This window comes from Suncus etruscus, chromosome 11 (assembly GCF_024139225.1).
Source record: "Suncus etruscus isolate mSunEtr1 chromosome 11, mSunEtr1.pri.cur, whole genome shotgun sequence".
NCBI classification, from domain to species: domain Eukaryota; kingdom Metazoa; phylum Chordata; class Mammalia; order Eulipotyphla; family Soricidae; genus Suncus; species Suncus etruscus.
Window position 1 is genome coordinate 94,256,487 of NC_064858.1, and position 144,179 is coordinate 94,400,665.

Here is a 144,179-nt window from a genome sequence, read left to right on the forward strand (position 1 = left end):
TAACTTTAAAATATTTTCTCTAAAGGTTTAAAAATAAACTCGGGATTTATTTTTTGCTACTTCTTTGTTTCAAGATACTTCTGATAGTCATTACAACTCATAAAAGTCCCCTGCTTTAGGGGCCTGCAAGGTGGCGCTAGAGGTAAGGTGTCTGCCTTGCAAGCGCTAGCCAAGGAAGGACCGAAGTTCGATCCCGCTGCGTCCCATATGGTCTCCCAAGCCAGGGGCAATTTCTGAGTGCTTAGCCAGGAGTAACCCCTGAGCATCAAACGGGTGTGGCCTAAAAAAAAAAAAGGCCTCTGCTTTATTTTCCAACATTATACATCTCTTCCATGATTTATAGTTTTAAAAGGAGAAATCCAAAATTCTGGCCTCCCACTCAGTATACAAAGAAAAAAAATCCTTTCACTTGCCCTCATACAACCAAGTGTAGGAGCCAAGATTGCTGGATTGTTACCAGGGCCCTGTTTGTGAGGCCAAATTAGAAAAAAACAACAACAAAACAAAAAACAACAGGTTGGCTGGAGTGATAGCACATCAGTAGGTCGTTTGCCTTGCATGCTGCTGATCCAGGATAGAACTTAGTTCAATCCCTAGCATCCCATATGGTCCCCCAAATCTGGCAGGAGTGATTGCTGAGTGCAGAGCCAGGAGTAACCCCTGAGAGCCACCAGGTGTGGCCCAAAAAGCTGAGGGAGAGAGAGAGAGAGAGAGAGAGAGAGAGAGAGAGAGAGAGAGAGAGAGAGGAGAGAGAGGAGAGAGAGAGAGAGAGAGAGAAGCATAAGTATGTACCCTAAGGTTGACAAGTTATTTCATCTTGAGATTCTCATGTTTTATAAGTCAAGTATTCATCATCATAGTTTTCTCTCTCCTGGCTTTACTATTGTTTTCTTCCTTGTTATACTGGTATCTATTGTTTTGTTCTTGGACCGTACCCATTGATGCTCAGGGATTATTGCTGCCTCTGTGCTCATGATCATTTCTCACGGTGCTTGGAGGACCTTATGACAGTACTTGGGATCAAACCTAGACTGGTTTGTGCAAGGCAAGTACCTTAACCAATGTACTACTTTTCTGGGCCTCCTCATAGCTGTTCTTGCTATTCAACTATTTCATGGTCACGATGCCTGACACTTTAGTTTAACTAACAAGCAAGTGGGTAAAACTCAATGTCTTTTAATTCAGATTATGAAAAGATAAAAAAAATATTCTCTGATCTGATCTTCCAGTAAATTGTTTGATTATGAGTTTGATATTCACTCTATGTCACAAGACCTGGAGAACTGTTAGGTATAGATACATTGTCCAGATACAATAAAACAATATATCGGTTAGGTCAAAGAAAAAGACATTTCTGGGAATATTTGGCAATTGACTACTGTATCAAGTATATAATTGATGGGTAAATGATCTTCCACAAAGCCCATTTAAAAAATGACAGAATGAAAATTGGCTGTTATCCTTTAAAATAATCAACCAAGATTTTGTACTTAGTAAGAATAATTTTTCTCAGGAAAGGATATCTTCTTAGTTGCAAGTAGCCATCTGATTTTACTTTCAGTTATTACCACTGAGAGGCTGATCAGAAACCACCATCTCTACTCAGTAGTTTCATTACATTCCAGGATTTTTCAGTGATGTATGAAGGCTAATTGCATTAGAATCTCCCTGGGAGCTTCTTTACAATAGAGATAGATTCCTAGGATTGATTCTAGATCGACTTAACTCATATTTCTGCTGGAGGTGAAGAAAAAGAGACTGGCTATCTGCCTTTTCTACACTACCTGGGTGATTTTCAAATAGAGATTGACACGGGAAACTACTGAGACTGTAGATGACTTGAGTGCAAGGACCAGTTTCTATCTCTTCCAGACACATTGCATTGCATGACATATAGAAAACCTTGATTACCATATTAATAAATCAATAAATGAACTTCTACATCTGATTGGTCATGCAGGCAAGGTGGAAGTAGGAAATCATTTTTTGGTTTTGTTTTATTGAGTTTTTTTGGGGGGAGGGGGCATACCCAGCAAGGTTCAGGGGTTACTCCTGGGTCTGCATGGGGATTGAATCTGAGTCAGCCATGTGCAAAGCAAATGGCCTATCCACTGTGCTAACACTCCAGCCCTGGAGGAAATCTTAAGTGCTTCTTCAAAAAAGATGTAGGCCATAGTTTTTGTCTCATATTTATATTTTGTTTAAAATTTTAAATTTATTATAGACAACTTATTCTACAATTGATATTATTTCAAAAATCTTGCCTAGATCATTGCAATAACCTCTTGATGTATCTCCATGCTTCTACCATTGTTCCACCCATAAAACTATTCTCAGCTTCCAGAATAATGTTTGTGCAAGTCACTCATCTGTCTAAAATATCCCATGAGTCTTCTCAACTCACTCATGTACTGACCAAACTTTTAATCACTCAAAAAAACCTTTACCTACTCTTATATACAGTAAATGGTATGAAATTTTATGGAGTGACTAAATTTAAGATCTAGGGCTAAAGAGATACAGTAGTTAAGGTGATTGCCTTGCATGAAACCAAGCCCAGTTTGATCCCTGGCAATACATATAGTCCCTTGAGCCCTGCTATGACCCCTAAACACAGTTATGAGTAAGCCCTGAATACCAGCAGGTATGGCTCCAAACCCCAAAATTAAAAAATATTAACCAAAATAATATATTTAGGGATGAAGTGATAGTATAGAGCTTAAAGCACTTGCCTTATATAGGTTGCCGGTTCCAGTTTGATTTCCCAGCACCACATATATTCCCTTGAGTACTCCACTGTCAGGGATCATTTCTGAGTATGAAGAGCCAGTTCCCTTGAGCACCATTGAGTAAGGAGGAAGGAAGGAAGGAAGGAAGGAAGGAAGGAAGGAAGGAAGGAAGGAAGGAAGGAAGAAGGAAGGAAGGGAGGAGGGAGGGAGGGAGGGAGGGAGGGAGGGAGGGAGGGAGGGAGGAAGGAGAAAGCGGAAGGAGAGAGGGAGGAAGGGAGGGAAGGAGGGAGAAGGGAGGGAGGGAGGAAGGGAGGAAGGAATGGAGGGAGGAAGGAAGGAAGGAAGAAAGGACGGAAGGAAGGAAGGAAGGAAGGAAGGAAGGAAGGAAGGAAGGAAGGAAGGAAGGAAGGAAGGAAGGAAGGAAGGAAGGAAGGAAGGAAGGAAGGACCATCTTTCCCTATTTTCAAGCTAGTACTCCAGTTTGTCAAGTGTTCCTCTGAAAAAATGGCATCCAGGCGTTCATTATGGTTACACGTTGTTAATATCAACTTCATTTTATTGTGCCCTTCTTAAGAGTTGGTGCCAAGATGTGAGCATAGTGGTCCAATTTTTGCAAAACCAGAATAGTTTATTCCATACCTCTCTCTATCACTGCAGCGACTGAATTTTCTTTTTTAGTCGTGTCATAACATTGGATCACATTCTTTTTTACAGTGAACAAAAATTCCCATGTCATCACCCAGAATATGATCTGGGTAATTCAAATCTAATCAACTTTGCACTTGTGCAGTTGGTATTTTCAAGCTATGTGTGGACTGAAGAAAAATTATCTTCTTTGGTAGAATTTTATTCTATTATCCAAAGAAATTTGCATCGATGCCTCTAATTGCTCAGTTTTGCTACTATGGCAACACTGTTAGTTGTTACTATTTTTTCAGTCATTACATTGCCATCATCAGCTTGTCCCTCTTGTCTTCCAAATGGTGTGCAACACAAAAGTTTTAGGTTTTTTCACAAAGATGATCTTGTTAAATCATTTAAATATTTCTCCTGAAGTGACTAATTGTAGAGATAGAAGTTAAAATAGGATTTCAAAGACGTATGTATTATGCCATCTACTAGCTGTGTGATCCTAGAGCAGTAAATAAAAATATATGTAGCACAATACTAACATATTAGAATTGTAGAAAATTGTATTTTTTATTCAATAGGTAGTTATAAATATCAAGGAGCCCATGGGAGAGCCAAAGAATTATTGATATAAAATTTAAAATAAAGGTCAGATATCCTATATAAAATTATAATTATATTAACTTCTTTTACTTTGCTGCTGCTTTTTTTTGTTGTTGTTCACAATAAGTTTCAAGGTACAGAAAACTGTCCTGGTCATTATGGTTTCTACTTCTAATTTTCTCATTAGTTGAGACAATTTTAAACAATAATATAATCTGGTTGATTTATTTTCCCAGTCTAAAAATATAGGATTTGATTACATACTTCCTGAGATCCCTCTCAATTCTCAGAATTAGAAAAATAACTGAAATTCTGACTCACTTTCAAGAAAAGCACAAATCCGAGTCTCACATTTATCTTCATCAAGGTACATAACTAGTAGTTTTTGCAATAATTCAAATACTTGTAATAATTAAGATTTTTAAATAGGAAACAGAGGCATAGTGCCTGTCAGAGTTAAAGAGTTTTAAAGGAACCCTAACACATCAAACTGAAATCAAGAAGTTTTTTTTAATATAATAACTGAAGAACGACTGGAACTAAAATCAAAAATATCATTTACTGTGAGTTTTATCGCTCAGCTCTTCACTCATGAACACTCATGAACATTCAATACCACCAATGCATTTTTATTTAGATGGTTACTCTTTCTAAGTAAAGTTAAAAAATTATCTATTATAACACTAATTTACCAACTTATTCATAATACTGTTGTTTCGGGCACGAAATGTTGAAACACCAATTCATTCGTGTGACCGTCCCTCTACCAGTATTCCTAGTTTCCCGCCCACGACCCTAGCCTTCCCCCTTGCTGGCACAAATTAATTGTTATATCTTTCCATGATAATACTAAGTTCATTGTCTAGCAGTGGTCCTCAAACTATGGCCCGCGGGCTACATATTGTATTTGTATCTGTTTTGTTTCTTTATTGCAAAATAAGATATATGCAGTGTGCATAAGAATTCGTTCATAAGTTTTGTTTTTACTATAGTCAGACCGTCCAATGGTCTGAGGGACAGTGAACTGGCCCCCTGTTTAAAAAACTTGAGGACCCCTGGGAGATTTACTGAGCTATGATTGGTACTCCTTGAGTGTTCCATTACTGGTTAGGCTCACTGAGCTTAGTGATCTTCTTTTTCCCCTCATATTTGCTGTGATCCTTTGGATTGACATTACAAAGACATTTTGTGTATTGTGGTTTGTGGTCCAGGATCTATCGATCTGTGGCTTGGAGGTTTGATAGCGTTAAACTGTGGACCACTCTTTGTAGGAGAGTATCTGATTTGATTGTGCGTTGCTGTTCCTTCGGGCAGTAAGACGAATGTGTTCACCCCCATTCTAGAAAGGTCCCAGAGTTTTGAGCGTGGGACAGATTACCTAGGAAGAGTTGTAGACCACAATTTTCTTTTGGAGTTTAGCAGAGTTGCTGGATTCTTTTTCTCTCTCCCCATCCCCAAGATGGTGACTGTGGGCGAGGTCTGCTATATTTTTCTGATGGTGGTATTTGAGAAGGACTTGGCTCACCCCCATTCCGAGAATATCTCAGTTTTAAACCCAAAGTCTGATCCTATCCAAGAAGGATATTTTTTGAGTTTAGTCTTCGTGCTGGACTGTTCTATCAAAGAGTTTGCTGTGAAATGCTGTGCCTTAGGCAGAAAGGGGAATCTGCCAGCCCCCATTCTGAGAAGGCCCCAGAGTTTTCAGCTTGGACCAAACTACCTCGGAAAAATTGACAACTATTATGTAAAATATTGAAAATGCAGACATTAGGGTTTAATTACTCTTTTAGGGAAAGAATGTATTAATTGTTTTTTTTTTAGTTTTTGGGCCACACTCAGCATTCATCAGGGGTTACTCCTGGCTCTGTGCTCAGAAATTATTCCTGGCAGGCTTTATGGGATGATATGGGATGCCAGGAATCAAAGATGGGCTGGCTGTGTAAAAGGCAAACACATTACCCACTCTGCTATCACTCTGATCTTTTTTTTTTTTTTCGTTTTTTTGGGTCCCACCTGTTTGATGCTCAGGGGTTACTCCTGGCTAAGTGCTCAGAAATTGCCCCTGGCTTGGGGGGACCATATGGGATGCCGGGGAGGTGGGGGAATGGAACCGCAGTCCTTCCTTGGCTAGCGCTTGCAAGGTAGACACCTTACCTCTAGCACCACCTCTCCGGCCCCTCACTCTGATCTCTTACTTTTGTTTCTTATATAATAGAGATCTAAGAAGAAAACCTAAGTTAATATGAGTAGAGAAAAAGATAACAGCTGGAACATCAATTCAAATTATTTAAATGATACTTTTATTAAAGTATGAATAAACTATTATTTATAAGATTATACAACTTAATTTTATTTTACTTCTCTTTTATTTGTTTTTGGGTCTTGGCAAGTTCAGTGTTTATTCCTTGCTCTGTTATCAGATATCATTCTTATCTGGATAGAGTATTTTTAGTAAGGTGTTTAATTGCGTTTTTGTTCTATATCTACCTCCATTCTCTTTTGGTTAATAGACTCACATTAGATACATATGCTATGAGTCTTATGGGACTTCCTTTGTATGTAAGTTTCTTTATTTATTGATTTTGCTGCTTTTAATATTCTGTCTCTCTATCTTTGAATTATTTTTATATTAAATACATATGTATTGAAGTTTTCCTAGTTGAGTCCATTTTTGATGGAATACTTTGGACCTCTTGGATCTCAGTGTCTGTATGCCTCAATTCTGGAAAATTATTTCCCATGATTTCTTTTTTTTTGTTTTTGTTTTGTTTTTTGGGGTCCACACCCAGTGGTGCTCAGGGGTTACTCCTGGCTCAGCACTCAGAAATCGCTTCTGGCCTGGGGGACCATATGGGATGCCGGGGATCGAACCCATGTCTGTCCTAGGTTAGCCGCATACAAGGCAAAAGTCCTACCACTGTGCTATCACTCTGGCCCCACCAATGAATTCTTTAACTGCTATTTCTTTATCAAATTTTCCTTCAGGGACCCAACGATTCTAATATTATTTTTCTGAACTCATCCCAGAGTTCTCTGGTACATTTTTTATTTCTTTTCAGAATTTTGGTTTTTTTGGGGGGTGGGGGGTGAGGGGGGCTATACCCGGAGGTGCTCAGGAGTTACTTCTGGCTCTGTTCTTAGAAGTTAATCCTGGGAGGCTCTGGGAACCATATGGATGCCAGAGATTGAACTCATGTTGGCCACGTGCAAGGTACTGAACAAGAGTTAGCCATGTGCAAGGCCAGCACGCTACCCACTGTACCTCTCTCCATCCCTGCTTTGTTTGAACTCACTAAACATCCTCATCATGGGGTCACTAAATTCATTGTCTGAGAACTTGCTAGTTGATATTGTTTATATCTTCAGTGATAGTTTTTTGTTCATTGAACTTGGGTCTTCTATGTGGTTTCCCCATTCGTTTTCTAGTGTTCTTGCTATACTGTGGAGTGAATATTTGTAGTTAGAACCCATGGAAGACACTGAAGGTTTAGGCTGGGGATTGTTCTTTCTCTTTCCTTTTCACAGAATGACAGGAAATATAATTATGAGCAGCATATAATTTGCTGAGCAGATCTGTCACTTCATGAGGCTAATATCATTGCATGTTGATATGGTGTGGGTCAGGTATGAAGCTGCTGAGACCTAACTGGAAAAGAAGTGTTCAGCCTCCAATTCTGGAATAGGCTCAATGATATAAGCCAGAGTTTAGCCTCACCTGGAATGATAGAAGAGCAAGAGAAGTTCAGGAACTGTGGGGTAGGGCCATTAAAATGGTGCAACTCAAGTGCAGGTTTTACCTATTTCATGGAAACTCTAAAATATATTAGTACAGATACTGGAGCAATAGTAGAGAAGGTAGGGTACTTGCCTTGCTAACCAGCATCATATATTGTCTCTCAAGCCTGGAGTAATTCCTGAGTGCAGAGCCAGTAGTAGCCCCTAAACACTGCCAGGTGTAGCCCCCAAATCAATATATATGGTTTTTATTTTTGTTTGTTTGGGGTCCATAACTAGAAGTGCTCATGGGTTACTCCTGGATCTGTGCTCAGAAATTACTCATGACAGGCTTGGGAAATTATATGGGATGTCAGGATCAAACCCGAGTCAGCCATGTGCAAGGCAAATGTCCTACTTCTCTCCGGCCCCAACACGGGATTTTTTTCACAATTGATCATATTTATGTTTATTATTTAAAATAATTTTTTATTTAAACAACTTTATTACATACATGATTGTGTTTGGGTTTCAGTCATGTAAAGAACACCATCCTTCACCAGTGCAACATTCTCATCACCAATGTCCCAAATCTCCCTCCTCCCCACCCAACCCCCGCCTGTACTCTAGACAGGCTTTCTATTTCCCTCGTACATTCTCATTATTAGGATAGTTCAAAACTAAACTCATCCCTGTTTGTGATGAGCTTCATGAGGTGAGCTGTAACTTCCAGCTCTTTTCTCTTTTGTGTCTGAAAGTTATTATTGCAAGAATGTCTTTCATTTTTCTTAAAACCCATAAATGAGTGAGACCATTCTGCATCTTTCTCTCTCTCACTGACTTATTTCACTCAGCATAATAGATTCCATGTACATCCATGTATAGAAAATTTCATGACTTCATCTCTCCTGACAGCTGCATAATATTCCATTGTGTATATGGACCATTCATCTGTTGAAGGGTATCTTGGCTGTTTCCAGAGTCTTGCTATGGTAAATAGTGCTGCAACGAATATTAGGTGTATTGTATTTTTGTGTTCCTAGGGTATATTCCTAGGAGTGGTATAGCTGGGTCGTTTGGGAGCTCGATTTCCAGTTTTTGGAGGAATTTCCATATTGCTTTCCATAAAGGTTGAACTAGACAGCATTCCCACAAGCAATGGATAAGAGTTCCTTTCTCTCCACATCCCCTCCAACACTACTTGTTCTCATTCTTTGTGATGTGTGCCAATCTCTGGGGTGTGAGGTGGTACCTATAGTTGTTTTGATTTACAACTCCCTGATGATTAGTGATTTGGAGCATTTTTTCATGTGTTTTTTGGCCATTTGTATTTCTTCTTTGTAAAAGTGGCCATTTCTTCTCCCCATTTTTTGATGGGATTAGATGTTTTTTTCTTGTAAAGTTCTATCAGTGCCTTGTATATTTTGGAGATTAGCCCCTTGTCTGATGGGTATTGGGTGAATAGTTTCTCCCACTCAGTGGGGGGCTCTTGTATCTTGGGCGCTATTTCTTTTGAGGTGCAGAAGCTTCTCAGCTTAATATATTCCCATCTGTTGATCTCTGCTTTCACTTGCTTGGAGAGTGCAGTTTCCTCCTTGAAGATGCCTTTGGTCTCAATGTCCTGGAGTGTTTTACCTATGTGTTGTTCTATATATCTTATGATTTCGGGTTCAATATCAAGGTATTTCATCCATTTGGATTTAACCTTTGTACATGATGCTAGCTGGGGGGTCTAAGTTCAATTTTTTGCAAGTGGCTAGCCAGTTGTGCCAACACCACTTGTTGAAAAGGCTTTCTTTGCTCCATTTAGGATTTCTTGCTCCTTTATCAAAAATTAGGTGATTTATGTCTGGGGAACATTCTCTGAGTATTCAAGCCTATTCCACTGATCTGAGGGCCTGTCCTTATTCCAATACCATGCTGTTTTGATAACTATTGCTTTGTAGTAAAGTTTAAAGTTGGGGAAAGTAATTCCTCCCATATTCTTTTTCCCAATGATTGCTTTAGCTATTCTAGGGTGTTTATTGTTCCAAATGAATTTCAAAAGTGCCTGATCCACTTCTTTGAAGAATGTCATGAGTGTGGTTAGAGGGATCACATTAAATCTATACAATGCTTTGAGGAATATTGCCATTTTAATTATGTTAATCCTGCCAATCCATGAGCAGGTATGTGCTTCCATTTCCACGACAACACAGGATTTTTTTTTTTTTTTTTTTTTTTTTTTGGTTTTTTTTTTGGGCCACACCCGGTGACGCTCAGGGGTTACTCCTGGCTATGCGCTCAGAAGTCGCTCCTGGCTTGGGGGACCATATGGGACGCCGGGGGATCGAACCGCGGTCCGTCTCCTAGGCTAGCGCAGGTAAGGCAGGCACCTTACCTCGAGCGCCACCGCCCGGCCCCCAGCACAGGATTTTTAAAGAAAATCTTTATGTATGACAGGGAAGACAATTATCACAAGAAGATCCAAGTACAAAATAAAATTTAATGCAATATATTTTAGATGCCAAAGTTAAAACTTAGTTATGGGAATGAGGCTAGATAGTATACCATATTAAAATAATTAAAATTTTGTTATTTACACAGGTCAAAATCATATAACTATCAATCATCAAGAAATGACTTTAACTTATTTATTTTCTTATCATTCCATTTGCTATTCCTTTTATAGTTTTATAGGAGCAAGTAATATTAAATAAAGTTGTGTTATATGCCTGCCAAGGGGGCACACTTGGGGGATGGGTGGGAGCAAACTTGAGGACATAGTTGGAGGGAAGGGGGCATTAGTGGTGGGATTGTATGCCACAAACAACTTTATTATCAACAACTTGGTAAATCACAGTTGTCTTAATAAAAATTACAAGAAAAATGAAAAACTGAACTGAAAAAGAAATGGCATGAGAATATGTACACTTTTTTGGCGTTTTTGGGTTTTTTGGGGGGGGCATACTGGTGAAGCTCAGGGATTACTCCAGGCTATGCACTCAGAGATCACTCTGGCTTGGAGACTATAGGGGACATTGGGGGATTGAACCACGGTCCAGCCTAGGTTAGCTTGTGCAAGGAAAATGCTCTACCACTTGTGCCACCACCCCAGACCAAGAAATTATACACTTTTGAAGAAACTTGGCTCTCTAAAAGGAGATATTTGTATTTCTTATTTTTTAGAGAAATGTGAGTCTAAGCAATAGTATGACAGCACCTTATACCTGTGAGAAGACATATTATCAACAACAACAAAAAAGAATCACAAGGCTGGAATAATAATACAGGAGGTAGGGCAGGAGGTTTAATCCTCAGCATTCCATATGATCCCCTGAGCCCGCTAGTAGTAATTCCTGAGTGCAGAGCTAATAAACCCTGAGCACCACCAAGCATAACCCCAAAACAAAACAAAGCAAAAATACAATCTAGAAACAAGTGTTGGAAATATATTATAAAAAACCTTCGGGCTCGGAGAGATAGCACAGCAGCGTTTGCCTTGCAAGCAGCCGATCTAGGATCAAAGGTGGTTGGTTTGAATCCCGGTGTCCCATATGGTCCCCCGTGCCTGCCAGGAGCTATTTCTGAGCAGACAGCCAGGAGTAACCCCTGAGCATCGCCAGGTGTGGCCCAAAAACCAAAACAAACAAACAAAAAACCCCCCAAAAAACCCTTCTTGTATTGTTGATGAGAATGAATATGGGTGAAGACATGGAAAGTAGTATAGAAATTATTCAAAAAAATGAAGAGAATAAGGAGCCAGAGCGGTGGCACAAGTGGTAAGGCATCTGCCTTGCATGTGCTAGCCTAGGACAGACCAAGTGGTTCAATCCCCTGGTGTTCCATATGGTCCCCAAGCCAGGAGCAATTTCTGAACATGTAGCCAGGAGTAACCCCTGAGCATCACTAGGTATGATCTATAAAAACAAAACAAAAAAATGAAGAGAATAAATATAATTTAATTCACTTATTCAATATTTGTATAATTTATTTGAACAACATGAAGTATTCTGACATATACTTGAACAACGTGAATACAATTATTTGAAGACATATGTACACCCCAATGTTCATCACAAAATTACTTACAATAGTCTAGAGTTGGAGCCAATTTAATTTTCTATTGACATATTATTGAAGATTTAGTTTGGAATATAGTATATATAAAATATGGGGCCAGAGCAATAGCACAGCAGTAGGGTGTTTGCTTTGCACGGCTGACCCAGGATGGACCTAGGTTCATTGGTCCCCCGAGCCAGAAGTGATTTCTGAGCATATAGCCAGGAGCAATCCCTGAGTGTGCAACCCAAAAACCAAAAACCAAAACCAAATCAAACAAACAAACAAACAAACAAAAAAAACACTAAAATATGATTCATCTTGAAAAAGATGGCATTCTGCTATTTGCTATATCATGGATATCCTAAAGGGTATTATGATCAATTAAACAATTAAGATGAAAGAAAATAAATATATGATTTGACTTTGAGATATAAACAAAAAGAAATGAATAGTTAAATAATTAGACTAAAGAAAAAAATAGAAACAAAATAGTAGTTACCAAAAGTTATGTATAGAAGGAGAGAGCTAGCAGTAGGATAGCAGGTGAAACATGAAGGATTAGGTATAATTACAGCATATTCAAGTGCATAAGTATAATACAGTACCTGAAAGTTATATATAATGATTCAGAGTTTCTTTAATAGAAGTTTTTAAAAAATTTACTTCTCAGTTTGAAAAAATAGTTCAAGATGCTTTGATTGGAGAGAAGCTTCCAAAATTTGTATCCATTTCTAAGATATCACATTCTCCTGATTTACCAATCTCACTGCCAATTTCTTTGCAGTTTCCTTTACAAGTTCTTTGTAATCTTCTTTTGCCCTAAGTGTTAACAAATTTTAGAGTTCGGTTCTCACGTTTTTTTTTTTTTCGTTCCATCCTACTAATTTACATGGCTATATTTTTTCTATACGTTGTTGACAATTTTCATGTTAACTCAAATCTCTCGGGGCGGAGAGATAGCATGGAGGTAAGGCGTTTGCCTTTCATGCAAAAGGTCATTGGTTTGAATCCTGGCATCCCATATGATCCCCTGAGCCTGCCGAGAGCGATTTCTGAGCGTAGAGCAAGGAGTAACCCCTGAGCGCTGCCGGGTGTGACCCAAAAACCAAAAACCAAAAGACAAAAACAAAAACAAACAACAAACTCAAATCTCTCTGCCCTGAACTGCAGTCTTTTACAGATATTTACTTACCAGACTCCTTACTTGGAGATTATAGACATAAAATTACCAAATAAATCCCTTTACTCCCACCAAAACTACTAGATCTCAGTAAATAGCTTCTTCTAGATATTCAGCCAAGCAATCTTGGAGTCATTCTTGACTTCTTTCTTTCATACTCAGCTTCCTACTTAGCAAAAGTCAACATAACTCTGCTTTAAAATATATCCAGAATCTAGATGATTCTCAATTTTCCCATTATCACTCTGTTTAGACCATAACCTTTACTCCTTACCTAAAAATCTCTACATGATTTAGTACTGTTTCACTACTGATTTGATCTTGTCTCGCATGATTTATGCCCCACCCCCACTAACACCAGCTATACTGGCTTTTCTAGTCTAAGCAAGATCTTACCATGCACATTCCTACTTTTGGTTTTTGTCCTTGCAATTTCTCTAATCCTTTAAATACCCATCTGGCTCCCTTGCTTCCTTCAGATAGATGCTCAAATATCCCTTTATCAAAAAAAGTCTCCTAATCACCCACATAGAAAAAAATCATAATTCATATGGGGCCAATGATGAGCAAAGTAGCAGAAGGCATACTTTACATTTATGAGACACTGAGTTTTAGCCAAGCATGCCCCTCACTCAAAATAGCACTATCTAGTTGTCACCTTTACTCTCTATTTTACTTTTAAAATTCCTTCTTAAGACCTATCATTTTCTTTTTATATATATATTTTTTATTTAAACAACTTTATTACATACATGATTGTGTTTGGGTTTCAGGCATGTAAAGAACACCATCCATCACCAGTGCAACATTCCCATCACCAATGTCCCAAATCTCCCTCCTCCCCACCCAATCCCTGCCTGTACTCTAGACAGGCTTTCTATTTCCCTCGTACATTCTCATTATTAGGATAGTTCAAAACGTAGTTATTTCTCTAACAAAACTCATCCCTGTTTGTGATGAGCTTCATGAGGTGAGCTGTAACTTCCAGCTCTTTTCTCTTTTGCGTCTGAAAGTTATTATTGCAAGAATGTCTTTCATTTTTCTTAAAACCCATAGATGAATGAGACCATTCTGCGTCTTTCTCTCTCTGACTTATTTCACTCAGCATAATAGATTCCAAGTACATCATGTATAGGAAAATTTCATGACTTCATCTCTCCTGACAGCTGCATAATATTCCATTGTGTATATGTACCACAGTTTCTTTAGCCATTCATCTATTGAAGGGTATCTTGGCTGTCATTTTCTAACATATTAATTTAACGCATTTTCAACTAAAATGGAGCATACTTTTACTGTATTATTTGCATCATGTAGTAGCAATTTTGGTCCACAAATTGGCAGAACAAATCTGAGCAAATTGGCTGAACAAATGAACTGATATGATAAAACATATGAGCAGCTAAAAAGTAAACCTCTATGTCATTGATAAGGTTAGTGTAAATGACTGAATTAGGACTACATGTTTGAATCTTACACATAAGGCATAATTTGCAGAAGACTATATATACTGATATAATTTATATCAGGGGTCTCAAACTCGTGGCCTACGGGCTGCAAATGGCCCTCCGTACATTTTGTGGCCCTGCCCTAGAGTAATCTGTTTTGTTTTGTTTTGTTTTGTTTTAGTTGTTTGGGTCACACCCCCCAATGTTCAAGGCTTACTACTGACTTTGCACTCAAGGATCACCCAACTTTGCTTCCTGCGGCCCCCAGGTAAATTGAGTTTGAAACCCCTGATTTATATGAAATTTTTAATTCAATTTATTTTTGGAGCTAGGAGTGGATTCCAGGCCCTCACATAAATGAATAATGCAATCTACCATTGAGTAATATCCCAGTTCTTACATACAACTTCATAATAACAAATATGCTATATATGTAATATATGTATATGGAATATGTATGTGATATGTGGTATATAATGTATGTAATATATATAAGCTTTAAAATAGTAAATATGCTATATATTTATGTGTTTATAAATATGTATACATTATGTACGTATATAGAAGCAGAGGGAGAGAAAGAGAAGACAAAAGTAATAAACACCAAAATTAGGTAACAAAGGATGGTTATCTAAAGGGACTAACATGGATACAAATGTTTAGGATTCAATTCTAATTTTCAGGTTAAAAAAAAAACAGTTCATGGGGCCAGAGAGATAGCATGGAGGTAAGGCATTTGCCTTGCATGCAGAAGGACAGTGGTTCAAATCCCAGCATCCCATATGGTTCCCTGAGCCTGCCAGGAGCAATTTCTGAGCATAGAGCCAGGAGTAACCTCTGAGCACTGCCGGGTATGACCCAAAAACCAAAAACCAAACAAACAAGCAAACAACAAAAAACATTTCATTGTACTTTACAAATGTAAATCTTTAAAGCAACAAAATAAAACATTTACAATTGGAAAAAATTCTCACTATATACATTTTCTTCAAGATATTCTGCAATATAGGCATCATGTTTTTCCCATTGTATAAAGTTTTCCACTTTGGAAAATCTCAAGTATGTAATAAAACTAGAGATATAAATATATTAAACCCCCATGTACCAAGACTTATTTTCTGACAAAATGAAAAGCAGAGATAAAATTTATTTTTTATAAAACATCTTACAATAAACAAAAATAAGTCATGAATGGCTGAGGTTGTGGTTTATGCAACTGACTTGAGAATAATACTTGACTTGCATGTATTAGGTCATGGGTTCCATCCCTGGACCTCATCTAGCACCACCAAGTATAAAAATACATAAACAATAAAAAAGAAAACAGCTTGTAGAAATGGACATAAGGCAATTCAGAACAGTGATCTCTAAGGAAAAAGAAACAAAGGAGGTGAGCCTAAACTGCCACATGTTATCTGAAGAAAAATTTTTGCCTTATAATAAGGCAGGAGAATCCAGTAAATATTGCTACTCACACTGAAACCTTTTTTTTTTTTTTAGGGAATGATGAGAGAAGATATCATTAAGAAATATTACTCTTCAAAGTATTGGATAAAGACAGATCCTCAGATCAATGGAATAGAATGGAATATACCTGCAGGTATATGATTAAATAATCTTCCACAAAGGAGCAAATATATAGAGTGGAGCAAGGAAAGTCTCTTCAATCAATGGTGTTGGGAAAACTGGCCAGCTAAATGAAAAACAAACAAACAAAAAACCTCACAACTCGTTTGTTTTCTGTTGTTTGGGGTTTTTTTTTGGGGGGGGAGGGTGAACCCGGCAGTGTACAGGGGTTATTCATGGTTCTGTACTCAGAAATCACTACCGGTGGGCTCAGGGGAACCAAATGGGATGCCAGGGTAGAACCCAAGTAGATCATGTGCAAGGCAAATGCCCTACCTGCTTTACTATGGGTAGACCTCATCACACCATCTTTTAACACTATGCACAAAAGTTCAATCAAAATGAACTAAAAACCTAGATATTAGACCTGAATCCATAAGATACTTAGAGGAAAATGTAGGCAAGCTCCTCTTGTAAAAGCAAACTGGTGGGATGCAAATTGGGGTGGAGGGGCATTGCTGGAGACTGGTTAAGGGATTGGTATTAAAACATTATATGCCTGAAACCCAATCATGAATTTGTAATTTCACAACGATGATATAAAGGTTTTTTTTTTTTGTTTTGTTTTTTTGGTTTTTGGTTTTTGGTTTTGGGGCCACACCCGGCGGTGCTCAGGGGTTACTCCTGGCTGTCTGCTCAGAAATAGCTCCTGGCAGGCACGGGGGACCATATGGGACATCAGGATTCGAACCAGCCACCTTTGGTCCTGGATTGGCTGCTTGCAAGGCAAACGCCGCTGTGCTATCTCTCCGGGCCCGATATAAAGGATTTTTTAAGGGAAAAATTCTCTTATGCTAATGGAAACTATTTTCACTTAGAAGAAAATAACAGGTTAGGAGCAAGTCTTCATCATAAACTACGAATGGGTAAAACTTTCTATTCCATTACAAAAACTAACATTGGCCTTCCCTTACTGTTGTCTCCTTTGTCTATGATTAAATTCCTGAGAACAGACGAGGAACATCAAAGCCCAAAAGAATGTAAAACACAAACTGGTTGGTTTTCTATGGCTATTTTATATAAAGTTCTCATACAAAAAGCAAAACTGCATGTACTGCACTGAAATGAATAATTAATAATAAACCAAAGTATTCTGATCTCTTTGTTTACAGTATTGCTCATATGATACAGAACAGAAAAGCACCAGATTTAAAATGCTTTTTTGCTACTTAAGGAAACCAAGTATTAGAGCATCATCCTCTTTGCAAGGGTATTCCTTAAATTTCGTTTTGAATCTGTAGATTCACATTTCTCTATTTCTGGTTAATCCTACAGAAATGCCATCCCTAATGTGTGAGACCTTAAAGGGTCCCAATGCTATTTTACAACATGTGGTATTAGTTTACTTTTCATTCAACACATTCAACAGTAAATTGGAGATGGGAGGGCACATTTCAAAAAGATATAAATTCTTATCTTGAGGAACAAAGATTCTAGAAAGAAAAAATAATGCAACCATGTATGCAACTAATAAAGTTTATAATATGAAGTAAAAGAACATACTTTCAAAAGGTTTTAGATTATTTTAAAGAGTCTTAGAGGTCAAATGTATTCTAGCAGCCCTGGGGTGAGGGAGGAGGATACGGGAGGTAGGATGGGAACAGAGGTGTAGGGAGGATAATCTGGTGATGGGAATCCCCCTGATATTATGTGAATATGTACCTAAAATATTGTTGTCAACAATATGTAAACCACTATAATCAAAATAAAAATTATATTTAAAAAAATAAAAAAGAAAATACATGTAAAAATATATATATAAATTTACAAAAGAGTTTACACCCTAAAAATATAAAGCAAGAGTCTTAGAGGTCAAGTATTCTTGACATCCTCATTGTAGAGATGAAGAAATTAAACAAAAAATTAATGATTCATTATTAATGATTTATTATGTGTACTACAGCCATGGAGAGCTAGAAAGAATAGAACATTTAAGATTAGGCAATTGAGGTGTGGCTTGCGATTTCAGCCCTTATTAATTCCCACAAGACAAATGATAGAATCCTGTGAACTTTATCCATAGAACCAGGAAAACAAAGGTTGCAAGTCAAGGTTGATGTAAAGATCGAATAAAATAATGTGAAACTTTTTGTAAATTATGAAGCAAAATAAAAATATAAACTATTACTACAATTCTTTAAATGAAGTTGGGATAGAACTTCACAACTTTCAGACCTTTGCCTTTCATGTCTAATATGATAGTATACATATTTTATCACTTCTTTATAGCTAGAGTAGAATATAAATAGCAGTCATATGCAATTGGCTTCTTGCATTGTCTTTATGAGATTGAAAAATAAAATATTTCTGAGAGGGTTTCTTATTAATTTGCTAAGTCACAGAGGAAAACTTTTTTTCCAACACTTCTCAATACTCTGTTGTATTTTCAGCCTGTTTATTCTGGTTTCTTCCTTAAAAGAAATGTTAGTGTTGAATAAAAGCGAGCAATTAAAAAGAAAAACAAACATCAGGAACTTTGTAGATCAAAACTAGTGAATACATCCTAAGGTGCCTTAAGAGAAGGTAAGTGATAACATCATTATTATTTGTGTTACTTCTTTGATCTGCTAAAGGTTAAATGATATAATCAGTTTTTTATATCTGAGTTTTCTTTCTAGTTGCTGCGTGTAGCAACATAACTACGAAATAGGTTAACTATGAAAGCTTTTGTTCTCTTTATCATCAACTTGTATACTTCTTTAAGGGGCGTAAGAAAAGGGGGAATTAAGTTTTTGTACATATAACTTTATTTTTTGTTTGTTTTGGGGGACACACCCCAATGGTGGCTAGAGATTACTCCTGGTTCTCAGGAATTACTCCTGACAGTGCCTGGAGAACCTGATGGAGTGGTAGAGAATGACTCCAGGGCAGCGGTGCGTAAGGCAAGTGCCCTATCTGCTATGCGGTCACTCCAGCCCCCAGAACTTGAACTCTGAGGTCATAAACTTCAGTATCTTCTGTGACTTTTTTAAGTTGAGTAATTTCTCTGAGTATCGGTGTTGAAACTTGTGAAAGATGAAGACTAGAGACTCAAGTGGTGGTACATGCAAGAAAGTGCATGATCCTAAGTTTGATTCCCATACCACTTGCTAAACATTTACCTCCAAAACTGCAGGTTGTAGCTTATTAAACAAAAATAAGATGAGGACTAATACACTCTTTCCTTGAATTCTCAGAGGAATTTATGGTATTCCTCAAATCTAAAAAGGTGCACATCAGACTAACAAGAGGCACATGAAAATAAAGTTAGGAAATTTATTTTCATTAAAAGGTGATTGATTAAATATATGTAGTTGAGCTCCAGACATTTGTTATGTATGGCTTGAGTGTCAGTTCAAAGAGGAAAATATATCAAGCTGCCAAATCAAGGGCATCCATCCATATAGTCAAAAACTGGATTAGCAGGGTTTTTTTTGTTTGTTTGTTTGTTTTGTTTGTTTGTTTGATTTTTGGGGGTCATACCCGGTGGCACTCAGGAGTTATTCCTGGCTCTGCGTTCAGAAGTCTCTCCAGGCAGATTTGGGGACCATATGGGATGCCGGGATTTGAACTGGGGTCCATCCTGTTTTGGCTGCATGCAAAGCAAATGCCTCACTGCTGAGCTATCGCTCAAGCCCACAAAAGTTAAATAGACTTGCCATACCATCTATCTTTATTTCCTAGAAACATCTTTTTAACATTTTTACATTATTTGGAGGTCACACTTGGCTGTACTCAGGATTTAACTTATGGCTCTGTGCTCATGGATCATGGAACCATAAACGATGTCAGGGATTGAACCTGGGTTAGTTTCAGTGCAAAGCAAGTGCCCCAAACACGCACTATCTCTCTGTTCCCACAACAAACCTAAAGAATTAAAAAAAAAATCCTTGAAAACAGGCATTGGTCTGAAAAACAGGTACTGACTAGAAAATAGAAATGGCAGTGTTCCTGGTTGTAGTATTATTTGCAATAATAATAAGGAGGAGACAACCCAGAAAAATGTGGTATATACAATGAAATATTATCAGCCATAAAAAATAATGAAGTAATTATACATGCTACAACGTGAATGGACTCAGAAAATTATGTTAAGTGAAAGGAGTCTGAACAAGAAGTCGCATCATTGTATGACTCCATTTATATTAAATTTCAAGAGCAGTTATAGTCACAGAGATAGAAAGAAAAATGTGTTTGCCAGGGGCTGAAGAGAGAAACAAGAAATGACTGATTTATGAATATGGAAGCTCCTCTGGGAGTGTTGAAAATATTTTGCAACTAAAGGCGACGGTTACACAACATTGTAAATGTACTAAATTCCACTTAATGGTACACTGTATAGTGGTAGGCTTTATGTATAGAAGTTTCACCTCAATAGAAAATAAAGTCTAGGGGCCAGAGAGATAGCATGGAGGTAAGGTGTTTGCCTGGCATGCAGAAGGATGGTGGTTTGAATCCCGACATCCCATATGGTCTCTCGAGCCTGCCAGGAGCAATTTTTGAGCATAAAGCCAGGAGTAACCCCTGAAAGAAAAGAAAAGAAAGCCTAATTAAAACAAAACAAAATTATTTGTAAGAAAAATTCAAATATTTCTAATACTTATAAAAAAGGACATTATAAAACTAAAATAATACCTAAAATATCTTTATTCAAATATAATGCAGACTTCATATAAGTATTTAGAATTGTCCTTTAATAGAAGCTGATACTGTGACTATGTCAGGCACCATGGTGATTAATACGTTATGGAGAACCTGAAGGATTGAGGTATTAATAATGTGTAATGTGCATGCCATTTGAGGAACAGGATTTATGAAGAGATAATTAAAAACAGGTAGAGGAAGAAATGGTCTCTTCTTTGGGAAGCCATCAGAAATCTTTCCCCTGATCAAAGTCTTGGAAGGTAAAAAATACTTACTGAATACTAATCATGTACCAATGAAGGGAAGGCTATATGATTTTTAAAAAATAAGGTTCTCAGTGCTTAATACTTGCCCTAAATCCCAAATCCCATAATTGGAGAACTCTGATTCCTTGTTCATTCTTCATGCTACCCAAACCCCCTATAGGTCAGGATAACCAAGAACTAAGACTGCTGAAACACTAATCTTCAGTAACTTTTAAAATATGATTGTGTCAGGCAAGTCTAACTACTTCTATTAATGTCAATGCAGTGGCATATTTTTTAATTTCTATTACTTATTCTTAGAAGCCAGGCTACCAAAACATATATGCTTGATTTTATGTTCCTGGTCACCATTTATAGAGTGCACATATGTGTTTTGCTTAGCTATATGCAGATGAACTATCACTTACTAGCTTTCTGATGAAAATATAGTATCCTTTTTATTTATACAGAAACTAAGACTTGGATTAAATACACTGTTCAACGTGTCAGGCAATAGATTGAGTAGTCTAACGATTCTTGTAGGTATTTGCCTGCTCAGTGCTCTGGGGGCCATGTGTGGACAATCTAACGGAGCTCTCATATTCAAAGAATGCATTCCAGCCCTTTGAGTCATCTTCCTGGACCCTTTTAGGTATTTAAAGGCTTGTGAAAATCCGAGTCTGAACCAATAGACGTCTGTAATTCCTACCTGAGGAGCCAGACATGTGTGGAACAAGTATTGAACTAAGAATGAAGACAGGGTTGGGCCCATATTCCTTTCAGTTTAACTCCCAAACTCACAGCATAACTATTCTGCTATACAAAGACACAGGTCCGGTGAGTAATGCTTTGATTCCCCACCCAGACATTTTTTAGTAATAAATTCTGGCTCATTGTCATCATACTGACTAAAATTTACTACACTGAAAGTTTTTTTTACATGCCTGTCTTAGAGTTAGGATCATTTTTTTTAAAGACAGTTTCCCATCATATCCTTTTTTTTTAAATAAGGTAAACTTTTGATGGAAAAATTGAAAATTCTGATTACAGAGCATTATTCTGCTATTAAATTAAGATAATAAAATACAAGCATCTATGCTTTTTACTAATATTTTCCTGTATATAACGTAATAGAAAACAATTCATTTGACCAAAAAAAAAAAAAATCTAGTGTGCAAGATACAGTGCTAGGTACTGCCTTGTAGTGCTTAACTCAGTAAGTGTCAGACGTAGGTGTTTTGAGGAAGAATAACGACCAAATTGGGTAAATTCTACCTTGAGTTCACTACCAATTCTGGAGATAAGGGGGGGAGTGATAAAACTTTTAACTGTCAGGAGTTGATGTGAAGGCTTTTCTCTCTCAACTGCCTCTGCCCTCCTGTCAAAACATTTATCTCATCCTCTCCCAGCTCTGCAGCCACTTAAATTAGCTCAACAAATGTGGATTCAACTTGCACTGGCAGGTATGACAGGGCAAAGAGGTTGCCCCAAACAGAAGCCAGGTTTTCGTGGATGGAGTTTCCAGTTCCAGAGCTCATAAGCAAGTCCATCAACGAAAGTCACAAAGAAATACAAAATACTTCCAGAAGTTCTTATGGGTTGGAGAATGCTTAGAAAAAGAAAAGATGTAGGGTGAGCTTGTGGTCTCATTGTCCTGGAATGAAGCGATGAACCAAGTGAACAATGGAAGGGAAGGAAAGCTCCTTCTAAATAGCCCCTCAAAATAAATGACGAGCGATGGGAGGTGATAGATTCCAAAAAAAAGTGGGGGGGGGGGGGTTGGAAATAAAATCATCTTGTCACCCATGGAGAAATGTATGAAAAGCGTTAGCACGGAATACAGTACAATTAGTCAGGCGCCTGATAGAGTTTCTCAAGGTGCCATTGCTTCTCAAGAGAGAGAAAGAAAATCTCTCACTTGGCTTTTGCAGGCGAGGGATTCGAGTGAAGAAGAGCAAGAACCCATGAAGAGTTCTGAGGGGGAAAATAAAGCCAAGGGGGGGCTGGCTTCTCCTCATTCCTTCTTGTCTCACAGGCCCTCTTTGGGCCTGGAGAATCCGGTGAGAGAGAAATCGGTGAACTTCCAGTCTTGGGGTTTCCTTCCTTCCTTCCCTCCCTCCCTTGTCTTTCCTCCCTCTTTTTCTTTCTTTCCTTTCTTCTGTCTTTTCTCTCTTTTTCTTTCCCCACTTTTTCTTTCTTTCCTTTCTCCTTTCTTCTGCCTTTCCCCTTTTTCTTTCTTTCCTTTTTCTCTCTCTCCTTTCTTCCTTCTCTTTCCTCTTTTTCTCTTTCCTTTCTTCGTTTTCTGTCTTTCCTCTTTTTCTTTCTTTCCTTTCTTTCTTCTATCTTTCCTCTTTTTCTTTCCTTTCTCTCTCGTTTCTTCTTTCTGTCTTTCCTCTCTTTTTCTCTTTCTTTCCTTTCTCTCTCCTTCCTTCCTTTCTTCTGTCTTTCCTCTTTCTGTCTTTCCTCTTTTTCTTTCTTTCTTTCCTTTCTCCTTCCTTCTCTTTCCTCTCTTTTTCTCTTTCTTTCCTTTCTCTCTCCTTCCTTCCTTTCTTCTGTCTTTCCTTTCTTTCTTTCTTTCTTTCTTTCTTTCTTTCTTTCTTTCTTTCTTTCTTTCTTTCTTTCTTTCTTTCTTTCTTTCTTTCTTTCCTGTCTTTCCTCTCTATTTCTTTCTCTTTCTTTTCTTTCCTTCCTCTCTCTTCCTTTCCCTTCCTTCCTTCCTTCTTTTTTCTTTTACTCCTCCCGCTGATCCAAGAGGGCGTGAGAAGAGGTCAAGGTGTGCGAGAAGCCGCACGGACGCGCCGTGAGGAGCAGCTCAGGAGGAGAAGGCGGGGGACGGCCTGCCGGCGCGAGCGTGGCGCTGTGAGGCGAGGCGAGGCGAGGCGAGGCGAGGCGAGGCGAGCGTAAACGAAGCCGACGAGCCCTTCTCTCAGGAGCGGGAGGGCGTCTCTCGCACGAGCGCGGCGCCCAGGTGGCATTTTATCCCCCCCCTCCCTCCACCCCTTTCCCGCTCAGGTGAGCGCCTCCCGCGCTTCCTATTGGCTGCCGGGCGGCCTGGGGGGCGTGGCCGGCCAAAGAGGGGCGGGGCGGCGCGAGGCGGAACGGTCGAGTTCAGGGTCTCGGGCGGGCGGGCGGGCGCGTCACTTCCGGCGGCGCGCGCGGCGCTTGTAAAACACCCTGGAGAGAAAGAAAATGGCGGCGGCGGCGGCGACCGCGACCGCGACGGCTCCCACAGCGCCTCAGCAGCTCTCGGATGAGGAGCTGTTCGCGCAGCTGCGGCGTTACGGCTTGTCGCCGGGGCCGGTGACGGAGAGCACGCGGCCGGTGTACCTCAAGAGGCTGAAGAAGCTGCGCGATGAGGAGCAGCAGCGGCAGCAGCAGCAGCCGCAGCAGCAGCAGCAGCGTCCGGGGGGCCGCGGCGGCAGCAAGCCGCGCCACGGGCACAACAACCCCGCGGGGGGCGACGCCGCCTCGGCTTCGGCTTCGGCCCCGAGCCCGCCCTCGGCGCCCGCGCTCGCGCTGCTGGGCTTCAGCTCGGACGAGTCGGACGCCGACGCCGACGCCGGGCCCGGCGCCTCCCCGGCGTGGTGGGGCGCCCGGGTTGGCGAGGACGCCCGCTGCGCCGCCGGGTCCGGGTCCGAGCCGGAGGAGGAGCCCCGCGGCTGGACGACGACGACGACGCCGCCGCCGCCGCCCCTGCGCGCCGTCAACGGCAGCCGGCCGCCCCCCAGCAGCGGCCGCCGCGACTACTCGGACTCGGAGGAGGAGGGCTCGGAGGACGGCGGCGCCGCGGCGGGCCTCCAGGGCGAGCCCCCCGTCAGCCTGAGCCTCAGCCGGGCCCGGCCCCGTCGGGCTCACGCCAGGCTGCTCGGCCCCGACCCCCCGCGCGCGGCGATCGCGCCGCCCAGGAGCAGCGACGGGGCGGCGGCGGCGGCGGCGGCGGCCACCACGGCGTTGCTGCTGGAGCGGGGAGTCGCCGCCTGCGAAGCCCTCGACGGCGGCCCCCCGCTGCCCCGCTTTCGGGGCAGCGTCAAGAAGCTGCCCCCCGGCTCGCTGCTGCTCGGGCCCCCCAAGATCTCAGACACGGACTCTTCCTCCTCCTCCTCTTCTTCGTCCTCCTCCTCCTCGGACCCGGCCCCCCTGGGGAAAAGCAGCAGCAACCACGTCGGCTTGGAGGCACCCCGGAGTTTCGGCAACAGCCTCCTCCCTCCTGGGGTGACGGCCTCAGCAGCACCGTCAGCAGCTGCAGCAGCTGCAGCAGCAGCGACATCTCCTCCTCCTTCTGCTTCTGCTCCTTCTTCTTCTCCTTCTTCAGGTGTCCTCAGGCTCAACCACGCCAATCACACGGGGTCCAACCACGCGCACCCCCCCAAAGCCGCCCCCTACGGCCAGCCCAAGCTGGCCGAGCCCGAGGAGGAGCTCCTGCAGCAGTTCAAGCGCGACGAGGTGTCCCCCACCGGGCCCTTCAGCGCCCACTACTTGTCCATGTTCCTCCTCACGGCCGCCTGCCTCTTCTTCCTGATCCTGGGGCTGACGTATCTGGGCATGCGAGGAGGGACCGGCGTGGCCGACGACGGAGGGCTGGGCAGTAAGTATCGCTTCGCTTGGTAGACCTGGCGAACAAAGCTGTGCAGTTTGCCTGCAGTTGGGATGCATGCCTGCCCGCCTGTCTTGTCTTCCCCGCTGGCCTGGCGGTGCTGGGTGACTCCTTGCAGGAATATCAGGCTTAGTTGGTGAAACGATGAATGCCACAGCTGGAGGGCATTTGGAGTCTTTGAAAGGCACGCATCCCTGTGTTGACTGCATCCCTCCCGTGAAAAACCCAGTGGCAGGTTTTTTTTTTTTTTTTTGCATTTGCCACTGTCATGTGTTGGAAAGTCAGAAACGTCTTAAAAAAAAAAAAACTACCCCTGCCCCTTTCTCTCCCCCCCCCCTCAAAAACAACTGGCAGCTTGCCTTTTTTTTAGTAAAATGTACCTACAAGTGTTTTACATCTTTGTTTGAGCCTTAAGAATAACATTAGAAGCTTGCAGGTGCCGCATACTCCACAGTTTGGAAGTATTTTGATAACGGGACCTGCCTGATAGCGCAGTGATTTTTTTTTTTTTCTTTCCGCTCAAATTGACTTTTGTTTTTGGAAGGCCTTTTCAGAGCTCTTCATCTTCTGGTTGCATGCTTCGTGGTAGTCAGTGTGTTTATTGATACTTTTGTACTATCTGTAATGTGAGGGAGAGAACAAGGAGACTCGCTTCTCAATTGATTTTGCAAACTAGAGCCCTTCAGTGAAAAAGTAAAGGAGGACCGGGCAGGAGTTTGACTAGGTAGGCGTGTTCATTCATTCATTCCTGCAGCCAGCATCTGTAGTACTCAGCATTCAACAGACCGGTGGCAAAAATTCCCTTTATTTAACACATGATAAAAATAAGTAAAGATCATATTTTGTTCTGTGAAGGAAATAAAGGTGCATAGTTGATATTCTAATTTTATTTTATTATGTATATTGATAGACACACATTTTTGGGGAACCGAGCCCTGCAGTGCTCTAGGCCTACTCTGACTCTGCTCCGGGAACACCCCAGGAAACTTTAGGTACCATAAGCTGTGCCAGGTTCAAACCTGGGTTCATCACGGGCAAGGCAGGAAGGAGCTTTACCCTTTTGTACTCTCTCTCCTGCCTGGAGTAGTTTCAAGTAACTATTACAGAATGATGGTGATGGAAGAGGTATCGTTGAGGTGAGACCTGAAGCAGCCAGGAGGAAGACACTCCTCCAAACAGGAGAGAATTTTGGGTAGAGAGGAACAAAAAACGAAAGGCTTTGAGTTGAGCAAGGTCCAAGTGGTTAGGTTACTTTGAGCAAGAGTTTGGGTTTTTCTCCCTAAACTAAAACTAATAATACTAAAATAATGTCTGGACAGTATACGGAGGTATAGTTCCTGCATGATGGACTGCAGAATAAGTAATTTCTCAGCATTAAGTCCTTCCTCTCAAAACTTTTTACCTTTCCACTGAACATGAATTCACTGTTATCATTTGCATTTAAAAGATTGGCTTATATATTTTATCTCAAAACGGAGTGAATGATGCCATTTCCAGAATCAGATAAGGGTAGAGTCAAGAATAGTATAGCAGGTAGTGTATTTGCCTTGCATGCAGCTTTCTGATTCAATCCTCAGCATCCCCTATGGTCCTCCAAGTGATTCCTGAGGGCAGAGCTAGGAATAATCCCTGTGTCCCACCACATGTGGCCCCCAAACAAAAAACAAACAAGCAGTGAACTTTGATTTGAATATGACCAGTTCTGAAATAGTCAAATAATAGATCTTTTTATATGAATTGATTAACATAGATAACAGATAACTGAAATTTAGCACTTCAGTTGGTTCCCTGAAAGCAAGAGTGATATACTGTGTCCTGCCCTATACTGTGGAAAAAGGAATAAGGTCACTCTAGAAGTTAAACTAGTAATGGTCGCATAAGTTAAATGGCATAACCTTTCAATGGAGCCTGTTGGTTTCTTTAAAAATGTAAACTATGATCTAGCTTGACCCTTTTCTAGTAACTAAAGTCTTCAAATTTCTGTCTCATTAAATTTTTCCCACAACTCATTTTGCAGATGAGTATGATGAGACTCAAAAAATGCACCTAGAATTGAACAGGTGATAGGATTAAGATTTGTTTTTAAACTTCTTTAACTGTAAAGCTCATTTTCTTTTCCTTTTTTTTTTTTTTCGTTTTTGAGTCCCACCCGGCAGCGCTCAGGGGTTAATCCTGGCTCTATGCTCAGAAATCACTCCTGGCAGGCTCGGGGGACCATATGGGATGCTGGGATTCGAACCACTGTCCTTCAGCATGCAAGGCCTACCTCCATGCTATCTCTCCGGCCTCTCATTTTCTTAATACTACTTTGATTACGTTTGTTACATTTTTTCAAAAGAAGAAGGTACTTTTGTTAGGATTAAGAAAAATGAATATTTGTGAGGATTTCATACAGAATTATCCGTGAACACAATTCTGAAAATGACTTTCATAACTTCTTACTGGTAAGAAAGTAGTCAATCATCTTAGAAACTAAATTCCAAATATACTAGGAAAGATTAGGGCTGCTCAGATTTACACATGTAACACTAAAGTGTTGTATTAAGAAATGATAAATATGGAATTTTCTGGATAATAGAATAATGACTAAGCAGTAGAGACTGAAAGTTCTAGGATTTCTGAAAATACCTTTAAAGCCTCATTCACATATATTAAATGGGAATAAAAGGGAGTTTGTGTGGGATTTGTTTAAGGAACAAACTCTAGATAGTTTGTTGAAATCATATCCAGTATTATTCGGAAGTGTAGGTAAAATTTGTATTTCTGGAGCTGGAGAGATAGCATAATGATAGGACATTTGCCTTTCATGGGGCCTACCCAGGACAGACCATGCATGGTTCGATTCTGGTTTTCCATATGGTCCCCCGGGCAAAGCCTGCCAGGAGTACTGCCGGGTGTGATCCAAAAACAAAACTTTTTTTGTATTTCTGGTAAACTATATACAATCTGTGTAAAGTGAAATGTAAGTGATAGCCCATTTTATACCTATTTAATTTTTAGTTTTACTAAATACACAAGAAATTGATATATTTGAATCAGTGTAATAATTTTTGAATGCATTATATACATTATATGAACTATTGTGTACCCTATTGGAAAGAAGTATTTGCTAGTTCAATTAATCTGCACACTTAACGGAAAATTATTTTCATTTATGTCAGGGGTCTCAAACTCGCGGTCCGTGGGCCGTTTGCGGCCCTCCATACAACATTTTGTGGCCCTGCCCTCGAGGAATCATTTTTTGTTTTGTTTAGTTTTAGTTGTTTGGGTTACCCCCCCCCCCAGTGTTCAAGGCTTACTACTGACTTTGCACTCAAAGTCACCCCGACTTTGCCTCCTGCAGCCCCCAAGTAAATTGAGTTTGAGACCCCTGATTTATGTGCTCTGAGACCTTTTTCATATAGTGGTAAACTATAATGCAGCTCTTAACCATAGTGTTTCTAACACTGTGCTGAAGGGAAGAGTTGTACTTTGAGTAATACTATTGCCAGCAGATTGTAGGTTGTATATGAGAGTAAGCTTTAGTAAATTTTTATTAGTTAACACTTAAGTTACGTATATTATAATAACTTTTAAAAAAGTTCTTAATCATTTGGTCTTTGGAAATTTTTCACTATCCTGGTCTTATTAAATTACTTTTCATTAAAAAATGTTATTGTGAGACATCTTCTACTCATCTATAAAAGTAGGGAATTGAGTAGAGTAACTCTCAAGTTCTTTTTGTACCTGCTTGGTATAATTTAAACTTTGTAAGTTGCCTTCCCAAACCATTGCAAGGTTTGATTAGCTAGTGGTCATACTAGTTTCTGACAATTCACCAAAAGAAGATACACTGACCTTCTTGTGGTCATATGATTATTATTTAAAATATTTTTAATTGCAAAAGACAGTATTTTTAGAGAAATATTGAATAGTGATCTGTAAATCAAAAGATCACTATTCAAAAATTCATAGATACTATCATATGCATTTGTGTTTTAAAAATATTACTCTGAAAGTTAGTCTAGAAGCACACATCTATTATAAGGCTGTTTAGGCACCAGAGTTGTTTAGGGCCCAGGGTACTACGGGAGGCAAGCTTTCCTTGCATGTGACCCACTTGGGTTCAATTCTGCCACACCTTGATCACCGGGGCTGATCCCTGAGTACTGCCTGGACTTGGCCCCCTTCCCGCCAAATAATAGAATGGTTCAGGAAGACCTGGCAGCTGAAAACATACCCTACAAAAGCCACAGTATTAGCAGTGTTTGGAATTCCTGGACTGCAAGACAACTCCATTTTTGTTTAATACTTGTCATCGTAGGAAGAACACACCAGTGTAGATGCCAATGTGTATCTGAAGTCACCTAATGTTCAGTAACAGATGAACTAATAGAATGGTCAACCAGCAACAAGAGCTGACCAACTAAGCATTCTGACAATGACTTAATGACCTCATTATAGATATAATAATTTTCACAAATTTTCTTGCCACTGTACTCTCTTCTTTTTACTTCTCTTTTTACTTTCTTCTCTTTAATAATTTTGCTCCCACTTGTAAACACTGTATTATGATAAACTATTAGTCCATGATCTTTAAATAAAGTGAGTACAATTTAAAAGAAACAACCAAAAAAAAACTAATCTAGTGGTAAAGGAGAGAAAAAGATTGATTTAAAGACATAGGAAAGTACCAAGTAGTACAGGGCTTTGGTAAAAAAAATAGTGGACAGTGGTTTGAGACTTGATCGGAAGAAGAAGCAAAGGAATCTTGGCAAATTAAAGATTTCTAGCATGAGCTTTAGGTGGAGTACATATGGAAGGATGGAATCAAGATTAAAGGAAATCTATTGAGTACAGACCATACAGTGGTCCTCAAACTATGGCCCGCGGGCCACATATTGTATCTGTATCTGTTTTGTTTCTTCATTGCAAAATAAGATATATGCAGTGTGCATAAGAGTTCGTTCATAAGTTTTGTTTTTACTATAGTCAGACCCTCCAATGGTCTGAGGGACAGCGAACTGGCCCCCTGTTTAAAAAGTTTGAGGACCCCTGATAGAAGATATTGTTTCCTTTGATATCCAAAATTGGAATGTTCCCATTTGGCATGATTTGAAAGGTTATTTTGGGAGAGGGAATGCTTAACGATTTTACAGAAAACTAAAAGTAATAGCATTTTCACAGACACCTCTCCCCCAATCCCCCGGAATAACCTACCAAATTACAACAAGAATATTCTACTTTGGGGTAGCAGGATAAAACTTATGAAAAGTTAGGTAAATTTAGAACTTGAGAACAAAGCTAAGATACACATTAAAGTTGAGGGGTATTAGGAGATAATGAAATTGTTTATGAAAATTGTGAATGAAATGTGATCAAAGATAAGAATTCCAGAGACCATCAATATTTTAAAAAGGTAGTGGGCATAAATGAAAACAGTAGAATGGAAACACAGAAATTTTGAAAGTTTATTGAAGAAAGGGGTTGTCAGTGTATTGAAAGTACTAAAGAAATGATGATAACTTTATTTTACAATTGCGATCATGCCCAGCAGCCCTCAGGGAGATGTGTAGTAAAAATCTATGTGGTGCTGGGATTAAAATCAAGACCTTGAACAACCTAGACTTGTTCGTTACTGCTTGTGTTATTTCCCTGGCCCTCTTTTTTTCTCTCTTGTACCTGACACATGACTTTACTACTCAATTGCTTCATGGTGTCTTTAAACATTATGTGAGATAATGTAAATAAAGTAGTTTGACACAGACTTCTTTGTAGATGGAAGTTACCTTGCTATCCTTAGCACAATTGCTTTCATCTGTAAATATTTGTTGAATACATATCATATATTAGAGCTCAATGTAGATGGACTAACTATAACTCATCTACTAAAATTATTTCTACATGCTCAGTGTCTGACTTAAAACCTTAATACATGATACTGACAAGGTTACAAAAAAATAACCTATCACTTCTTCATAATAGTTACAGGAAATAGTTAAGAATCATATACTATCTGATAAGTGCCAGATTAATAAAGGGAGGGATTGCTGAATTGAATCAGTCTCAAATGGGAAAATTTCTTACTCCAACTGTGTACCGTATTTTCCGGCGTATAAAACGACTTTTGAAACAAAAGTAAGTCAACGGAAAATCGGAGGTCGTCTTATACGCTGAATATATCCCAAAAAATGTTTCAATGTGCTGCTAAATGAAAATTGTCTGAATATTGCCACAAAACGAATTTTCCAACTCGATCCTGCACCAATCACTGCCAGGCTGCTCGGACCGCCTCTCTAACTCAGCCAATCCAAGCAGGCTGTTTGTGCATGCAAATTAGACAATGTTCTGGACTCGAATCTACACTGTAAAAAGCCTGCTCAGATTGGCCAGAGTCAGAGAGGAAGTCTATTACAGTAGAACCTTTGAACCTTTGCTTGTTGTGATTGGCTTACTGTGAAAGGTGCAGTTGCAGCACAGGAAGGTTCTGTCTGATACAGCGAATATAGGCCTAAACCTATGTTTTAACTGCAAAATTAGGGGGTCGTCTTATACGCCGGCAAATATGGTACTTTATTCTTTACACTGAACAAAGGATATTCATGGAAGTTTTAAAAGCAAAGGACTGGCATGATCAGACTGATCTTTAAAGAAACAGATGGTGGTATAGATGTTGGAGTGACAGGAATGGAGAGGAGCAGAGTGCAGAAACGAAGCAGTCAGGGAATGACAAAATGAAGGAATTTGAGGGCTACAGTAAGCTCTGCAACTGAGAGAATCATTTGAAGAAGGAAATAAAATACTTTGTGGTGGTCTGAATGCAGAGAACAAGGGGGAGAAAAGAAAAGATTGTAGTCTGGTTGTGATTACGGATGACTAAGAATAGAGATACCTTGGACAGGATGAGAGGTACTAAAAATTAAGTTGGGGACGGTACTATAGGGAACAGTTGTGTTTCATTTGGAGCTTATTGTGTGAATTGTTCAAAGTTGAAGTCAGTCCTGCAGGCCATGAAGTTACATAATTGGATTGAAGGTGAGTGAATCACCTTTAACTGTGCACCTGTGTGTGTACAAAGGTTTTTGTTTTGTGTTTACATTTTTGTTTTTTTAAGTTATTAGACTACCAAAAATATCCAAAGCTTGGTATCGATAGTGCATGGAGACAGACATATTTTGGAAAATAGTTGTTCTCCTCATTCTTGAATGAAAACTTATTCAAAAGCAAACTTAGTGAAGTTTTTCAAAGTAATTCCTATGTTAACTACTTGACTTTTCCTCTTTATGGAAGGAAAGAGTTTTCCTATTTCTGGGAGCCCGTGGGTTTATATATCTTTTCATGATTAGTGAAATTAATATCTATTCTCTGAAACTGTTCTTGGGAATCAGCTCTAGAATATTTTAAAATTTTCATAATTTAAAATTGCGAATTTCACAAGCTTATATCTGTAGTGCCTGTTGAAGGAAACAGTGGCATATAGAGCACAAATCTCTATTAGATTTGAGGAGGCGCACCTGGGTTTGCGTAGTGTCTCTTCTGCTTACTGTTTGTTTTTTTTTTTGGTTTGTTTTTAACTAAAGGCAAGGAGCCGAACCACCATAAACTTCAGTATCTTCATCTGTAAATAGAGTTATGAGAATTAAATAATGATTATAAAATACTTGACTCAGTACTTGACACATAGTACTAATAACTGCTAACCCTCTGTGACAGGTGCTGAGCTGACTAATTGTTATTTAATCTTTATGAGGTGAGTACTTATCCCATTTTATAGGTGAGTCTGAGAGGGAAGTTAAATAACTTGCCCAGGGTCATGTAGCTAGTAAGCACAGAGGCAATATTGCATTCAGATAATGACCCTTAACCACTCTGCTAGATTGCTTTCTAATAGAAGTATATTCTGTACTGTTATTATCCTGAAAATTATGAAGAATATGGAGAGTGAAGCAAATCAATGCATGAAGACCTAGAAATGTCGTGAATAACCTATAAAGCTTAGTAAAATTAAAGACAAGGTAGTACAAATATATAGTCATGTAACAATTAGGAATCATGTATTATTATTAAGGTTTTTGAGAATGTAATTAACATATGATGGAAGAGAGGGCTCTGTATATAATATAATGCAAATATATAAAAATATAAAATAATTTTTTTTGTTTTTTTGGGGCCACACCTAGTGATGCTCAGGGGTTACACCTGGCTATGCACTCAGAAATCGCTCATGGCTCGCGGGGCCATATGGGACATCTGGGATCGAAGCCAGGTCTGTCCTGGGTGAGCCGCGTGCAAGGCAAATAAATGGCCCTGCCACTATGCTACTGCTCCGCCCCCCAGAATAATTTTTTTTTTAAAGTAAATGATTTGCAGTTTCAAAACTGGCAGGTTAAAGTGGTCCTTTTTTATTACTACTTTAAAGCGTAATTTTTCCTTTATCTTGTAAGTTGTAAAAACTCGTTCTGCTTTTTTTTTAACTTTTAAATATATATTTTTTTCTGTTATATTTGTTCCAGTGGGAATGAAACTACAGTTTTATTTTATTTTTACTTCTGGGTTTTGGGCCACACTTGGCATGCTCAGGGGTTACTTCTGGCTCTGTGCTCAGAACAGTTGCTCCTGGCAGGTTCGGGGCGCCTTGTGGGATGTTGGGGATCAAACCCTGGTCCGTCGTCCCTGGTTGGCTGCTTGCAAGGCAAATGCCCTACCACTGTGCTATTACTCCAGCCCCAAACGTACATTTTTAAGGAAGCTTTAAGTATTTTTATTATTTTTCAATTGAGCAGTAGGGTTTTAAAGTGAGCTTCTTGCTCATTATCTGAAAAATGCTTTATGTAATTAAGAGGAATCTTGCTGCAGAGATTTATAACCTAGATGCTAAGTATTTAATCTGCTTTATTAAATGATATATATCTTACACTATTGGAAATTGCCAATAAAATATATGGTGAGCGAGTAGCATTAACGTGTTTTTTTGTTTGTTTTTGTTTTTTTGCGGGGCTTGGGGGAACACCTTTTCAGTGCTCAGGGCATACTTTTGACTCTTCTCAGGGATCACTCCTGATGAGAGTTGGGCTAGACATGGTGCCTGTTATTGGGCCTGTGTCAGTTGCATATAGGCAAAAACCTTAGTCCACGTACTATCTCTCTGACTCCTGTACTAACTTGATGATAGGAAATCATATTATTGCTCTATCTTGAATCCTAATTTCTTAATTTGTTAAGTGCAAAATACTGTTAGCTTGACTATCCAGCATAATACTAATTGTGTAAATTGTTGTACGTTAATTGTCTCATAACTTTAGATTTTGACTTTCACATTTAGAATTTATTTAGAAAAGTAGAAGTGAACCAATAACAGTATATTTGAGTAATATCCTCATGAAGTTTTCTGTTGGCAGGAATTGACAAGGAAGAAAATGTGCAGATGTTAGATATATATGTTTACCTTTTTATTTTATGTGCTCCATATTATTCCTTTGAAAGTTAACTGTTCTGGGCAGTATAGAGTGCTTCCTTTGTACTTGTCTGACAGAGGTTCTATTCCAGCACCCAATATATGGCCCCCAAGCCCTGCTAGGAGTGATTTTTTTTTTCCCGAATGTTGGACCACATCTGGTGACGTTCAGGATTACTCCTGGCTATGAGCTCAGCTATCACTCCTGGCTTGGGGGGGACCATATGGGACACCAGGGGATCAAACCTGTTTGTCCTGGTCAGCCCCATGCAAGGCAAATGCCCTACTGCTCCGCCATCCTTCTGGCCTCATAGGAGCAATTTCTGAACATAGATCCGGGAGTAACCCCTGAGTATCACTAGGTGTGCTTCCCTAACCCCAAATTGACTTTTCTAAGGAAATCAACTTCTAAAGTATTTATAAAAGATTATTAAAATCTATAATAACATCTAAATGTTTGAAGATGATAACAGTTATATAGAAGTCATCTTTATTTTAAATGTATTAACTTTTTCATTTTCAACTATAAATTTTAAATGATACTTTCTCTAGGTAGCATATTTGTTTTATGCCCTCAACTTTTTAAAAATATTTTTGAACTTATCTTTATAGTTATGTTGAACTCTAAAGTCAAGATAACATTTAGAGAGCCTTGGGCTTAAAACGTGCAGGCATTTAAATCAGCTGTTTTGAAGTAATTGAATAAGCGTGCACCAACAATTGTTCTTCCGCTCTGAATATGACATGAGTAGAAAGAGCAGTGAGCAATTTAACAGTTTATTGATTTTATTTGAATTTTTGTTTTGTTTTTGGGCCACACCTGACGATCCATAGGCCTTACTCTTGGTTCTGTACTCAGGGATACTGAGGATCATTAAATCCTAGTCAGCTGCTTGCAAGACAAGCACCCTACCTGTGGTTTTATTGATTTATGAGTTTGAAAGGAACTTGGTAATAGTGACTAATTTCTTATAGCACTTTATATTTAAAAGAAAGCTTTTGTTCACTATGAATTTACTTGAGTATGATTATTTTTAAAAAAATTATATGTAAGGAGAGAGCCATTGAGTTAAGAACAATTTGATAAAATCTAGTTCTTCCCAGAGGTTCCCAACTTAACCTGGCTTGCTAACCCCTTTACAGGTGAAAAAAATTCACTCTGTCCCCCTGTAAGCAAAGGAGTAGCCCCCAATTACAGCTGTGACTTTTACCTCCCCCACTCTGCTGAATTATTGCAGTAATTCCTTGGGCTATTAAGGAAGACTGACTTTCTAAGTTCATAAGAATACTTCCCATGAAATTACAGTATTACATATATGACAATATTACAGATGCTTTTTCCCCTCCATACCTGGTAATGCACAGGGGACCATGTAGTGCTGGGGTCAAACCTTGGGGGTGAAGGAGATTTCCAGTTTGCAATTCATGTGTTTCAGCACTTGGAGCCCACTTCCGAATCTGCACACTTTCTCAGTTGATTTAGTTTACTTGAAACATTTGTTAAGTTTTTCCTATTCATCTGTACTCCAATAAATTATTTATAGAACCTCTGCTATGTCCAATATCAGAAGATGAGAAAGGAGCATATATTTTATAGAGGGATACTCTTCTCCCAGCAACACTACCCTTACCCTGACCTCCCTTCTGTCCCCACATTGTGGGTTTGCTTCTTAAATATTTCTGTACCAACTAGCCCTTTGAGTTATTTAGACTTTGGTTGCTGTGTAACAGTACTTCAGATTTATATTTTGTGATTTGGGAAACATAACTTTTAAAATAAGATTCCCAAATTTTGAGTATGTCTTTTAATAATTGTGTATTCTGCACAAAAGATCTGCTTTCATTTCTTGCAGGGTTTTAGCAGTAATCTAAAATAAAGCAAAGAAAGGAAGAGAGATGAGTAAATTTATCAGAATTGAAAAATATTACCATTCGAAAGTATTTATGATCATGATTCATCACCAAAGTTGACTTTAAAAAAAAAGTCAGCCAGAGCAGTGGCGCAGTGGTAGTGCATTTGCCTTGCATGTGGCTGACCCAGAACCCACCTGGGTTTGATCCCCCGCGCCCCATATGGTCCCCCAAGCCAGGAGCAATTTTTGAGTGCATAGCCAGGAGTAAACCCTGAGCGTCACCAGGTGTGGCCCCAAAACAAGAAACAAAAACAAAAAGTAATTTCCTATTATCCCTTCTCTTAAAGTCCAAAGGCTTACTGATAAAAGTATTAATAGTTTTATATATGGATACTCATAATTTTTATGATTACTTCTAATAAGTAGTTATAATCTTCATAAGAAAACTGAAATACTGAGGGGGAAATGTTATGAATGATTTAAGAGCCCATAGCTTATGAGTTTTGAAACCAGTATTTGAATTTAGCTGCTTTAAGAGTTCGTAACCTAAAATCTTACCTATTTTATTTTTTTACGCATTTCTCATCTAACTTTCTTTGGGCAATTTAGTTACTCATAACTTCAGAATTTTGGTTTTTACATCTGTCAAATGATGATAATAAAATCAATTTTTAGAAATGTTGTTTCTAGAAGACTAATGTGATAATATCCAGTGAAATGCTGTGGAGAAACTTAAGTAAATTATTTTTAGTGTTGTTTTGGGGTCACACGTTTAATGGGTTACTCCTGGCTCTGCTTGGGGGCCATTTAATGCTGGGGATTTTTTCTAGGCTTCCCTCACAAGCATGCTTTGGGTATGCTCATTTAGCTGTCTCTCCAGCTCTGTAACTATGTTTTTAATACTGTAAGTTAAGATTCTCAGCTGTGGTAGTCTAATTTAAGCAACATGTGTTTAGCACTGTTGACATATCCTTCAGTAATGTAAATAAGCATATAGAAGTGTTAAATTTATAGTCCTTATCATTTTAAGACCTTTCTGTCAAGCTGTCCGAGTAGATAAAAGGAGCCATCTTTTTACATGACCTCATTTGTACCTTATCTGGTCACTGAAAGAACATTTTTCTTTTTTGCACTATATTAATTTAATAAATTGTGGAATGCAGTTTGAAAGTAGATTTTAGTTTTGCTGACCACCAGGAGGTAGATTTGCTGATAGGAAAGTCAGAAAGGGGATACATTGCTTTTCATCCATGTATTGAATTTGAGACAGGAAATGTTACTTAGGGAATTGGATGGGTCTTAGAGTAACCTTCTGTTAACATTATCTGAAGAACAGGCGGTGTGTACAGTTTGTTCTAATTTGTAAGATGCCTTGAGTACTACAATTGCCAAGTTGTAGATGTGTGCCTTGTTAATAGATTGAATAGGGAGAATCAATGTTGGAAGGGAGTAAAATAAAAATGAATTTCATAATCAGGATTAATAACATGAAACTTAAATTCTGAGGGATTCAAAATGTATTAGTGTTATCGGTTTCTTGACAACACATGAGGCACACTAATTCCATTTTGTTTTTAAAACAAGTAAAATTCATTGTAATAACATTTCATTTATATAGAATTAACCAGTTTATAATATTTCAGTAGCAAAATTTACTAGAAGTATTTTAAACTATTGGGGCTTCAAAATTTATTGTATTTTATAAGCACTATATATCTTATTTTATGTACTTTAATTAACTACAATTTAATATTCTTAGCGGTCACATATGGCTAGTGACTATTGCACAGTACAGGATATATAATGACCTCACTGGTTGGTTTCATGTATCCTATCAGCTGCTAATATTTTAATATCTTTCTTGAATCTTTTGAATTAGAAAAGGATATTTGAATCGTGTTCTTTTATAATTTAAGTTCATCTTTATAACTTTAAAATGTAGGTTCTATTGTTCTCGTTTTATAGATATAAGGAATTGAGATGTTAATTTATTTCATGTTCAACAGCTAGTAAGCTGTTGTAAGCTAGTAAGCTGAGTAAGGCTTTAAGAAAATTATTCTGTGGTACCAGGGATTGAATACTGGTTTCATACTTGCAAGACTTAGACTTGATCACTGAGCATATCCCAAAATAAGCATTTCAAACAGTCTGACCCTGTATCTCTTTGTCCTTTTCTCATTGTACTGCATTCACTGCTGTAAAGCCTAGCTACTTACCAAGGGTGAGTACATGAGTGAAATTTAGTTCCATTACTGATCAGCTTGGGATGGGGGCGGGGGTAGTGTGTGTGTGTATTGGAATGTCAAGGAGTAGTACCAGGACAGCAAGCATGCAAGAAAAGTATTCTACCATTGAACTACATCCCCAGCCCTGCTCAACTATTCTTGCTTCACCATAACTTAACAATTTTAAGGATAAAGGGCTTTTTTAGCTTGAAGTAGATATGTCATTCCCTAAATTCTCACTTATTTCTTACCGTGTGTGTGTGTGTGTGTGTGTGTGTGTTATATAACTTTTCAGAGCTCTGTCTAGGAGGCAGACATGGCAAATAGCTGTACTGGGAGATAATAAAAACACAGTGACTGGTAAAACTTTTATTGGGATAAAGCAATTTTAGTACCTTACTCTTAGAAAGTAGCACTTCATTTGGGACATTCTCTCTTTTTTTTTAATCAATGATCTTTGAATACTAAATATCTCTATCCATTCTTTTACAAGGTAGTATTGTATGATTGGTTGATAAATATCAAGAAATCAGGATGACATTTTTTTTTTTTTTTTTTTGGTTTTTGGGCCACACCCGGGGGTACTCAGGGGTTACTCCTGGCTGTCTGCTCAGAAATAGCTCCTGGCAGGCACGGGGGACCATATGGGACACCGGGATTCGAACCAACCACCTTTGGTCCTGGATCGGCTGCTTGCAAGGCAAACACCGCTGTACTATCTCTCCGGGCCCAGGATGACATTTTTTAATTACTTTTTGATTCCAAGAGAAAGCTTGCTCACAAATAAAAAAAAATCCAAAGGAAAATGTGATCAGGGATTATTTTTTATTAATTTTGGGGGTGTATTCGGGATCATACTTGGTACTGCTCAGGGGATTTTTCTGGTTCTGTGCACAAGGTCACTCCTGGTATACTACAGAAAATGCATGTTGGAGACCAAACTGGTATTCACCACATGTAAGGCAAGTGCCTCAGTCTCAGTTCTTAATTTTGAATGTAAGATAGTTTGTAAAACAGATTTTTGAATTTGAACATATTTTATTGTATTCGAAAATTTAAGCTCGTAGGCATAGAACCATATACAAAATAACATTAATATGGTATTGATTTAAATTTGAGGTTTTCAAAGCATGAAGCATGTTCTAAGAAGAAACAAGTTCATTTAATTTATTTTTACTTTTGGGGTCATACCAGTGATGCTCAGGGCCTACTCCTAGTTTTTAAAAGCCCCTATTTTGGCCTTTAAAAATTGTTTTCTTTGGGGCCAGAGTTAAAGTGTAGTAGATAGACTGTTTCCCCTGCATTTGGATGACTTAAATTTGATCCCTGGCATTCTATGGTCTCCTGGGCTCACCGGGAATATCTCTGAGTGTATATTCAGGAGTAAGTCCTGAGCACACAAGCTGGTGTGATCCAAAAATTAAAAACAAAAAATGGTTTTCTCTATATATACCCCCTTAATTCAGTTCTTAAATTTATGCTGGTGTAAGTTTTTTGATGTTCTTCTGTAATCTTGTCAGGCAGGATATGTAAATGCTCAATACTGTGAACTTTTCTTTTTCAAGAATATTGAGATATAATTGACATGGTTTTAGTTATACAGCATAATGATTTGATCAGGTATGGTTTGTGAAATAGTTACTGCACTAGATTAATATCTACCACCACACATTGTTCCATTTTTCTTTTTACAGTGAGACAGATCAGTAACTGCTTTTTGTTTTGTTTGTTTGTTTGTTTTTTGGGCCACACCCGTTTGATGCTCAGGAGTTACTCCTAGCTAAGCGCTCAGAAATTGCCCCTGGTTTGGGGGACCATATGGGATGCCGGGGGATCGAACCGTGGTCCTTCCTTGGCTAGCGCTTGCAAGGTGATACCTTACCTCTAGCACCACCTCTCCGGCTCCAGTAACTGCTTTTTAGTAATGAACAACCATAGTGTAAGTAATAAAAATGAATATACTGATAGTGTATGTGGTTTATGAATTTTCATCTTTAGAAAGCAAAGTGATGCAAGCTATGGAGTTGTAAGCACTTAAAGAGAAATAAGCATCTTGGAGTAGTAAGTCAAATTCTGACAAATTATTCTAGCGATAGCTGGCATGATATGATTCAAAATGTTATCTATTGCATTAATTTGCAAGTCCTTTTTTACTAGTTGGTTATATGGTTGTTGCCATACTTGCTTTTTTGTTGCATGGCGAAGGGGGATATGTTCTTGTTATGACTGAAACCCAACTACAATTATGTTTATAATCATGGTATTTAAATAAATTATTAAAATAAAAAATTATGATCCTTATTAAAAATAATAACAAGGAGCAAAGACATAAAGAAAAAGTCACCATTTTGCCACTTTATATAATCTTAGAGTTTAAAGGAGTTTTAAAAGTCATTAAGTATTTTGAGCAATGTAGTTTAAAAGAATATTAGGTTCATGAAGACAGTGTTAAGAATCAAAATATACTGTGAGACTTATGTATGAAAATTGCAGGACTTAAAGATTGTTACCTTAAGTCTCTGCACTCACTTGTGCATATTTCTCTGCATATTCGTTAATTTACCAAGGATCCTTCATGCCATCCTGTTAAGTTCCCATTCATCTTTCTCCAGTCTGAACCCCTCCAATAACAGTGCAAAACTCTCTCTCCTCTCTGTCTCTTCTCTCCCTTCTCTCCCTTCTCCTCTCTCTCCTCTCTCCCTTCTCTCTTCTCTCTCTTTTCTCTCTCCTTTCCATTCTCTTCTCTCTCCTTTCCATTCTCCTCTCTCTCTCTTTCTCCTCTCTCTCTCTCTCTCTCCTCTCTCTCTCTCTCTCTCTTCTCTCAATAGCTCAGAGTTCAGGTGTGTACAAGGCCCTTAATTTGTTCCCTAGCACTACACAGTTTTGACACCACTAGGTGTGGCCTGATGGCACACAGAACTGCTGTCCTTCAGCTTACTGTGTCACCAGACCTTGGCATTGAACTATCCTGTCATATTGAATGAGTATCACTAGGAATGATCACTGGTTCCCCTGAACACTACTTGGAAGAGCATTCTCAAAAAAGATTCTAGGATATACCTGTGACTGTGCTTCTCTGATTAGTACTAAAATTTCCTCATGTTACTTAGTTCTCATGATGATCCAGAGTCGATACTACCTTCAATGAAGAAATGGGGGTTGGGGATTCAGAATCTTGTCCAGAGTCAATAAGTGGCAGAATCACTTATTTTATATTTGTTTGCATACAGATAATCTGACTACTGGCATTGAATATTTGTCTCTGTACGGTTAAACTTTTTATGTGGATTTTTACAATCTTGTGCATTTTTCTTTTAAAATTTTCTTTGTGATCATCCTTATCTTTTCCTTTTAAGTTTTTATTGGGCCAAGTTTCTTAACCAGGAGTCCATATGACTATCTTTTTCTTTCTTCTTCTTTTTTTTTTTTTTTTTTTTTTTTTTGTGGGGGTCATACTTTCCTACTTCAGGACCCTGAGATACTACTAAGGACCAAAACTAGGGTTTCTACATGAATGTTGAGGAAGTCATAGATTCCAAATGAACAGTTAACTCTGTTAAGTTATATTCAAATTAAAAAAAAATTTTTTTTGCAAAGTTTTTATCAGCCTCTTCAAAGAGGGTTTGATTCTCTCAAGTGAAAATAACTTCATTGTCAGTTCCTTTAGGTAAGGCTCTGTATTCTGTGTGTTTCTTCTTTGTGTTCCTTAGCATATGGTTTGAGTTAGTCAAAAAATAATTCTGGAGGTGCTCGAGAGATAGCATAGACTCGCAGTGGTCCTTAAACTATGGCCCTCGGGCCACATATTGTATTTGTTGCGTTTTGTTTCTTTACTTCAAAATAAGATATATGCAGTGTGCATAGGAATTTGTTTATAGTTTTTGTTTGTACTATAGTTCGGCCCACCAACGATCTGAGGGACAGTGAACTGGCCACTGTTTAAAAGTTTGAGGACCATTGGATAGAGGGTTGGGTGCTTGCTTTGCATGTAAACAACATAGATTTGATTCTCAGTACTTATTTGTACAGTACTGAGAACAGTACTGAGTACATTATTTATGTTGTCCTGACCTCTGTTAGGAGTAAGCACTGACCACAGCTGTGTGTTGCTTCAAAAATACACAAAAATGGGGCCGGAGTAATAGCACAGTGGTAGGATGTTTGCCTTGCATATGGCTGACCTAGGACGGTCCTGGATCCAATCCCGATGTCTCATATGGTCCCCTGAGCCAGGAGCGATTTCTGAGTGCATAACCAGGAGTAACCCCTGAGCATCACTGGGTGTGGCCCCAAAACAAACAAAAACACACACACACACACACAAAATTATTAATTATATTGATCAAATAAGAGATGGTATGTGGGGAAATAAACTTGAGATTAGTTTCTAATTTGTGAGTATTAAGATGCCTTGAATATTTACTGAATAAATATTAAAGTTCAATGTAATTTACTGACCTAGAAAACTTTTGTTACTGACTTGTTAAGATTTCCAGCTCTAGCATGTAGTAGTATGTTCTATGAAATTAGGTTTTGTTTTGTGGGTTTTTTGTTGTGGTGATTGGGGTTTGGGTTTTTGTTGTTATTTTTGTTTTGGTTTTTGGACCACACCTGGTGACACTCATTACTCCTGGCTATGCGCTCAGAAATCGCCCCTGGCTTGGGGGACCATATGGGACACCAGGGGATCGAACTGTGGCCTGTCCTAGGTTAGCGCACGCAAGGCAGACACCCTATAGGTTGTGCCACTGCTCTGTGTCCCCCCCCCCCCCCGTGTGTGTGTGTGTGTGTGTGTGTGTGTGTGTGTGTGTGTGTGTGTTTATGTTGGGCCACATCTGGTGATTCTCAGGGATCACTCTTGGCCCTGTACTGAAGAAACACTCCTGGCAATAGTTGGGAGACCATATGGGATGCCCTGGATTGAACTTGATCAGCCACATGCAAGGCAGACACCCTACCTGCTGCACTATCTGTCTGTCCCAGAAGTTAGTTTTTAGATGTCAGAGAATATAACAAAAATTAAACATGGGTGACAGGATTTTATAGGGTACATGCTTAGCAGTAGGGGACTTTGTTTCCCTATAAATAAATAAGAAATACTTAGTGGTAGGGTACTCTGTTTCTCTCAGAGTAATACGAATTAACATAGTTGAAAAGGGAAAATCCTTGGGGCCGGAGTGATGGCACAAGTGGTAGGGCGTTTGCCTTGCACGTACTAACCTAGGATGGACCACAGTTAGATATTCTGGGTTCCCATGTGGTCCCCCAAGCCAGGGGCGATTTCTGAGCGCAAAGCCAGGTGTAGCTCCTGAGTGTCACCGGGTGTGGCCCAAAGACCAAAAAAAAAAAAAAGAAAAGAAAAGAAAAGAAAAGAAAAGAAAAAAATCCTTGAGAGGTCAAAGAAGACATGACTGAACAGTAACTTAAGGATCTTTATCGGCAAGTGCAAAGCCAAGAGTTCAACTCCCCAGTGTCTGCTGTTAGTCACTTTCCAACCAGAAGTATCCAGAAGATGGCTTAGTGGTTTAAAGCACCCAGAGCAGACTCCTCCCAGGTACCACCACTAGTGACAAAGAGTAGCCCCACTGGTATCTGGAGAACCCCGGCAGTGGAGAAAAGGAAAAATACTTAGATTTAGAGGCTGTCTCCCCAAAAAGGTGATTTGTGGTGTTTTGTTTTTTGTTGTTTTTTTTTTTTTAATATAACTATCCACTAACCTGATACAGCATTACTGACCCATAGGGCATCTTTAATCATGAGTCATATTCAGTGTTTGAAGTACTTGCAGCATGAGTGCCACATGAAAAGTAAGAGCAGCTAAAGGAATTGCATATTTTTCCCCCATCGCAAGTTTTTCTTTAATGAGCACATTTATCAAATATAATAACCAATTGAGTGATTGTGGTGAATTGTGTATTTTTAGCATTCATTTGCATTTATTCATATTTCCCTATGTGCTTTTAAGTAAAGTTGTAGAAGTTAGAAACAGACTGATTTCATTGTATACTGTTCCTTCTGTCGTGTTTATAGTTGTAACCAATAGAAAAAGTATCTTTAGCTTAGTTTACTATAGGTGGGAATTGCTTGTATTTTGTCCTATTTAGGCTTTTATTGTTTTATACCTGATAATTTCATACTTCGATTCTGTTTCCCAAGTGGCTTTGTTTCTGATTTCTAGAGCTAAAAATCAAGATGTAACTCTTAGACACTGTTGCAAGTCAGCCCCTGAAGAGGTTGACTGATGGAGGGATGGAGGATGAGGTCTTTCCCCTCCAGCTCGGAGCACGCGTCTGTCACCCTGTTCAGCCGGCGGTTCTGAGGTGAAGCGGTGGGTAAACAGCTGGTAAACAGTCAGGCTTGTGGAAATATTAGCTTTATTCGGTGGACAAGACTGAAGTCCAAAGCCTCAGCATCAGTTCCAGCCAAAAGCTTCTCGCCTTCCACAGACCCTTGTTTTTATCCACCAGAATCAGGTACCACCCAATGGTGGGATCAGATACCACCCAATGGTGGAAGCAGAATCAGGTACCACCCTAGGGTGGGGGCAGAATGCCAGGTCACACCCTAGGGTAGGGCACAATCACCCATCAGGGTAGGGTCAGTAACATAATAATCCCATAAAATGTTTACATACACAAAACACATTACTTGTAAAGTAGGTGACAGTTTTAACCCCTAATTCAATTTATATTTCTAGTTAAATCATATATTAGTCCTGTTGGCTCGCCTGTGTTTTTTCCATAAAGCTACAGTTCTTATCTTCATTCTTATCCCATTTTAATGAATGTAGTGAGAACTATCAGTTGTATTTTGGTTTTGTTTAATTTTTTTTTCATTGATACTGTAATTTTCTCTTTTACTGGTGGCAGTATTAATACTCTAGTTACTTAAGATGTTCTTGCATTGTAGTTGTTATGAAGTAGACGACATCTTGTGTGAAAAAATGCATGCTGCCTTAAATTGCATGGATAAGTTGAAAAGTATATTATAGATCCTGTAGAATTTCCAATTTTTCTCTAATAGTCTTTCAGAACAGACCTGTTAAATACAGTCTCACAATGTACACTTAAAGAATTCTGATAGTTTCAGTGTGTAACAACAGTGTGTAGAATATAGTGAGCTTTTACTGTTTAATAAATTATATTCTAGCATCATCATCCATTTCTTTAAATAGCAGGTTATTGTGAAGGTGCTTAGCATCTAAACTTTGGGTTGAATTCCTTTAATTTTTCTGTTGTATTTCTGTTTATTGCAATAACAATTCTTTTACTAATGTATATGTAAAAATATTTTTATGATGAGATCTGTGGAAGTACTGAAAAATAAGATCATTTAAATTTTTTGTACTTTGAATAGTGTAGTAAGATAAAACTTTCAGTTTAATTATACATACTGCTTTGTCTTTAGTTGAACATGACTTATACCTTTGTTTTCAACATTGAGTCAACTACATACATGTGTTTAACTTGAAAACTTGGATGAAAGGCAGCAGACAATTGTTTGTATGCCTCTGAAAGTTTTGGGCCACTTAAACCTGGGAAGGGGAGTGGTACTGGGGTTTGGGAGAGATTGGTTACTAACCCTTTTTTTTTAATTTACTTTATTTAAGAGTATGTATCATTGTCAGAGTAAGCTCTTGCTGCTAGTTGACCATTTGATTATTTCATTTGTTTCTGAACAGTAGGTGATTTCAGATACACATTGTCATCTAAACTGTTCTATAGGGATGATAATAGTAAACAAAAATGGAGTTGTCGGCCAGAGCCATAGCACAGTGGTGTGGGGCATTGGACCCCGATTTGAATCCCTGCATCCCATATGGTTCCCTGAGTCTGCCAGGAGTGACTTTTTTTGTTGTTGTTGTTGTTGTTGTTGTTGTTTTGGTTTTTGGGCCATACCCAGTGACTGACGCTCAGGAGTTACCCCTGGTTATGCTCTCAGAAATCGCTCCTGGCTTGGGGGCCACATGGGATGCGGGGGGTTCGAACCGTGGTCCATCCTAGGCTAGTGCGTGCAAGGCACCTTATGGCACCTTATGGCTTGGGCTTGAGCCACGGCTCCGGCTCCCAGGAGTGACTTCTGAGTGCAGAGCCAGGAGAAACTCCCTGAGGGTCTCTGGGTGGGAACCAAAAACCATAAAAAAAAAAGTTGTCAAGAGGTCTAGTAATTCTAAGCACTTTTGCTGAAACTGACTTTTTTGGGGCATGTTTTGGTTGTCAGGTCTTTTGGAAGTACAAGAAGATGGGGGAAAGGTGCCCATACTCGTACCATGGAAGTTCTAGTGGTTTTAGCCCTATGTATATGGAATTTTGGTCAGATTGGTGTCTTCAGAGAGCAATAAAGGAATGGTGAAGCAGGGCCATTGGTGAAGTGTCATTTCTGGGTGATGGGTGAAGCAGCATTGGCTTCAGCAGGCCAGGGATCAAACTTGGGTTAGACACATGTAAGTCAAGCACCCTATTAGTTGTACTTACTATTGCTCCCACTCCAAATTGTTACTCTCTTAAAGACTAAAGATTTTCAAATTTACCCTATCCTCATCCCTTCCCTTCTTTGGTAGTAATAGTGGTGGTAGTAGTTGCTATGACTGAAGTAGTATAGTTCTTGCAGTACACTGCAAATATATTTGCCACTATGCTGACTGATGTATGTGGAAAAATAATTTTTGTAAAGAGATCTGTGGAAGTACCAAAAATATATTGCTTAAGCTTCTGGAACTTATACACAATCTGGCTTTAGTGTTCACTGATCTCTGTGGTGCTCATATATATGCTTGCTAGAGTCTTATTTCATGTCTTAGTGTTCACCCATGATTATACTGTGCTTGCCAGAGTTTTCACCGTTTTAGTTGTTACTTGCATGTCCCTGTTTGTGGAGTAGCTGGAAATTGCCTGATGCTAGCAGTTGCAGACAGAACTGCCAGGTACAGATTGCCGTTCAGACCATATTCAGCATATGCAACGGGCATTGAAGATTGAGCTCTTGGCTTTAAGCTTGCAGTTCCAGTGCTCTTGAGTCATTGAACGATCCCTGGGATCTCTGAGGATTTTTTTTTAATTGTGAAGTTAGTATTTTGAATTAAGTATTCTATCAAAAGTTATTTGAGGGGCCGGAGAGATAGCATGGAGGTAAGGCGTTTGCCTTTCATGCAAGAGGTCATCGGTTAGAATCCCGGAGTCCCATATGGTCCCCCATGCCTGCCAGGAGCAATTTCTGAGCCTGGAGCCAGGAATAACCCCTGAGCACTGCCGGGTGTGACCCAAAAAAACCACAAAAAAAAAAAAAGTTATTTGAATTAGTTTGAATTATTAAGATTGTGGAATTTTTTTGGGGGGGAGAAATAGACTGCTGAAGTCTTTAATGTATAATTCATAATTTCTTAATTTGCTAGTATATAAATTTCTTAATTAGTAATAATTTTGTTGTAAGTAAATGAAGCCAGTCTTTTGTCGTTGGGTTTTTTTCAGGCCACACCCATTTGATGCTCGGGGGGTTATTCCTGGCTACGCGCTCAGAAATTGTCCCTAGCTTGGGGGGACCATATGGGACACCGGGGGATCGAACCGTGGTCCTTTCCTTGGCTAACGCTTGCAAGGCAGACACCTTACCTCTAGCGCCACCTCACCGGCCCCAAAGCCAGTCTTATAAAAGCATTTGATAGGTGAATTGCCTACAATTTAGTAAATTAAACTTGTAAAACATTGTGAAATATTTTTTTAAAAAAAGAAAATCTAGGGGCCTGCGTGGTGGCGCTAGAGGTAAGGTGCCTGCCTAACCTGTGCTAGCCTAGGATGGACCGCGGTTCGATCCCCCGGAGTCCCATATGGTCCCCCAAGCCAGGAGCAACCCCTCAGCGTCACTGGGTATGGCCCAAAAACCAAAAAAAAAAAAAGAAAAAGAAAAGAGAGAGAGAGAGAGAGAGAGAGAGAGAGAGAGAGAGAGAGAGAGAGAGAGAAAGAGATCTATTTAAACACTGTGATTTACATTGTTCATAATGTAGCTGTTTTGGGTATTCAATATTCTAACACTAATTCCACCACCAGTATCGCCTTCTCTCTACCAATGTTTCCAGTTGCCTGACTACCTCCTTAGCAAGCACAAAATAATTAACTTTATATTGCTTGTACAATTTATGTCTATGGTGTGACTAAAGCTGTTGATTTACTGAGTTATGCTATAGTTGTGCTGTAGTTTTGATTCACTGAATTTTGTGGACTTCTACACAACTTTCTGTGCTGTTACTGAACAGTCAGTACTGTGAAATAAGGAGATGTCACACTGCCTCTCATGCAGCTGTGTGCTCCAGAAACTGAAATTTGAATGATTCAGCAGCTTGATCTCTCAACTGATCTGTTCATAGCTGAAGTCTTCCACCAAGCTGGCAACTCTGCCATCCCCATCCCAAGAGGACTCCAGGGATATGAGCTCAGAAACCAAGTCTAATTGGATTGGCTCAGATATTGTGTCTCACCATGAAACGTTCATTCATTTATATTAACTTATTACTGTGGTTGATAAAGTTGCTCTTTTTTTTTAAAAATAATTTTTATTGTGACCAACGTGAATTAACAGATCTTTCACAGTAATATTTGCGGTACCTAGTGGCATTGAATCAGGGGTATTCCCACCACCAGTGTTCTCTCTCCACTCCAGTTCACAGCATCCCTCTCCTTTGTCCCCTGGACTGCTAGGGTAACTAGTTCCCTCTGTGAATAGCTTGTTGAAGATATTTTTTGGCTTTTGGGCCATACCTGGCGGTACTCAGGTTACTTCTGGCTCTGCACCTGGGTCATTCCTTGTGGTGCTTGGGGGACTGTATGAAAACCAGGGATCCAACCTGGGTTGTCCACATACAAGGTAAATGCCCTCCCCATTGTGCTCTCACTCAGCCCCCAACAAAGTTGAGGCTTTGAAACAGTTGTTTCAAGCATTAAATGTTCCAAAACTAATCTCACCACCATTATAATGTTCCCTTCACCTTTGTGCCCAGTCTCCCACTCTCCCCCAAGCCTGCCCCCTTGATAGTGACAAAATAATTAACTTTATATTACTTGTTAATAAGTATATAGTAATGGAATTAACACTCAAAAATTAGTAAAAGAAAATTTGTGAAAATTGTATTTCACACTAGGGTCTTAATTAAGTCATGCCTAAAAATGTATTACTAAAATGTTCCTTATTATTTTACATTCTGTGTTAACGGTTTTGTTTGTTGAGTTCAGGTAGCTTCTTTTTTTTTTTTTTTTTTTTTTTTTTTTGGTTTTTGGTTTTTGGGCCACACCCGTTTGATGCTCAGGGGTTACTCCTGGCTATGAGCTCAGAAGTCACTCCTGGCTTGGGACCATATGGGATGCTGGGGGATTGAACCACAGTCCATCCTGCGCTAGGGCTTGCAAGGCAAACAACTTACCTCTAGCACCACCTTCCCGGCCCCGAATTTAGGTAGCTTCTATGCTTCTCTGGCATCTGATTTGATGCATTCCTATTGGGTGTCAGTATTGAAAATTCAGAGGTGTTCGCATGACTATGTACACAGCCACATGCTCCAGGAATTCCAGAATCTGTGTAGCTGAGTCAATGAGCTAACCGAGCTTCTGGCAGTACAGAGGGTGGGGTAGGCTTTATTGCATCACTCCAAGAAGACCCCAGAGATTTCAGTCCCCCAAACCAGCATTTGTAGAATTTTTTAATTAATATATTTTAATTGACTCACCATGAGATACAGTTTAAAAAATTGCTCGTGATTGAATTTCAGCCATACAATATTCCAATACTTATCCCACCACCAAGTTCTTCATTTTTTTTATTCCTCTCCCAGTCTGCCTCTATGGCAGGTGTTTCCCCCATCCCACAGCCCCCTTGCCTTTTTTCCTTATAGGCACTGGTTTGTAATATTGCATATCATTTTATCTCCTTCTTGTCCAGAGTGCTCATTTTTAGCTATCATTGTCAAAGTGGTTTCTGCCCTAATTACACACACTCCCCTTCTCTTTGTGGCAAACTTTCTACCTTATGGACAAGTTATCCTGGCTCTGATCTCTATTGTCTTTGGATATTATTATTACCATGCTATTATATATCCCACTAAAGATTGTGATTATTGTATGTGTGTTTCTCTCACTCTGACTCATTTCACTCAGCATAGTATTCTCCATATCTGTCCATATGTAAGCAAATTCATGACTTATTCTTTTTTAACAGTTGTGTACTATTCCACTGTGTAGATGTACCACAGTTTCTTCATCCATCTGCTCTCAGGCACTTGGGCTGTTTCCAAATTCTAGCTGTTGTGAATAGTTCTGCAATGAACATAGGAGTACAGGTGCCTTTTCTGAATTGTGTTTTGGGGCCTTTGGGGCATATTCCCAGGAGCAGTATTGTTGGGTCATATAGAAACTCAGTTTCTAGTCTTTTGAGGAATGCCCATATTACTTTTCAAAAGATGCTGGGCAAGTCTGTATTCTCACCAGCAGTGAATGAGAGTCTTTTTCCTCCCTGCATCCATGGCAGCACTTGTTCTTGTTCTTTTTGATGTGTCTCTGTAGTGTGAAATGATACTTTTTTATTTTGAATTGCATTTGCCTGATGATTAATGATGTGGAACATTTTTCCATGTGCCTTTGGACATCTGTGTTTCTTTGAGGAAGTTTCTGTTCATCTCCTCCCCATTTTTTGATGGGTTGGGTTTTTTTCTTGTTCTACCAGTGACTTGTAATTCTTGTATTATTAACCCCTTGTCAGGCGGGTGTTGGATAAATAATCTCTCCCATTCTATGGGCAGTGTATGCTGGTCATTTCCTTTGAGATGCAGAAGCTTCTTACTGTTAGATAGTCCTTTTTGTTTGTTTGTTTGTTTTGTTTTGTTTTTGGGTCACACCCAGCAGCTCTCAGGGGTACTCCTAGCTAGCTCTATGCTCAGAAATAACCCCGTCAGGCTTGGGGGACCATATGGGATGTCGGGATTCGAACCACTGTCCTTCTGCATGCAAGGTAAACATCCTACCGCTGTGCTATCTCTCTGGTTTCATGTCCCCCCTCTTTTTTTTTTTTTTTTTTTGGTTTTTGGGCCACACCCAGCATTGCTCAGGGGTTACTCCTGGCTGTCTGCTCAGAAATAGCTCCTGGCAGGCACGGGGGACCATATGGAACACCGGGATTCGAACCAACCACCTTAGGTCCTGGATCAGCTGCTTGCAAGGCAAACACCGCTGTGCTATCTCTCCGGGCCCTCTTTTTTTTTTTTTTTTATCTTAGTTTATCCTTGAAGATGCTTTTACCTTCAAGTATCTTGGAAAGTTTTGCTTTTTTTCCTCTATGTGCCTTATGATTATGCACCGTGTTAAAAAGATGTCTGAGTTCATTTCTTTGCACGTTGCTGATCAGGTTTCCTAGAAGCCACTTTTTGAAGAGACTTTCCTTACTCTATTATGTATTTCTTTCTCCTTTATCGAAGATTAATTGATCATATAACTGACAGTACATCTCTAGATATTCAAGTCTATTTTACTGATCTGAGAGTCTGTCTTATTCTAATACCATGTTGTTTTAATTGATCACCATCTTGAACAGCTTGAAATTGGGGAAAGTAATGCCCCTATCTTGTTTGCCAAAGATTTAAAGCAATTTAGTCAGTCTAGCAATAGTCAGTCAGTCTAGCAATCTAGACTCCTAACGAGTCATTAGGAGTTTATTATTTCATATGAATTTCAGGACTGTTTGATCTATTTCTTTGAAAAATGTCAAAGGTGTTCTTAAAGGGACTGTATTGAATCTAACCAGTAGTTTTCTTTTGGAGGGGATTGCCATTTTAATGAAGTTAATCCTAAATGAGCACAGGATGTGTCTCCATTTCCTCCTGCCTTTATTTTTATTTTGTAAAGGAGTATTTAGTTTTAGTTTTCTTTGTATAGGTCTAACCCTTTAGTTAGGCTGATCCAAAGTACTTCATTTTCTGAGGTGCAGTTGTAAATAGGATTTTTTAAATTATCTATTTACTTTTATAATTTGTATATAGGAAAGTGCTGGATTTCTGTGTCTTCATTTTGTAGCCTACCACATACTATGCATTTTTTTTCCAGAAGCTTAGAACAGTCTTTAAGATTTTCTAAATTTAGTATTAGGTCATCTGCAAATAGTGAGGACTTAATTTTTCTCTATTTGAAAATTAGTACCTTGGTAAATTTCGTTTCAGAATAAGAGAATAAAAAAGTTTGCACTTGACAAGAAATATTCTTAAAACTAGTAGCATTTTGGAATTGGTTGGAAAGAGCTGAGACAACCTCAAAGTCCCTTGTAAGTAGGAATGTATCACAAGATTAAAATTAGTAACTTGAAGCAAATTGATGGATAGGCATTGAATGGTTTTGAAGTATCTGTAATTAAACATTTTTAGGAATTTAATTTCTATAGTCTTTAGGGTAGTGGAAAGAAAGGGGAAATCAAAAAGTAAAATTTGAAATTTTTGAGGTTTGAGATAACCTGAAGAAGCTTATTTCCTATTTAAGGAGAAACATATAACTAAACTAGGAGAATTTGAGGAAAGATAGTTAAGAGAAGCTGTTGGAAACTGGGCATAGAGGATAAAACTAGGTCCAAAGTAAGTGTTGTGTGTTTATTTAAAAGATCAACATGGAGGGCTGGTGTGATAGCATAGCGTTTAGGGCATTTGCTTTACATGCTTTACATTTGCTTTACATGAGGCCATCCTAGAGACTTCTGAGTACAGAGCCGAGAGTAACACCTGAGCGCTGCCAATTGTGGGCCCCCTACCCCCAAATACCAGCATGGCATTATCATTGCTTTAGGGTAAAGGATAAGAATTAAGAATTTACATTAGTTCATTCCTAGAAAAGAGGCTTATTAATAAGTGGGACCTCTTTTTGTTGTTGTTGTTGTTGTTGTTTTGGGATATTTGAGAATATTATGTCTCTTCTCTACATACCTTATTAGTAGGAGAAGTAGGGAAGAAATATTTTCATTTGGACTATCTATATGTTGCCTTCGTTAAGAGTTGTATATAGGTAATGTTAGGTTTTAGAAATACTGATAAGAAAAAAAGGTCAATTTCTAGAGTGACTGGAGGGATAGTACAGTGGTAAGGCATACCTTGCAGTGAGACTTAACACGAGTTTAATTTCTTGCCTCCCCTATGGTCCCCTGAGAAGACCTAGGAGTAACTCCTGAGCATCACTGGGTGTGACCCAAAAACCAAAATAAATAAATATTCTTTTAGAAATTTAATGGCTTTGAGTTTGTTAAAATGAGTGATTTAGGTCAGGTTTTCTTTCTAAAACTTAATCTTGAGACTGTTTTTCTTTTGCTAATATTTAGTAGGTCTGTTCATTAATGTAATAGGTGACAGGCAGTTGGGGAAAGTGTTTTTAACAGATAGTATGTAGGAATGTTTTCTTGGTGACTTATTAGATTTGTTACACTCTTGGGTATCTTTTAGCTTAGTAGACATTAGAGAAGTCTACAAAGATACCAAGAGCAATGCAGTGTTTTTCAACAGAAGTATTGTTCTGCTCTTTGGCTTTTTCTTTGTTATTCTGTCCCTTTCCCTTCCCAGTTGCTTAGCATACCCTTCTGCAACTTCCTGCAGAATTTAACACTTTCACTTCCATGTTAACATAGACTAGAATAATAATAATAATAATAATAATAATAATAATAATAATAATAATAATAAACGATGGGTTTAGCCTAGACAGCACAACCAGAATTTTTTAAGCATCAATACTATGTTTGACTTCTGGCATAAAATATGGATAACACATGGTCCTTCTCATTAGAAACTCACTGTGGAACAGTCTTGGGAGAATATATCTAGGTTAAGTATATGTCCAAAATCTTGTTTTTTTGGTTTTTGGCCCACACCCGGCGGTGCTCAGGGGTTACTCCTGGCTGTCTGCTCAGAAATAGCTCCTGGCAGGCACGGGGGACCATATGGGACACCGGGATTTGAACCAACCACCTTAGGTCCTGGATCGGCTGCTTGCAAGGCAAACGCCGCTGTGCTTATCTCTCCGGGCCCTTATGTCCAAAATCTTACCCAGTTTTTCATTGGATAATCTTACACACACAAAAAAGACAATTTTTGTGGCAGTGGTGAGATATTACTCCTGGCAGTGCTCAGAGGACCTTAATATGGTACCAGGGAATGAACCTCAGTAGGACACATACAACATAGTACATAACCCCTGTACCTATGTCTTCTGCCCAATAAAGATTTTTGTGGGAGGATAGGGGAAAAAGGGTCTTAAGTAATACTTGGGCGAGTGGGTGTCTTCTGGTTGACAAGGTCTCAGTTTTATTCTCAAGTTGGTGGTTCAGTGTGAGGGCTCAAGGATGTGTTAAGAGTGCCCTGGGGTACTTGAAATTACCCAGGCCATTTTGGAAGTGCTGAAGCTTCTAGGAATATACTCTACAAATCTGGGGCAACCATATGGTGCTGGGGATTAGATCAGGTTTGATGTAAATACTATCTCTGCCTCAGCATACGTTTCTTGGTAGGATACTAAGCTTAATAGAACTGTTTGAAATAATTCCTTCATTGGGGCTAGCGAGATAGTACAGCAGTAGGGCATTTTTCTTGCACATGGCCTATCCAGGACGGACCTTGGTTCAATCCCTGCCATCCCATATGGTCCCCCGAGCCAGAAATGATTTCTGAGTGCATAGCCAGGAGTAACTCCTGAGTAGTCACAGGATATGGCCCAAAAAGCAAAAATAAAATAATTCCTACATTCTTAAGTTAATGAAGAATTGCTTTTTAGTTCAGCGTGCTCTGGTTTTATTTGAGTTTTGAAAGTTCTTTTTTTTTTTTTTTTTTCTATTCCTCCTTTGGTTGCTTCTTTGGCATGGGGCGTGCCCCAACCAGGACTCAAGGAATTTGGGTGTCACTTCCAATGATACACACAGTAAACAAACCAAATGGTTCAATACTAAGGCATGGCACTGTAGTTCTGCTTGGATTTAGTGATACTATACTTGTTTGCCCAGGACTGTACCAGTTATGCTGGGGGACCACTTAGTTGCTGGGTAGGACCTGGTTTCCTGTGTATACAAGGATGTGTGCCTCTGACCCATGAGCTGTCTCCCCAGATTCCCATAATCACTTTGACCTTTAAATTTTTTCTTTCCATGCATTAAAATGTGTGGCTGTATTGAAAAATATCTAAGATTTATTTATAAAATCTCTTTAGGTGCAGGGGTCCTCAAACTTTTTAAACAGGGGGCCAGTTCACTGTCTCTCAGACCATTGGAGGAGACCATTGGAGGGTCTGACTATAGTAAAAACAAAACTTATGAACGAATTCTTATGCACACTGCATATATCTTATTTTGCAATGAAGAAACAAAACAGATACAAATACAATATGTGGCCCGCGGGCCATAGTTTGAGGACCACTGGTAGAGGTTCCCAAACTTACTTGGACTACCACCCTCTAAAGAAAAAAAATAAAATTACCCAGTGCACCCCTGGAAATCTACCTTTACTTGAACAGATAGTAAGCATTCAGCTCTCCAATTCCTTCCAATGCTACTACAGTTTTCTCCCACTCACCCCTTCCTCCATTGTTTAGCATCCTCTGTAGGGGTGTTATCACCCACTTTGGAAACACTCCTTTAGATGTTTGCAGCAAACATTCATTTTCCCTTACTTTTTTAGTGTACCTTGTTGTACTGGTCCCACTCATGAACATTCTTAGAATCACACAGTTCCTGGTTCCTATGGGACTTCCTGTTTCCTCACATAAAAATAGAAAAGTATCTCAGAAAGGAAACCTGGTCAGTGTGAACTGCTTTGCAGACTTAGTGTCAGTTGTGACCTGGAATATAGTGATGCAGGTATCTGAAAACTTTAGTATTTTTGCATGTAATTTAAAAAGATGATAATTAGGAGGTTCTAATAATCATGAGAGGTGCTCAATACTTAGCCATAAACTTGTTTACATCTTTAGGGGGCTGGGGTGAGATTAAATACTGTAAATCCTTTCCTCCTTGCACTTTTTAGAGCTTTGATGTTGCTGTTTTATTTGATTTGTGTAATACGTTTTGTATCACTTTGCTTTTGGCAAGAATTAACAGTATTATTTGTTAAAAGCCAGAATTCTAAATATTCTTTAGGGTTCCTCAAGTAGTTAATTACTTTTAGTCTGTACTTTAAAGGAAAAACCTAGTTAAGGTGAAAATAATGAAAAAAAAAAGAGATAGGTACTTGTAGTAACAGTAATCAATGACAATGACGTATTTGATACTGTGAGAATTTTTATAAGATCTCTTATATCCAGTGTTCACAACTATTTAAGGTAAATTATCACGTGACAGCCTTACTTTAAAGTGGAGGAAACGACAACTTTAAGAGTGACAAAGTAAGAACAGGGTTGCTCTTTACATTTCCAAAAACACCAGTGACTGGGGCCAGAGCGATAGCACAGTGGCAAGGTGTTTGCCTTGCAGGCAGTCTACCCCGATTTGATTCCCAGCATCTTATATGGTCCCCTGAGCCTTCCAGGAGTTATTTCTGAGTATAGAGCCAAGAGTAACCCCTGAGTACTGCAGGTGTGGACCAAAAACAAACAAACAAACAAACAAACAAACAAAACAAGAACAAAACCTTACAAATTCAGAATGAGAATGCCAAGTATAGTAAACTTGAAAAGTTACTTTCCTAACTTGTTATCAGTTTGTTTTCATTTTGTTTGCATGTTTACATTCACTTTTGGTATAGTGCTCATTTAAGGAAATTCTAATTCTCATTCTTAAATGATGCTAATAGTTTTCTCTCTCTCTTTCCTTGATAGTAAAAAATCCCTTTGATGAAACATTTGGAACAATAAAAGTAAGTAAAAGATCATAATAATATTTTGTCTGATATTTTTTATGATAAAATTGTAAAATGACTTAAATAACTTTAAAGGTGTTTTTGTTATTAGGCCAAAGCAATGCATTTTCTAACTTTAAGTATTCTTTGCCTGTTACATATTTAAATCTGGCATACATTTCTCTTAAAATTAAAGTTGAACTAATGTTTAATCACTTTAATGTTCATGCTACTTCTCAGATAAAATGGCAGTGACATGTCATATGAACATATGAAGCTGATTTTACCCTTAAAACTATGACTGTTGGTTTTCTTTTTTGTTTTTGTTTTATTTTGTTTTTGTTTTTGGGTCACACCTGGCAGCGCTCAGGCGTTACTCCTGGCTTTGCATTTACAAGTTACTCCTGGCAGGCTCGAGGGACCATATGGCCATATGCCGGGAATCGAACTGGAGTCCTTCTGAGGTTGGCCTCTTATAAGGCAAACGCCCTACTACCTCTGTGCTATTGCTCCGGCCCCATGACTGTTGTCTTAAGTTGTTGAAAATCTGAGCGATTTTTGTCTTTTTTTGACCTTAATGTTGTCTTTCCGCATATTTTGGCTCATTGGCATATTATTCAACTGTCAAGAAGGTAAAGGATTTAAAAAGAGACTACTTCTTCCTTATATTATGACCCTCGGCTTTCTTTTAAAGGGATGTTATCAGTAATTTTAACCCAAATTTTGTTCATGAAAACACTTCTCACGACTCATTAAAGACACTTCAAAGAGTATTTGAATATATTTCAGCTTATAATATACAGTTGGTTAGATTCTTTTAATTACAAGAGCTAACCATTTCTATTGACATAAAAATGCTGTTTCTTGTTTTGAAAGATATTATATAAGCAGACCCATAGAATATTTTTATAGCTAGACTGAGACTATTTTCAGTAAACCTATTCTGGATGTATTTGTCTTTTAGAAAGTTGACTATCAATTAAGATTTTTGTATAATGCTGCTAACTAGCATCATAATTTGAATTTGCATCCTGAGCATTGAAAAATAGAAGACTTTTTGTGCATATTTTCACTGAGCATTGAAAAATAGAAGACTTTTTTGGGGCATATTTTCTCCAGGGGAAAACAAATTCTGAATTTTTATATAATAATTACAATAAAAGTTATGACAATATTCTTATTATATAAGGTTTTTTCTTTGTCAGGCACCATGTTAAATTTATCCATTTAGTAAGAGGTTCAATTAAAACAGTTGAAATACTATTGAAAAGAAAAATAAGGCTAGAATAGAGAAGCAGATATGACAGAATGTGACAAAATTTGGTACAGTTACACTAGAGTCCTTTGCTGTCCTCAACAAAAGCTTCCTACAAGAAAGTCTGAACCTAACTAAAATAAGACATTTACAAATAACTTATTTCAAGTTTTAAAGTTTTTTGTTTAACAAAAGGTTACTTGAAAGCATAATTTGAATTGGATTTTTTTGTAGACTTCAGGTACATTTCAAAATAGCAATAGGTACATTTCAATAGGTACAATTCAAACAATGTTTGAAAAGTATTGAAAAGTACAATAGAAAAAAACTGAACTTTTAAGTCAGTCAGAAAATAACTTAAAATTTATATACTTTTTAGATTGCTTCTACTTTAGTATATTGGTACGAAAGAAAATGTAACTAAGTCTTTATCTTATTTCTTCTGAAAATAGTTTTTATTACATTATCGTTTGTGGTAAAAAGAAATTTAGATCATAATGAATCTGATACTTGATACTCTTGAATACATTAGTGATCATTTTGAGTAGCTTGTCATTGGAAAATAAGACTTGAAAATAATTATAGTTGAGTTTTTAGGGTGCTCATATATAAATATATATCTAGTTATATATATTAGCTTATTAGTCTCTATGAATCAAAAGATGTTTAGTTACAAATTTTTAATGCACATCAAAGATGTTATCACAAGCTTCAAATATTTGGACTTAGTTTTTTGGGGGGAGAAGCGTGTGTGCACCAGCAATTCTGAAGGCGTACTCCTGGCTTTTCTCTCAGAAATCACTTCTGGCAGCTCATGGGGTACAGGGAATTGAACCCAGGTTGGGCATGTGTAAAGCAAGTGCCTACTTGACACACTATCATTCTGGCCCCTTTTAGATTTTTTTTTAAGAGGAGAGGGAATAGACATGATTAGGATATATAAAACAAAAGAGAAGTCTCTTCTTCCGACAAGGGGAGCAGCCGAATTTTAGCTACCTGAATTCCAAAACTTAATCAGACTTAGTTTCATTTTACTCAATAAGTTTGCAAGTTAGAGTAGTTTGATAGTTGTCTTTCATCTTACGTTGAGAATATTTATTGAAACTGGTAGTTTTAATTATATCAGAAATGTTTAGCTTTCAGAATCTTAACGTTCTCTCCTTTGCAGTTATTTTCATGTCTGACTTTGAGAAATCTCATGTGACACAGATTTAGATTTAGATTTAGATTTAGAGTCTGGTTGACAGAGTTGATGGAGGGGAAAAAAACCTAAAAAGGACAGTTAGAGAGGTAGTACAGAGGGCAAAACACTTTCCTTTAACCAACCTTTTTCAATTCCCAATACTACATGTGGTCTTTCCATCACCAACAAGACAAAAATGATAAATAAGAATGTGTGGTTATGTTTTTAAGCAAAAAATTAGTGAAGTAATTTATTTCAACTATTACAGAATCATGTTAGAAATTTCCTTTGAGTTCATTCCTGATTGTACTGTGCATGGCTTAAAGTCTGGTAATACTGTTGATCCCTGAGTTTAGAAAGCAGTTTAAATAATCCATTGGGAAAATGTCACTTTTCTCCGTTAATCATCTCATATAAAACCAGACTTTAGAGGTAGAATTAATACAGGATCCTTTGAGGTTTTTTTTTTTTCTAGTAATTGATTAAAGCTGCATTGATAAAATTGAATCATTCTGGGCCTGGAGAGATAGCACAGCGGCGTTTGCCTTGCAAGCAGCCGATCCAGGACCAAAGGTGGTTGGTTCGAATCCCGGTGTTCCATATGGTCCCCCGTGCCTGCCAGGAGCTATTTCTGAGCAGACAGCCAGGAGTAACCCCTGAGCAACGCTGGGTGTGGCCCAAAAGCCAAAAAAAAAAAAACAAAAAAACAATTGAATCATTCCAATCAATGCAAACTTACTTCTGTCCTTGAACACAAAGAATGAAAACAAATGAAGTTATAAAAGTACTATATTTTTAATATTTTATAACCTGAATTTATTCCTAGTTTTAGACTTTTCAGGAAGAAAGGAAATATAAGAACAGCCTTCTGATGAACTGAAATTTCTAGCAATGTGATATTATTACCTCCTTCCCCTAACCTATCCTCCCAGATTGCTTATATTGGTTTATTTTAATTATGATTGTTCTTCAGTTGGTTGTTTCATTGTTTTAGACCAGTGATCCTCAAACTTTTTAAACAGGGCCCAGTTCACTGTCCCTCAGACCTTTGGAGGGCTGAACTATAGTAAAAACAAAAACTATGAACAAATTTCTATGCACACTGCATATATATATTTTGAAGTGAAGAAACAAAACAGGAACAAATACAATATGTGGCCCACAGGCTGTAGTTTGAGGGCCACTGTTATAGACTTTGGCAGGGTGCTCAGACTATATACCATTACAATAATCCTTTATTCTAATCTATGTAGAAAATTAGTGAGTCTCTTTATTTCTCTAAATTTTAGAATGAAGTCAAATTCTTTGTCTTGGTGTATAAATACACTAAATTTCGAACTAGGTTTCTAATAGTCTACTGTTTCAAAGTAGGTCACTGGATATGTTGGAAATAAAATCCATGCTTAACATACCTTCGTAGTTTTGTTAATGCTGTTCTTACTGCTAGGAACTCTTGCAGTAGTGTTTTTCTTATGAAGCTCAGCACAGATATTTTACATAAATCATTTTCTTCTGTATACCTTGAAATTGTAATATGACGGTATTTTTGTGCAAAGAACAATTGGCATCTTATCCATTATGTCCTTTGTTTTGCAGAAAATCTTTTTAAAAATTTTTTTAAATTTAAAACCATGGTTACAAGGTTGTTTATAATACATTTTTTTATGATTGCTACAGTCATACAATGTACAACAACCTTCACCAGTGCACATTTCATGCCACCAGTGTCCCCAGTTTCCTTCTCAACCTCTCTGATGCCCTCTTCCTCCCACCCAACCCTCCCTCTGGAACAGGCATTTTACTTCTCTATCTCTCTTCCCTCCCCCCTCTCTTTCTCTCTCTGTCTCTCTCTGTCTCTGTCTCTCTCTGTCTCTGTCTCTCTCTCTCTCTCTCTCTCTCTCTCTCTCTCTCTCTCTCACACACACACACACACACACACACACACACAGAGGCATTTTACTTCTCTATCTCTCCTCCCCCTTTCTCTGTCTCTCTGTCTCTCTCTCTCTCTCACACACACACATACACACGTCACTCTCCCTCTTGCTCTCCCTTTTTTTTTTTCCTTTATGACACTGGTTTGCACTACTGTTAATGAAGGGTGTCATTTATGTGACTTTATCCACTTTTAGTGCCCAATTTTTGTCCAGAGTAAGTAGTTCCGATTGTCACTTTGATAATAGACCCTTCTTTACACTCTCTGCTTTGTGTGGCAAGCTTCCTACCAATGACTGGTCCTCCTAATCCTCATCTCTGTTGTCTCTGGATATCACCGATATCATCTGGGTAGATATTATTTTCCTTATATCCCACAGATGAGTGTTGTTATTCTTTTTGTCCCTCTGGAAATTTTGTTGTTGTTGTTGTTGAGGGGAATACCCAACGCTGTTAAGGGATATTGCTCAGAAATTGCTCTTGGCAGGCTCCGGAGGACCATATGGGATGCCAGAGATTGAACAGATTCAGGTTGGCCACATGTAAGGCAAACACCCTACAGCTGTGCTATTGCTCCTGCCCCACTCTAGAAATTCTTAATTTCTAATAGGTCTTTATTAAATTCTTTATTTAACCTTAATATTTATTAAATTTATGGAGGACTGCTTTGGAAACCTAGGATCAAAATATCAATATATAGTTGAATCAATGAATACAAAACTTGAGGACAGCCTTGAAGAAAACACTAGTAAAAGCAATCAGTGTGCATAGGATGTATTTATAGAAAGGGACTCTAAGTATTACTTTGTTGGTTGGGGAAATTTATTTCATTTAACACCTTTTATAGCAATAAATACAGTGCCAGTTTCTTGATTATCTTAAGTAAAATACTTTGATCTAATGATTTAGGTTTTTAGTTTCTTTGAACTATGGTGATCATTATTTGAATATAAAATCCCTTAACATGTTTGTAGCTTCTATGATTTTTAATTCATTTATTGTTTTTCTTTTTGAATAAGATTATTTGATAAATATTTTGGTTATATTTGATAAAAAATTTTTCTTGGAATTGTTTTCTAATACTTTCTTACAATTTTAGGAAAATGAAAAAAATCTAATGATGAACACATTATACAAGCTTCATGATCGATTGGCACAGCTTGCAGGTATTTGTTTTAATATTCATAGTTTCTAAACTACCTTTGAAAAATTAATTTACACATATAGCATATTTCATCAGTAGAGAACTATATTTTTACATTTTTGGAATATTTTTTCTTTAGAAATTTTTGTTACCTGTATGATATTGGGTATAGTTTCATATTTAATTAAAACTTTTTACCTACTTGCCATATGATTAAATGAAATATATGCATTTATATATTAATATATGCAATAGATTTTCTCTTGTATTAATAGTACTGATCAAATTGTGTAATTCTTTTAATTTTAGATTAAGATAAAAAGGACAGGGTCTGGAGAGATAGCATGGAGGTAGGGCATTTGCCTTGCTTGAAGAAGGAAGGTGGTTCGAATCCCAGCATCCCATATGGTCCCGAGCCTGCCAGGAGTGATTTCTGAGCATTGAGACAAGAGTAACCCCTGAGGGCTGCCGGGTGTGACCCAAAAACAAAAACAAAAAAAAGATAAAAGAATAGATTTTATTTTGGTGGTTGTATTGATGTCATTTCCTTGAATAAAATAAAGATTTATGATTTTTGGCTATATTAATTAAATTTATATTCTGCTCATAGTTTCTGAGAGTATTGAGTATCAGCATAGTGTAAAATAAGAAAGATTTAGATAAACTTATGAAGTAGTATCTATAGGCTATTGTAACCGCTTGTCCTTTAAATTGTTTTTATTTTAGAATAAAATTATAATCTTATAGGGATTTTTTCTATGTGATAAATCCTTTTTGAGATACTTTGTAAGTAAATGTAGAACTTCTCTGTTTGAATGAGGACATTTTGTATTTAATGGTTGCCTATTGTATTACAAATCTTAGTGAGTTTTTTCCCCCTCACTTTGGGTCCTTAACTCAGATTTGAGGCTCATAATTCTCAGTATTTATTAAAAGCTTTTTTAGTGACTTACAGTTTATCATATTCATAGCTGACATTTGCTGTAGTCCCAGAAATAGGTAAGTTTATACTAGCTAGGAATTTTTAATATTGCTATCACATGCTTATGCAGCTGTCTATATAGCATTGTTTTGTGAAGTGTGCTAGGTCAGCATTAGCTGATGCTTTTAATGATGTAGAGCAGGACTTGGCAAACTTTTTTTGTGAAGAAACTAGGTAGTAAATGTTTTAGGCTTTATGGGCTAGACTGTCACAGCTACTCAGTTTTGCAGTTATAGCATGAAAAGCTACTTTAAATTCACATATAAATGAATGAGTAGGGCTGAATTTCAATAAAACCTCATTTATAAAAATCAGTAGTAAGCCAAGTTTATTGTACAGATTTTAGTTTGCAGTGTCTGCTGTAGAATAGAATAAAATCTGAATCTGCAGAGAATCTGAATCTCTGAGGATAGATTATAAAGCTTTAAAACCCAATTTAATCAGTATTTCTTTTTTTTTCTTTAAAATGAAATATCAAGTATTTAAATGTTAATTGTTATGTATTTTTTTTAAATTTATTTAAACACCTTAATTACATACATGATTGTGTTTGGGTTTCAGTCATGTCAAGAACACCACCCATCACCAGTGCAACATTCCCATCACCAATGTCCCAAGTCTCCCTTCGCCCCACCCGACCCCCGCCTGTACTCTAGACAGGCTCTCCATTTTCCTCATACATTCTCATTATTAGGACAGTTCAAAATGTAGTTATTTCCCTAACTAAACTCATCACTCTTTGTGGTGAGCTTCCTGAGGTGAGCTGGAACTTCCAGCTCTTTTCTCTTTTGTGTCTGAAAATTATTATTACAAGGGTGTCTTTCAATTTTCTTAAAACCCATAGATGAGTGAGACCATTCTGCATTTCACCCAATACCCATCAGATAAGGGGCTAATCTCCAAAATATACAAGGCACTGACAGAACTTTACAAGAAAAAAACATCTAACCCCATCAAAAAATGGGGAGAAGAAATGAACAGACACTTTGACAAAGAAGAAATACACATGGCCAAAAGACACATGAAAAAATGTTCCACATCACTAATCATCAGGGAGATGCAAATCAAAACAACGATGAGATACCACCTCACACCCCAGAGAATGGCACACATCACAAAGAATGAGAATAAACAGTGTTGGCGGGGATGTGGAGAGAAAGGAACTCTTATCCACTGCTGGTGGGAATGCCGTCTAGTTCAACCTTTATGGAAAGCGATATGGAGATTCCTCCAAAAACTGGAAATCGAGCTCCCATACGATTCAGCTATACTACTCCTAGGAATATACCCTAGGAACACAAAAATACAATACAAAAACCCCTTCCTTACACCTATATTCATTGCAGCACTATTTACCATAGCAAGACTCTGGAAACAACCAAGATGCCCTTCAACAGACGAATGGCTAAAGAAACTGTGGTACATATACACAATGGAATATTATGCAGCTGTCAGGAGAGATGAAGTCATGAAATTTTCCTATACATGGATGTACACGGAATCTATTATGCTGAGTGAAATAATATTTATTACCCTTTTACAACCATTAAAATATGGCTGTTAGGACAAAAATAATAACTTTTGTTAAGTAATTACAGCAGCTATTAACATAATCATGTTAAATTTTTTTTTCTTTTTTCTTTTGGGGTAATAATAGGGCTTATTTCTGGCTCTATGTTCATAGCCTACTTCTTGTTGATAGTCAGGGATTGAATCTGAGCTGGTTGTGTGTAAGGCAAGCACTGTACCCACTTTGCTATTTTTCCAATCCCTAAAACAGGACAATTTTGTAAGTGAAGTTCACTTGGAAGGTATTTGATAGAAAACACTTTGGATTCTCTTATATATGATTACAAGAAAAGGAAACTGTAGTTTCTTTTTCTTTTTTTTTTTTTTTTTTGGTTTTTGGTTTTTGGGCCACACCCGGCAGTGCTCAGGGGTTATGGCTGTCTGCTCAGAAATAGCTCCTGGCAGGCATGGGGGACCATATGGGATACCGGGATTCGAACCAACCACCTTTGGTCCTGGATTGGCTGCTTGCAAGGCAAACGCCGCTGTGCTATCTCTCCGGGCTCTGTAGTTTCTAATTATATATGTAATAGAATCCCTTTGTAGAAATCAGATCCTAGCTAGAAGCTTCTATTTCCCTGTTGATCTGTGTGACAGTTTTAAGCCATGACTGCCTCTTACTAAAGATAGTTATACTTCAAAAATGTATGTCTTAAAAAAATAGTAAATTTAAATTCATTTGAAACCTTGAGTAATTAGCACTAGAAATAAAGTTGGCACAGGTCTGTGGAGGGCCTTTTCTGTGTCAGAATGAATGGATAAATAAAAGTATGACATGGTTTCTATCCTGGCTAGCAGTTTATTTAGAAATAGAAGGTATTTCCTATGATGGTCCTTATTCAGACTAAATGCATTGAAATGTTGGCATATATAAAGATCATACTACTAGAATTTTTTCTAGAAAACATAAAAGTATTTATTATCTTTATTAGTTATATATGGTCATATATACATATAATTGTGTACTTTTTAACATTGTATGGTCATTTTTTTTTGATTCACATTTATTTAAAATTAATTTCTATGCTAATCTTTACAGGAGATCATGAATGTGGAAGTTCTAGTCAGAGAACCCTTTCTGTCCAGGAAGCAGCTGCATATTTAAAAGTAAGGCTTGAAATTAGAATATTAATAGCTTTAAAGTTTATGTAACTCATCACTCACATCGTTAAAAGCTTGGACATGCTGCTGGGTTTAAGTGATCAAATAGAAAGAATTGCCAGCAATTTTCGTTTTAGAATGATAATTTTTTCAATATTTTTACACCTTTTATCCAGCTCTAGTTGTGGACTGGTGATGGTAAAGAGCCAGTTTTTAAGAATAGTTAGAATATCTAAAACAACCATGTTTTAGAATGTTTTATATGAGAGAACAAACCTTGATTTGGAAGGATACAAACAATATAGGTTGGAGAGAAGTTGTGGTAACTAACAAGAAAATTGGCAGCATACTTTAGTCTTTACTTTCATACCTTCTTCCCAAATTAATTTTATCTCAGGCCACTAAATTATCAGGTGAACTTTCTAAGGCACTGTAAGTTAGGAAGCCTTAAGTGAAAGGAGAGATAAGTTGGAAGGATAAGGTAGTTATGTGTGTTTTGATTTTAAAGAAGACTAAAGCAGGTTTTGAAAATCATACTAGGGAACTTGATGTTCATTCAGTTCCATAAAGAAAAATTTGAAAGATGTGCTTTTGGTTGACTTTTAAACTATGGCTGATAAAAGACATTAGCCTCCCTCTCTCAGCCCCCCCCCCTACATAATGAAAATATTCATGTAACATTTGACTCCCCCAAAACTTAAAATCTGCTATTAACGTTTTAATCTGTATTTTATATTATATTTTCACAATAAAGTAAACTAGAGAAAAGAAGTGCTGAGACTACTAAAAGGAAGAGAAACTAGAGAAAATACATTTATGGATTTGTATTGTGTAACGAGTACCATAAATTTATATGTGCTTACAAAATAATTCTGTGTATAGTAAACTGCTGCTTTAAACTCTTGTGCTGTTTATATTAGTTTCACTTATACTTAGAAATATCTATCTCTGGTGGATGGCATGATTTATTATGAACATCATGTCAATAGAATTTCTTCCACATCCTCTACGTCCCCTGCTTTAAAAATTTTTTTATTTGGGGCCATATTTGATGGTACTTAAAACGTACTCCTGGCTCTGCACTCAGGGATTATTAGGGTCACTCTTGGTTGTGCTCAGCCCTGTCTCTCCAGACCTCATCTTCCCTTTTGGGGAGTTTCTGAGGCACTTCCAAGTGTACTTGGGGACCAGGTGTCTCTACTAGTGATATTTGGCCTGGCGATATCACTAAAATTGGTGGTATTGTAGTATTGGTTGGTTTAGTGTTAGGGTTTAGGGATATGGAGTTTCTCAGGCTCAGTGCTGCTTTGAGGGCCACCAGATGTAATTACACCCAGTGGTTCTCATGGGGCTATATGGTTCTAGGGGTTGAACTTGGAGCCTCAGGCATGCAAGGTTTGTGTTCACACTCTTTAAGTTCCCTGTATGACCTCTTCCTCCTTTTTGGTAAAAAAAACAAACATGACCTGAGATTTGCCTTACTAACAACTTTTTTGTAATACAGTATTTGTCGTTATGTTTTGTATAACAGGTCTCTAGAACCCTTTCATCTTCCCTGACTATATCCTTGTACTTACTGCATAATAACTCATGTCTGTATCTCTATACCTATTGCATAGTAACTGCTTCTATGAGTTTGGCTACAGTAATTCCTTATATAAATTTAATTGTGCAGTATTTATCTTTCTGTTTTATCTTCTTTTTTTTTGGGGGGGGGGAAGCGGTCACCTGGAAAAACTCAGGAGATAATCCTGGTTCTGCATTGAGGAATTACACCTGGTAGTGCTCAGGAGGACCATATGGGATGCTGGGGATCAAAACTGAATTGGCAGTGTGCAAGCCAGGCACTCTACCCACTGTACTATTATTCCAACCTCCAGTTTTCTTCTTTCTTTAAATGAGTTTTATTTAGCATAATGTCCTCAAGCCTCAACCATAGTATAACACAGCATTTCTTTCCTTTTTGGGTTTTGGGCCACACTCAGCAGTATTTCCCTCCCCCCTTTTATTTTGAAGTGGGGGGTGGGGTTTGCACACCTGGTGGCTCTCGGGTTACTCCTGGCTCCGTCCTCAGAAATCACTCCTGGTAGGCATGGGGGGACCATATGAGATGCTGGGAATCAAACCGGGGTCAGTCCGGGATTGAACCCATGCAAGGCAAATGACTACTGCTGTGCTATCGCTCCTGCACCTCCAGTAGTATTTTTTAAAGTGTTTTCAGCAGAAAATTCCTTAGAAATGGGATTGCAAAATTGTCTTGTTATTTTTAAGATTTTTGAGGATCATTTGTATTGGTTTTCATAGCAAGTGTACCATTTTTCATTTCTACCAACACTGCAGAAGATTTCCCTTTTTGTTTACATATTTGTTATATGAAATTACATCAGTGAACATTTCTATATTTTTAGAAAAAAACAGTTTTCTGTTGAGTATCTTATTAGCTATAGAATTTTTATGTTTTTTCTTTTATAATTTATTTAAGCACCATGGATACATATTTGTTCATGATTGTTTCAGTCATACAGTGTATACCAACCTTCACCAGTGCATGTTTCCCTGCCACCAGTGTCCCCAAGTTTCCTCTGATGTACCCCCTGCCTGCCTCTGCTGCAGACATGTTACTTCTCTCTGTTCATTTCTTTTTCTCTTTGTCTCTCCCCATCTTCTTTCTGTTTTTCTCTCTCTCCTTCCCTCTTGCTCACCCTTTTTGACACTATGTTTGGCACTATGTTAATGAAAGGGTACTATGTATATCACTGCATCCCCTTTCAGCACCCAGTTTTTGTGCAGAGTGATCAATTCCAACTATATAATATGTTGTTGACATAATGAACCCTTCTCTACCCTAGCTGCATTCACCATTCTTTGTGGCAAACTTTCTACTATGGTCTGGTCCTCCTGGTCCTCATCTGTTTTTTCTTTGGACATTACTACCATACTATCTTTCTTTTTCTTATATCCCACAAATAAGTATGATTATTCTGTCTGTCTCTTTGTTTCTGACTCATTTCACACAGCATAATACTCTCCATATCCATCCAAGTGTAAATTTCATGACTTCATTTTTCCTAATAGCTGTGTAGTATTCCATTGTGTAGATGTACTACAATTTCTATAGCCACTCATCTGTTGTTGGACGCCTGGGTTGTTACAAGTTTTTGGCTAATTAAATAGTGCTGTAATGAACATAGGAATTCAGAGTTTTTATCATTAATGGGTACTGGACCTTATCAAATGCTTTTCTGCATTATTGATATGATCATATGACTTCCTTTTCCTTTTATTGATACAGTATATTATAATGATGACTTGCATGTGTTAAACCATCCTTGCATTCTGGAATGAATCTTATTTGGTTATCATGTATTATAGCCTTCTTGATGAGCTTTTGGATTCTATTTACTAGTATTATGTTGAGGAGTTTTGCATCTGTGTTCATCAGGTATATTGGCCTGTAGTTCTTTCTTGGTGGTGTGTCTGTCTACTTTTGGTATTAGGGTGTTGTTAGCTTCATAGAAACTATTTGATAGTGTTTTTAGTTTTTCAGTTTACTGGAAGAGCCTGCAAAGGATTGGCAGTAGGTCCTCTTCAAAGGTTTAAAAGAATTCACTAGTAAATACATCTGGAACTGGTGGGTTTTTTTTTGGGGGGGGGGGGCTTTTGATTACCATTTCATTTCCTAAATAGTGATAGATTTGTTCAGATTATTTTGTTCCAGATTATCTTAGTTATCCAGTAATCTTGAAAGGCTATAGGAATTCAAAATTCTATCCATTTCTTTTTGTTTTGTGGCATAAAGATTCTCAAAGAAATCTCTGATTACCTTTTTAATTTTTTTGTTATCTGTAATGACATCCTCCTTTTCATTTCTAATTCAGTTTATTAAGTTTACGTTTCTCCTCTTTTGTGATTCTTGCTAGTGGTTTATCAGTCTTATTTTTTTCAAAGAATTAACTTTGATTTCACTGATATTTTGGATTATATTTTTGGTTTTTAATTCATTAATTTCTCTTTAAGTTTTATTTCCTACTTAAGTTTTATTTCCTACTGCCTGCCTTCTTTTGACTGATTTTGCTAATCTGTTTCTAATTTCTTAAGCTGTGCCATTAAGTTATTTATGTAGGCCTTTTCTTTCTTCTTGATAAATGCTTGCAAAACTATAAATTATCCTCGTAATATGGCTTTTGCTTTGTCTCACTAATTTCATGTCTTAATTCTCATTTGTTTCCAGCAATCTTTTGATTTCATCTTTGACTCACTGGTTGGTTGTTCAGAAGTGAGTGGTTTTAATTTACCAGATGTTAAGTTTATTTCCCTGTGTCTGTCTGTAATTCACTTTTTTTTTTGGAGTGCATTGTGGTTGGTGAAGATAGTTGATACAATTTCTATCCTTGATTTTATGGGGATATATCTTATGCCCAGGATGTGGTCTATTTTGGAGCATGTCCCATGTGCATTGGAGAAGAATGTGCCCAGCCTTTGAGGGATGAAAAGTCCTATATATTATATTCATATAATACATATTATATCTACTGAGACACTCTTCCATTTCTTCCTTCAAAACCTTTTTAGTTATATCATTTTTAGTTTTAGCCTGGTTGATCTGTCAAGAGGTGAAGGACTGTGTTGAAGTTTCATTTTGTTTGTTTGTTTGTTTGTTTGTTTTTGGGTCACACCCAGCAGTACTCAGGGATCGCTCCTGGCAGGCTTGGGAGCCTGCCATTATGGGATGCCCGGATTCCAGTCATATCCTTCTGCATTAAGGCAAACGCCCTACATCCATGCTATGTGTTACTAGTGACGTCTTCAAGTCTATTAGCTGTTGTTTTAAGTATTTTGCTGGCCCCTCATGGGGTGCATATATGTTTAGGAATGTGTGCATGTCCCTTGATTATCATATAATGTCCCTCTCTGTTTCTTATAACCTAGCCTGAAGTCTGTTGTTCATATTAGTATAGCAATCCCGATCTTTTTTAATGAGTTATTTGCTTGAAGAATTGTCCTCCAACCTTTGTCTCTGTATTTGCATTGACTATTCAGGTATGTTTCTTGCAGGCAGCAAAATGTTGGATTCAATTTTCAGATTCGTTTTGCCTCTCTGTGTCTCTTAATTGGTGCATTTAGTCCATTGACATTGAGATAGATTATTTTCAAGGGATTTTCTATCATCTCTTTGTAGGAGTTCAGTCTGTCTTGCTTTAAAGTAGACTAGACCCTTCAATATTTTTAAGATTGGTTTTGAGACTGTAAAGTTTGTGAGCTGTTGTTTTTCTGTGAAGCTCTGTATCCTTCCTTCAAACCTGAATGATAGTCTGCCGGGGTGAAGTTTTGTTGGCAAGGTATTGAGTTTTGTCACAATATCCCACGCCTTTTGAGCATGGAAGATTGCTTATAATAAATCTGCTGTAATTCTTAAGCATTCTTCTTTGTATATAATTTCCCTTTTTAATCTTGCTGCCTTTAATCTGTTTCTACCTGTAGTCTTCATCATTTTGTTTAGGATATGTCTGGGATGCTTTTATTTGGCTCTCTTTTAGTTGGTACTCTTGGGTGTCCAGGATGTGGATGTATGCATTCATCAGTTCTGGAAACTTTACCCAATAATGTACTTGAATGTTGATTCTTGATGGGATTTTCTTTCTGGGTTTTTGGGACACCAATAATTCTTGTTATTTCTATTGAATTTATCACAGTTTAATTGCTGTCTGTTTATTTTGAAGATTTTTCCCATCTTCTGTTTATTTAAAGTTCTTTTCCAACCTCTTGTTTTATGGTTGTTGCTATGCAGCTCACACTCCAGCTCACTAAACCTGTCTTACATAGCTATTACAGACACTCTTCGCTTAACGACCAAATTTCATTTCAAAGACTTGGTCATTAAGCGAGGAACTACATGTACTGTATACAGTATATATATAGTACTTGACAATACAGTATTCTAATAAGTAAAATAATGAGAAAGATCAAACTGAAAACTTCCACTTGTTTTAATTTGCATAGGTTGTGTAATTTACACAGAGTACTGCAATGTATTACAGAACATAAAGTTAGTAGAGTAGGTACATTAAAGCACCAAAAACCACAGTGTTGTACTATAGAGTGTACCAGATGGAAAAAGGATATTTAAAATAATATAACATAACGGTGAAGAGATGTTCATAAGTGCGAGCAGTCGCTAAACAAGGTAGGTCGTTAAGTGAGGAGTATATGTACTCTGTTGGTGAGTCCCATGAATTTTTCATTTCTCCTACAAATTATTTCAGTCCTGTTACTTCTTTTTTTTTTTTTGGGTGGGGGTGTTTGGATCACACCTGGCGGCACTCAGATAAAAAGCCATGTGATACATTTGGGTGTCTCAGTAAAAGTTCCTGAACTTTTTTGTTTCTGTTTATTATATAGGTGTGACTCTTAACTAATACCTGTCATAGTTGTTGGTAGATGTTGTTAAGTCACTGCTTGATTGTTATTGTAGCATCTCAGGAAGCACCCGATCCCCTTTTTCCCTTGTGTTTTCTAATTAACTCAGTATCACTTTGGAAGTTGTTTCTAATAACATGTTAAAGGATTTCTCTCTTGACTTGTTCTTTCTCTTCATGTTCAGTTTTGACCTAGATGGGAACATTAATGTCAAAATTGTGAATAATTTTGTGGGATAGTTTAAGAAATTAGAGTCTTAGGCTAAAGAAATCACTCAAAGGGCAGAGCATGGAGACCCATGTTTGATCTCTAAGCACTTAAGGTTTCCTAGAGTGACACCTACCCCCAGGAGTATCCCCTGGACACCAGCTAGATGTGGCGCCAAAACAAAAACTAAAAAACAATCAGGGTTTGTGTTTGCTAATCAATTCTGGAACATTTCTTAAGAATTTAAGAGAGTCAATTTGGGGGATGCTGCATTTTAAGCACTGGGGTAGATAGGATGGGATTTGGGGGACAGGATAGGAAGAAATTGAGGAAGGGTTAGGGTTAGAGTGAAAGACTTAACTTTTTCTCTACCTCTTTTAGCCTACTTTGATTGTAACTGAATCATAAGATAGATGAAAATAACACAGAATCAGAAGTTCTTTTGGAGTCTGAGCCAGCAACAGTAGGGATATGATGATTAGTTTTACTAAAGATGCATCAAGGAAATTACTAAAAGCTTTTTATAAAAGATTATGAATTATTTTCATTTTATTTCTCAACATTTCAAGTCAAGCTGTTTTATGTAGAAATGGTAATGCATATATACATTTAACTATATGTGTGTTTGGACAACCTTTTCATTTTAGAATCCCATCTCAGAATTTCATATGCATTGAAATCAGGTATGACATGTGACCAGTAGAGATTCAGTTAGCATTGTGGCAAAAACAAAAACAAAAAAAAAACAAACAAAAAAAAACACACACAACCACCATGAAACAGGAATTTTTGATCAAATAAAGCTTTGAAGTGCTCCTTTTAATAATGCTTTTGCTCCCTCTTTGACAGCAACTTGTGTTCTTAATTCGTGTGGAAAACAAAAAAGGAAGCATTCCAAATTTAACTTCTAAGGATAACTACCATTTTATTCAGTTTTTCTGAATCTTTCCCTTCAAACGACTATGTATCACTATAAATGTTACAAATTTCTTTTTGTAAATATATTTGCTTTTCTCAAAAATAAAAAGTGTCATGGAATTGCCTTGTATACTACCAACCCAGGTTTGATCCCAGACACCACCTGGTTCCCTGAGCCTTCCAATAGTAAGCCCTGAGCACAGCTGTGTGTGGCCCCCCCATGTTGTTTTTAATTTATTATGACTAATCTCCCATCAATGAACAGGTTTGAAAAAATAGGAAAAATGCTGGAAATTATTTCTTTATATTACTTTGTTTTTATTGATGAAAACACTTTGGTCTTTGCAGATAGTATTTGATTTTTTAATATTTTCTTAAGGAAGACTCCTAGAGAATATATTACTGACAAAGCATGCATTTTTGTTAATGGTTTTTATTATGTTGACAAATTGTAATTTGGAACAAGTTTTAGTTTTTTATTTGTCAAGACAGTTAGGCTTTTGCATTCAGAATGAATGCACTTAGAACTTAAACTATTACATGATACAAAGAATTTGTGGAACTCCTATAGGTATGAGCTATTTTTTTCTCTAACAGTTTTAAGCATGTTATTGATTCATATAGAGAAATGAATAATTAAAATTAAGTCTATAAGTTTCTTTTCCTACACTTTACTTTTCACTTCCATTTGAATTTTACACTTTAAATTTCAAAGGAAATTTAAATAGACATTAATTAATTTCAGTAGTTTTCTAATTTGCCCGATATCTTCTTCCTTTTTTTTTTTTTTTTTTAAATCTAAGCACCACGATTACAGACATGTATGTAGTTGGGTTTCAGTCATAAAAAGAACACCCCCTTCACCAGTGCAACATTCCCACCACCAATGCTCCCCATCTACTTCTTCCCCCTCCCCTTGCATTCTACTTCTCTCACTCATTAACATGTCTGGATGTATTCTTGAGCTTTGTGTCTATTTTTGTGATTGAATGCTTTTGAAATGTTTAGGGGTCCCTCTAGTGGAACATTTAGGGAATGCCTAACATTTTCTTGAGAAGGCTTAATTTTTGTGAAGTGGTATATTATATTTTTATGTTAGTGTATTATAACTTTTTCATAGAATGGTGTAGTGTTCACTCTATATTTTTCTAAGCTTCTTTCTAAATGTTTTAAACCTTTTATATAGTGAAAATGTTTAAGATCATTTTCTTGCCATCCTTTTGTTGTGATTTCATACTTGGTTGTGATCTACTGGGGATTGGAGTTGTGCTGTAATCAAAAGGCCAGACTTGTAGCCTTACACGTACAAAGTAGGTTCCTAGTTAAACCATGTCCCTTGCCTCTGTTCAGGTTTTCTAGGAAAATTATAGATTATGCCAGAGTGAGTACTAACTGGCACAGGCACTTATTTTTCTTGCACATGCTTGACCTGAGTTTAATCTCTGGCACCTAATGTGGTTTCCTGAGTGCCACCTATGCGAGTCCTAGGTTCTAAGCCAGAAGTAAGACTTGAGCACAGATAAGTGTGCCTAAAAAGCAAACTACTGCCATTAATGATAATAGTAGAGAAGATAGCTGTAAATGTGTAAAATTATGGGATGTGGCAGACTTTTATGGCCTAATTAATCTATTAATGAAATTATGTCCTTTTTAGAATAGTATTCTTAGGAGTGGAATGTAGATGAAATTTAATAGTATATTTAGCTACTACAATTTAGTACTTTCTGCAAGTTACCTATAATTAATTTCATAGTGCCCTAGCAAAGTAGGTGGTTATCAGATCAGCTTTTGTTGTTGGTGGTGGTGGTGTTTTTTTGCCACACCCGGTGATGCACAGGGGTTACTTCTGGCTATGTGCTCAGAAATCGCTCCTGGCTTGAGGGACCGTATGGGACAACTGGGGATCGAATTGTGGTTCATCCTAGGTAGTGCCAACAAGGCAGACGCTTTACCACTTGAGCCACTTTTCCAGCCCCCATGTCAACTTTAAAGTACTTAAAGATCAGAGGGGTTTAATGACTGTCAACTATATAGATATTAATAGGGATCTATCATAAGTTAGTACTGAGCATAGAATCAAAGTACTATCTACACTACCCGTACTGTTGTGTTTTAGTTGAAAGGACAGAATTCATAACACTTATCTCCAAGTATTGCTTAGACCAGGGGCTGTTGTGAGTAAGGTTCAGGAGCTGAAAAATTATTAAAGTAGATGTATCTATATGCGTTAGCATATTTTTCTTTCAATAAAATTATATATATAGCTAGTCAATATTGGGCCTATGATATGTTTCCAGACCTGCTTTATTCAAGGAATATGTTCTTTTTATTATTTCTGAAGACAAGAGATCAAGTTCCTACGAAATCATCATGCATTAAGTCATATTCACTATTGTTGTAATGATTTTTAATTTACATATATATTTTTTTGGGGGGGGCACACCCGGCAGTGCTCAGGAGTTATTCCTGGCTGTCTGCTCAGAAATAGTTCCTGGCAGGCACAGGGGACCATATGGGACACCGGGATTTGAACCAACCACCTTTGGTCCTGGATCAGCTGCTTGCGAGGCAAACGCCGCTGTGCTATCTCTCCGGGCCCTAATTTACATATTTTTATTTATATAATACTACAGAACTTAAGTGCTATAACTTCTTTACCTTTCTGTATGTGTATAAGACTTACCGTAAGGTCTCGTGTCATCTCACTAGCCTACGATTTCTGCCTTTCTCCCCTTTCACTAGGTTCCACTGTAATTTTCTTTCCTAAGTCTTAAGAGTTATTTTGATTGTTATTTGCCATTCTTTGCTTTAGTTATTAAGTTATACACATGATGAAACCATATGGTAATTACCTTTTGCTTTTTTTTTTTGTTTCATCTATTTAATTATATCAGATTCTTTCCATTTGTCCCCAAATTTGTTCCAAAAATTCCATCTGTTTTGGGGAGAACGAGGCAACATCTGTCAGTGCTCTTCTCTGTGTCTTCAAGATTCATTCCTACTGGTGCTCAGGGAACCATCTAAAGTGCTGGGAATCAAACCTGGAGAGATTTTTTGCTAAGCAAGCATCTTAACCCTGTACTGTCTTTTGACCCCTCTTTGGCCCATTCTCTGAGTACTTCTCCATGTTGTTGAATTGTGTAGATTATTCTTGTATTTTTTGGATATCAACCTCTTGAGAAAGTATGATGGACAAAAGTCTTATCCCAATTTCTGCCTTGCTGCTTAGGTTAGTGGTAATTTGTTTTACTCTGTGGAAAAGCTGATACAATTCTTTTTAGCTGTTTTTCCTGTTTTCTTTGTTAACTGAGTTGAGTTTTCAGGTGCATTTTTAAGGTCAGATATTTATGCTTTCTTCCTGTGATTTTAGATCTACTGTCCAAGACTTTAAATCATTTTGAGTACAGTGTTACAGCGATCTAGCTTTTTTTATGAGAATAGTGAGTATCTTTTAAAGATACTGTAAATTTTGTTTATTTTTTCAAATAAATTATTTAAGCACCATGCTTACAAAATCGTTCATACTTGAGTTTCAGTCACAGAATGTACATCACCCTTCACTAGTGTACCTTTCCCAACACCAAAGTCTTGGGTTCCCCTCCCGTCCTCCTCTCACCCATCTGTCTCTGGGCCAGGCATTTTGCTCCCCCTGTCTCTCTCTTTCTCTTTTGATAGATTTGGTTTGCATTATTCTTAATAAAAGGATACCATGTATGTCACTTTATCCCCCTTCAGCACCTAGTTCTGTCCAGCATGATAAGTTCCAACTATTTTCTCATAATGGACTTTTCTCTAACTGCACTCACTGCTCTTGTGGCAAGCTTCCTACCTGGGACTGGTCCTCCTGTCCTCATCACCCTTGTCTCTGTGTGTTATTACAATACTGTCTTTTTCTTTTTTTAGTTTTTGGGCCATACTGGTGACGCTCAGGGGTTACTCCTGGTTATGTGCTGAGAAATCGCTCCTGGCTTGGGGGACCATATGGGACGCCGGGGGATCGAATTGCAGCCCATCCTAGGCTGGCTTGGTCAAGGCAGACACCTTACCGCTTGTGCCACCACTCCGGCCCCTCTTTTTATTTTCCTTAAAACCCATAGAAGGGACTATTCTGTGTCTGACTTATTTCAGCATATACTTATACTTCGCATAATAGTTTTCATTTCCATTAATGTATAGGAAAATTTCATGATTCATCTCTCCTGATGGCTGCATAGTATTCCATTGTGTATATATACCACAGTTTCTTTAGCCACTCATCTGTTGTCTGGCATCTGGATAATTTCCAGAGTCTGGCTATTGTAAATAGCTCTGCAATGAATATAGGTGTGAGGACGGCATTTTGGTATTGTGTTTCTAAGGTATATCCCTAGGGGTGGTATAGCTGGATCATATGGGAACTCAATTTCTAGTTTTTGAATAATATCCATATTGTGTCCCAGAAAGGCTGGACTAGGTGTCATTCCAATTTCTTTTGTAGGTAGTTCTCCAGTTTTCCTAGAACTGTTTGTTGAAAAGGGTACTGTATAAATGTAACTATATTTGTCAGATTAGAATTTCATATATGTATGTGGGTTTATTTCTGAACACTCCGTTGACCTGTTTTTGTTTCTAATTACTGTTTTAAGCTGTTACATTTGTAGCATAACTGATGGGGGAACATAGTACCCCTCTGAATTGCTTTGGCTAGTTGGAGTCTTTGGCTCCATATTTATTTAGAATTAGGGCTTGTGAGAGAACAGCAAGTAGGGCACTTGCCTTGCACTCATTACAAAAGGGCTGGCTGGGGGGACATGTACATCAATAAGAAATCACACTCCTAAACATATATGCACTGATGAGGAGCCAGCAAAATTCTTAAAACAACTGCTAAATAGACTTGAAGAAAGACATCAGTAGCAACATCATAATAATGGGAGACTTCAACACCATCCTGTCACTCTTGATAGTTCAAGCAGGCTAAAACTAAAAAGAAAATATTGGCTTTGAAGGAAGAAATGGAAGAGTGACTTAATATATATGTGTGTTATATATATGTGTGTGCATTTTTGTGTGTGTGTGTATATATATATATATATATATATATATCTTCCAAGTATTTTATCATGCGTTACCCAAAAGTCACAGTATTAGCATTTTTGAATATGACGGAACTATCAAGTTTACAGTTACAGATACATATTCTACTTTTCGGTTCAAAGTTTGAGTTTTATCATTGGCAGTAGCACAGTCAGTTTTTCTTAATTTTACAGTCCTCATACACATTTTGAAAAAATAGTTATGAAGCAGGAAGTCTAATAGTTTGTCATTTGTTCAGCTTAAACTAGTATTCCATTAAGAAAAGAGAGGGGAAATCACTTTTATCACAATCATGCATTTAAAAAAACACCAAACTATAAATGTAAGGCTTAAGAGATAGCATAATAGTCTATACCCATTCCCAGCATCACATTCCTTTACAACTCTAAAGGCTGTACAGCTACTCCCATTCCAACTTTAGGACCTCCTATTTTGTCCCCACAGTGAACCATCTCATCTAAATTATTTGGCTGAGTATCTTGAGACACTATTTCAAGGATCCCAATGATTACTATTTGGGAGGCACCAAATAAAATAATTGAATCAACAAAAAGAATCTCCAGATATGTAAATTTTGGGGGGATGACTTCAAATATGTAAATGTTTTTAATAGCAACACTTAAAATCAGGGGTCTCAAACTCAATTTATCTGGGGGCCGCAGGAGGCAAAGTCGGGGTGATCCTTGAGTACAAAGTCAGTAGTAAGCCTTGAACATTGGGGGTTGTGACCCAAACAACTAAAACAAAACAAAACAAAACAAAAAGATTCCTCTAGGGCAGGGCCACAAAATGTTGTACGGAGGGCTGTTTGCGGCCCTCGCTGCGAGTTTGAGACCCCTGCTTAAAATGCTTTACATATAAATTTTATTTCTTATATTTAATATGTCATAATGTATGCTTTGTCATATAATGTATGCTTTTTATAGAACAGCTCACAAAGAAATAAATGAATATGAATTTATTTTTTATATATTTTATTAGGATTTAGGTCCTGAATATAAAGATATATTTAACACCTCATTGCAATGGATTTTGGAAAATGGAAAAGATGTGGGGATAAGGTAAAGTATTTGATTTCCCCCTATTTTCAGTCTAAGTCTTATTGGTAATTCAATTCTGAATGCTCTCCTTTAATTATTTTTAAATAGGTGTGTTGGTAATGGACCTGAGGAAGAACTGACAAATATAACTCACGTGCAATTTTTGCAATCCACAAGACCACAGATGTCTTTCTGGTGTCGTTTCCGACGTGCTTTTATTACTGTCACCCATAGGTTGTTATTATTATGTTTAGGTAAGTCTTTGGGATGAGAAAGGACTACTAGTGTAAAATCTTTATGTCTGTATGATGCTAGATGCCAGTGCTGAGAATTTACTTCTAAAGTGGTTGTTACTATAATCACATTCAAAAGTCTTCACTAACCTGAATAATGAGATTTTTTAATATTATCAGTATCAATTTAAGGGCTTAAAGAACAATGCTATAAGAGAAGGCAGGAAAAAGAACAACAAAAGTCAGTGGAAAAGCAAGTAGTATATAAAAAATCTGCTTAATTAAATAGAACCAAAAATAGTGAAGGTTGAGCTTCTTTTTTACCTTTTTTTGTATTTTGGGGTTTTGGGGTTTGTGTATTATTAGGTGGTTCAGGAGATCAAATGTGTATGTATGCTAAGTATGTGCTTAATCTGTTGAATTATCTTTCTGGCCCCAAACTTTGTTTTAAAGTAATAGATCGTATTACAAGTTTAAGTTATTTTAAAATAGCAGTAAATGATGAATTAAAAATTGAGAGGGAGCAGAGCAATAGCACAATGGGTAGGGCACTTGCCTTGCAGGCAGTTGACCCAGATTTGATTTCAGCATCCCATTTGGTCCCTCAAACACCACCAGGAATAAACCAAGAGCATCATCAGGTGTAGCACCAAAACAAATTCCCCCCCAAAAATGTAATTGAGAGTCCTAGGTATTATCTATTTTTAAAGATAATGGGATACTTTGTTGGATTTTTTTTAATAGTATTTAGGAACTGGAGAGGTACTATAATGGTCAAGGTGCTTGTTGTGCACAAAGCTGACCTAGGTTTCATCCCTGATACGCTTTGTAATCTCCTGAGCTCTGTTAAGAAAGATCTTTGAGTGCAGAGTCAAAAGTAAACACTGAACACTTGAGGGTGTGACCCCAAAACAATAACAGAATAGCATTTAAATGTTATATTGTCAGTTTACTGAAAGAAGTTTTTTGTTTGTTTGTTTGGTTTTTGGGCACACCTGGTGGCCCTCAGGGGACCGTATGGGACACAGGGGATCAAACTCAGGTCTGTCCTGAGTCAGCCGCTTGCAAGGCAGATGCCCTATATGGCTCCAGCCCCTGAGCCCGACACCATGATGTTCAGGGTTACTGTGCTAAGGAATTACTCCCAGTAGTGCTTTGGGTATCAAACTTGGCAAATACAGTACCTGCGATACTCTTGCTCTGGCTCCTAACTTACTTAACTGTTAAAACACTTCATTCTATTCTATTACGATAGTTAAACACTGGAGGAACTCATATGTTATCCTTTTTTGTTGTTAATATAATTTTTAATTTGACTGCCTAGTAAATTCAAATTGTTATTGAATGCTATTGTCCACAATTTATAAAACACAGACTCTTAATATTGCAGGTGTAATAATGGTTTGTGTCGTTCTGCGTTACATGAAGTATCGCTGGACAAAAGAGGAAGAAGAAACAAGACAGATGTATGATATGGTGGTAAAGATTATAGGTATAGTGTTTGTGAAGTATATGCTTATTAATGTATTATGTGATAAACTGCAACGTAATGTCCAGTGATTGATTGATTTGTAAGTTTTTGTGATTTATTTTCAGATGTTTTACGAAGCCATAATGAGGCTTGCCAGGAAAATAAAGATTTACAACCTTACATGCCTATTCCACATGTTCAAGATTCCTTAATACAACCTCCTGACAGGTGTGTTCTAAGTATTGAGTTGAAGTGATGATATTTATATTGATAGTTACAACCCTTCTCAACTATATTGTTTTGCTCTATAAACATCATATGTGTACTTCATAGGTTTTCTTTCTAAAATCTCTTTTTTGGGAATGGAGGGAGGAGAGTTGGGGTCACAACTGGCATTGCTCAGGATTTACTCCTGACTCTACATTTAGGAATTACCCCTGTGGCGCTCAGGGTTAATTACCCCTGCTTATGGACTGCCTGGAATCAAACCCCAGAGTGTCACATGCAAGGCAAATGCCCTACCCACTGTACTATTACTCCAGCCTCATCTTACTAAAATTTCTTGGTTTTTGAGTAGCATAACAAAAAATTTTTAGATACTCCCATTTCTGTGCATTTTAAATTTTTTCTAGTCTCTACCTTATTAATAATTTTATTTTGGTATAAAAATACATATATACAACAGTCACTGAATATTTTACCAATAACATTTTTAGTGATTTTTTTTTTGGGGGGGGGGTCATACCCGGCAGCACTCCTGTCTCTATGCTCAGAAATCGCTCCTGGCATGCAAGGCAAACACCCTACCTCCATGCTATCTCTCCGGCCCGACATTTTTAGTGATTTTAAAATAAGACACTTGAAAAGTAACTTTTAAAAGGTGAGAATAAAACGATATTCTTAATCCTAACAACACATCAGAATCACAAATGAAGTTTTTGGAAGGATAAAATTCTGATGTCATGTTCTGCTTCTAGATAATGAAAATGAACAATTCTGATGTTCAAGTATCTAGATTTATTTTGAAAAGAAAAATCCTGGGGGCAAGTGCTCTACGCACTTGCCTTGCACATAGCCAATCCAGCTCCAATCCCCAGCTCCCTTTATGGTTCCCCAAGAAGTTAATCTTGTGATAATTGCCAGGGTGGCTAAACCACGTGCCCCCAAAAACCAGCTCAATCAGACCTATGAGCAATGAAGAGATCCTCCAGAATTAACAATAACTGCTACATTAAATTACAGATATTTAGAAAAGAAAAACCAGTGTCATAGTATCTTTGTTATTTTGTTTTCCTGATAGGAATTATCCTTTTGTTTATATGATAGGAAGAAAATGAAGAAAGTCTGGGATAGAGCTGTTGACTTTCTTGCTGCTAATGAGTCTAGAGTTCGCACAGAAACACGAAGAATAGGTGGTGCAGATTTTCTGGTTTGGCGGTGGATCCAGCCTTCGGCATCCTGCGACAAAATATTAGTCATACCCTCTAAAGTATGGCAAGGCCAAGGTATGTTTTTTAAGTAGATGTCAAACTCTTTATAAAATTTTATTTTCTTAATCCTATGCCTACCAAGTATTTATTATGTAATTTCTCAGTTTATTTCAACATGTCTCATTTAATCTGTAACTGGGGTAGTATTGCTTCAATTTTTCCTCTACTTTTTGACATTTGTGTGAAGGTATTTTCAAACAATAAAAGCTATAAAAATAGGAGCCAGAGTGATGATAGCATAGCGGTAGAGCATTTACTTGCCTTATACATTTCTGAGCTGGGTTTGATCCCATATAAACCCCAAGCACAACCAAGAGTGATTCCTTAGTGCAGAGCCAGGAGTAATCTTTGAGCATCGCCAGGTATGGCCCCAAAACAAAACAAAATGAAAGCTATAAAAATCATTTTATTTAAATTTTTTAGAACTGCAAACTCATAAATGCTTGAGTAAAATAAGTAATACAAATGAAAGGTGTATAAAGGCAAAATTCTATCTTTTAGATGAGATCAGAATTAGCTTCTTATATATCCTTCTGCTTTTCTCTTTGCTAATATAAACAGAAGTATTTTGTCTTTCCTGTTACATTTTCTTCGTTTTTATTTTTTACTTAGCAAAACAGTTTTGAGTGTTATAGGTATTCCCCTAACTGTTATGTATATAAGATTCAGTTCATTTTTTTACATACATATAAAGAACATATTTAACTAGAATAGTAACTATTTTGGGAGATCAGACCCTTTGGTGGGTGCTTAAGGACCATACCTAGTGATGCTCAGGGGACCATAAAATATGGCACTGGGAATTCAGAGTCAAGACCTTAGCTGTATATTAGGCAGGTACCTTAATCGTTGTACTTTCTCAACGACTTAGAGTCCTAACTTTTTTTTTTTAATTTAAATCATTGTGATTTACAAAGTTCTTCATAGTTGGGTTTCAGACATATAGCGTTTCAGGATCAATCCCATCACCAGTGTCAGCCTCCCTATACCAGTGTTCCCATAGGTCATCCCATGCTACCAACCCTTATCCCCCAGTTCGCCAGCTTTTTATTTTGGTTGTTAGAGATTGGGTCTCATGTTTTCATTGTTATTGACTCTGGCTTGGATATTTAGTTCTGTGCTTTCTTTCTTTTTTCTTTTCTTGGCCCTCCAATCAGTTCTGTGTTTTCTTAATACTGCCAATGCACCTAAGAGCTCTTGATCCCTGTCCTCCATCCTTTAATATTTGTGTTTCTCCTCTTTCATTCAATTTCTTTCCTTCTCACTATGTAACTCCCATTGAACATTGTATTTCTTCATGCAATTATTCTAAATATCCCATATAAACAATGCCATCTTGTATTTATCCTTCTTCTGGCTTACTTCACTTAAAATATTATCTTCCAGTTCCATTTATGTTGCAGCAAATTGCATGATTGCGTCTTTCCTTACAGCTTTGCAGTATCCCATCATACATATGTATCACATCTTCATGATCCACTCGTCTATTGTTGGATATCTAAGTTGATTCCATGTCTTAGTTATTGTACTGAGTGTTGCAATGAATAGTGGGGAGCATACATCCTTTTGAATCAGTTTTTTCATTTCTGTGGATAGATACCTATAAAGCAGTATTCCTGGGTTATATGACAGATCAATTCTTAGTTTATTGAGAGCCCTCCATACTGCTTTCCAGAGGGGTTGGAACAGGCAGTATTCCCACCAGTAGTAGATGAGAGTATTTCTTTTAGAACACCCCTGCCAATATAAATTGTTTTCAATATCTATGGTATGTACCTCACTAATGTAAGATAATATCTTACTGTTTTGATTTGAATTTCCCTAATGATAAATGATGATCATTTATTTTCATGTGCCTGTTGGTCCTCTATTGATCTTCCCCAGAGAAATATCTGTTTTTTTCTCTCCATTTTTGATGAGGTTTTTAGGTTTTGTGAGATTAATGTTTGTGAGCACTTTGTATATTCTAGATATTAATGTGTTGAGTGCGAATATTTTCTCCTACTCAGTTAGCTGTCTTTTTTGTTTTGTTTTGTTTTCGGTTTTGGGTCACACCTGGCTGCGCTCAGGAATCTACTCTCAGAAATCACTGGCAGGTTCGGGGAACCAAATGGGATGCTGGGATTACCAACATCCTTCTGCATGCAAGGCACTTGCCCTACCGCTGTGCTATCTTTTAGTTTTATCTTGTGTTTCTTTCACCATGCAGACATTTTATTTATTTTTTATAATTATCTTTATTTAAACACCGTGATTACAAACATGATTATAGTTGTATGATTACAGTCATGTAAAGAACACCCCCGTTCACCAGTGCAACATTCCCACCACCAATTTCCTAGATCTCCCTCCTCCATACCCCCTACACCTGTACTCGAAACAGGCTTTCTACTTCCCTCATTCATTCACATTGTTATGATAGTTTTCAGTGTAGTCATCTCACCAACTGCACTCATCACTCTATGTGATGAGCTTCATGTCATGAGCTGCCCCTACCAGCCCTCATCTCTCTTGTCTCTGAGATACTGTTAAAAATGGCAGACACTTTATTTTGGTAGTCCCATTTATTCAGTTTTGCTTCTAATGCCCTTTCCATTGGCATCCTATCATTGAATCACTCCTGGCCATGCTTTAGGGACTATATATGTTATCTGGGTGAACCACATGCAAGGCAAGGGTCATAACCACTAAGCTATTTATTTTGCCCTTTTCTCTGTGTTTTATTTGTTTGATATTGATTTTGGGCCACACCCAGTGATACTCAAGGCTTACTCCTGGCTCTGGGCTCAAAGACTACTCCTGGAAGGCTTGGAAGGACCATATGGGATACCAGAGATTGAACCCAGGTTGGCCATCTGCAAGGCAAATGCCCTCCCTGCTGTGCTATTACTCCAGTTTCCTTTTCTCTGTTTTTTTTTTTTTTTTGTAAAGTATCTTCTTGGACAGAATCTTTTCATCAGTATTTAAATAGGCTGTAATCTTTCCCATCTTCAAACACTTTCTTCAATTCTACATTATCATGTAGTTTTTATCATTACAGCCATTAAACAGTTTACTAACTCCCCTCCCCCTCCCATTTTCACTTATTTATTTGCTTTGGTTTAAGAACCATACCTATTAGTGCTTAAGGCTTACTCTGGCTCTGTTCAGGGATCACTCCTAGCAGTAGTTGGGGGGTCAAATGTGGTGCCAGAAATTGAACTGGGGATAGCTGTGTGCAAGGCAAGTGCCTTCTGTACTCTCTTTCCAACCTCTTTCATCTATTCTTCAGTTCACACTAATCTGTTTTGATCCTCATCACTCTTTAAAGAAACACTTCTAGAGTTCACTTTTATAAAATCCAATGGGCATTTTTCTTTTGTTTTTGGCCAAACCCTGTGAAGCTCAGTGGTTACTTCTGGCTATGCCCTCAGAAATTGCTCCTGGCTTGGGGGACCATATGGGATGCCGGGGTTCAAACCCAGATTGTCCTTGGTCAGCCGCATGCAAGGCAAATGGCCTACCACTGTGCTAATATAGCCAAATGGCTGTGCTATCACTCTAGCCCTGGCAAAAAAAGTTTTCTTTTATTACAGATTTTACAGTTGAGCCTCTCTTGAAATTTATGGGAATGCCACTTCTATCTCCTCTTAACCATTTCTTTTGTAGATTCTCTTAATTTTCTGGACCTTCTATGGATTTTTTTCAAGCCCGTCTGTTTTTACTGTACATTGTTTCCCTACATGATTTCATGCTGTAATTTTATTTACCACACATATGTTGGTACCAAATTTATATCTTTATTAAAAAAAACTTTATTGATTGATTCATTGATTGATTGGTTGGTTTCTGGGCCACACCCAGTAGGGTCACTCCTGATGGTGCACTCAGAAATCACCTTTGGCAGGACCATATGGGATGCTAGGAATTGAACTAGGTCCCTCCTGGGTTGGCCACATGCAAAGCAAATGCCCTACCACTGTGCTATCTATCTCTCTGACCCCCTAAATTTATATCTTAAACTAAGTTTTCTATTCTCATATTTAGATTTTTATGCCCAGTTGTATATTTGACTTATTTTTTTTTTTTTGGCTGGAATATGGGCATCACAAACTCAGCATATATGCTGTCTCTTTATCTTCTTTGCCCAGTAATTTCTTTTCCAGTGTCATGTGTACTTAATGATATTCTTCTCCATTTGATCTGTCATCAACTTGAGAAATCATTTTTTTCTTTTCTCCATGCACAGTCTTTAAATAATAGATCAAGTGTCCATGTCTTAATTTTATCCACCTAACTTCCACCTGTTTTATAGGACTGCTTCATAATCTTCTCCATCTTAGGCAAGTATAATAGTCTTTCAACTGGTTCCTTTCTTGCACTCACTTTTGCTTCCACCTAATTCTTCACATTTGAGTCTGTTTAAAATTTTTCTATTTTAGAAGACATTTTATTTCTTATACTACTTGAGTAACTTTCTGTATCTTTTCAGAGTAATGTTTTATTAGATACTATAATTTGATCTACTTGGTTCTGAGTAAAATGATCTTTGGGGTTTATTATATACACTCTAGCCTGAAGGGCTCTCATTTAGGTTCTTGAGTATAAGAAGTTTCTTCTTGCTTTGGAGACTCTCAAACCAATTGAAATGTCCCGTTACACTTTTCTTCAATCTGCCTGTGTTTATTAATTCTGTAAGTTCTTGCATAAATTTTACTTTCTTGGTGAAGTCTTATAATTCCCTTTCTTAGTATTTATAGCAATTATTTATTAGCATTATTATTTCTCTCCCAACTAGACTAAAGCCTGTGAGAACTAAAACTTTGCCTTTTTTTGTCTTAGTGTCTAAGGTCTGGCTCATAATAAAAGCATTAATGAATATTTTTGAATAAATTGTATTGTGATACCTTTCAGCTAAATGGAGCAGAGTTACATAGTAGAACTAATTTTCTTTTGATAGCATTTCATTTAGATAGAAGAAATTCACCTCCAAATAGTTTGACACCATGCCTAAAGATTCGAAATATGTTCGATCCAGTTATGTAAGTATTGATATTCAATATATGTGATTATTTTATTTGCTCTATTTTGCTTTAAAAAGTGATATTCTTTCCCTGTAATTTAAAGATTACTTTTTCACGTGAAAAACCTAGCTATATAATGAATCTTTGTATAATGACTTACTGTATAGAAATAAATCTTTTTAATAAGTATGAATCATCATTACAATCGCTTGAGTCATTAATGACATACATGATAATTACCCTTTACAAAATGAATCAGTCATGTCTGTGTGTATACTGTATTAACTTGAGACTATATAGTATAAGTAACTGCTGTTTTTAATTCTTAAGTCTCTTTATAAAAATTTAATTACAAAAATGTGCAGAACTTCTCAATCTGTCTTTCTACTTGTCTGTAATGTTTGATAAGCTTTCTTTTTATAATGAGCACATTATCCAGTGAATAGCAATTTTTACCTTAGAATTCCTATTATATCACATATTGTAAATTGAAGTGTTTATAAAGTTTGTATCACTGCTTATCTATTCAGTAACATGACAGATCATATTTTGTTTATTGATAAAACTTATAGGATAAATTACTTTATAAAGTATCAAGTCCCATGTAATAATGCACTTACTTTAAAAAAATAGTAGTAGGATTTGGAAGGTGGCTAAAAGGGATGCGTGCTTTGCATGTGGAAATCCTGTTAAGTCACTAGCACCACTTGATCACAAGTATGGTGGTGGAGGAGCCTCCATGCACCACACTAGTGTAACTTCCTGTTCTATACAATATGATGTCAAAATGAAAATTTATCAAAAGATGAAATCCTAAGTAAATGAGAAAAAAATGGGAAATGTTGGCAGGACTGACTATACATGTTCATACACTTTTATAGTACTTAGAAGCAATGTGGTGCTTATTCTATTGGGTACTCTCGTTCCTTAGGAATTAGGAAATTAATAATAACCCAGTGTTTAATTGACCAACATGAGATTTTCTATTTAAATTATAGCCATCTTCTCCCATTTACCCATTATCTGTTAGTATCTAACAAGGCAAACAAATGTCCATTCCTGCAGCAGTATATAATAATTGAAAATACCTGTTTGTGCAGATTATTATATTGAAAAAGAGCTCATAAGACTTATTTCATCAAGGCTCAGAATACTTTTACTCACTTGATAAAAAGCTCAGACTATGTCAGTAAGAGCCAAATAAATTTTACTAAGAAATAAATTTAGAAATTTAAAAATGGCATTAAAAATAAAATATTCAGGGCCGGAGAGATAGTATGGAGGTAAGGTGTTTGTTTGCCTTGTATGCAGGACAGTGGTTCGAATCCCAGCATCCCATATGGCCCCACCAAGCCTGCCAGGAGCAATTTCTGAGTGTAGAGCCAGGAGTAACCCCTGAGCACTGCCGGGTGTGACCCAAATGCAAAAAATAAAATATCCAACTTTTTTTTTTTTTTTTTTTTGGTTTTTGGGCAACACTCATTTGACACTCAGGGGTTACTCCTGGCTATGTGCTCAGAAATCACCTCTGACTTGGGGGCACCATATGGGACGCCGGGGGATCCTACGCTAGCGCTTGCAAGGCAGACACCTTACCTCTAGCGCCTCCTTCCTGGCCAAACATATCTTTTATAAGTCACTACAACTCATTAATTACTTATTACTACTGATCCAGAAAGGAAGAAAATAAATAGATATATAAGATTTTAAGGGGCCGGGTAGGTGGCGCTGGAGGTAAGGTGTCTGCCTTGCAAGCGCTAGCCAAGGAAGGACCACGGTTCGATCCCCCGGTGTCCCATATGGTCCCCCCAAGCCAGGGGCGATTTCTGAGCACATAGCCAGGAGTAACCCCTGAGCGTCAAACGGGTGTGGCCCAAAAACCAAAAAAAAAAAAAAAAAAAAGATTTTAAAATAAAGAGGATAGCCCTTTCCTATTGCTGTAGTGGACTAATCCTTTGTCTCCTTATCTCTCCATTATGGAATTAAAAAATCTTAGACTTCTGAACTTTTTAGTTTAAAAAAATACCTGTCTACTGCTAACACTTATTTTAATGATATGGAATTTTAAGCATTCTATTAGAATATGTCTGACATAAGATAATAATAACAACCGCTTATTAAATAAGAATGTGGCTGTTGATTTTTGTTTTTATCAATTTTCAGGGAAATAGGAGATCAGTGGCATTTAGCAATTCAAGAAGCAATTTTAGAAAAATGCAGTGATAATGATGGCATTGTTCACATTGCGGTAGACAAAAATTCACGTGAGGTAAGATGACTTTTTGTATTGAAGTCTACATATTGAATTTGTTTCTATTAAGTTAAGATTATTTTCCTTATCTCTTCTGTTTTCCATATCACAGGGTTGTGTATATGTTAAATGTTTATCTCCAGAATATGCTGGAAAAGCTTTTAAGGCATTACATGGCTCTTGGTTTGATGGTAAGAAATTTTAATATAATAAACACTTTGGAAAGATAAATTATGACTTGGTATTAAATTATACAATAAATTTAAGAATTTTGAATTATTTTTGGAGTAATTTTGGTAATCATATTTACGCTTTGTGTAAATAAAATTTTACTACAGTTTTCTATAAATATTAAGCATATTTTACAAATCTAAAAGTTATTTTTTATTTTACAACAGGGAAATTGGTTACAGTAAAATATTTACGGCTAGATAGATATCACCATCGCTTTCCCCAGGCTCTTACTTGCAACACTCCCTTGAAGCCATCAAATAAACATATGAACTCTATGTCTCATCTTCGTCTTCGGACTGGCCTCGCCAATTCTCAAGGAGGTTCCTGAAAAGACTTTCTTCTATTCCTGTAACTGTTATTTACAATAGGAAAATTCCTGTTTGGCTTCTTGTCTTCCTTTTAAAATGATTTTTGTATGTAATATTTTTTATTGAATAAAGCTCTGTATAAATGTTCCAGAAATCTTAAGGTTCCAACGGGACTTAGCAGTGAGGCAGCAATGCTGAGTAGATAGAATAATTTCACTCAACTCTTGGAGCTCAGTTTAGCCAATGCATTTAAAGTTTTGCATGAGGAACATTGACTTTATTAAGCATTTTCAGATGTGGTGATTGTATTTTTGCACCAAGAAATGTTTGGGTTACTGCACAAAAGCATGGTGAAGAGGCTTCTTGTTATTTCCTTCAGTTCTTGTGAACTAATGTTGTGAATTTTTGTATACAGTCACCTGCATAGTTCCTTACAGGCTAATGTGATAAAACTGTTCATTTCCCAATTTAACCTTAGATTTCTATTGCTTGTAAGAGATTTATTTGCTACATCTGGAATATGGGGAACTTAATTTGGGTTTAGTGGTTACATATAAGTGGATGTATATGTACTTAAACTGGCTTTTGTATATATGTATAAATGCTGGTGGCGAAAGTAGTCTTGTTTGGAGGATGTCTGCAATATAGCAGTAAAATAAGCTTATTTTATTCCTAATCTAATGTATATATGTATGTGTATATGTATATATGTGTATGTATATTATATGTGTATGTGTATATGTTTATGTACACACACATATATACATTGGCTGTACTGTCACATAGATCAAACAGCCAAACACCTGAAGTATTAAATACAAGCTTAAAGTATCTTTTATAGGTTTTATATGAAAATAACTGAGTATGACAGTGTGGAAGTTCTGATATCAGTTGTAATTGATTCAAATTTATTTGAGCAATAAAAAAAAGCGATTGGCAGGTATTGCTAAAGTATTTTGTGAAAGCTGTATTTAATAGAAATACTAGGGCTATAACATAGTACCGTTGGGATTAAGTCATTTTCCCAATCTATCGCTAGTTTGATGAAAAGCCAACTCTTCTGCTGTATGTCAAATTTTAGGCAGGGGACACTGTTGCAACAACACATTTATTTGGATCATATTTGTAATTTGGGGTCATAAAAGTTTGCAATAGAGTAAATGCAAGAGTGACTGTTGCTTTGTGCCTCGGGTATTTACTTTGTTTCAGTAAAGTTACTTTATTACTGTTTATGAGTTCAGATAAAATAGTTGTTGAGCAAAGTTTACATGTAATTAACAATTGGCTTTAAAAACATTAACCTGTTTGTATATTGTCAGATCAGATGAATATGAAACAGCTGGAATTATACCAATTTTTATTTTGTTTAAAGCTCAGTTTCCTTTTTTATTAAATTTTATGTGTATTGGGTTTGCAGCATGAACTTGCACAGATACTGCACGATTTCTGGTTAAGTAAACATGATGCACACTGTTCTGTAACAGAAAACCCTATTGTGCCTTACCTCTGTGCTTTTGTGGGCACCATGTTTATGAAGAATTAAAAAAGATTTGTTATCTGAAGAGAATAAATTTTAAAATCTCAGTTTCTGTCTCAGATGCTAAAGTGTGTAACTATAAATACATAATATATAATATAATTAATCTTTCTGTATTTTATGTGCATCCTAGTGATTTATCCGAGCTTAGTGAAGCCCAACTTGTGACCTCTTGCAAGACTGTAAAACATAGTTGTGGCATTTTAAAAGTTCGCCTTTTGATGCAGATGCATCTTTTTCTTGATTCTAAAGCATATTCCATGTAAACATTGTACATTTGTTGTTGTACTATATACTATTATGCAGCTTATTTTACCTGGAAATGTAAGCCGACCAAGATCCTTCCCTGCAAGACAAATGGGAATGTGTATGATAACTAGATAATTGAGACGTTCTAAAGTTTGATGTGATCTGTTACTTGTCCTGTTAAAAAAGGGAAAATATTCTAATTAAAAATTTATTAGGTTTTTTTAAAAAAAAAAAAACTTTTTAAGTGCCTTGCTTATTTTTTAAAAAAACAGTGAAATAGGAATTTTTCTTTTTAATATTTCTGGGATTTCTTATGTATTACATATTATGAATACAAATGAAAAACATAAAGTTAAATTTCAGAAGTCCATTCCACCACTTAATTCCTTTCTGCACATGACTTCATCTTATTCTCAAGTGTTTGGATCAGAGAGGAACAACACAATAAAATCAGCTGCATCACCAAAGTTGTTTAGCCAGATATTTTTTCCTATCAAGACTTTTTTAAAAAAAGAAGCCATCTGTATACTTTCTTACTCAACACTCTTTAACCCTTCGAACAGTTTATAGCCTAGGAACTTTGAGTAGCATTGGTTTAGATTATTTTTATGTTTTAAGGTAAAAGAAGACTCAACTGGTAAGTCACTTTAAAGATATGCTAACAAACATCAGGCACTCCTTGTTACTATGATGCAAAGAAATTAATAAGACAAAAAAAAAAAAATCCTGGGACTGAAGTGATAGTATATCAGGTCAAGTGCCTTGTACTTACTTAGCCTACCCAGGCTTAATCTCCAGCATCACTTACTGTTTTCTGAACCCCCACAGGAAAAATCCCAGACATAGACCCAGGAGTAAGCCCTGAGCATAGCCAGCTGTGGCCCCAAACCAAAATATAGAAAGACATGGACTAACTTTCAGGTGGTCACGTACCAGAAGAGAAGTATAAGACAGGTAATTGAAGAGATAGTACGAACAATTAATGAAAGAAAAATATATTTGGGATAGTAGATGGAGAAGACAGTATAACAGTTGAATCATATTTTATTTTAGTTAAGTACATTAAACACTTAGTATGAATATGAAATTAAATCAATCTTTATTATATTTTTTAATGGGATCAGGGATTGAACCCTGAGTGATCTTTTGCTGAGGTTTATTCCCAGTCTTATTGTTCCTTTTTTTGGATTTTCGCCTGGAGAGAATATCTGTTTTTCTGATGAGTTTATTAACAATTTTTGAAAACTAAGTTATTAATTCATTTTCCTACTCATTATTCTGTAGGTTCCTTTATATCTAGTTAATATTAAAACCCTACATTTAATTTCTTTATACTTTTTTGGTATTGTTTGTGATAAATTGTGGTTTCTAGGTGAATACAATTTTGATGTATCTTGTGCCCAGAACAATTTTTGTTAATAAAATTGACATTACAGTACATTTAGGTACATCGCATTACTGTATATTAAATACATGTTTTCTTTTTCTTTTTTTTTCCAGACATTTCTCTACAAATCATTTCATGCAGATCATTCAGCAGAGGATGCTAAATGTATCAGGCAGAATATTGGAAGCCACTCTTTTGGAACCACTCAAAAAAGAGGTAATTAATATAGAAAATAATTAGAAACCAGAAGTTTAGGTTTGAAAAAAAAAAAAACTATATGTCAGGATTTTTATTTCTTGATTTCTTGTTCCATTAATCATTACTAGTTAATCCGCTAGTCCCCCTGATGACCTGAGGTTGATCCTCAGTACCGAATGAGTTTGCCCATGTATTGCCAGGAGTGATACCTATCACATCATCAAGTGTTCCAAAAACACACCCATAAGAAAATCTGATTAGAAACGTATCATAATGATAGAATTTTGCTACGTAAAAGGAACCATTATGTGGAGCAAAAAATGGATTTGTTTTGTTGCTTATTGTAAAACTAATTGGTATTTTTAATTAATTTTTCTCCCATGGTAGTCTTTGGCTACCTTTTAAAATTTATGAGAACGCTGCTTAAACATAAAGAGTGCAAGAAGAGAATATTGATGCATGTATAAATTACAAGCTGATTTCTTGCATTACTGAGTACCAAGAAAAATGTATAGATGATCAGATCATAGAAGACCATGGAGGTCACATTGTAAAGCTGGGTTTAGTGGTTAACAGAAGTTCAGGTGAAGTTTTAATGAAATTCAAAAAAAAAATTTTTTTTTGAAGATTAAGAAGAATGGGAAGAACTTGGTTAAGTGAGTATTATAAGAAAAAAAATATCTAGTGTGTAGGCAATAATACTGACATTTGGGGGCCAGAGCAACAACAGTACAATGGGCAGAGTGTTTGTCTTTTACAGGGCCAATCTAGGTTTGATCCCCAGTACCACCACTTTTGTGAGCAAAGTGTAGTGCTCACCCGTCAGATCCTCAGTAGTAATTCCTAAGTGCAGAGCCAAAGCCCTGCCAGCTGTGGTTCAAAAAAAAAAAAAAAAAAAAAAAACCCAAAATACAATATTTAGGGAATAGGTAATAAGTAACAAATTTACTAGAAAAGATGATAAATTTATTGGGTATTTGACTATCTGGAGATTGGAATGCTGGCATAGATGTTTCTGATAGGTTATTGAACATTCATTTCTTAGTTAATCTGAGAAAGCTGAGCTAGAGGTGATTTTCAGACTTTAATTTTCCATATGTTCTAGTTCTTCATTGCCCCCTTCCCACAAAATGGTGTATTAATATGGACAGTTGAAGGTAGCGATGGCTCTTTATTTCCTACTGAATCTGCCAAAGTCAAATTCAATGCCTGCCTTCATTAAGACTAGTGCTGTGTGCTGTCCATTAGAAATAATGTACATAGTTTATATAAATAAAAAGTTTATTGATGGGCCCGGAGAGATAGCACAGCGGCGTTTGCCTTGCAAGCAGCCGATCCAGGACCAAAGGTGGTTGGTTCGAATCCCGGTGTCCCATATGGTCCCCCGTGCCTGCCAGGAGCTATTTCTGAGCAGACAGCCAGGAGTAACCCCTGAGCAACGCTGGGTGTGGCCCAAACACCAAAAAAAAAAAAAAAAAAAAAAGTTTATTGATGACCACATTCAAAAGTTAAAGCAAATTAGAATGTAATACTATTAATGTTATGTATTCAGAATACTATTGTTTGAACTTAAATATTTTAATGTGCTTTATCTAGGATGGAAGTTTCAAACTTAGCCTACTGCCCTCTTTGCCCCTGGAACTCTACTTTCTTTAAGCAAAAGGAACAGACTATTCACCTTTCCCACCTCCTCCCACAATGCACAGGAGACTACTACTGTCATGGATCATTCCAGTGCCTCCAGGGAATAATATCGGCCACTTTGTGAACCTCTGAATTTTAGAGAGCGTACAATACACTGAAGCTGATGTATGAGTTACATTGCTAATACCTGCATATTGGTTCACCATATATATATAGCCATCTTAATTCAGAATCTACATTTTCATTGAAGGCACTTAATCTATAGATTTCATAAAATACCCACTGGGGGAAGAAACTAACATCAAGTTTCTTCCAATACACCTGAAAGTTATTCTATATAGTTGATTTGGTATTCTTTTTAAAAATATGCAGCCGACAGGAGAGATGAAGTCATGAAATTTTCCTATACATGGAATCTATTTTGCTGAGTGAAATAAGCCAGAGTGAGAGAGATAGACACAGAATAGTCTCACTCATCTATGGGCTTTAAGAAAAATAAAAGACATTTTTGCAATAATCCTCAGAGACAGAGAGGAGGGCTGGAAGGTCCAGTTCATGACATGAAGCTCACCATAAAGAGTGGTGAGTGCAGTTAGAGAAATAACTACACTGAGAACTATCAACCATGTGAATCAATGAGGGAAGTGTAAAGCCTGTCTAGAGTACAGGTGGGGTGGTGGGGAGGAGGGAGTTCTAGGACAGTTGTGGTGGGAATATTTCACTGGTGAAGGGGGGTGTTGTTTATATGACTGAAACCCAACTACAATCATTTGTAATCAAGGTGTTTAAATAAAGATATTAATAAAAATTTAAATTTAAAACATACTTTATTTTTTTTTAAATGCATCACAAAATCAACATAGTTGATGATAATAGATTTGCTTCCAGGTAAGTGGAAGCAAAATAATTTTGGGGCCACACCTGGCAGTGATCAGGATCAGTGATCAGTGATCCTGGCTCTGGGCTCAGAAATTGCTCTTGGTAGACTTGGGGGACTATATGGGATGCTGGAGATTGAGCCTGGGTTTGTCCTGAGTCAGCTATGTGCAAGGCACACTCCCTACCGCTGTGCTATCACTCTACTCCCTCCCCCCCCCCTTTTTTTTCTTTCTTGGCCACACCTGCAGTGCTCAGGGATTATTCCTGGCAGGCTTGGGGGACTATATACTTGGGATACTGGGGCAGTGTGCAAGGCAGACTCCTTACTGCTGTGCTATCACTCCTCCCCATTTTTGGTTTTATTTCTTTTTTGGCCATACCTGCCAGTGTTCAGGAGTTACTCCTGGCTCTGCACTAAAAAATGGCTCCTGGCAGGCTCAGTGGACCATATAGGTTGCCAGGGATCCAACCCAGGTCTTTCCTGGGTTTTCCACATGCAAAGCAAATGCCCTACCAATATGCTATCACTCTGACCCAAGAAGTAGTTTCTTAAATTAGAAAGAAAATCAGAAAAAGAGTAGCAAGCACATTCTTGAAAACTATTGTATTTTTAATGAAGTCATTAATACAGTGGCAGAAGGCTTAGTAAGTTCTTGTTAGATATCTATACTGTTAAGTTGGTGTGTTACTGAAGTTTAGACAGATTGATGTCTTCTTCTAAGTGAATCATAGAGGGATGATGAGTTAGGGCCATAGGGAAAAGGTGATTCTGGGTGATGGAGGCAGCAGGTGTGACTTCAGCAGGGTGAGAACAGCAAAGTTTTCTGCTGTTGGAAATTTCAAGTAATGACTTGTGACTCTTTGGGTCTTGGTTTATTTGAAGGGAATATTTTCCAAGTCAATTTTGCACAAAAACAATTATTCTTTATTACCTTGGAATTACTATTCTTGGCAGATCAAGAGTTCCCTGTATTAGATAAATGTTCCCCCCCCCCGGGGGGGGTATAGATACTATATTTTATTAGATCCTTGAATGGATCCTTTTCTTCCCTACCAAATTTAGGATCACTATAATAAAGAGATCAAACTTGCCTTAGTGTATGTGCTTAAGTGTAAAAATTTTGTTTTCTATCATTTGAACAGCAGGTAGTAAGCTTGATGACAAGAATCAGTCTTCAAAACCTATTGTTTGTTTTTATAATATTGATTTCTGCTCTGGTTTTTTGCTTTTCTTCTGCTTGTGTTTTCCAGATATTTAAGATGTGCATCATTTAGGTTGTTGATTTAAACTTTTTTCTTTTCCTTATGTAGGCCTGTTATCACTATGAGTTTCCCCTTAATTACTGATTTTATTATGTTCCATATATTTTGGTAATGTTTCTTTATTATCATTAGTCTCAAGGAATCTCTTTATTTCTTCCTTGGTTTCCTCTTTGACCCAACTGTTACTGAGCAGCATGTTGTTTAGTCTCCAGGTGTTAGAGTTTCTCCAATTCTCTTTTTATAATCAATCTTTTATCTTTGTGGCATTGTGGTCTGATAGGATGCTTGGCATATTTTTAGGTTTGTAAATTTTTGTAAGTTAGACTTATAACCTAAAATGTTACCTAGAAAGGGCTGTTGTGCCATTATATTGTGTAGGGTTGTTGGTGTTATAATTGGGTATTTGGTTTATTTAAGTGATCTTTGAGTAGTTCATTTAAGTTTTGATTAGCATGAATGTTTGCAGTTTTTTTTTTCTGAGAATGTTTTTTATCTCTCATAAAAATGAGATGTTTGCTGGGTAGAGGACTCTAGGTTGGAAATTTTTCATTCAGTGATTTATGTCATTCCACTCTTGGTGTTGTTGTATTAGGTTCTGTTTAGTTTGACACTCTTTACCTCCTGGATTTGCATAGCAGCCTTTTTCCATGAAGTGCAGAAGTTCTCTGCTACTATCTCTTTTACTATTTGTTCTTCTCCTTTTCCTTTTCCCTACCTTTCTGATATCCCTGTAATTAAGAAATTTTTTTTTCTCTTGTCTTTGTTCATTATAAGTACCTTACATTTTCTTCCGTCATTTTGTCTCCTTTCTTTTTTGACTTTATCAATGCTGGGTTGAAATTTCTCTTCAAGTTCATTTATATGGTTCTCCACCTCTGTGATTCTGTTACTGTGGCTTGCTAACATTTTCTTGAGTATCTTCAATTCCACTTGTGTTGGCTTTCTCATCTTCTGAAAGAGTTCTTTGAGTTAGTTAAATTGTTCATCTATTAATTGCTTAATTTTGCTGGCTAGTATACTCCCAGATTTCTATTGCTAAAGCACTAAGTGTTGAATTTAGGTCCTCTTCTATCTATGAGGCTCAGATATTTTGATAGGCTAGGAGATTTGTCTAATTTTTTTCTCATATCCCCAGTAGAAGTTGTGCTTTGTAATTTCCCCCATTGTTCTTTGCATTTTGTAGGTGGTTATGATGGAGTTTCAGGTTCCCTGCTACTTATTAAACTGGATTGGGAGGGCAGACAGACCGAATATCCTGATGGGCACCAGGATGAGCCTAGCATTTAAGGGAGGGGTCAGCCTTTGGCCCAGGGAGCCTGGAGAATCCTGGTTTAAATCCAGGTTCTGCGACTGGAGAGATAGCATGGAGATAGGGCATTTGCCTTCCATGCAGAAGGTCATTGGTTCGAGTCCCGGCATCCCATATGGTCCCCCGGTCCCCCATGCCTGCCAGGGGCGATTTCTGAGCACAGAGCCAGGAGTAACCCTTAAGCAAAGGTAGTGTGACCCCACCCAAAAAAAAAAAAATCCGGGTTCTGAGGACCCTTCCTTGGATGATGCACCTGGATTGGAGGGCAGACTCACTGGATGTTCCAGTGGGTGCCGGGCTAAGCCCAAATCTTAGGGGAGGTAATTGGCCTGTGGCCTGCAATTTGTTTTTTAAGTTAAATCTACTGTATGGGTTCAGAGAGAAATTACAGTGGGTAGTACATTTGATTTACATGTGACCTTACATATTCAATCCCAAGAAGCTCATATGGTTTCTTGTGCACTGCTAGACTTGTTCCCTAAATTGCCAGACTTTTATCTTGTCATTACATTAGTTTATGCTACTTGAATATGTCTTTGATCCTAGGTACTTGAAAGTAGCACTGCTTTCACAAAATGAGGTTCCACGCTGATGGGGCTTCCTATAATTCTTGCTCATTGCTCATGTGTCCTTATTTCCTTCATCACAGGAACGGAAATGTAATAAGTAAGTCAGTCCTGAGTAATGCTAAATGTGACTCAAAAACAAAACAATTGAAAAGAATAGCATCCAGTTAAGTCAAATACCTAGAAATGGTCCAGGTGAAATCTGCAAATAGCCAAATATATATGTAATAATAGTGCAGAAATAAATGCAAATTTACCAGTAATTAAGCAAGTGTTTTTCTACAAAAAAAAATTGACAGATGTTACTTGAGTTTAGAGGAAATAACTCCCTTGTATAAATGCAAGTTACTGAGTAAAGTAAGAAACATTTTTATTTTCATTTTTCCTTTACTTTCCCTTAGTTATCACAAAGACTAAACACATTAAGTTAGTAGTGTTGTACATACCTTCTTTGCTTCTTTGAACATAACAGTTCTTGAGTCTTGTACACTTGCTTATAGTATGTTCGAGCAGAGGGTGACAAATAACACTGCATATGGGGTGGTGTCCAGGATAGAATTCATCATCTCAGGTCTTCAATGAGGAACTTCACTGAGCCAATTTCTGGTCCCATGCTGAAGTACTCTAGAAGCCACTTTGGCTATCAATATATAATTTTAAAGACATTTTAGGCCATGTTTGAATCAGGCCAGCTTCAGAGAACCTCGCTCTTTTCTCAAAATAGATGTAAACCGAGCCTTGAAAAATTATGGCTACACCAGCCAATGCAGCACAAGGCTGGCCATCTTAGGAGGAGAAGAGGGTGGGCCAAGCTTCCACAGTGCCAAAGCCACACTTGCTGCCTCCATCACCCGGAATCACCATTTTCCTGATGACCCTTTAACATTCCCTGTTGGGATGCCAATCTGACCACATTTCCCGTATGACTATTGTTCGGCTGAGATCACCAAGGATTTTTAGAGCAAGTGTGGGTACCCTCTCCTTTAAAAGCCCAGCGCTGTAATCATGCCCACAAATGCAGTCACCATTTTGGAACTGGCCCTTCTTCCCAGCTGAATATATGCCCTAAAAATCGTAGTACTGTAGCTTTGAATTTATGACAACTTCATCTGTTTGATACTGCCTCCCTTTTAAGGAACACCTAATTTAAAACTGGACATATAAAAACGAGTTCACTAAATCTTCTGTGATTGTATTAATGACTTTGTTTATGATATAGTAATTTTCACAAATAAGCTTGCTACTGCACTTTTTCTTCTCTATTTTACTTTATTCCCCCTCTCTCTTTTTTTTTTTTTTTTTTTGCTTTCACTTATCTGGAAACATGTAATATGATGAAACGTGTCAACTATGTGACATGTTATTTCTTTAAATAACTAAAAAGACATTTTAATCCTCATGTCTTGTCCCTTGTGTTTTGATTTTTAGGAACTTAAAAGAAGGAAAGGATCAGAGATGACATGAAGCTCCATGAAGATTATTTATTGCATCTTTGCACTGTAATAAAAGTTAAAAATAATAAAATTCTATACAATGGAATCATTGGCATCATTAAAATAATATATTTGAGAGAATAAGGTGTGGAAAATAATTATTCTTGTACTATTGAAATTTCTTATGCACAGAAGATCCAAACTTAGAAGCAGGCTGGGAAGTGAGAGTGGGTGGGAGACAGCCTTGGGACACTTGTGGAGCTAAGTTGAAATGAGTAGTGGGACTGGTACAAACAATATACACAAAACCCAACTATGAATAACTATGAATAATTCTTAATATGAAAAAATGATTGTGCATTTCCTCAAATATGTTTAAAAAGAACATTGTTGGGAATTGGAGAGATAGCAAGAGATAGGGTGTTTGCCTTGCACATTGCCAACTCAGGACGGATGGTGGATCAATTCCCGGCATCCCATATGGTCCCCCAGCCTGCCAGGGGCGATTTCTGAGCATAGAGCCAGGAGAGTAACCCATGAGGACTGCTGGTATGACCCAAAAACCAAAAATAAATAAATAAAAAACATCGTTCGTTGGAAGAGACACTTTGTTTATTTTGGGAACTATGGGGAAAAAAAGTGCCTGCATTGTAGATTCAGATCCTGGCTCGGGTCTCTGACAGATACAGATTCAAAATAAGAGTTTGGGGCCAGAGAGATAAAACAGTGAGTTGACCATTTACCTTGTACATAGCTGACCCAGGTTTTATTTCCAGCAATCCATATGGTATCCTGAGTCTACTAGGAGTAATCTGAGTTCAGCCAGGAGTAACTCATGAGCACTGCTAGATGTAGACCAAAAACCAAATAAGTGCTGGACTTATTGCTGAAACCAGCTTGTTCTTATTCAGGCTGTGATCCCAATTCATGTTACCAGCCTGATTCAAAAGACTTGAATTATTTTTTAACTTTGTTTTGTTTGGGAGCCATCCCTATCTATGCTTAGGACTTCTGGCTCTGGATCCAACTATCAGTCCTTGGTTGTGCTTCTTTAGAGACCAAGGATCAATGCCCTACACATTGTACTGTTTCTCCAACCCAGTTTTTGTAGTTAGTAGTTCTGCCAGAGAGAATAAAACATCAGTATTATGACAGAAATGAGATATATTAGCAGGTAGCATTTTTTTTTCCCAAGAGATTTTCTGAAATCAATTATTCAGAGTTGTTAGAATGGAAGTCTTGTCTATATGCAAGAAATGTACTCTATATTTGATGGAAGGGAAAAAAACTTAGATTTTTAAGAGGGACTCGTCATACATGTCTCACAAAATTTCTTCAGGAATATTTACTAAGGGAGGAAAAGGAAGTATTTCTTACAAGAATAATCTTGATATAAAAAACAGGAAAGATTTACATGTCAGTCTCCCCCCACCTTTTTTTTTTTTTTAATCTAATAGTATCTATAAGCACCATGCTTACAAACATGTTTGTAGTTGGGTCTCAGTCAAAAAGTGCACCCCCTTTCACTAGTCCCACCATTAATGCTCTCATCTCTCTCCCTCCTCCCGTACCCCCTGCCTGTCTTTAGGACAGGCATTCTATTTCTCTCATCATTGTCATGATAGTTGTTAGTATAGTTACTTCTCTTAACTGCACTCACCACTTTTTGTGGTAGCTATATATTATGGGCTGGTCCTTCTGGCCCTCATCTGTTTTATCTGGGTATTATTATCATACCATCTTTTATTTCCTTAAATCTGTGTTTAATCTTATTTAATCTTATTCTGTGTTTGTCTCTCTTCCTCTGACTTCACTCAGATAATAGTTTCCATGTTCATTCATGTATAAGAAAATTTCATGACTTCATTTTTCCTAACAGCTGCATAGTATTCCATTGTTTATATGTACCACAGTTTCTTTTGCCATTCATGCTGTGTTGGGCCTCTGCATTGTTTCCAGATTCTGATTTTTGGAAATAGTGCTTCAATGAGTATAGGTGTGCAGAGGACATTTTTGTATTGTGTTTTTCGGTGGTGTTTCTAGGAGTGGTATAGCTGGATCATATGGTAACTCAATGTCCAGTTTTTGTTTTTGCTTTTTTATACAGGGTCTGGTCCTCCAGCAGAAGCTTTTGTGGAATCTGTTTGAGGTGGTCCTCTCAAGTTTTCTTCTTTTTCTTTTAATATCAGTGTTGTTAAACTGAAGCAGGCTCTCACTGAGCTGCCAGAAGCCTGAGTGGACATAACACTGGCACAAAACCTAAAGAATTCAAGACAATGGTCTTGACTTCACCTTGATTGTTCTATGGTCTCACATTTTCTTTTTTTTTTTTTTTTTAATTTTTTTTTATTTAAACACCTTGATTACATACATGATTGTGTTTGGGTTTCAGTCATAAAAGGAACACCACCCATCACCAGTGCAACATTCCCATCACCCAAGTCCCAAATCACCCTCCTCCCCACCCAACCCCCGCCTGTACCCTAAACAGGCTCTACATTTCCCTCATACATTCTCAATATTAGGACAGTTCAAAATGTAGTTATTTCTCTAACTAAACTCATCACTCTTTGTGGTGAGCTTCCTGAGGTGAGCTGGAACTTCCAGCTCTTTTCTCTTTTGTGTCTGAAAATTATTATTACAAGGGTGTCTTTCATTTTTCTTAAAACCCATAGATGAGTGAGACCATTCTGCGTTTTTCTCTCTCTCTCTGACTTATTTCACTCAGCATAATAGATTCCATGTACATCCATGTATAGGAAAATTTCATGACTTCATCTCTCCTGACAGCTGCATAATATTCCATTGTGTATATGTACCACAGTTTCTTTAGCCATTCATCTGTTGAAGGGCATCTTGGTTGTTTCCAGAGTCTTGCTATGGTAAATAGAGCTGCAATGAATATAGGTGTAAGGAAGGGGTTTTTGTATTGTATTTTTGTGTTCCTAGGGTATATTCCTAGGAGTGGTATAGCTGGATCGTATGGGAGCTCGATTTCCAGTTTTTGGAGGAATCTCCATATCGCTTTCCATAAAGGTTGAACTAGACAGCATTCCCACCAGCAGTGGATAAGAGTTCCTTTCTCTCCACATCCCCGCCAACACTGTTTATTCTCATTCTTTGTGATGTGTGCCATTCTCTGGGGTGTGAGGTGGTATCTCATCGTTGTTTTGATTTGCATCTCCCTGATGATTAGTGATGTGGAACATTTTTTCATGTGTCTTTTGGCCATGCGTATTTCTTCTTTGTCAAAGTGTCTGTTCATTTCTTCTCCCCATTTTTTGATGGGGTTAGATGTTTTTTTCTTGTAAAGTTCTGTCAGTGCCTTGTATATTTTGGAGATTAGCCCCTTATCTGATGGGTATTGGGTGAATAGTTTCTCCCACTCAGTGGGTGGCTCTTGTATCCTGGGCACTATTTCCTTTGAGGTGCAGAAGCTTCTCAGCTTAATATATTCCCATCTGTTAATCTCTGCTTTCACTTGCTTGGAGAGTGCAGTTTCCTCCTTGAAGATGCCTGTAATGTCCTGTAGTGTTTTGCCTATGTGCTGTTCTATATATCTTATGGTTTTGGGGCTGATATCGAGGTCTTTAATCCATTTGGATTTTACCTTTGTACATGATGTTAGCTGGGGGTCTAAGTTTAATTTTTTGCAAGTGGCTATCCAATTGTGCCAACACCACTTGTTGAAGAGGCTTTCCCTGCTCCATTTAGGATTTCCTGCTCCTTTATCAAAAATTAGATGGTTGTATCTCTGGGGAACATTTTCTGAGTATTCAAGCCTATTCCACTGATCTGAGGACCTATCCTTATTCCAATACCATGCTGTTTTGATAACTGTTGCTTTGTAGTACAGTTTAAAGTTGGGAAAAGTAATTCCTCCCATATTCTTTTTCCCAATGATTGCTTTAGCTATTCGAGGGTGTTTATTGTTCCAAATGAATTTCAAAAGTGTCTGATCCACTTCTTTGAAGAATGTCATGGGTATCTTTAGAGGGATGGCATTAAATCTGTATAATGCCTTGGGGAGTATTGACATTTTGATGATGTTAATCCTGCCAATCCATGAGCAGGGTATGTGTTTCCATTTCCGTGTGTCCTCTCTTATTTCTTGGAGCAGAGTTTTATAGTTTTCTTTGTATAGGTCCTTCACATATTTAGTCAAGTTGATTCCAAGATATTTGAGTTTGTGTGGTACTATTGTGAATGGGGTTGTTTTCTTAATGTCCATTTCTTCTTTATTACTGTTGGTGTATAGAAAGGCCATTGATTTTTGTGTGTTAATTTTGTAGCCTGCCACCTTGCTATATGAGTCTATTGTTTCTAGAAGCTTTTTGATAGAGTCTTTAGGGTTTTCTAAGTAGAGTATCATGTCATCTGCAAACAGTGAGAGCTTGACTTCTTCCTTTCCTATCTGGATTCCCTTGATATCCTTTTCTTGCCTAATCGCTATAGCAAGTACTTCCAGTGCTATGTTGAATAGGAGTGGTGAGAGAGGACAGCCTTGTCTTGTGCCAGAATTTAGAGGGAAGGCTTTCAGTTTTTCTCCATTGAGGATAATATTTGCCACTGGCTTGTGGTAGATGGCCTTCACTATATTGAGAAAGGTTCCCTCCATTCCCATCTTGCTGAGAGTTTTGATCAAGAATGGGTGTTGGACCTTATCAAATGCTTTCTCTGCATCTATTGATATGATCATGTGGTTTTTATTTTTCTTGTTATTGATGTTGTGTATTATGTTGATAGATTTACGGATGTTAAACCAGCCTTGCATTCCTGGGATGAAACCTACTTGATCGTAGTGGATGATCTTCTTAACGAGGCATTGAATCCTATTTGCCAGGATTTTGTTGAGGATCTTTGCATCTGCATTCATCAGTGATATTGGTCTGTAATTTTCTTTTTTGGTAGCGTCTCTGTCTGGTTTAGGTATCAAGGTGATGTTGGCTTCATAAAAGCTATTTGGAAGTGTTTCTGTTTGTTCAATTTCATGAAAGAGTCTTGCCAAGATTGGCAGTAGTTCCTCTTGGAAAGTTTGATAGAATTCATTAGTGAATCCATCTGGACCTGGGCTTTTGTTTTTCGGCAGACATTTGATTACTGTTTTAATTTCATCAATGGTGATGGGGGTGTTTAGATATGCTACATCCTCTTCCTTCAACCGTGGAAGATTATAAGAGTCCAAGAATTTATCCATTTCTTCCAGGTTCTCATTTTTAGTGGCGTAGAGTTTTTCAAAGTAGTTTCTGATTACCCTTTGAATCTCTGTCATATCAGTAGTGATCTCTCCTTTTTCATTCCTGATACGAGTTATCAAGTTTCTCTCTCTCTCTTTCTTTGTTAGGTTTGCCAGTGGTCTATCAATCTTGTTTATTTTTTCAAAGAACCAACTTCTGCTTTCGTTGATCTTTCGGATTGTTTTTTGAGTTTCCACTTCGTTGATTTCTGCTCTCAGCTTTGTTATTTCCTTCTGTCTTCCTGTTCTTGGGTCCTTTTGTTGAGCATTTTCTAGTTCTATTAGCTGTGTCATTAAGCTACTCAGGTAAGCTCCTTCTTCCTTCCTGATGTGTGCTTGCAAAGCTATAAATTTTCCTCTCAGTACTGCTTTTGCTGTGTCCCATAGGTTCTGAGAGTTTGTGTCTTTATTGTCATTTGTTTCCAGGAACCTTTTTATTTCCTCCTTGATTTCATCTCGGACCCACTGGTTATTGAGCATGAGGCTGTTTAACTTCCAGGTGTTAAAGTGTTTCTTCTGAGTCCCTTTGGAGTTCACAAATAATTTCAGAGCCTTGTGGTCAGCGAAGGTAGTCTGCAAAATTTCTATCCTCTTGATCTTATGGAGGTATGTTTTATGTGCCAGCATGTAGTCTATCCTGGAGAATGTCCCATGTACATTGGAGAAGAATGTGTATCCAGGTTTCTGGGGATGGAGTGTCCTATATATATCCACTAGGCCTCTTTCTTCCATTTCTCTCCTCAGGTCTAGTATATTCTTGTTGGGTTTCAGTCTGGTTGACCTGTCCAGTGTTGACAAAGCCGTGTTTAGGTCCCCCACAATTATTGTGTTGTTGTTGATATTATTTTTCAGATTTGTCAGCAGTTGTATTAAATATTTTGCTGGCCCCTCATTCGGTGCATATATGTTTAGGAGAGTGAATTCTTCCTGCTCTACGTACCCCTTGATTAATATAAAATGTCCGTCTTTGTCCCTTACAACCTTCCTGAGTATAAAGTTTGCATTATCTGATATTAGTATGGCCACTCCAGCTTTTTTATGGGTGTTGTTTGCTTGGATAACTTTTCTCCAGCCTTTTATTTTGAGTCTATGTTTGTTCTGACTATTCAGGTGCGTTTCTTGTAGGCAGCAGAAGGTTGGATTGAGTTTTTTGATCCATTTAGCCACTCTGTGTCTCTTAACTGGTGCATTTAGTCCATTGACGTTGAGAGAAAGAATTGTCCTGGGATTTAACGCCATCTTTATTTCAAAATTTGGTGTGTCTTTTGGGTAGTCTTGTCTTAGATTAGGTCTTTCAGTTTTTCTCTTAAGACTGGTTTTGTGTCTGTGAAGTTTCTGAGCTGTTTTTTGTCTGTGAAACCATGTATTCTTCCATCAAACCGGAAAGTGAGTTTTGCTGGGTATAGTATTCTGGGTGAAGCATTCATTTCATTCAGTCTTGTCACAATATCCCACCACTGCTTTCTGGCATTGAGCGTTTCTGGTGACAGGTCTGCTGTAAATCTCAGGGAAGCTTGCTTGAACATGATTTCCCCTTTTGATCTTGCTGTTTTCAGAATTCTGTCTCTATCTGTGGGATTTGTCATTGTGACTAGGATGTGTCTTGGGGTGGTTTTTCTGGGGTCTCTTTTGGTTGGTACTCTTCGGGCATGCAGGATTTGATCACATATATTCTTTAGCTCTGGGAGTTTCTCTTTAATGATGTTCTTGACCATTGATTCTTCCTGGAAATTTTCTTCCTGGGTCTCTGGGACTCCAATGATTCTTAAGTTGTTTCTGTTGATCTTATCATAGACTTCTATTTTCGTCTGTTCCCATTCTTTGACTAATTTTTCCATTGTCTGCTCATTTGCTTTAAGTTTTTTGTCCAATCTCTCCTGCTGTATGGAATTGTTATGTATCTCATCTTCCACAGCACCAAGTCTATTCTCAGCTTCTGATACCCTGTCCCAGAGCTTATCCATTTTGTCATTCACTTCGTTTACTGAGTTTTTCAGGCCTGTAAGTTGACATGTTATTTCAGTTTGGAGTTTTGTCATTTCTGCCTTCATATTTTCTTGGTTCTTATTAGTGTTCTGTTCAACTCGATCCATGGTTTCTTGGAGTCTGTTGAGCACCTTCCATATTGCTAGTCTAAAGTCCTTATCTGAGAGGTTGATTAGTTGTTCAGTCATTATCTGGTCCTCAGAATTGTCATCTTCATTCTCTATGTCTGATGCTGGCCTGCGCTGTTTCCCCATTGTCACATTTGTATTGTGGGTTTTTCTACGTGTTGTAGTGGTATTCATTGTCTATATGATGTAGGCAGCACACTCCTCTGGCTCCTCCCTTTCTGGATGGGCTGACTTGCCTCTAAGGGAGGGGAGTCCTCCGTGGATGAAGCCTCACACTGGGTCAAATCTTAGGCCCGAGCATGTAACAGAGAAGACAGTCCAGAGAGAAATGTTTGCTTCTGTGATATAGCGCCGTTCTTAGTGTGATTTTTCCTTCTTGTTGCAATGGAGTTCTTTCCTTAGAAAGAGTGCACGGCCGCGTAGCGAAGCGGAGCGGCCGTGCTCCTCTGAGCCTCTTTTTGCCCCACTCGCAAGAGTTTCACGCAAGAGGACAGTAGACAGACATAGACAGGTCACACTCACAGTCTTTCACAGCTGAGCCCCACTGGGCCGGTGTACTTTCGCGGATTTTCCCCGCCTGGTGTCACACACAGGGAGCCAGCTTTTGCAAAGGATAGCCGGTTTTTATGCTCTGAAGTCCCTCCCTGAAAATGGCGTCTGGGCGAGCGAGGTTTCTGGAGGCTCTTTTTGCCCCACTCGCAAGAGTTTCACGCAAGAGGACAGTAGACAGACATAGACAGGTCACACTCACAGTCTTTCACAGCTGAGCCCCACTGGGCCGGTGTACTTTCGCGGATTTTCCCCGCCTGGTGTCACACACAGGGAGCCAGCTTTTGCAAAGGATAGCCGGTTTTTATGCTCTGAAGTCCCTCCCTGAAAATGGCGTCTGGGCGAGCGAGGTTTCTGGAGGCTCTTTTTGCCCCACTCGCAAGAGTTTCACGCAAGAGGACAGTAGACAGACATAGACAGGTCACACTCACAGTCTTTCACAGCTGAGCCCCACTGGGCCGGTGTACTTTCGCGGATTTTCCCCGCCTGGTGTCACACACAGGGAGCCAGCTTTTGCAAAGGATAGCCGGTTTTTATGCTCTGAAGTCCCTCCCTGAAAATGGCGTCTGGGCGAGCGAGGTTTCTGGAGGCTCTTTTTGCCCCACTCGCAAGAGTTTCACGCAAGAGGACAGTAGACAGACATAGACATGTCACACTCACAGTCTTTCACAGCTGAGCCCCACTGGGCCGGTGTACTTTCGCGGATTTTCCCCGCCTGGTGTCACACACAGGGAGCCAGCTTTTGCAAAGGATAGCCGGTTTTTATGCTCTGAAGTCCCTCCCTGAAAATGGCGTCTGGGCGAGCGAGGTTTCTGGAGGCTCTTTTTGCCCCACTCGCAAGAGTTTCACGCAAGAGGACAGTAGACAGACATAGACAGGTCACCCTCACAGTCTTTCACAGCTGAGCCCCACTGGGCCGGTGTACTTTCGCGGATTTTCCCCGCCTGGTGTCACACACAGGGAGCCAGCTTTTGCCGGTCTCACATTTTCTATCTTATTGCATTTGTTGGGACCTGAATTATTTTTTTAATAATCTTTATTTAAGCATCTTGATTACAAATATGATTGTGATTAGGTTTCAGTCATGTAAAGAACAACCCCCTTCAGCAGTGCAACATTCCCACCACCAATGTCTCAAATCTCCCTCCATCCCACCCCCCCCTCCAGTAGTCTCACTCATCTATGGGTTTTAAGAAAAATAAAAGTCATTTTTTGCAACAATCCTGAGACAATGAGAGGAGGGCTGGAACTTCCAGCTCACTTCATGAAGCTCACCACAAAGAGTGGTGAGTGCAGTTATAGAAATAACTACACTGAGAACTACCATAACCATGTGAATGAATGAGGGAACTGGAAAGCCTGTCAATGTCCAGTTTTTTTTTTTTTTGTGGAATCTCCATATTTTTAATAAAGGCTGGACTAGGCAGCATTTCCATCAGCAGTAAATGAGAATTTTTGTCCCCACATCCCTGTCAGCACTGATCTTGTACTTTGTTATGTGTGCTACTTTCTGTGGCATAAGATGATACCTCATTGTTTTGATTTACATCTCCCTGATTAGTGATTTGGAGAATTTCGTCATGTGCTTTTAGGCCATCTGTCTTTCCTCTTTGAGGAAGTGTCTTCATTTCTTTCCCCCATTTTTTGATGGGGTTTCTTACTAAATTCATCAGTACCTTGTATATCTATACTATTAGCCCCTTATCTGATGAGTATTAGGTAAGTAGTTTCTCCCATTCTGTGGTGGCCTTTGTTTCCTAGTCACTATTTCCTTTGAGGATCAGAAGCTCCTCAGTTTAATATAATCCCATTTGTTTATCTCTGCTTCCACTTATTTGGACTGTGGTGTTTCCTCCTTAAAGATGCCTTTAGTTTCAATGTCATGGAGTATTTTACCTACATTTTTTATATACTTTATGGTTTTGAGTCTGATATCAAGATGTGATCCGTTTTGATTTGACCTTTGTGCATGGTGTTAGATGGAGTTTGCTTCTTGGCATGGGCCTGATTAGTTGTCCCAACACCACTTGCTGAAGAGGCTTTCCTTGCACTATTTTGCATTTCTTGCCCCTTTATCAAAGACAGATTGTCTGGGAAACAGTCTCTGAATACTTAAGTTTATTCTATTGATCTGAGGGGGTCTGTCTTTATCCCAATACCATGCTGTTTTAATGACTATTGCTTTGTAATACAATATAAAGTTGGGGAAAGTGATGCCTCTCATACTCCTTTTCCTAAGGGTTGCTCTAGCAATTAATAGGTGTTTATTGTTCCAAGTGAATTTCTGGAGTGTTTGATCTGCCTCTTTGAAGAATGTCATGGGTATCGTTAGAGGAATTGCATTAAATTTGTACAGTGCTTTGGGGAGTTATTGCCATTTTAACTATGTTAATTCTCTCAATCCATAAACAGGGTATGTGCTTCTATTTCCTTGTGTCCTCTTTTATTTCTTGAAGCAGGGTTTTGTAGTTTTCTTTGTATAGATCCTTCACCTCTTTAGTTAAATTGACTTCAAGGTATTTGAGTTTATGTGGCACGAATGTGAATGGGATTTTTTTTAATGTCCATTTCTTCTCTATCATTATTGATGTACAAGAAGGCCATTGGTTTTTGTTTGTTTTTTTTAATATTTTTTATTTATTGAAGAAAATGCATCACATAGTTGACATAACTGATCATAATACAATTGTTTCAGGAAGACCAAAAGCAACATGATTAAAAAAATTAAAAAATGAAGGACAAACTAAAGAGATGAGAGAAAAAGGAAATAAAATGTTTAGTGGCAAATATATTTTTGAAAATCATTGAATCACCAATGAACTCATTAAAGTACTAGCATAAAGTTTAGTAAGCTCTTTTTTTTTTTTTTTAAGGATAAAAGTTTAAAAATTACAGTAAAAACGGTGTGAGTAGCAATTGTTGTTTGCATAGGCCCAGCAAAATATGGGGGAAATGGAAGGGAAAAGCCATTGATTTTTGTGTGTAAATTTGTAGCCCGCCACTTTGTTATACAAATCTGTTGTTTCTAGAAGCTTTTTGGTAAAGTCTTTAGGATTTTCTAAATATAGTATCATGTCATATGTAGACATTGAGAGCTTGACTTCTTTCCTGTCTGGATGCCCTTGATATTTTTTTTTTATGTATTTATTTCTTGCCCAATTGCTGTGGCAATTCCAGTACTATGTTAAACAGGAGTGGCAAGAGAGGGCAGCCTTGTCTTGTACCAGATTTTAGAGGAAAGGCTTTTAGTTTATATTCATTGAATGTAATATTTGCCATGGGTTTGTGGTAAATGGCCTTTACTATATTTTAAAAAGATTCTTTCATTTCCATGTTGTTGCTATTTTTTTTATCATGCATGGTTATTACTTTCTCTGCATCTATTGATATGATCATGTCTTTTTTTTCTTTTGTTGATATGGTTTATTACATTGATTTGTGTATGTTAAGCCATTTTTGCATCTCTAGAATGCTTCTTGATGAAGCATTGGATCCTATTTGCTAGGATTTTGTTGAGGATATTTGCATCTGTGTTTATCACTGTTATTGGTCTGTAGTCTTTTTGGTTTGGGGGAGAGTGGTTTGCAGCATCTCTGTCTGCTTTTGGTATCAGGGTGATGTTAGCTTTGTGAAAACTGTTTAACCATTTTAATTTTGATTACCATGTTTATTTCCTCAATAGTGTTTCTTGAAGCTTCTTAGCTTCATGAAAACTGTTTAACCATTTTAATTTTGATTACCATGTTGATTTCCTCAATCGTGTTTCTTGAATCTTCTTAGGGTCTATTTAAATATGTCAGATCATCTTGGTTCAACCAGGGAGTCCAAGAATTTATTCATTTCTTCCAAGTTCTCGTTTTGTGGCATAGAGTTCCTCAAAGTAGTTTCTGATTACCCTTTTAATTTCAAGAATTTATTCATTTCTTCCAGGTTCTCTTGTTTTGTGGTATAGAGTTCCTCAAAGTAGTCTTTACCCTTTGAATTTTTGTAGTATCTGTAGTGATCTCCCACTTTTCATTTCTAATTTGGTTTATTAAGTTTTTCTCCCTTTCTTTGTTTTGCTAGTGGTTGTTCAACTCACTGCTGAATAATCAGTGGGTAAGAGGAAATCAAAAGATTCCTAGAAACAAATGCAAATGAAAACACAAATTACCAGAATTTGTGGGACTCAGCAAAAGCAGTGCTAAAAGGAAAATTTATAGCTTTGCAAATGCTCATTGGGAAGGAAGAAGAGGCCTACACAAACAACTTAATGACACAGCTTACAATAAAATGTACCAAAAATAGATAGATAGAGGGAAATAACAAAGCTTAGAGCAGAAATGAATGATTTGGAAATCTAAAAAGCAATCTGAAAGATTATTGAAAGTTGGTTCTTTACATATCACTCTTGCTGGACAAAGATGCAAAAATTTCAAGTAAACTAAAATTATTAATAGGACAAATATTTGCAGCATATATGAAAATATACTTTGTTACCAAAGTGAATTTAATCCAGGGTGGAGGTTTCATTTGACAAACTCATATTAACAAAGAATATGGTTGTCAGATGTGGTAAAAGTACATACAATAGTCGCATATACCTTTGTAAAAAAAAAAAAAAAGTATTACAAGAATTGGAGTAAAGAGCCTGGAGAGATAGCACAGCGGCATTTGCCTTGCAAGCAGCCGATCCAGGACCAAAGGTGGTTGGTTCGAATCCCGGTGTCCCATATGGTCCCCCGTGCCTGCCAGGAGCTATTTCTGAGCAGACAGCCAGGAGTAACCCCTGAGCACTGCCGGGTGTGACCCAAAAAAAAAAAAACAAAACAAAATGAAAAAAAAAAAAAGGAATTGGAGTAAAGGAAACTTGAAATTTGATTGAAGATATTTACCAAGAGAAACATGGATGACAGACTCTTTGGTATACATCTTCTGGGAGTAAGGGAAACAGATTCAAGGCTGGAGAGAGTACAGTGGCTAAGAACTTTTATCTTGCAAACTACCAGCCCTGGTCTCCTGAGCACTACCAGGAGCAATTTCTGAGTATAGGGCCAAGAGTTACTTGAACATTGTCAGGTGTGGCCACCGAACTAGACAAAAATAATAATAATAATGTTGATGTCTTGAGTGCACTTTCAAAGAGCTGGCCACAAGTATTTTTGATTAGTCACTCACACTGCTATTTATCATTATGATTTAAATATTGCTCCACATTAAGTAAACCATAATTCAATATACCCCATTAGTAAAACATTTTCATAATTATATGGTATTATAACTAAATAAAATAACCACAATATAAAAAATCTTTATTTTCCACTTTTCGTAATATGGAAAAGTCAAATGTACTTTTCTAGTTTTTTTCCTTCAAAGACAGCTGAATATATTTAAAACGTAGTTCTAAGAGGAAACGTGGAAAATGTTTAGATACTGCTCCTTATGATAGAAATATTTAAAGAATAGATGGGCCCAGAGAGATAGCACAGCGGCGTTTGCCTTGCAAGCAGCCGATCCAGGACCAAAGGTGGTTGGTTCGAATCCCGGTGTCCCATATGGTCCCCCGTGCCTGCCAGGAGCTATTTCTGAGCAGACAGCCAGGAGTAACCCCTGAGCATTGCCGGGTGCGGCCCCAAAACAAAACAAAACAAAACAAAAACAAAAAAAAAAAAACAGAAATATTTAAAGAATAGAATTTTTGTATGTTCAAGAAGTTGTACTATAGTAAAATATAAAGTTTGTTTGTTATCTATATTCTTCATTTTTTTATTTTTTGTTTTTTGTTTTTGGGCCACACCCGGCAGCGCTCAGGGGTTACTCCTGGCTGTCTGCTCAAAAATAGCTCCTGGCAGGCACGGGGGACCATATGGGACACCGGGATTCGAACCAACCACCTTTGGTCCTGGATCGGCTGCTTGCGAGGCAAACGCCGCTGTGCTATCTCTCCAGGCCCCTATATTCTTCATTTTAAAAGATGCCTTAATAAATTTGATGATGTAGTTACTAGAAAATTAGAACTGAAAAATATATAACGAATACAGTAAAATATTCTCACTGCTAAAACAATGGGAAGCTTAATCATTGATGAATCAACAAGTTAGAACTTTGTAATGTTGTGTTGCAGTCACCTAGGTAATTAAAGTTTTAGTTATTTCAGCCTTTCTGAGCATTTGGTTTATGAGTATCATATTTTGAAAGGGCCATGAAAACTTGCATATTGATTGCCTATAGTCTCCTTCATGTCTGTAATTGAATTGGAAAGTGTTCTAAACAGGAGTTACTCCAAGAACTATCTCTGGTCTGTCTTAGAATCATTTGGTTCTGTTCTGGAAGGGGAGAGGGACTTTATCCTTTGGTGTTCAGGTGCTACTCTCCTCACTCTGTGCTCAGGGTCACTCCTGTAGTGCTCATGCTCAGAGAACTCTGTATTGCTATTTATAAAAACCAGAATTACATGCATGCAAGGCAAGTGCCTTAACCCTTGTAGTCTTTCTGGCCTGGAAATACAGGTTCTTGACCATACCTACTAAGTTAGTGCCTGAGGGAGAATCGCAGGGTAGCAAAAAAATGGCATCTGGGTCCAAAATACCAACCTCAGGAGAACTACCATGGCAGAATCAAATAACTCATGACAGCATCATGAATATTGGTGTAAGGGGAAAAACTAGATTTGAATAGGCATGCTATTTGCCTGAACACAAAACCAGAATATAATATGTTCTAACATTAGATGAAAGGGATTTGAGAGAAATCTGGAGACACAAAAACACAGTTTTGTATACATTTATAATGTACTGCTTAATTGGCATATAGACTTTTCCAGTGTATTTTCCCTTATTGATGCGAATCAACATGAAATTAGCAATTATTATTTCCTTTATTAGGAAAATTTTCCTTCACTTACCATCATATACTAGATAATAAATGTTTACAATTTCTTCCCACTAAATATCTCAGCTTTGTTTTTCATTGATTTGGTTATAGTATGGTTACAGTTATGATTAATGAGTCAGTTTTACTGTTTGGGCATTGGGAGTGAGATAGGACTATTTTTATTTCTATTTATTTATTTTGGTTTGGGGGCCATACCTGGCACCACTCAGGGTTTAATCCTGGCTCTGTGCTCAGAAACCACTCCTGGCAGGATTATTTTTAGAAGAGACTAAATTTTTTTTTATTGTAATTGATTCTATGCCACAGTGAGTAGATCTGTGTGGCTGAAGCACCTTCCCTGATCTCAGTTTTTAAGTATCAGAGACACAGGGCTTAACAATCATTCCTTACATGCTGTTGACCCTGGTCCCATCTTTTGGACGACATGAGCAGAGCAGCATTACATCCTCAAGCTCTTGCATTGAATTGGGAGATCATTGGTTAAGAATTGCACTATCCAAACAGCTCTTGGGTGGTGTTCCATAAAAGCACAGTTATAAATGAGTTCATCATAAAAAAAAAAATCTAGCCTTCCTTTAAAATTACTCTGAGGGGTCAGAGACATAGCAGAGGTAAGGGGTTTGCCTCACATGCAGACAGACAGTGGCTTGAAACCTAGCATCCCATTTGGTCCCCCAAGCCTGCCAGGACCGATTTCTGGGTGTGATCCAAAAACCAAACACACACACACACACACACACACACACACACACACACACACACAAAATTATTCAGAATTCATCCAGTATCCAACTTCTCAGCATAATACTCTCCATGTGTTGGGGAGTATTTTTTTATTATTTAGTTTTATTTAGTTATTTTATTTCATTATTTTCTCTATGTAAAGAAAAATGTTTCACATAGTTGACATAGTTGACCATCTACATATTTTTCCAGATAAGTGAGAGCAAAGTTATTATTTAAAAAGAATGGAAAAAAATAAAAACAAAAAAGGAAGAGAAGAATGAAAAAAAAATTTTTTTTGGTTTTTGGTCCATACCCGGTGACGCTCAGGGGTTACTCCTGGCTATGCACTCAGAAATCATTCCTGGCTTGGGGACCATATGGGACGCTGGGGAATCCAACTGCAGTCTGTCCTAAGCTAGTGAGTGCAAGGCAGATGCCTTATGCCCTGCACTGCTGCTCCGGCCACTCCAGCCCCGGAAAAACATTTTTTGGTGGTGGTGGTGGTGGTGGGGTCACACCCAGTGGTGCTTAGAGGCTCTGCTGGCTCTGTGCTGAGGGGTTACTCCTGGCTCTGCGCTGAGAAATTGCTCCTGGCAGGCTCGGGGGACCTTATGGTTTACTGGGAATGGAATCAGTGCCTGTCCTGGGTTGGCTGCATGTAAGGCAAACGCCCTACCACTGTGCTATTGCTTGGACCCCTAGAAGAAAGAAAATTTTTAAAAGAAAGGAAAAAAGTACAGTAGCAAGCAAATCTGAAAATAACTATCTCCAGTGGAGTAATTAATAATAGAAGGTTTAGTAAGATTTTGTTAGTTGTCCATTCTGTTAAACTATGTGTTCCTATAAGAATGACAGCATCCAAGATCCCCCCCACACCAGGCGGGTCTTCAGGGCCACGCCTGGTTAATCAGGCCCTGGGGGGAGGGGGTGAGAAATTCCTCCCTATGCATCCAAAAACTACAGAACCGCGCGGGGGCGCAAGCCCCCACGCATACTTCATGTATTGAGAGTATTCTTTATTCTTATGTTATGTTTTGCGTATCCAGATATTCATTTTTTATTCTGCCCTTTCACACACCCCTACAAAGCTCTTTTTTACTCCTTAACTCTCTAACCCCCCCCAAACGTCACTAACCTACATTAGTCTTTTTAACTTCAGTAGTATACAATCCTAATCACAGACCAAAGCCATGCATTGTGTGTAATAACCCTAAACTGTTTCAAGATACATAAAATGGACACGTATTTCTTTAGAATATTTTGTGTTCTTTCTCTGACAGCTATAATTCTTACTAAATGTTGTCTTATGCAGTGACGATTCTAACCACTTTTTTTTTTTTTTTTTTTTTTGGTTTTTGGGCCACACCCGGTAACGCTCAGGGGTTACTCCTGGCTATGTGCTCAGAAGTTGCTCCTGGCTTGGGGGACCATATGGGACACCGGGGATCGAACCATCCAAGGCTAGCGCAGGCAAGGCAGGCACCTTACCTTTAGCGCCACCGCCCGGCCCCTCTAACCACTTTTTATCTTCTCTTTTTGAGCTGTTTAACAAGGAATTTTGGTGAAAGAGTCCCCCAGTTTAATGCTTATGATTGAACCATATCATGGGAATCGTTGGAATTGTTCTTATGGCCCCCATATGCGCCAATAACACATGTGGCATTGCTCCTTTTTTGCATAAGCACATTAAAATGGGAAAATATTATACATACAAATAAGATCCTATCTAATAGAGATTGGAACACACAAATCTTGTAGTGCAAAGGGACCTTACGCCCTGAACATTGACATAACGACCTGGCACAGACCTCTGAAGAAAGGGCATTTTCCATTCACCCCTGAACCAGGGAAGCCATCCACGAAACATCCAGGCTAGTCTATATCATCACCTGGAAGCAATCCTCTACCGCGGAAGACCCTACACTGCTCAGACATAGACCTGCTTAAAAGAAACTTCCCTTAACACTGAGAAGACTTAACAACAACAACGACCTGCTTACAGGACAGGGCTCCCTGCATTGCCCTTTGATTGTGAGGTGAAACGAGAGGACACTCCATATCCTGACCTCAATGTAGGATATGAAGATTCCAGGATCTTTAATACAGAAACATGATACCAACAACAGAGACTGTGTGAAAAATAAAAGTATGTTGGCACTACAGACAGTGTCTTGGATTGGACAATCTAGCTTGCCTGGAGCCTAGAGTTGGTCTTGTGCCAGGAAACTTCAGGGATCAGGTCTCTTTGTATTTAGGCCAAGGTTATTTCTTTCCATGTCCCTCATATTTTGGTGGGCCTATGCAAACAACAATTGCCACTCCAACACCATTTTTACTGTGCTCCTTTGACTCTAATCCTTAAAAAGAACCCACTTAAAATTTGAGGTTAACTTAAGCTAATATGCATGTATTTGGAAATGTAAAAAAGTACATGCCTGTAATGTTTAAGGAGTTACGTATGTTTTATGGCTTTAGATTGCCTTGTGTGCTGTTAAGAAATATTATAATGTGTTACAATCTGGGGACTTGAGGGACAACGTAATTGTACATGGATTCTGTCTTATTTATCTTAATGTTCTTTGGCTGAAATTTCAAAGTTAAGATATCAGCAAGGGGACCTCTGAGAATTATGTTATGGGTGATTGTCCTTCCACTGTAACTTTACCTTGTCCTCTTTCTTTGCATCCTTGTTCTCATAATTAAAAATAAAAAAATTAATTAAAAAAAAGAATGACAGCATCAAACAAATGAAGTTATCCAAGAATTCAAAGCATTATTACTGATACTGTGGCTTTTATGGGGTGTGTCCTCCGCTACCAGACTTCCTAGAAGGATGACATGGGGGGCTGCTTGTACTCACTACAAAAAAGCCCTGGTGATATCAGCCCCCCAAAAATCAGTGTAACTAAAGTTTGGACAGATTGGTGTCCCTAAGAGAATCAAAAAGGAGTGGTAAGGCAGGGCCATTGGCAAAATGGTGATTGTGGGTGATAGATGCAGCAGGACAGAGGTTTGTCCTACATTCCTCTCCCAAGATTACCAGTTTTCTGCTGTGTAGCAGTGTACCCATAATTTTTTACATCTCTTTTTAAAAAAGAGTGAGTCTCTGAAGCAGCCCACTGTTTCATGATCTTTGTTTTGGTTTTGGGACCATACCAGGCAGTGTTCAGGGGTTACTCCTGGCTCTGTGCTCAGAAATTGCTTCTGGCAGGATTGGGGTGGCCATATGGGATACCAGGGATTGAATCCAGGTCTGTCCCAGATTGGCTGTGCTATCACTCTGGTCACTATTTTATTATTTTAAAATATTTTGTTATTAACCCACTTTCTTTGCCTTCCCTTTGTTGTTGTTTAAACTAGGTTATAGCCTTTTGATGGCAATGCTTGTTCACAGGCATGCTGAGGATTTTGGTTATTTAGGTCAGTGTTTTTCTTTTTTTTTGGGGGGGGGGCACACCCATTTGATGCGCAGGGGTTACTCCTGGCTAAGCGCTCAGAAATTGCCCCTGGCTTGGGGGGACCAAATGGGACGCCGGGAGATCGAACCACGATCCTTCCTTGGCTAGTGCTTACAAGGCAGACACCTTACCTCTAGCGCCACCTCTCCGGCCCCTAGGTCAGTGTTTTTTCAACCTTTTTTGTGCAAAGGCACACTTTTTCATGAAAAAAAAAAAATCACGAGGCACACCAACATTAGAAAATGTACATGGGGGGCTGGAGAGATAGCATGGAGGTAAGGCTTTTGCCTTTCATGCAGAAGGACGGTGGTTCGAATCCTGGCATCTTATATGGTCCTCTGTGCCTGCCAGGGGCAATTTCTGAGCATAGAGCCAGAAGTTACCCTTGAGTGCTGCTGGGTGTGACCCCCCTAAAAAACAGATAATGTACATGGGGGGTCGGAGAGATGGCATGGAGATAGAGCATTTGCCTTACATCCAGAAGGACAGTGGTTCGAACCCTGGCATCCCATATGGTCCTCCATGCCTGGCAGGGCGATTTTTGAGCTCAGAGCCAGAAGTAACCCCAGAGTGCTGCCGGGTGTGACCCAAAAACCAAAAAAAAAAAAAAAGTACATAGAATCTATTATGCTGAGTGGAATGAGCCAGAGAGAGAGAGAGAGACACAGAATAGACTCATCTATGAATTTTAAGAAAAATAAAATACATGTTTACAATAATTCCCAGAGACAAAAGAGAGGAGGGCTGGACACAGCTCACAACATGAAGGTCACCACAAAATGATGAGTGATTAGAGAAATAACTACTTTGAGAACTATCATAACAATGTGACTGAATGAGGGAAGCAGAAAGCCTGTCTAGAGTACAGGCGGGGGTGGGGTGGGGAGGAGGGAGATTTGGGACATTGGTGATGGGAATGTTGCACTGGTGAAGGGGGGTGTTCTTTACATGACTGAAACCCAACTATAATCATATTTGTAATCAAGGTGTTTAAATAAAGATATAATTCACCCTTTTGCCCTTTTGGGCCTTTTGGTCTTTTGCCAGCATGGAGGTCAAGGGGAAGATGGATGAAAGGAGTTAAGACGTAGGGCTAGCTAAGAATGGCTGAATGCTTAATTGGTTATAATATAGGCCACACATGTGGTGGATAGGGCATGAATAAAGTTGATGCATCCTGAAAAAAAAAAGATATAATTCAAAAAACAGAAAATGTTAGAAAATTTAACTCTGCCTATATTGACTATATATAAAGTAATTCTTTTGAATAGGAATCAAATAAACACAAATTATTTTATAATTACTTTACTATGAAATAAAGTATTTTATAATTGGTTCATATTTCTGCTTACTTAGTCAGTGCTAAACCAGGGCCTGTTTGGCTGAACACAAAGCTGATATTCTGGCAGGAATCAAAGAAAGATACACGTAGCTCTTTGTCAACAGCTCTCAGTCTGTCTCTGTCTTTAATTTTCATAGTCCTTAACATGTGCTTCAGCTCACAAATAGACCAATCATGCCAAAGCTGCTTGTTGTGGATGAAATTGGTATATTTCCCCTAGCACACCAGACAATATCATGACACAATAGTGTGCCACAGCACAGTGGTTGAAAAACGCTGATTTAGGTTGTTGTGCTTACTGGGGGTCACTGGTGCTGACATGCCTGGAGTTCCCACGCTTGAGTTGTAGTGCTTGTACACACCTTGAAGCTGTCTGCTAGATATCATACACTCTGTTGGGGTTTGTGTCTCAGAAGCTCAGCAGTTTCCCTGACTAAGCATGTGGGAGACAATGAGGATAGAACTCATCATGACTTTATTCTTGAAAGATATGTGCTTGTCTGTTTTTGTTTTTTTTTTTTTTAAATATGGAACGCTTCACGAATTTGCGTGTCATCCTTGCGCAGGAGCCATGCTAATCCTCTCTGTATCGTTCCAATTTTAGTATATGTGCTGCCGAAGCGAGCACTGTTTGTTTGCTTTTAAGCCACCAAGTTATGTGCTAGAATCATCTTCCTAAACAGTCCCTGCCTCTCTTGTCTTCAGCTTTATGTTACCATTACTAGTGGATTCCTTTCTTTGAAGCTTTCAAATTTCCTTCCTTCTCCTATGAAAGCAGATTCATTGTCTGAGTCTTTCTTCCGTACACCTCAGGTCCTATATTGTCAAAAAAAAAGTAAGATTTTTGAAATTTTAGGTTTTAGATGTAACAGAATACCATTGAAAGCCTAAAATCTATTTTAAAATACTAGGAACAAGATGGTTTTGTTGAGTCTAAATAAATGGTACACCTGAAAACAAAAGCAAAAAACAAGTAAGACTACAGCCTGGGAGAATGGAGCAAATGCCTTGCCCCATCTCAATACATGTACATCTCAATACATGCATAATAAGAAGGGGACGTGCCCAGAGGCATACTTACTGGTTCCTCTGTTTTCCCATCGATTCTCTCTAGCACAACCCTGAGCCTGCAGTTCCCTTGCTGATTAGCATAACATTAATAAAATGCATGCATTTGCATGTACACACATACTGTACTGAAAGTACAGTTAGTATTGTACTGTACTGATAGTACAAAAATCCTGTACTGAGATTAGAACATGAATAAGGCTCTTATTCTGGCTGGGAAATACAAAGACTTGTGAAGATCTATTTGGTATTTATTGATTTCTTCAGTATCCAAAGATCTGAGCTAGCTCTTAAGGACTTTCTTTGTGTTTTATAGTGTATATTGCATACGTTTTTTTTTTTGTCTGTTTATTTATTTTAGAATCTGCTTCAGAAATATATGTGAATTTTCAGTCGGAATGGGTTCACCTGTTTTTTCTCTAGGGTTGACAAATATAAACAGGGCACACCAAGTAAAACTGGAATTTTTAAATGATGAAAAGAAGTTCATGGTTCACATGAACCAAGCAATATTTCAGATATGTTGACATTTATTATTTCCTTAGAATTCAAATTTATCTGGTCGCCCTGCATTTTATCTGGTGACTATTTCTATCATTTCCTCTTTCTCTTGTCTTACAACTACAGTCTTAGACCAGAACTCTCTTTACCCAGGCCTCGCTATCAATACCCAGCTGAGGGACCTTTCCATCATGACTAATATGATTTAGTCTTCTATACATTAGGTTTGTGAGTGTGTGTGTGTGAGTGGTAGTCATTAACCTTCTACCACACATGAAACTATAATGCCTATTATGATGTGATTTTTATTGTGCAATCATATACTATATTTTGTACGTGTTTGCCTGGATGCATTTTCTGTGGAGGATTTTTTTTTAATACTGAGGGTCACCTAGTCCACTCCCCTTTTAAGCCTGAAATATAAGACCAGAGAAGTGCTGAAAGCTTAGCAATATCAAACAGTGAGTATTTGGTAAACTGATATCAAAATACATATGGTATCTGGCTGTTACTCAAACTATGTTTGATCTCTGCTGTTATCTTTAGGTCAGAATTTGCCATATGTCCTTCAGTTCTGTCTCCTTGGAGCACTATACCTTATCCTTTTTGATAAAGCTTAAAGGTCAAATTTCTTAGGAAAACTTCTCGAGTATCTTTACACATTGATAATGGATCCTTTCACTCTACTTTTAAGTCCTTAATATATATCTCTAATATAGCATTTATTTTTTGTTGTTGTTGTTGTTGTTGATTTTTGGGCCACACCCGGTGATGCTCAGGGGTTACTCCTGGCTATGCACTCAGAAATCGCTCCTGGCTTGGGGACCATACGGGACGGCCAGGGGATCAAACCACGGTCTGTCCTAGGCTAGCGCGGGCAAGGCAGACACCTTACTGCTACGTCACCACTCCAGTCCTGTAATACAGCATTTATCTTATCACATTTCAGTTACTTACATGCTAGTCTATCACTACAGCTGTACTTGAAGTGGTTGTCTGATCTGAATTTCTGGTTCTTTTGTAAAGTATGATTGATTTTTCTCATAAAAATTTTTGGATTAATGCGTAATACTGTTCTTGTCTGGATCCTATAATTTGTTCCCTACCCTAGTTTCTCGGGTCACTGCCACAAAACTTCCTTGAGAACTTATGATATGAGATATGATATGAGTCGAATTTATATAGTTTTATTTTTTAGTTTGTGGGCCACAGCCAGTGGTATCACGGGAGAAGTTACTCTGGGTTCTGTGTTTGAAGGTTGCTCTTGGTGGTATTCTGGGAACTACATGGTGCTAGGAATCAAACCATGCCTCTCACAAACAAATATTTTGCAAAAGGGCTGGAGATACAGTACAGTAGGTAGGGCTTTTGTCTTGCATACGGCGGAATCCAGTTTGATTCCTAGCATCCCATATGGTCCCCTGAGCCTACCAGGAGGGACTTTTGAATGCAGAGGCTTGAGTAACCCCTAAGCACCACTTGGTGCACACCCCCCCCCCACAAAATGCTTTTCAAAAACTCAAGCTGTTTAATAGCTTTGAGAATTTTATGAGTAAATTTTTGCTTTTATTATTACTTACAATAAATGACTGTTAGTTAATTCCCCTTTTATGGAATAAAATAAATGTTTCTGTTTTAAAAGAAATTTGATTTGCTATTGGTTTTATAAAACACAATAAATTAAAAATAATGTATCTCAGGGAGGTGTCTTCCAAGATACATAATAAATATCAAGCCAAGAACTGTGAGTTATGCAAAGAAATAAGTGTAAGTGGGTTTAAAGAAATGTGTTCAGAGGGCTGGAGATATAGTACAAGAGACAGGTGTTTGCCCTTCATACAGCCAACGATTCCAATCTCCGCACCACACATGGTCTCCCAAGCATTGTCAGGGGTTGCTCCTGAGCAAAGCCAGCTGTGTCTGTTCCCCAAAGTTTTCCTGATTAATTTTGCTTCAATTCTGACTTTTTTTTGGGGGGGGGGGGTGTTTGGGTCACACCTGGCAGCGCTCAGGAATTACTCCTGGCTCTATGCTCAGGAATCGCTCCTGACAGGCTCGGGAGAGCATATGGGATGCTGGGATTTGAACTACTGACCTACATGCAAGGCAAATGCTTCACCTCCATGCTATTTCTCTGGCCCCAATTCTGACTTTCTTAATAATAATTGGAAAATCCCCTCATTTTATCATTTGACTGACAGGCATTAACCCTTCTGGTGATAACTAGATACCACAATAGTTAAAATGAATTGTGGAGTCATTCACTATTAGCACACAAACACAGCTGGAGTTTGCATTAAAAATAATTTTTTTCTCTGAAAGTTTCTCTTTTATTTCATAGCCACCAGGTCAATACAAACAAAATTTCCAATATTCCTGCAATAATTTTATACAGGCTTTACATAGTTTTGTCTGCACTTAAATCATAAAGTCTGTCATTCTCTGAAGAACTGTCTTTGTCCCTATCTCTGAGGGACACCGCTTAGCTCTCCTTTAATAAACTCTAAAAATAACATGTGTCAAGTGATTTGATCTACTTGGTGGGATGACTTTTCAGTGTGATCATGTGACAGGGTAAGCTAAATATTCCTGAGTATTGAGACATTCTCTTTTAGGACAAGTTTCAAATTTGATCTAGAGGTCACAAATCATTTGAAATATATATATATATATATATATATTTTTTTTTTTTTTTTTTTTTGCAGGCTAGAGAAATAGTACTCTGGGTAGAGTGTTTGCCTTGTATGTGGCCTACCTAAGTTTGGTTCCCAGCAACTCATATAGTGTCCCACGCCCCTCCAAGAATGATCTGTGATCACTACTGGGAATGGCCTCCCAAATAGTTTTGTACCCTCACTTAAATCATAAAAAAATCATAACAATTTGGTTATTCATTTGTTCTTTATAGGTTCTAAATATTTTTGTCTTTTTTCCACAAATATTTATCCCACCAAAACTACAATAATGAAAGCTTCGTCTCTGAGACTTCCTTACCTGCCAGTTTTCTCTACTTTCTCTTTAGCCACCTTCTTCATTGCCTTTGCTATCTCTTTTCCTATCAATCCTACAACTTCTCATCATGTAAATATTATCTGTACTCTATCTCAAGCCTAGATGCTCCCATACATGTAGCTTTCTTTTATATATTGTTTGAACATTATCTTGAATGTCTAAGTTATTTAAAATCTAACATGTCCCAACTAAATATGCTGCCCCCATCACTTCATTTACTTCTAAGTCTACCTCATCTCTAGAAATGGCAGCTTTGTATACTTGGGGTGGAGGGAGGGTGGAAATATTAACTTTTCTTTCATTCTTTCAACACTCTACATTTGGTCTGTCAGCAGCACTTCCTTCCAAATTTACCTTCAAGTTGATAACTTTTCACCACCTCCTTTGCTACTTCCTGACTTCACATCCCATCTCTGACCTGGACTACTTTAAGAATCTCCTAATTTATCTCCCTTTCTGTCTTGTTGTTCCCGTGTTACTCTATTAAAATATGTGAGGTCATGTTTCTCCTTTGTTTAAAGAATCTCATATCTCCCCATCTCACCCACTATAAAAAACAACCTCCTTATCATGATTCATAAAATCCTGCATGATTGCCTCATAGGCCACATCTCTTTGTTTTTTATTTGTTTGTTTGTTTTGGGTCACACCCAGTGGCACTCAGGGGTTACTTCTGACTCTGCACTTAGAAATCATGCCTGTTAGACCACATCTCTTAATAACTCCTTTTCATTTCCCTTTCACATTGACCCCTCTAAGCGGACCTCTTCATGATATACTGACAGGACAGGCATATCATGTAACCTATTTTTACCTCTTTTCAACCTCTTCCAGGTATCCGTGTGGCTTGCAGGCTTGCTTTCATTTTTTGTCTTTAATTGTCTTAACACTGTTAGCAACCTTGTTTTGCCTGATTGCTCTTATTTCACTATACTAAGCATTCCTTGTTTGGATTTTGTTTTGGGGTCATGCCTAATGGTGCTCAGGGTTTACTCCTGGCCCTACACTCAGGGGTCACTCCTGGAGGTGCTTGGAGAACTGTATGGAGTGCCTGGATATCAAACTGGGGTTGGTTGCAGGCAAGGCAAATGCCTTAACCCCTTTATTATGTCTCTGACTACTCTTTCCTCCTCCCCCTCCCCAACCCCCACCCCCGACCCAGCATCCCATATTGTCTCCTAAGCCTGCCAGGAGTGATTTCTGAGGACAGAGACTGGAGTAACCCCTGAGCACCATCAGGTGTGGCCCCAAAACAAATAAAAAACTAAAAGTACTTCCAGTGTTGAAGATATTAAATTTTTATTATATATTTTACTCGTAATAGAAGTGATTTTCACAATATAGTTAATAATTCATATATAAAATATATAGTGTTCTTTGAGGGAGTTAAAACTTAAAAATTGAAACATAATTACTATTAGTAACTTGGGTGGAAATATAAACAATTAAAAATTTGTGTTGAAGGGCTACTAACTCTGAACTGATTTTTTTCAAGAGATGATGAATATAAATGTATAGCTAGTTGTGAAAAGAAACCATGAGTCATTTCATACAAAAAATCATATCAGATAAGGGTTAAGGACAGAGTAACTTGGCAGTGACTGAAAGTTGGTAAGCACTGATAAAAATATTAGCTGCAAATTGGTCTTTATAAAAGACATGGCATGTGATAGCATGGGGCGAATTACTAAGCACCATAAGTGGTATTTTTTTTTTTTTTTTGGTTTTGGGCCACACCTGGCAGTGCTCAGGGGTTACTCCTGGCTGTCTGCTCAGAAATAGCTCCTGGCAGGCACGGGGGACCATATGGGACACCGGGATTCGAACCAACCACCTTTGGTCCTGGATCGGCTGCTTGCAAGGCAAACTATCTCTCCGGGCCCCCATAAGTGGTATTTTAATGGTTTTTTGTTTTATAGACAAGAATATTAAGGCTAGAGAAGTTAAATCACAGATTTTCATGATAGAAAAAAATCTTGATGTCAGTGTCCAACTCATTGGTTTATGAATAGAATTGGATTTTACATTGATGGTGGGTTCTAAGTAAAACAGAAGTTAAAAACCACTGTAAGGAGAAACCATTGCAAGGAAAATCCTGTAAGAAGACACTATCTAGGAGAGCAGCATATCATTTTCCAGGAAGCCCAACACAGCAAAAGTTTCTTCTACCACCTGTTCACACTTTATTCACTTTGATCAAAATGCACATGAAGATGTTAGTTTGAATTAGAGGCAAGCTATATGGGAAAATATATACCTTTAAACACTGAACACACATTATTAAGCCAAATAGTCTTGGTATAAGCAACAAGAACAGAGACTCAGGAAAGAGTGCAGAAAAGTCTCCCATCAGAATTTTCCTGTACAACCAGTGAATTATTGTCCACCTGCCTTCTTCCTCTATTATTTAAAGAGAGTTGATTTTAGATGCATCACTTGGTAATTCACTACAAATTGGCCAAAAGCCAAGCAGCCTTGATGATCTACAGAGGATTGCTGACACTCTACAACAATGAAAATCTTAAGAATTTATTACTTGTAGCATATCCACAACTCACAGTGGTAGAATAATGTAGCACAGCAAACACTGGAAAACATACTTCAGGGCTATTTGCCTTGCTTACAACCAACCTGGGTTTGATCCCTGGCATGACAGATAATCCTCCAAGTCCCACCTCCAAGTGTCACACTGAATTTGGAGCCAAGAGTAAACACTGAGCACCCCCAGAATGGTTCCAATACTGCCCACTTAATACAGAAATAAAATGCATCTATAGGCTACTAGGTACCTGGATAAAGAACCTCATACAAAAACTTTTCTCAAGACAGACAACAGTAATGGAATCAGACTCTCCCTTTGGGGGCATATAATTTATCTAGAAACTGATAGCACAAGCAAAGAGCTGTGATATTGCATGACTGGAATTATATTGTATAACGAAGACACTTTTCGAGATCCTGAGGGTTGGATGCAGGCACCTGCCCTCAGCTGCCAGCAGAGAGCTCCGGTTGATGGAGAATCTATCAATTGATGTTTTTGTTTTGTTACTGTTCAGGTCCTTCAGGTGTCTCTCCTTCAGATCTAGGGATTAAGCTTTCACTAGCACACCAATGTCAGGGTGGGGGTAGGAATGATTGAAAGAAAACAGGAAAAGCTCTCTGGGTCCTTCATCTGAAAAACAATGTTTATGGTTAAGACATCACGTGTTCAACTTATAAAAAACAAAGCACTGTGAAACATATGATTACAATACGAGGCTAAACTACAAAACCCATTTGGAATGTAGACATAGGGAAGAATCTTCCTGTTTCCAGTAACTATCAAAGACACAGGTCTCTTTGAAGAGGCCCACAAAGGATGACCTGACCAGCCGGTTAAGCTGCTGGTCTTATTTCCACTGTATTCATTGCTTCTGTGACGGGAGGTAACTTGAGTTCATACTAGTTACTTAAAACCACAGAAGCCCAATGAGTATAATTTTATATGCCTTTACGCGTATGAGTATATAGCCGTATTTCCATATAAGTAATATAGATTAATGGATTTTGGAATGAGATTTGAGTTTCAACACAATTCCTTAGTATTCCAGTACTAATTAATGCTTTCTGGTTGCCTAATTATCTTTGCCCTAGTTTCCTTAACTATCAAATATGAATATAAATAAACTCAGAGATAAAAGGAACAAAGAAGATACCAGGTTTAAAACCTCTAACACAGTGTCTGGTACTTACTGTGTGTACTCGGTAGCTGATTCTTTCCTATTTGTTGTTGTTTTGTCTTGGCCCCCCCCTCCCCAGCCGTGCTTTCTCTTGCTTCTATACTCAGGGATCACTCCTGAATGAAGTTTAGGGGACCATATGGGGGTGGTTAGGATCAAACCCAGGTCAAGAGTGTGCAAGGAAAGCACCTTACCTGCTGTACTATCTCTTTGGTCTTTTTTCTTCCCTCTTATTTAAGCATTTAGAATAGCCACTGATTGCCAATAGAGTTGACACTATTCCCTTATATTAACATGAACTAGGTTATAATGACATTTAATACTTTTTGCTTTGGGGCCACACTAGGCAGTGCTTAGAGATCATACCTGGCTGGCTTGAGGAACCATAGGTGATGGCCTGGATCTAACTTGGGTTGGCTGAGTGCAAGGCAACTATCCTAACCACTGTACTATTGCTCTAGTCTCAACATTGCATTATTAATCATTTTTGTATGAAGGGACAAGTTTTAATTTTAAAATAGTCATTTGGGGCTGGAGCAATAGTACAGCGGTAGGTAGGGCGTTTGCCTTGCACGCAGCCGGCCCAGGGCAGACCCGGGTTCAATTTACAGCATTCCATATAGTCCCTTGAGCCTGCCAGGAGTGATTTTTGAGCGCAGAGCCAGAAATAACACCTGAGCACTGCTGCTGAGTGTGGCTGGCTCCCCCAAAACAAACAAACAAAAAAAAAAACAAAACAAAAAAAAGTCATTATAACTGCAAATTGTTAAACTTTCAAAACAAAATTTTCTCTTCTTAGGGAGCTCTCATAAGTCTGACTGTATTCATTTTATTTTTGCTTAAAACAAATATTTAGACTATGAGCAAAGAATTATCTTGTTCTGGGGAATAAGAGAAAAAGAATCACAAAGATGCTGGAGAGAGTAGGGGAGGGAAGGAGGGAGAGAGGAGTTGCGAGAGAGAGAGAGAGAGAGAGAGAGAGAGAGAGAGAGAGAGAGAGAGAGAGAGAGAGAGAGAGAGAGAGAGAGAGAGAGAGAGAAAGGAGTTGAGAGGGAGAGAGGAGTTGAGAGGGTGGGGGAGTTGCCAGAGCATTGCCTTCCATCTACTCAGCCAGTTGGTATTAATTGGAATATATGTATCATTGGCTTATTTAGATGATCAACACCAAGTCCCATTATAATTGCCAATACAGGGAGGGTACTACTTGCCAAATGAACTCATGGGACATGGTCTTTCTCAGCATAAGATTTAAGGGGAACCACTTGTAAATGGGCTGATTTTTGGCTTTGGGACTTTAATAGTTTGCCAGAATTAAATGTTTTGAAATACAGTTTCTGATTTTCAAATACAGCATTTTCTTTTTTTCTTTTTTTTTTCAGAGTACATAGCAGCATTTTTTTAAAAATTTTTTTTTATTTAAACACCTTGATTACATACATGGTTGTGTTTGGGTTTCAGTCATGTAAAGAACACCACCCATCACCAGTGCAACATTCCCATCACCAATGTCCCAAATCTCCCTCCTCCCCACCCGACCCCCGCCTGTACTCTAAACAGGCTCTCCATTTCAAATACAGCATTTTCAAACAAATAGTGCGATGTACAAATCACCATGACTTTGGTTCATGTTAGAATAATCCACACTCTAAATCTGTTTGACATTTACCCCCGTAAGTATTTTGCCTCAATAAATCATTGTTGAAGCATCTTAAAAGCGTTCATAAGTACTTACATATCCTACTACATCTCCAGTGTCTGTCCCATTAGTGCGAGTAAAAAATAAAGGACTGTAATTAAGACACAATTATGTTGTATTGAAAAGCTGACGGCCATTTGGACTTGCTCTCTGAAGAAACACTCTCCTTGCCAAAGAACAGTCAGGGAACAGAGTGGCTTGGGTCCATAATTAAACATCTGGGACTGACGTTTTGGCCATCACAATGTACCACCTTTGGAATAAAATTTCAGCGTCATTTAGAAACAGGAAAGTAGCATGGGGGTGGGGTGGTGAAGAGGTGGGAAGAAAGGCCAGGAGGAAACAAATACTAATCTGCGGGCCTACAGCCTGCCACACCTCCATATATGGTGTCAAAGAGAACCTTGGGCAGAGCTCCTGGAAATTTGGGGACAGGCCCCCAGTCATGGCCACGCACGCAGACACACTTGGTGGAGAAGCTTGTTTTATAGTTTGTTCCTCCAGTACTCTCTTCCTTGCCTCTCTTCTTTCTTCTTCTTCTTCTTCTTCTTCTTCTTCTTCTTCTTCTTCTTCTTCTTCTTCTTCTTCTTCTTCTTCTTCTTCTTCTTCTTCTTCTTCTTCTTCTCTTCTTCTTCTTCTTCTTCTTCTTCTTCTTCTTCTTCTTCTTCTTCTTCTTCTTCGTCTTCTTCTTCGTCTTCTTCTTCGTTCTTGTTTTCTTCTTCCTTCTTCTTCTTCTTCTTCTTCTTCTTCTTCTTCTTCTTCTTCTTCTTCTTCTTCTTCTTCTTCTTCTTCTTCTTCTTGTTCTAGTTTTCTCTCCTATTTCTTCTTCTTGCTCTTCTTCCACTTTCTTCTCTCACTCTCTCTCTCTCTCTCTCTCTCTCTCTCTCTCTCTCTCACACACACACACACACACACACACACACACACACACCCCACTTAAAAGCGCACCCATTTAAGTGCAATGCTGGGCGGGCACTAGGGGCTCCTCAAAACTCCTTCATCAGCTCCCCAGATGGGTGCAAGTCGGTGCCAGAGCTCTCTCGTTGATCTGCGTCTGTCTGTCTGCCTGTCTCCCACCCACGCCCTTGTCGGGGTTCTCAGGTGGGACCCTTGGGGTGGGTGTAGGGACACTCTGGCTCCCTCTCCATCCCGTCCCATCCCATCCCATCCCAATCATCCCGTCCTCCACCCACTTCGGGAAAGGATGCCCGCGAGCCAGGGGACTGGGGGGGCTGGAGAGGGTGGGCCCGGCCAACAACAGCCAACACCAGCAGCACCAGTAGCACCGACACCGCCGGCCTCCCCGGCTTGGCTGGCTGGCTGGCTGGCTGGCTCCTATGCTCATATTTGGTCTCCGCTGCCCGAGCCCAGGAATTTCCCGTCATGCCTCCCGCCCGCCGCCCGAGCCCGGAGGGAGGGAGGGAGCGAGCGAGCGAGCGGGCGGGCGACACTCACAGCCCAGGCGGCGGCGTCCCTCCCGGCGCGTCCATGCCCCCTCGCACCCCGAGCCCGCGCCCCCTCTCGCCCGCCCTCGGCCTCTTCTGCCTCTGCCTCTGCCTCTGCCTGGCCGCCGCGGCGCGGGGACTCGCCCGTCCCGGTAAGTGAGTTGCGGCGAGTCTCTTTCCCCGCCTCGCCCGGCTTCAACCCAGCGAGGCCTGACCCCTGACCCCGACCCTTGACCTCCCGACCCCTGACCCCAGGTGGGCCCTCGGACTTCCGGCGCCGACGCTCCTCCACCCCACCCCAGCCTGGTATCCCTACACGGAGGGGCGCGGCTGGGTGGATGGCCTCGCCTCCCTTAGACCCCGACCGCTTGACATCTCAGCACGGCCCCGTCGGGAACTTGAGGCGCGGGGTCCCCCCATCCCGAGGGAGGAGGCCGAGAGGGGATAGGGGCTCCCCAGGGCGCGCGACTCTGGGACCTCCCCGGGGCACCCCGAGCCCCTCTGGGATAACGGACCTGGAGCGCCTGGTCGGGGAAGGTCTGGTCGGGCCAGCGCGGGGAGATGCATAGGCCAGACCCCAACCCAGCGCCAGCCCGAAGTTGGCCAAGGACCCCACTTTGCAAAGCTTTGCTTTTGGAAGCCAAAGGGGAACCTATCATCAAAGAACCCCCAAAGCACCCAAAGCTGGCATTTAAGTGCCGCTCCCGACTGTCCTTGATTCCAAACCTAACTGGGAAGGAAAAGGGTGAAGTCAATCCCAAGTCAGACCAGAAGGATGGCTGCAAGTTCTCTTTGAAGAATGTGGGGGCAGACTGAGGGTTTTGCCGACTTTCCTAAAGATTATTAGGAAACTCATTATTGAAAAGTACACACGGCGACTGTGAGATCCATGTGGAATCGTAGGAACGTTTAGACTTGCGGTGCATTAGTCATCAGGGCTTTGGGGTTTTTCATTTTGATCTGGAGTGGAAAGGACAAAAATGATAGTTTATCCCAGTTGAAATTGCTTGGGAAATTTTTCTCCCCATCAATAGACTGGAAGACAGGGCTTGGAAACTAGTTGAAAACTGATTATGTATGTAGAGGATAGCTTCCTTAATGTTTCCTTTTCTTAATGTTGACGGCTGGCAAAATCAATCTTGAAAGATGGTTTGAGGGCCGGGCGGTGGCGCTGGAGGTAAGGTGCCTGCCTTACCTGCGCTAGCCTAGGAGACGGACCGCGGTTCGATCCCCCGGCGTCCCATATGGTCCCCCAAGCCAGGAGCGACTTCTGAGCGCATAGCCAGGAGTAACCCCTGAGCGTCACCGGGTGTGGCCCAAAAACCAAAAAAAAAAAAAAAAAGAAAGATGGTTTGAAAAATTTAAGGACTTGCTTATCTGATAAAATTGTCAAGCCAAATCATTGGGCTAGTCTTACAATGATTGACTTTATTAACTGTGCGGTTCATGAAAGTTAATCGATTTGATGTTTGTTTCTGATGGATCATGTTTTCTAAGAAGAGACCTATTTGTGGCGACTTCTTTAGGAAATACGACGGATTCTCACTTCACATTTTACCAGTGGCTTTCTAAAAAATACTGGACTCTACAAGAAAGAGGGAATTGTAGTGCCAGGGAAAATGTTGTTTTATTCCCTTTTCAGCCATGTGTTGACTTACCTAGTATTTATAGTAAAGCAGTCCTTAAAGACCAAAATCCCTTACAAATTTAAACACCAAGCTTATATTTGGAACAGTTAGCATTTGTTTCTTTTAGTCCCAGTTGACAAGGAAGTTTATTTTCTGTTGACTTTAATTAGAACCTAATATGAATGTCTGGAATTTTTCTTTTTTTTAATAATAGAAAGTAAGTAGTTCTCTGCCATTTAGAATTTTTATATTGTTTTCCTGCACACTGGGCAGAACTTCTGGTTCTGTACTCAGGGATCACTTCTGGTGAGCTCCCCAGGGACCCTAAGTGTTCCAGGTATTGGACCCAGGTTGATTGTTTACAAGGCTATTGCCCTACTTGCAGTGCTATGGCTCTTTTAGAATTCTGTTACAGTGCCTCATCAACCTTGCTGCCAAGGCTGTCAGCAATATAATTTACGTTTTTAAACAACCGATGGCTTTTGGATCTTCTAAGGTTACTTGTTCAGATATCTTTTTTTTTTTGGCTTTTTTTGGGCCACACCCGTTTTGATGCTCAGAGGTTACTCCTGGCTATGTGCTCAGAAATCGCCCCTGGCTTGGGGGGACCATATGGGACGCCGGGGATCGAACCGCGGTCCGTTCCTTGGCTAGCGCTTGTAAGGCAGACACCTTACCTCTAGCGCCACCTTCCCGGCCCCATACTTGTTCAGATATCTTAACTAAAATGTTAACCTATTAGGTCAGAACTGTATTCTTTTTCCTATACTCAGGTAATAAGAATATCTGAAAAATATCCCAACAGCAGCTTCTCTAGATGTTTCTAGTACGTTTAAATTTTTTTTCTAAATTAAAAATAACGCTTTGACTTGATAAGCAGCAAGTACTACTTTTTAAATTTTATCATAATCTGATCCCAGCTTCTTTGAATTTCATCTTTACTGGTGTTATTTATAATTAGGTGATGGACAGATGACTATGACTTGAATATTTAGTCTTCTCTGTAAAAGTATGAATTTGAAGAGTAGTTTCTATGTCCCTTTGAATTCCAGGACTATACTGTTTTTGTTTGCAAATGTAACTCTGCACACCACCCACTACATTAGTTCAAATATCTGTTTGTCAACTAACTTGTTGTACGTGTTAAACTGGTCTCCTGGAGTCAGATCTGATGGGTGTAGACCTAGTCATGAATATCATGATATCTGGAATAGTCATGCAAATAACAAGGGTAGAATTCCACAATATTAAGCTTCTGTTACCTTCTAGGTTACTAGATACTAGATAAGTACCTATTAGGTAAAGGAATTTAATAACAGAAAGTTCTGGCTACAGCAGAAGATAAATGCATAATTGCTCTTCTGGGGATCATTAATCCTGGGCTCAAGTTAGTTTGGGTAATCAGTTAGAATTTAGTTAGAATTTAGTTATGGTTCTGGGATGGATCTGGGTTGGTTTCCAGAATTTAGCTGTAGTTCAGTACACAGGAGAGTATCCAAGCCTAACCATTAACCCCTTTCTCCGCCTTCCCTCCCTCCCTCCTTCTCTCCCTCCCTCCCTCTTTTCCTCTTTCCCTCCCTTCCTCCCTTTCTCTTCTCCCTCCCTCCCTTTCTTTCTCCCTCCCTCCTTCCTTCCTCTCTCCCTCCCTTCCCCCCTCTTCCTTCTCTTTTCCTCCCTTCCTTTTATTTCTCCCTCCCTTCTCTCTCCCTTCCTCTTCCTTCCTCCTTTCTTCCCTTCCCTTTCTCCCTCCCTCCATTCCTTTCTCCCTTTTTCTCCCTCCCTCCCTCCCTTTCTTTTTCTTTCCCTCCTTCCTTCCTCTCTCCCTCCCTTCCCCCTCTCTTCCTTCTCCTTTCCTCCCTTCCTTTCTTTTATTTCTCTCTCCCTTCTCCCTCCCTTCCTCTTCCTTCCTCCTTTCTTCCCTTCCCTTTCTCTCTCCCTCCATTCCTTTCTCCCTTTTACTCCCTCCCTCCCTCCTTCCCTCCCTCCCTCCCTCCTTCCTTCCCTCCCTCCCTCCTTCCCTCCTTCTTTCCCTCCCTCACTCCCTCCCTCACTCCCTCCCTTCCTCGTTCCTTCCCTCCCTCACTCCCTCTCTTTCTCCCTCCTCTCCCTCACTCCCTCCCTTCCTCGTTCCTTCCCTCCCTCACTCCCTCTCTTTCTCCCTCCTCTCCCTCACTCCCTCCCTTCCTCGTTCCTTCCCTCCCTCACTCCCTCTCTTTCTCCCTCCTCTCCCTCACTCCCTCCCTTCCTCATTCCTTCCCTCCCTCACTCCCTCTCTTTCTCCCTCCTTCTCTCCCTCCCTCCCTTCCCTTCTTCCCTCCCTCCCTTCTTTTCTCCCTCCCTCCCTTCCTTCCTCCCTCTCTACCTTCATCCCATGCTCTCCCTCCTATCCTCCCTCCCTTTCTTCCTCCCTTCCTTCATTCTTCCCTCCCTCTCTCCCTTCTTCCCTCACTCCCTTCCTTATTACCTTCTTCTTCTTCTTTTTTTTTTTTTTTTGGTTTTTGGGCCACACCCGGCAGTGCTCAGGGGTTACTCTTGGCTGTCTGCTCAGAAATAGCTCCTGGCACGGGGGACCATATGGGACACCGGGATTCGAACCAACCACCTTAGGTCCTGGATCAGCTGCTTGCAAGGCAAACACCGCTGTGCTATCTCTCCCGGCCCCTCCTTATTACCTTCTTTCCTCCTTCCTTTCTCCCTTCCTTCTTCCCTCCACTTCTCCCCCTCCCTCTTTCTTTTTTCTTTCTTTTTATATAATTTATAGATACAAAACTATTAATAATAGAGTTTTATCTGGGACCATGCCCACACCAGAACATTAGGGTTCCCTTCACCAGTGTCTCATGGTTCGCTCTCACCTCCTACTCCGTTTCTCTACTCCCTTCATTGACTGTTTTGTAGCCTGACTCAAGGACTGTTACCATTGGCTAATAGTTGGTCCTTTGTTGCTTCCTCATATTACACATATGAGAGAGGTTATTCTGTATTTGTCCCTCTTTCTCTAGCTGATTTCACAGAGCATGAAACCTTTCTTACAAACCTTTTTATACAAACCTTTCTTAGATGGCTAGATTAACTATACTGAATGGATACACCCTTAAGTTGGGAGACCTGTGGCTAGTTTATCAGAGGCATTGCAGACAAAATGACCTATCATTGTTTGTAAAATAAAATCATTTTTATCCTACCTCAAAGATACTGAATTGGATCTTATTTATTCAGTACTAATTTGGCATTCAATAGGCGAGTAATCAGATAGCTCTTAATTTTTCCCTTTGTTAGTTACCTGATTGTGGTACAGAAAGCCCAAGGCTTTGTTGTGACTATTATCTCTACTTTCTCCTGCCTGGGCATAATCCGTTTTATTTGAAAATGGACATAATGGAGATGGGGGTTGGGGATAATTCAGGGATCGGGGCATATGGTCTGCATGCAAAAGGCCTTGAATTCAATCTCTGGTAATTGTTGTTCACCACCACTTCCAGAACTGAACCTGGTGGTTGTGGGTTTCTCAAGGCTCAAGGTTTGAATACTTCTATCTAGTTTGTCCCTGGATTTCCTGAGGTAGCTACCAAAGAAATGCTTACATGATCCTGGAGCTACCAGTTTATATATTTGTCTCTATAAGTTATACTTATGACTCTTAAAGGACAAATAAATTAGGGAAGAGAAACTGTAATAAAGACAGACAAGTAATTAACTAACTGGCTTTATGGGGGATTTTGTTCAGTGTCTCATTTAAGCTTCTGTTGTATGTAAGAGAACTGAACTTTGATATAGTTTTCGGGAAGAAATAAAAATAGAAAGGAATTTGAGAGAGACCAAATGCAGACAGATCTTATTAGGAATTACGGCTTAGAAAACCTGGAACTCTCCCTGATTTTGTCTTTGCGTTTATTGCTTCATTGTTCCTTTTTTTCCTGATGTTTTTTTTTTTCCCTTTTTGTTTCCTGTGTTCTGGCTTGATTGTGACTAGTCAGCAGTTTCAGAGTACTTATAAGTCTCTTAGTACCAAGCAGAGGGTTTTGATCTAACTCACTGTAATAAATGACTTGATAGACAGTTTCACATGTTCTATCTAGATATTTACTATTTTCTAATAGTTCTAGAAGTTTTTGTAGTATGTATTGCAGACATTGATGGGTTCTGATTTTTTTCTTTTATATTTTATGTTATGTGATTACTAGTACTAAGAAGGTACAAGTTAGCCTTTAATACAGTGTGTGTGTGTGTGTGTGTGTGTGTGTGTGTGTGTGTGTGTGTGTGTGTGTGTATCTTTAGTAGTATTCTATATATCAGAACACTTCATTCAAACTGCTTCAGGAATGCACAGAAGGAGTAAACTCAGTGAGTACCATGCTATAATACAACTTGGAATTTCACTGAGTTGTGAAAATGCAGTATAATAACAACTAGCTCGTCCTTGAGGTAATCATCTATTTTTAGGAATACAGCGATTAAGATGAAAATCTCACATTATCTCAAGGACAAATTCAATAAAAGTTGTAGAGCCATTCAACATAGTAGGAATTTATGGACCCACTGGAACTTTTCCATTTATCATATTTATTTTAGGAAAAATTTCTAGTATTTATCTCATTTAGCAAATATTTCTAGCCTTTTCCACTTTTTCTTTCTTTCTCTTTAAACTATGCTCCTGGAATACCTTTCACACATTTTATCTCATAATCATCCTTTAAAAATCTCTACCAAATGGCATTTTGTGAAGCTTCTTTCATTGCCGAATTTGTCATTTCCTTTTCCTATAAGACATTTTGTACCATACTTGAAACACAATTATACCATTTTACAGTATAAAATATATACATATTCATCTTCTTCACTAGACTTATTTTTGTTAGGCAAATTAATCATCGAGAATAGTCTGAGAGGCTGCTATCCTCCAGTTTTCTAGATGTAATTAATAAAACTTTTTTAAATGTTCTGAAGCTTTATATCATCCTGCTGTTGTCACTTTATTTACAAACACTCCATTACAACACTCTTCATTCCCAATCCTTGTCTATTTCTAAGATATTACAGACATTTCCACGAATATTCCAACTTCATGAATATTCTTTTTTTGTTTTTATTTGGGGGGCCACACCCATTTGATGCTCAGGGGTTATTCCTGCCTAAGTGCTCAGAAATCACCCCTGGCTTGGAGGGACCATATGGGACGCTGGGGGATCTAACTGCGGTCCTTCCTTGGCTAGCGCTTGCAAGGCTCGCTGGTCCCATCATGAATATTCTAATAGAATTGACTGTATAGGATTATATTATATTTCCCTATAAACTGAGATGGCTCTAGAAAGATAGTAAACTCTTGTGGAAGGGAACCAAATTTTATTGAGCACTTAATGTTTACAAGATCACAGTAAAAGGCAAATGTGGAGGAATAAATCAGCAGAATGAAGTTAATTGAAAGATAGAAAATTATCTTTGATCTAGAACATGCAAGACTTGATGATGATTAAAGAATTTGTATCAACCTAACAACCTATGAGATAGAAGATTTTTGGCTGGATGGATAGTATAGGAGGCAGGCCATTTGGCCATATGCCACTGACCCAGGTTATACCATGGTACCCGATATTGTCCCTTGAGCACCACCAGGAGTGATCCCTGATTGCCTGACCAGGAGTAAGGCCTGAGTGTCTTTGCTTATGGCCTTAAAACAAATGAGAGATAATGAGTGCATGAGAGAGAGAGAGAGAGAGAGAGAGAGGAGAGAGAGAGAGAGAGAGGAGAGAGAGAGAGAGAGAGAGAGAGAGCGCTTGAGCATGCATCTCACTTACTTGTCTTTATGTCTTGCTTTATTTATTCCCACCTTGTGGAGCAGGCTGCTGTGTTCTCTCTTGAACACATATTTCCTCTTTCTTTCCCCTAACCTAATTTTTTGGCCCCCTTTTTCTTGGCCACACGCGGTGACACTCAGGGGTTACTCCTGGCTATGTGCTCAAAAATTGCTCCTGGGGCCCAGAGAGATAGCACAGTGGTGTTTGCCTTGCAAGCAGCCGATCCAGGACCAAAGGTGGTTGGTTCGAATCCCGGTGTCCCATATGGTCCCCCGTGCCTGCCAGGAGCTATTTCTGAGCAGACAGCCAGGAGTAACCCCTGAGTACCGCTGGGTTTGGCCCCCCCCAAAAAAATTGCTCCTGGCTTGGGGGACCATACAGGATGCTGGGGGATCCTACTGTGGTCCGTCTTGGGTTAGCACATGAAAGGCAAATGCCTTACTGCTTGTGTCACCGCTCTGGCCCCTCCCCTAAATATTTTAAAAGTTTTGTTTAATAAAAACTATTTTGCTTCACTAAAATTATTTTTCTGTTTCTTAAATGCCATCAGAGTTGAATTGTATGATATACTACTATCTGAAACTTTTGAGATTTACTTGAATTCGGAAAGAAGCCACTGGATCAATAAGAGCTTTCGTTAAAGAATGAAGACCTGAACTAGTTTAGTAGCAATAGGATTCTGAAAAATAAATTGTACAGAAATAGGGCTGGAGCAATAGCACAGTGGTAGGGCCTTTGTCTTGTATGTGACTGACCCAGGATGGACCTGGGTTCAATCACCAGTGTCCCATATGGTCCCCCAAGCCAGGAGCGATTCCTGAGTCCATAGCCAGGAGTAACTTCTGAGTGTCACAGGGTGTGGCCCCAAAACAAAAATAAATTATGCAGAAATAAAAAATTAATTGGATTTGGGGAAAGGTAGGGCTGAGTAAAAGGTGGTAGCCTGAGAGGTTAAGAGAATGCTACCCAGATTGTGGGATTAAGAAAAGTTTTGAGGCCAAAGTGGTGACGCTAGAGGTAAGGCATCTGCCTTGCAAGCGCTAGCCTAGGACGGACCAAGGTTCAATTCCTGGTGTCCCATATGGTACCCCACAAGCCAGGAGTGATTTCTGAGCACATAGCCAGGAGTAACCCCTGAGCATCAAATGGGTGTGGCCCCCAAAACAAAAACAAAAACAAAACAAAGAAAAAATTTTAGGGTTGGAAGACAGCACTGCAGCAGGGTGTTTGCCTTGCAAGCTGCTGATTCGGAATGGACCTGGGTTTGGTTCCTAGCATCCCATATGTTCTCCTGAGCATGCCAGGAACGATTTCTAAGCACAGAGCCAGGAGTAACCCCTGAACACCGCAGGAGGTGGCCTAAAAATCCAAAGTAAATAAATAAAAATTAAAAAAAGAAAAGTTTGATTTTGATGTTTTGTGTTGAGATGATGATAGTATTTTTACAGGGTGTTGTGTAGTAGAAGCAGAAATTGAGATAGAACCTTGGAGAGATCAGGGCTGGAGATAAAATATGTATTAATAAGGAAGATTAAACATAAAAGGAATAAGTAAAACCAAAAAAGCATCATAAACAAAAATAGTTTGATCTGACTTTGAAAGATCAGGTGCCAGTATATGGCATCTTGCTGATAAGATTTCTTCATTTATGGACCTTATCTTACTGTACTAACATTACATGGGAAACATTAAATCGTCTTGATTTGAAAAATTGTTACTGCAATTTCCCTGCTTAACCACATTTGGTGACTTTTTATATTTTAAGAGACTATCTTTTCAAATATTGCTTATTTTCGTATATATCTGTCATTTTATATATACTATATATAACATATTGTGTAGTTGGGTCACATCTATTTGATGATGATGTGAATTGATCCTCCTTGTTGGTGTGCAGGGCCCCAATCATTCAAGGCCCATGTTTTATTACTGAGCCACATCCTTCCCCTTATTTCTCCCACTTTCAGATAAAGGACCAGCTTCTTAAATGTCTTCATCATTACCAGACCTGGTTTTCCTCTGTATGCTGGACTTCCTACAACTTGTTCATTTGGCTGTGAACACACGTTTTGCTCAGTTTGTGCTTCATTCTTTCCTTCACCTTCCCCAAGAATGTGAAACAGATGTTATTTCTGTCAGATGCAGAAGTCTGACTATTAAAAAAATGCTTTTTGGGCAATTTTTATTTCCATGAAATAATTGTTGATGATTTCCTGATATAAGCTATAATTTTATATTGAATTCTTCCCTGTTTTATACAGAATGACTTACTTCCCTTATCTCCTTGATTATCACCTGCAAGGTGATAAAAACCATTGAGTTTGTTACCTTGACCACATCCTTTGATATTTGATCAAGGTAGCCAAGAGTAACCTTGTACCTTTTGTAACATGTATTTGATTAGGTTACCCAGGCGGTGACCCATTTGGTAAACATTGGAACAATTTTTTGTTTATTTTATTCTTTTGGGACCATACTTCATGGTGTTCAGAAGTTATTCCTGCCTCTGCATTCAGAACTGTTTGGGATGCCAAGAATCAAACCCTGCTTGCATGAAAAGCAAGTGCTGCCTTACCCAAGCACTATCACTTCAGTGCCTCGAACTTTTTTTTTTTTTTTTTTTTTTTGATTTTTGGGCCACACCGGGGCGGCGCTCAGGGGTTACTCCTGGCTCTCACTCAGAAATTGCACCTGGCAGGCTTGGGGGACCGTATGGGATGCCACAGATCAAACCCAGGTCTGTCCCAGTTTGGCCATGTGCAGGGCAAATGCCTTGCTGCTATGCTGTCGCTCCAGCCCCATTTTTGATAAACAACTTTCTGATGGAAAGTGGAGGGAATTTACTTTAATTAGAGGGCTTTAAAGCTGGTATAGGAAATGTGATTTCAGGCCTACTTCCTGACCAGCAGTGCGTCCTGATTCCCGGGCTCTAAAAATAATAATTGTTCACATTTGTCTAACG

The 144,179-nt window shown here is 38.5% G+C and overlaps 1 protein-coding gene and 1 non-coding gene across 2 annotated transcripts; one reads left to right on the forward strand and one right to left on the reverse strand.

The window, feature by feature from the left end:
• The first annotated feature begins 24,031 nt into the window (after positions 1–24,031).
• Positions 24,032–93,243, forward strand: LEMD3 (LEM domain containing 3). Its single transcript, XM_049783019.1, has 14 exons — positions 24,032–25,046; positions 25,125–25,427; positions 57,754–57,791; positions 63,246–63,312; positions 66,881–66,948; positions 80,542–80,621; positions 80,709–80,854; positions 82,224–82,325; positions 82,430–82,532; positions 83,631–83,809; positions 88,734–88,815; positions 90,961–91,066; positions 91,161–91,239; positions 91,447–93,243. Exons 1-14 carry the CDS (start codon positions 24,032–24,034, stop codon positions 91,608–91,610), a joined length of 2,532 nt encoding a protein of 843 aa, XP_049638976.1. The 3' UTR covers positions 91,611–93,243.
• Positions 93,244–122,874: 29,631 nt separating this feature from the next.
• Positions 122,875–122,981, reverse strand: LOC126023499 (U6 spliceosomal RNA). Its single transcript, XR_007500617.1, has one exon. It is a non-coding gene; the product is annotated as a U6 spliceosomal RNA (small nuclear RNA).
• Between the last annotated feature and the right edge of the window lie 21,198 nt (positions 122,982–144,179).

Coding starts and splice junctions, on each gene's coding strand:
- LEMD3 (XM_049783019.1), top strand. CDS start 24,032: ATGGCGGCGGCGGCGGCGACCGCGACCGCGACGGCTCCCACAGCGCCT. Junction 66,949..80,541: donor AAGCAGCTGCATATTTAAAA/GTAAGGCTTGAA, acceptor ATATTTTATTAG/GATTTAGGTCCTGAATATAA. Junction 91,067..91,160: donor TAGACAAAAATTCACGTGAG/GTAAGATGACTT, acceptor TCCATATCACAG/GGTTGTGTATATGTTAAATG.